Here is a 121,896-nt window from a genome sequence, read left to right as displayed (position 1 = left end):
CATCCACCTCCACACCTCGCACACATTTTAATACTTTAATTTTAGGTTACATATGTTCATTTCAAACTTAAATATTGGAGGAAAAACCGAAATGCCACCACTGCTGAGAGCTCTCTTTGTCTCTGTCTTTCTGTCTAAATATTTGCCAATCTCACTGTTTCGGTCTCTTTCCCCTCTCTCCCCCATCTCTTTCACACACGCACAACCCTGCCTCTGATGTGTGTAATAGTAAAACTGAACACAATAAACGTTATCACAACAGCCACTGAATTCAGAGAGATAAGAAATTCATTAGGCACCAGCTTGCTAATGACGTGCGAAGAGATGAAATTATGGCAAGGACAAAAAGGATGTAAGAGACGGGAGTCAGGGAGGAAGAAAGGGGGGGGGGGGGGGGGGGGGGGGGTGAAATGAAAAAGGATGTGCGGGAGAAAAACGTTCACCGGGATGGCACACCGTATCATAGCATGCCAAGCTCGATTGGCTTGTGACCTCTGCAAGAACAAGAATTAAACGAGGCCTCATTGATATGACAACACCGCTTCCTCTTTTTTCTCTTTCCCAGTTTGCCTTTCTTTCACTTCCTCCCTGTCTGTCTGATATCACTCGCCGCACACCATGGGGAAATCAAGGTTGAAAGTCAAAGCACTTGCTTCCGCGGCTTACTGCTCAGATGCTCAAGGTCGCTCTAAGCGAAGACCTCCATTAACTAAAAATGGAAGTTTGCAACCTTTTGACATGTTGCAACGTGGCCAAAGACAAGGTGAAAAGATGTTGAGACGATGTCATGTTGAGGGTTACTACACACCTGCATTTAGTGTTGAGAATAAAACACTGCAGGTCTATCTGTGGCACATCAAAAACATAATCCCAATGTCAGTGTCATGTCCTTTAAACCGCCATCTGCTGTCTATTCTGCCCCATGTTATAACCCCCTCTGCCCCGTTGTTGGATTACCCCCTCAGTATTTACATCTTGCAAATCCGGCCGTCAGCCTCTGATAGGGGCCATCTGTAATCTGAAGGTTATATTTGCAGCTTGTGTGAGTGCGTGTGCGCTCTCGTGTGTGTATCGGCCTGTAATTTGTTCCTGCTCAGCGCAGGGACAGTATCAGCGTCCGCGACATCTGTTCAACACAGGGCCTACACAGCAGAACTGAGCGCATCATCTGCACCGCGCAGCCTGGGATGATGCAGTCCCACGAACACATGCATACATACCTACACAGATATGTATATATACGAGAAAAGAAACACATTAATGAACGGTCTTTAATATTGTTTTTTTTAACTCCTTTGCATCTTTTTCTTTCTGTGAAGGCTCTTAGTTTGATGCTGGCGCTGTTATTTCTGTTTACTGTGTTCATATGACATCTATCGCATGTCTGCCTCTGTTGGAAGAAAAATCCCTGCTCTGTTTTTTCCTTTTATGGGGAAAGTTTTTTCTTATCCAAATGACAAAAAATAAAAAATAAAAACGCCCCCAAAAAAACAGAATGTCTGTGCAGATTGTAAAACCCCTTGAGGTTAATTTGTGATTTGTAATTTGGGGCTGTAAGAATAGAACTGACTAGAATAGACTAGAATAATAGACAATACATTTTGGCTCCGCTTTGATTAATATGACATTTTGTCAAGTGCTCTCTCAAAAAAGAGACCAAACACAAGAGAACCTGAACATTAAAGCATGACAACCATTAAAATGCTATAATAAGTGGTTCAGATGTAAAAATATAGATCGATTGCAATGTTTCAAGGATTCAAGGATTCAAGGAGTTTCCCACCCAGTTTCAGAGTTCAATTAACTTATACACTGCTGTTAAAAACATGAACAGTTGTACACGTGTTTTTGTAATGATTATATTACTTGATGATCAAAAACTAGCGACTCAGCCACAACCACATCAAGCAAGTGCAACAACACAAGACATAGCAACCAGCTAATGTGACTTACTAGTCCAACATCAAGAAGCCCAGCTCACCGTCTGTCTTTTAACCTTTTATTTCACAAAGCATTCACCAATGACTTAAAGTAATTTTCTGTTCTCAGCATCGCCCATCTGTCTCTTTGGGGGTTAATCGAAATATGGTGCTTGAATCAGCCATCTGTGACAACACTTACCTGTCAATCAAGCGGCGATACTGTTAATTATTAAGATATTACATGTCACATGTCGTAATACAGAAAATAATACTGGGGCAAAGCAACCCATTGGTACAAGTCAGAGAGGCCCTACAATTCCCACAATGCAACTCATGCACAAGTAAACTGACCTTCATGAGCAAATTCAGCAGAGTGACCCTTGAAAATAACATGAGTGCAATGGTAGCACATGTATGTGCATTTAAGTGTGTTTGTCTGTGTAGGAGCACACATGCCATGCAGTTGTGCACATCTGTGTGTGGTCAGCTGTGATCGAATCATCTCTATTCCACCCAGAAAGACAGCACAGCAGGCGGAGGGAATGCTCTGAGGCAAAATATTGGAGTTTGAATGCCCAGCATTTCTCGCCAGTGATAACAACAACCCAAGTGGGATCCACGCAGAGAAGGAGAACAAAGAGACTGAAATGAATTTACAGCTCACTCGTTGGGGGATGGATGAGCTAAAGATGAAGCGATGATCATCTCTGTTTTCTGCTAAAATGAAATATGATGGCGAGGGAGCTCAATGCCATTTCCTGCCTGGCACAGGAAGCGCCCATCTGGAGTTGAGTGCTGTCTGTCCTCTGTTGTCGCGTTGCGTGGTGTTGTAATAGCTCTTGTCACTGCTGTGGATGTTCTCAGTGCTGTTATTATTTCTGAAGTACCACACAGGTCAGACGAGGGAGATGGGGGGAGAAAGAAATGATATTCATAGTTTAAGATGGTGTGTTGGATGTTGTGGATCGTTGAAGGCAGAACTGGTAAAATGGACAATAAGTGAGGAGTTTATCATTTGAAATGGGAGAGTGGGTAATAGAGGCCATGTGTGTGGGGGGGTCTGTAGGAGGAGCAGTGAGACGCTTGCTGGCAGCTGCCCGTACGACTGTGACATCCCACCGCCCGCCAGAAAAACAGAAGGAAGCCACTCGTCATCACCGTGACAACCGATATGTGACGAGAGGAGGGAGGAAACGTATCCATCAAAAAATGATGCAGGGATGAGAGCACTCCTTCGTCTTTCTGCTCGCGCACACACGCACAATGACTTCATATTTCATTTGGGTCATCAAGAACAAGAGTCTCTGAGAGGAAATCTCTGACTGAATCTCATGCTTTCTTCACTCAACAACACAATGGCGTATTTTCTTTGTAACAAAGTGACTGTAACCCCCCCATAGGGCTAATGTTCAGAACACAGACACAAAACTGAAAGCACACGAGGAGGGTAACAGCAATTCAAGTGTGAACCAAAAAACACCCCAGAGCCAGACACTGAAAATGAGTGTCTGGTTGTTGTGCTGTAGACACAAGCATTAAACCATTTGAAGGAAATTAATCTGTAAACCAGAAATTAGTCTTCTAATATATGGAGATGTATTACATAATCTAAAACCAAACCGACTGTGATTGAAATCTAAATAAAATCACAATGTCTGAATTTAAAAACCAAACCAAAAGATGTCATACATATCTAAATGCAGACAACATTTCTGCTGCAAAGTGAGAATTTCCAATCCTGCAGTACACTGGAAACCTGCCTGATGGATTTCTCCATAGTGATGTAGTTAATAGGAACATGACCCATAGACGCTCATATCAAGCGCCTAAGATTGCAGAGTGATGGGGATTACACAAAAAGAAAGCTTCAAATGAAGGCTACTGTACATTCTGAGGCGTTGATGCATGAATACATAGAAAGACCTAGAAACAGTGAGTATTGAGCACCACCCAGTGGTTGAACAGCTCAGTTAAAGCTCTGTGAGAGCTTTCACTGAACGCATACAGAGAAGAAACACAGTCTTGAATGAAGCTGGAACTTTTCACACAGCCAGTCTTGTAAATACGATGAAATAGACCTGGTAATCTCAAAGGATCCTAAACGTCTGTTACAGTTACTGCAAACACAAACACTGCTTCGTAGCTTCACGGTCTGCAGTGAAGCTACAAAGCAGTGTTTGTGTTGTGTTTAAAGCAGCTATAATCAGCATTTTTATGATAACAATGTTTAACAAAAACATTGTGATAACATGAGCAGCAGAATTATCACCTGAATCTGAGTCCCACAGAATATCCTCAGGAGTTAGTAGAGACTGAGAATATTGGACATAAACACGACTTATAAAAAACGAATACTAATGTTACACCAATAACTGCTGCGTAACTAATACATAACTGTGTGCTAACATATTAAAAAAATCTGTTACTGTCACTTTTAAAAGAAGAAATAACACTTTCATCCTCATGCACATTGATTTTTGGCTTTATGTTGGCTGATGTTTTCTAATGTTATTGAAAATACACTGTGCAGCTGAGTTTTATATTACTGACTTCGAAACTCTTCCTCTATGTTTGCTATTGTTCCGCTGTTAGATTGTGTTTGCGTTCATCATTAACCTGTAAATTAAACCTTCTGACCGCAGTGCCTGCTGTTCATTCAAAAGTTTTTTGTTTTTTTTTCTCTCCACAACCAATCAACCCTCCATCAAACCTCGTCTGATACACTGATACAGAAAAAGTTCAGACCTTGGATCTTTCTAAGAAAGCCTGTTAGACATCTGCTCTTTGCAGGGACCACATTGATCCATAATCCATTTACAGCTTTTATTATATTTTATATTGTTTGTTATTGGCTTTTTTTTGTTTTTGTTCAATGTACCATGAGTTTTTTTGTTTGTTTGTTTATCTGTGCTGCTCGATTTCCAAATTTCTATCTCCAGTTAGTAACAGGAAATATAGATATAAATATACAGTATATATGTGACAGGAAAGAAGCTATCTATATTATATCTAATATAATTAATCTATATATCTATATATATATATATTATATAATATATATATATATATATTATTAATATATATATATATTATATATATAATATTATGTAATAATAGCTTCTTCTGTCTCCCCCTAGAGATCAAAGTGAAGTCAATATTTATAGATAGTCAATACAGTTTAGATTTAAATGTGTTATTTGCATTTGTCCAAGTCAGTAAAAACAAATAATATTAGTATATGCCTATAGACACATTACATAGATCATCCCATTATTCCACTGTCATCTATTGGCAGGGGGCCACAGTGGTGGCTGCAGTGCAAACCAACAGGCATGACTGTAGCCAGCGGTACAGGCAGAATAATGAATGAGTAATGAATAATAGAGGAATAATGAAGAATAATGACTTGGGGTAAAGACACACACACAAACACACACTCATATACCCACATCACACACACACTTGAGGATAGACATAGATAATTATACAGTATCACCATCTATCTTCCTCTCAGAGACAGAGAGGTTCCTCTGTCCCCTCTGGTATACACAACTTCATTAGGAGGAAGTCACAGCTGGCCACAGGGTATGTAGAAACATGTCCATAAATGTGCATTAGTCTACAAACAAGGAAATGTGTTTACACTTGCATGTCGGGAGAGTTAGACATACTTATCCTCTGATCTTGGTTACCACAGTAATGATCAGAATGGTTCCTCCTTTCCCAAACACGAACATTAAGCTTCTCTGTATCTCCAAGAGAAGAAGTCAATGTCCTCTCAGTGTCTATTTCGAAATTTCACAGTGTCCATGTAGAAATGAAAGTGCGCTCTTGGTGTTCTGGTTTGTTTCTGTCTATTTATCGTGCATGGCAACAAAAGTTGTCCGTTTGTATAGAGTCAAAACAAAGAAGAATCTACTAAATACTAAATAGAGCTGAGTTGATTGATTGTCTCACAGAGCTCACAGAAAAACAAAGATGATTCTTGCTTTTAGTTGGCGACAAGACTACAAGAAAACATTTAAAAAGTATTAAACTATTACCAGGCTAAGAGGATATTTTCAACACAAGAGGAAATCTCTAAACTAGAAGTACTGCGTATGATAAAATGAAGAGGAAGCTCACGTGTTTCCAGTTAATGCTACTTCACTTTTCTTTTTCTTCTTTCACTATTTTTGCTGGTAAAAACTAATATTGTATTTACATCAGTAGCAGTTTTGAATGAGCTTTCACTGTACTATGTGAGTTTTTACTTGTTTTAGCAAACACATGACGTGTGTGTGTGTTTTGTTGGCTCCAGTAGCAAAGAAAATAGCATGTATGAGAGGGTTAGGGATGACAGGAAATCAGGAATTAATCATGGTTAACCAAACACATAAGTAGCATAATAATTATGGTAATGTAGTGATTGTGGATGAGGCTCCGTCTTCTAGGTAAGGGTTCAGGTTTGTGAGTTGAGTGTTTTGTAACATGTTCACAGGAACATCAAATAATACAAAGCAATATTACACAATCAAACCACAAATTAGTAACTTGAAACAATCAGATATTTGATCTTTAATTTCTTGGCGTTTTGCAGAACATCCTGACCTCCATTGGCAGCCAGTGAGAATTTGCCTCGGGTGAGAAGTCTGATGTCAAACTGTCCAGCAGCTACAATCTTACCTGTCATCACAGCCTGAGCCTGAAGGTGACCACTGTTGGAGATGAAATGTTCAAAACCAAGCGTGTTGAGAGTCTGATAGACTCGCCCGCCAGCCCTGAAATTTAAAAAACCATTAAAAGTTCTGTGGAGTCTGGTTAACTGTTTTTCCTGCAGGTCATAAATTGATTGACGGCTTTTTAATGTTACAAACTGAAGGCTTTCATCTGTGAGATTAGGTTTAATTATGATTCCTTTTATGCTAATGTGTGCAATTGTATTAATTGTACTACTATTATTATCCTTCAGTTTTGTTTACCTAGGCTTCTATGCTTAGATATAGGAGCTGGATATATTGTTTTCTGCTGCTTGCCTTGTGAAAAAAAAAAGGGAAATCATATCATATATATGGCATTTTCTCTGTACAGCTGTTTTGTTGGAACGAGGAAGTTGAAACTTCCTTTTCTTTCTGTTCCTCTGTTCTTACCTGTGCTGTGATTCTAGCACTTGATTCATTCTTATACCTGTTTGCTTGAAGTGAGTGTGGCATTTTTTCTTTGTCCATCTCAAAAACAACATGCTGCGTAGCTTCTTTCTCCTGTTTCTTTTGTGTGAGAACACAGGTAAGGACATTTTTATTAGTGAAATGCAATAACAGAATACAGATTTCAGATATACTGTTAATTGATAACTGATTTATTTGTGCTTCTTGCAGTGAAATCCACGACTACAGATTTCCCTGTTACAAGTGGAACCCCTGCTTCTACTTATAACACAATTGCTCAGACAACTGCTAATATGTCTACTTCAACAACTGAAGGTAATACAGAATGTCATTCTTCAGTAATTGCAATAAATTAAATTCTTTTGAGCTAAGACGTTCATGTTGAATAGGAAGTGTGAAGTACGAGGTGTTTTTCCCATTCTGTATTCTCATATCATTTTTTTCTTCAAATAAAATTCTCAATGTTACTTAACAACTGAACTGGACTCTCCCAGATGATGAAATGGTCCTAAAGGTTTATGTTATGGCAAATCGTTTTAAAGGTGCAGTGTTACAGAATATGGCCTGAAAAGTATTATGTGCCTAATTCTATTGCAAAAGCCTTATATGTAACAGAATTTACCTACCTGTGACTTTTACCAAAAAAGTTGATATTTTCTAACAGAGTTCTTCATCTTTTGTACTGATGATTTAACCATAAGAGTTGATCCAAATCACTGAAGGCAAGTATGAAGCTGCCATGCATCCTGCCCAAGGACATTTCAGCATGTGGAAAGAAGGAGCCAGGGACTCTACCGCTCTACCGCCTGAACCACAGTTTTCACAGAAATAGCTCCTTCCACTTCACAGCTCTTACTATTATTATCTTATTGCTCTTTAGCACTAAACACAAAAAAGAAACTGATGGACATGTCATTAATTTTTGTAGGTAATGGGCCAGCAAACTTTGACCTAGATGAGAAGTTAAAGGATCACCAAAGTGATTAGAACCAGTAGGGGACATGAATGTCTGTAAAATGTATGGAAATCCGTCCAATAGTTGTTGAGAGATTTTAGTTAAAGCTACAAATGTCAAGTTGCTGACTGGCACTAGACAACTGGTCAGTGCACTACCAATGTCACTACGACTCGTGCTTTGGGGACCATGAACGTCTGGGCAAAATTTTGTAGCAACACATCCAACAGTTGCAGAGATAGGCCATCCCTAGAACCATATGTGACTGAAAATATATAGAATACCAGTAACTTCTACATGCAACCGTTTTATTTCTACACTTCCTCATTCCTCATCCTCCATTTGCCCCCAGAAATGCCTTCTTCTGTGGAGCTGTTGGCCACACCAGACTACCCAGTTGCAGCAGGTCAAAGAGTCAGTCTGCACTGCAGCGCTTCATATAGTCCAGCATCCACTGTTTGGATCTGGGAACGGCATGAAAATCAGACCTGGCAAGAAGTGGGTTCCGGTACAGATCTAATCCTCACCGAACCAGAGCAGAGTGGGGAGTACCGTTGCCGTGCCATGAGATCTATTTTTGTGATGAGCGATAGCCACACAGTCTATATCGTTTCCATGCATGCAACAGGTTGGTGGTTTGTTGTTATTTCCTGCATATCTGAATAATATGAGTGTAAAATGTTCACAGATTTGCACAGTGAGGTGTGAGATTTTGTTTTTAAGATTATTCCACACGTTCAGAACAAACACCATTAAAGCCAAAACTTATAAAACATATTACACTGGAGAGACCAAAAAAAAGAAGAAGAAAAAACTACAGTACAGATACTGTCATTTGATTTGGATAACAGTCTTACTTATTTATATTTATTTTTTGTCATAAACACAAGACAAAACACACATTTTTGTTCGGGATACGTTGTTGATTTGTTCATATTAACGATGTATCACATAACTACTGGCTTGGGAAAGCAGTGGCTAGTAGGGACAAAAACAAAACCCAACTTTTAACTTCCTCCTTTTGCAGACCACAACCTCATTATTTTGTTTCCTGTTTCACCACTCCCATAGCACTATTTCTTTTGCAAACAGCAAAAAGGCTCTAAAACCTTATCTCCTGCTACTAACTGATGAGTTATACAGTTATACAGTATAGTTTAACCTCAGGTCAAGTTACTGAAGGCCAAAAAGCAGAGAGTAAGTACTCTATTTACATTAGTTGGCTGGAAACACGACTACAAATGAATGCTAATGTTGCTGCTGAATGTCTCTACCATACTGCTTTTTAGTCCAAAGTATAAACCCAAATCCTATGGCCAGTTAGGCAAACAGTTATGTTACATTGTTGCTAAATAATAATAAGCGTATAGAAAAAGAAGAAATAGTGGTTGATTGGTTGAGAACCTACTGAATCTTCGGATAGTATATTTCTTTGACGTTAAGACACAATTTTTCTCAATCGCTGTGAAGTAATTATATCACTGCTGTTTTTTCAATTTTTAATCAATTTTGATTGCTGTTGATGCTTATTCTGCTTATTTACCTTAGTCAGTAGATGAAAACCAGGCATTTGGTTACAAGATTCATTATTAGGTAAGGTAGGTCGGCGTGAATTACTGAAGGTGAAGGTTAAAATGCACTTTGCACCCAGCGGTCTTTCAAGTGGATAAGCGATCAAAACCAACTCTCCAACATACATATACAGGCACAATCAGCACATGTCATTTACTCATTAACTTTATTTACTACCCTCTGATGATGTACACGTATTGACTGGCCAGGTCCCACATCATACCATTTTCATTTTCACTTCTGTATATGATGTCTTCTTTATCTGTCATTTGCTCTTTGCATTTTTATTGTTTAATGACAGCCATGGAGCAACAAGGGACTTTCATAATGCTTGTTAACAGGGCATGGTTGTAAAGACAGGACATACTGTATGTATACAGTAGCATACACACTGTGCTTCCAAAGTGGGCAAATAAGGAATCATTGCATGTTTAAATTTGGTTGGTAAGAATCATGATCAAAATATGTTCTGAAGAATTACGGCTGAAAGTGAAACTTGTCAGTGCCCTCTAGAGGATGAAATTTCATATCATTTGGTGTTAAATTTGACAATCATAAGCGCAGATATATCTGCTGATATCTATCTAATGTTTGAACATGCACAAAGATAGAATACCATTTTTGTTTTTTCAACTGTTTATCATTTTTGCTGTGACTTGCAGCTAAAACCTTTCTCCTGCAAATTCTGTGCTGTTTTCCCAACTTATAATAGTTGGTGAGAATTTAGGAATCGCTGCTTTTGTCTTCTCTCTTCTGGCCCTGATGATCAACATCGCTATTATCTTTTGGCTGTACTCGCGAAGACTCAATGACACACCAACCACCTTGAACACTGCGGCTAGAGGTAAAGAACACCACAGATCATTTCCTGTTGGATTATATTTTAAGCAAACCTTCTGTGGATGATTTCAACTTTTTTTTTTTTTTAAGGTTTTGCTGTTCCAGAAAAGTCACCAGAGTAAGTTTCTTGAGTAAAACGAATATATTGATGGTAATGTTTACAATTTGTTTGCATGCTGTCACAGTCTAATCACATTTTTTTTAAATAACAGGGGAAATCTTCCAAAGATTGACAATGACGCAGATGTGTACATGAATTACACAAGCACCAACCAAGCCTACAGTGATCTGGACCAGGCCAATATGAATACAGATAATGTGTACTCCAGTCTTTCATAAACATCCGGCTTAGATGAGGGTGAAGATGTGCCTAAAAAGAGATTTCCTTTAATCTGCACACTGCTGCTACCTGTTGCCATTACAGTGCCATCTAATCTCATCTAATCTAAATATGGTAAAACTGACTGCAGTGCTTGCTGAGTGAAACTGTTCCTACAACACAGTAAAAGGCTCTTCATTCACTGTTTGTACATGTTAATAAAACCTGTAACACCTGTGAATCCCGTTCAATCTTCTGTGTGTCTCAAATCACATCAACTATTAATAAGTAGATGTACCCTGTGTGATGAAAATGGACTGTTTAATCACTTCGATACAGAAAATTTGAATGCACAAATACAATTTTAAATTATAAGAGTTAGCTACAAAAAAACATTACAATTTCTTTTTGAAAGATCAAAACAACAATACACACACTTTAGAATACAATTCAAGATAATAAAAACTTTTCCACTTGGTTAAGAAAATTCCACCATAAATCTGTTTTGCAACAGCTGGTAAGCTCATGGTACATAAAAAATATAGAATAAATACATATAGAGCAGATAGCTGAATAATAATAAGCACTGGCTTTTTTTGGACAGAGAATAATGGGATTTTCTATTGTGAGACATAATGTATGTCACAATATTCAAAGGCAGAGGGGAAGCAGCTCAAACAGCTCCCTGGTTTAAAAAAAGAGGATATAATCTAATGTCAGACAACATCATTATGTCATAACATATTTCACTCTGTGTGCGTGTGTTATCTAGTGAGAATCTTCACTCTGCCCACCCAAAAAAGGCCTGCAATGTCTTGTCCTGCTAGTCTTAAGTCGTAAATGTTCGGCTAATGTACTTCTGCTTCTGTTTTTCAGCCCAAAAGTTCACACAGGAAAAGAGAGAGAGAGAGAGAGAAAGAGAAGGACTGGTGCAATGCACACCACAATATGCTGCAATCCTGCAACATGTACAAATGAAAGGTGAAGACAATGACACTCCATTCAGTTTTCACAGAATAAATGAGATTCTGAGATTGCAGAGTTAGAAACAATAAATTACATAGACACACGTCTTTCACACACGTTAAGCAATAGTATCTACATTTGTATACAAATATTACATATGTTTGTCGATTCATAGTCCTGTGATGAATTGATGACTTGTCCAGCCTCGCCTAATGTCAGCTGGGATGAGCTGTAGTCCCCACAACCCTGACAAGGATAATGTGTTACAGAAATAGCATGGTTGGTTAGAAATCAATCCATATTTGGCTCTTGGTTCTGCAATTTCTGGCTCTGATTCCTACTGTCCATGGAGAGCTGAGTTTCGACCGTTTGTGAACACCCTTCACCTTTTGTAAACTTTTTAACATGGGCCATGACGAACCTTCTAAACTTCCTTGTGGCAAAACAATAAACGATAGGATCTAAAATGCAGTTCAGGCCCATAAGAAGCAAGGTGATCTGATGTGCGTCATTGAGTGCTTGACGAGTCTTCTGGTCCCATGTTACGTGACCCCAGCCCTGTTCGATCTGTAACACAGCCAAAGTCCAAAGGCCTTGAATTACATGGTGAGGCAGAAAACACAGAACAAACACTCCGACCACTGCCCACAACATCTGCAGAGCCCTCCGTTTCACACCCCTGGGCTTTGAAGTCAGAGAGGTGAATTGTGTCTGAGGAGCACTTTGAGAAAGTAAGGCTCGAGCAATGAGGAAATTACACACCACAACAAGAAAAAAGACAATAAAAAACATCCCAATTATTGCAAAATGTGTAGCAGCGACTTTTTTTTTCTCTGTATCAGTTTGATTGTGGTATCCCTCAAAACAGCGAGTCATATTCTTGTCAGTGTTGGTCCCAGGAGATGCCAGAAATGGAATAGCCATTGACATGGTCAACACCCAGATGACAACACACACGATTATCCCACGTCGCCTGTGGTCTGAAGAGGCTGCATCCAGAGGCCGTGTGACTGCCCAGTACCGGTTGACACTGATGGCTCCAAGGAAGAGGATGGAGCAGTAGGTGTTGATGAAGAACAATGAGCCAGTCACCCGGCACATGAAGTCTGTGTAGATCCAGTTACCGTGGCGACCATAATAATCAATCCAAAATGGAAGGGCACACACAAAAAGGAGATCAGCGATGGTCAAGTTTGTCATGTAGATTCGAATTTCTCCCATGGCCTTGGCTTCACGGAGGCGGCGCAGCACGAACAGCACGTAGATGTTGGCCAAGAGGCCCAGGACAAAGATGATGCCATAGACAACTGGGAGGAGGCTGTAACGAAATTCTGAGTCGAGGAAGTTTGAGTCGATACCGACTGAAGAGTCCAGGCTAGGTGTTACTGTTACAGCAACTTGTTCTGTCGTGGAGACCAGCATTTTCTGTATGTTGGAGAAAAGCATCAGTGTAATGTCCAGTCACAACATAAAGCAATCTTGTTATGTTTTTAAAAGAGGCACACTTTCTACCTTAATCTTAGTGTGGGAGATTTGTGTTAAAAGTAAGCTTTCCTCTCAAGTCACAATTCATAAATCAGCTTCACAGGCTAAAACAGGCTTGAGTTGATCTGCCTGCCTTGATATGTAGAAAAAAAAAGAGCAAATTTTCAACTTACCAGGCCGCTTCCTCTCTGCTTCTTCTAAAACGGCTCAGGATATGAAGACTGAATGTCACTGTAACTCTGTTAAACAGTTAGAGGGTGTGTTTATGAAGGAGGAGGAGTCAGTGTTTTCCTTTCTTAGGAAATCCCAGCATGTTGCAACGCGCCACATACATTGTCACATTGTATCTTGTCCGTCAAAATGAAACATCGTGGAATTTTACAGGTAGTATTTTTTTTTTTCCATTACACATAGAAATGAAAGAGCAAGAGGAGGTTAATTGAAACATGACGGGTCACATTTCAAAACAAAAGTCTAAAGTATGAAGCTATAAAAGGTCATTGTCACAACATGCTGTGCTGTATTGTGGAGTATCAGGTGAAAAAACATAATTATTGCTTTAAACTCACTTCTGAGTATTAGAGATACTTTACTAAAGTAGTAACTTTACTCAACCCAATAATTACGTTATCACAACCCCAATGCAATTTGCCCAAAACAGGAGCCAAAAAGTTTGTCTAACTTTATGAGTTTTTTTACTCCAAGCTCCAAATATTTAACGTCTAGATTTTAACAGCGACAGTTCTTTCTGCTGTCACTTAACAGCAGGAAGGTTCCTGGTGATAAGTGTCCAGTTGTCCAGGGTGTCACCCAAAGTCACCTGGGAGAGGCTCCAATTAAGCGGTTACAAATAATAGATGGTTGGATAAGTGGTTGCTGTGTGGTCCTCCTTCTATATTTTTTCTTCAACAAGCTGGGCATAACAATACCAGTAACAGTACCACACATCAGGCTACAAAAGAAGTAAAATACTTTCATGATTTACCAAAATAATGTACTGCAGGATGAGGAAAGTCTACTCCAGAGTTGGAAAGATTTTAAATATATAATAGCTAGCTTTAACCTATAGATTTCTTGTGCAGTTCTCTAAACCCATGTAAAATTGGGTCACATAAAACTATATTCTGGCTCATCAGCAACTGAGGCAAGTGTGCAGTGATCCACTTTAACCACATGGGGGAGAAAGAGGCTAATAAAAGGAACAAAGGACTTCCCCCTGCTTCAAACAGTGTACAGTGGTGGAGTGATTTTAACCCAGGTGAAGCTCCATAGAGCACTTTGTGGACTACACCACCACTCTCACTCTATGTGTAGTTCAAAGCAGTAGCAGCAGCAGCAGCCCCCCCTCTGTGGTAAATGTTTAATTCCAGCTCCTATGTACAAGCACACAACACAACACGACCTCCTCTCCCTGGTGCCACAGTGTAATTCCTAGATTAAGGTTAACAAGCCTCCCCAACCTTATTGCTGTTATTATGGCTTGGCGGTGGAACAAGAGAGCAGAGCTTTTTGGTGGTTGTGCCCTGCATGACTGCCAGACGGGCTTTGCCATTGGTGGGTATACGAGCTTACACTGTAAAATATCTTTTCACGATACATCTTGTCACTCGTGGTTTGGGTGTGGATTCAAAAGATTCCACAGCAAGTGAGTGAGATTTGTCTTGGTCGTGAAATGGAGAGCAGCTTATGTGAAATGTGGTTTGGGTCAGTAAGTGCAAGTATTGGACATGTGTAATTGTTTTCAACTATACTGTGTACAGAAACAACAAATCTTTTATCATTGGTTTGTAAATACCACAACTTTAATTACACATTTCATATTAATTGTACTTACGTCTCAGACATAAAACTCTCCAGAGACTATTCTTTCATGTAGTTAAAGAAAAAATATATGATATATGAAACTTTTTCATGAGTTGAAGCTGATCTGATCGTTGTTGTGTTGGAGTTCTCCCCAGGGTTACAAGTGAGTTTCTCCTATGAGACTCTGAGTCACCATTTTTAAAAAGGAAGACCGGAGCATGTGCTCTCATTATCAAGGTTTCAAACTGCTCAGCCTCCCCAGGAAAGTTAATTCCAGGAGGAGCAATGTGTATTCCAGCCTGGCCATGGAACAGTGGACCAGCTTTTCATTCGCCCATTAGACTAACAAAGAGGTAGCAAATTTGACTGTAATGCTTGTGACTAACCTATTTTACGAAGTTGAACCAGCTTGCAATTTTCTACAGTGTAATGTTGGATGGATCAAACTGTTGGATTCAAATATAGACATCCCATGTTATGCTGGCAGTAGTGATACGCTTCATAAATTCTCCCATAGGCTGCACACCTGCCTCTGGCTCTCGCCTGCATGCCCCTTCATCTCTTTTTCTCAGATTTCCTCCTCTATGCGGCCTCTAACCATCCCAGAAAAATAATGAGATACAGATTCATGCAGGTGATCTCTGATGTTATGCACTGCTGCACAGGTCAGTCCGAGGAATCCTTCCTCCCAAGGAGTGGTTCTACTTTCAGTCCAGGTGTGCAGAGACACGGAGAGGGGAATGCTGCCAGGACCTATTTTTTTAATGGGAAAGCTAGCTATGTAGTCAGAAGTCAGAGTCATGCATTCCTCTGGGAGACAGGAAGGGAGGGAGCTGCCGGTGTGGAGCTCTTTATGTCCCATTAACACCTTTTTACAGTTGCTCCTTCACCTCACCTTGATCCATAGAACTTTGCCTCTGGCAGACATGAAAAGCTCTAGTATGATATTTTACAAACGGGTAGACCATGGTTGTACTCTCAGGCCACTTATTAAGAACAGAGAGAAAGTATGAGGCTGAGAACTGATAAATAGGTAGTGCTCAGCTGCATGTCTTGCATGGCAGGAACTTCTTGGCAGACCATAGAGTGTAGGTCTTTCTCACAGATTTACTGCATGCCAGAGGCTGAAGTTTGAGGAATGTCCCCCTGCAGTGAGAAAGAGAAGGCCATGGGAGGGTGAGCGAGACAGGCTGAGGCATCTGTACCTCAAGATAATATAGGACCTGACGGTAAGACAAGATTTTTTTATATCTATCAAAACATGTGGAACTCTCTCTGTATTTCCAAATTCAGGGTCAAGTCAACCATTGGTGATTTACGTTGAAAATACAGTTTTTAGTTTCACGTGACAGTATTACAGTACAACTGAGGATGTCTTTGAAAACCAAACGCGTATTAGTTCACACACAATGTTGCACAATGTTGTCAGTGCTTGATGGCATTACATGACAAGCTGCCCCACATTTTGATCCATCAGTGTTACATCTGTTTAAATACTAGCCATAACCCACTCTGAGAGGATAGTGAATTAAGCACATTAATCCTTATCCCGGCTCTAAAAAGGACATAAAGTAGGAAATCTCCAGTATAAACCAAATTGTGGCATAAAATCCTCCTACTCTTGCCTGCTTTTATGTTATACATGCTCATTTTATACTTCAAAGACTATCTTCAGGTGATTATTGACCCGATCCTTGCACTCTGTACTGATGACTGCTTGTAATTTTGGTAATCTACGCAGGATTCTTAGAGATTCGTCTGCTATTGCAGCCACTGCAAGTTGCTCTGGATAAGATAAAGTACCTTAAATGTGAAATACAAACACCGAAATCACACGGGCTTTCTTTTGAAAGACGACCGGTGAGATAATTTGATTATGATTTGTGCTGTTCATCAACAAATTCTCACTAGAACAAACAAGTTAATGTTGCTGGGCGGTGAAGGATGTTTGTAATTAGGAAGGATGTTGGCTTGCACACTGCTCTTCCTGAATCAGCTTCCCTGTGTGTGCTACAGTAAACGCTGTAGGAGATTACATTCCCTACAGCCCTGTTCTTATGCATTAGATAGCAGTCTGTATTATGCATTTGCATTTACATCATTTGATGTATTATGGCAAATTCCCAAAATGACAGGAACTTGTCTGTGCATGAGCCAACCCTCTCAAGATGAATGAAACATGACCAATACACATCCTCATAAAATAGAGGTATTTTCCATGTCTGTCTTCACTAATATGTCATCTCTCTGTTTCTATTGCCCTGATGGATTTCTTTGTGTGTTGCTTCTTCATAGATCAATGTTTTAATGTCTACAGCAGACCAGAACCTCTGGAGAGTGGATAAGCCTCGGTTTCTCTCTCTCACACTGTGGCTTTATCTTTTAAGACACATTAGCATACAGACAGACTGAGTTCATACAGAAATATGTATGCACAGAGATTATTCACATACACCTGCGCTTGGCTTTTCCTGCTGTGGCGTTCAGGTGTCTGGGCTTGCCTGGTTATGCCTTTAGCGCTCTTTGATTACTTGGTATCTTTGGCCTTTTTCCCACCTAGAACGAGCAACACTGTGACATTATTTATAACTCGCCTTTCTTATTATGTCAAACGATATGATTAGAGAAGTATGGCCTTTTACTTGACTGTGGGAATCTCAACGAAGGATTGTTTAACACAAGCGCATGGTCAAGGTCACTGATAAACCTGTGACTTTTGATGACTAACTGTATTTTTAAGCCTCTCCTTCTCACAGAGAGCAACAATGCGCTGCTGATGTTACTTTTGAATAGCAACAAAGCAGTATAGATTTTGTTTTTGATTTTTTTTTAAATGACGGCACAAAATAAAGAAGGTTTCATAATGATCAGTCAACTGCTGAAGAGATAGAAAAACAAACACTTTATTGTGTCAGAGTGTGTGTATGAGTGGGCTGAACTCCACCTGGTTCGCTGGCTGCTTATCACATTCATAAGAGTTGGGAGGTATTTTGTCATCTCACTGAAAACATTTCCACACTTACGTAAGTGAATGAAATAAAATCCTGATGAAGAATTTACTGCCATGTCATAATTATGCAGCAATATACTGAGCAAACAATACACGTCTGGATTTGAAGTAAGCGCCCTCAAAAACACCAGTTAAAACCGGGGGGAGTATTTCATACTCAGGTACAGTGACAGCACAGACTGATTCATGTGTCTGTCTTGAAGGTCAGGCAGTCTGTACTGCACTGGGTTTGAACTCCAGGGAAGAAAATGATAAGACATGGCTCCTGGTTCAAGCTCCAGGATGACCCAGCAGCATTATCGACCATCACAGAGCGACAGACTATTGACTGAAGTCCTCTGATTTTCAACATAGCATAAAAAACAAACTTTTCTAAAGTGGGGTCAGACCATGAAGGGTCTTCAAAGGAATCCTATTTCCTATAGGATCGTGACACGTCATTACATTTTACCCCCTGAGTCACAATCACTGTTTATAGCATCAGATCATATTTATAAAGGTAAGCATTACAAACCAGAGAAACTAGATTTCAAGTTGAACAATCCAAAAGAGGTCATGGATTTAACATTTGACAGTTAAGGTGTCAGTTGCATACATTTTAGACTGCTTCTTCGCAACCCCTGAACACAGATCCAACACTCGTGGTATTTGGACATATTTATACCATTAATTAAGTAGAATAATCAGTCAGTTTGCAGTTTCTGGGTGTTTTATGTGCATTTCAGGGCACACAAACAAATTAGAAAGACATGTAACAACACAATAGGGATTTATAATATGTGAACGCCACTGGAAAATGCATCTTATTAGTATTTTTCAGTCATTTTCCTCACTTTAAGACTCATATAGCATTACTACAGGTGTTACTGGTTCAGGTTTATGGCCACTTTATGATACTTTTGGTAGTTAATTCCTGTATAAGCTCTCTTTAATACTGCAATAGGGACTTAAACTGTAATACACAATGGGAAGCTTAAAGTAAGTCTGTTGTTTATTTAGTTTAATTCAAAAATATATAGTTGTATGTGTCTTTGTGTGTGTAGAGAGAGAGAGAGAAAGGGAGATGCATTAACTCAACCTTTGCTTGGATTCATTTCTCCCCACCGGACAGAGTTGCGTATGTTTTATGTGGGGGAGAGAGGCGGGACCTCGAAGCCGGGAAGGGCGTTCTCTTTGCGGTCAGACCGGGCAGAGTCATCCCGAGGGGTGGGTCCTCCGGCAGCAGAAAAGGAAAACCCACCTTTTTTCATTGTTAAGGACGCGGTGGAATGTGATGGTTTGATCTCAAACGAGCCAGGGAGGGGAATATCCGAGAGGAAAGGACCGACTCGAGTTTAGGTGAAGAGGGGAAACCAAAAAAAACACTCTCTCTGGTTTGTATCTGCGGATATGTGGATGAACTTGTCCTCGCCGTGTCGGCACCAGCGAGTCCCACCGTCCGCATGAGCTGAAGCCGTGTGAAGTTGTTGGATTTACCGTGGCGTTTTTTTTTTTCTCCTGACCCGGCGGTGGACCAGCTAAAGGTAAAGTTTGACTCTTTGTGTTTCAGTGTTTTTTTTTATTATTATAGTTTTTTTGTTGAATAGGGGTGCAGGGGTTTTTGTTGAGGGGGTTCAGACAGCGGCTTCCTGAGTTGGACCCAGTCAGTCGGGACTGCAGAAGTCTGAACTGCGGCAAGTTTTTCAACCCTCCTCCTCCTCCTCCTCTTTCACCACCTCCTCCTTCTTGTTCTTCTCCACCTCCTCCTCCTCCTCCTCCTCCTCATCTTCTTCTACTCGTTTTGTAGCCAACATGAAGCATCCAGGACTGCGGCGAAAACCTCAGGTGGTTAAACTGTAGCTCTGCAGACTCCTTTAACGTCTTATTTCCACAACACATCGCAGGTTTTATGGATTTGCTGGCACAATTTCCAGGCTTGCATGTTTGTCTGTATCTACGCACTTAAAATAAAATCAGCCTTTTTTTTTTCCTTAATATAAACTGCAGCTCTTACTACATCTTGTTTTTTAAAGATATATCTGAGAACATGGCATTGTGGGGGAAAACATTAAACACTCCTGACATTCATGCAGTCTGGTCTAGGGTTTTGGCCACCGAGTAAGGATGTTTCAAAATGTAACTTGGCAAGTCAAAGTGTAATTCCCCGGGTTTCTTCTGCAGGAATTTGAGGGTATTTTTTCATGCAGGAAGCAAAAAATGTTTCACTTTGCTTTGTTGATCTTATCAAGACTTCCAAAGGCCCTTTTTTTTTGCTTCAGGATATAGTGAAGGATAAAGTGTGTTTACCCATACACACATATATTTCCTGCAGAAGAGATACTGTTTGATGTGTTGTGGTTATGACACATTGTGTTAGTAGCCCAGTTGTTCATGTAAGGTGGGACACAAAGTCTCCATGAGGACATGTTCACCTTGGAAATACACAACCCATTGAGACGATATTATAATTATTTTACATCAGGGAGGCAAACACAGCAATATTTAGGTCTTAAGTCTGTTGAATGAGTGTTGACATCCTGAACCTGTGATGATAAATGAGTTGTGCATGTGTTCTGTGTGCAGAGGTCAGTTTTTGGATGGTGGACAACCTCAATGTAACCGCATAAAGAGCTGACTCCAAGGCTATGGATCTACTAATGTAAGTTAGTCTAGATAGAAAACTAGTGTTGATGAGCAGGATACCTTAAATCATTAACTTGTAGATAAAATAATTTGTCATGCAAAAAAAAAAAAAAACTGGATGAAATGTGCTGTAACATCTATCTTTATATCACATGCAATAATGTTTTACAATGTGCAATAGCATTTGACACAGCAGACAATAGTAGTATCTGTTGTGACACTTATTTTTATTACTACTTTTGATCTTTTTTTATCATCATTTATCTGTACGGGCAGGTGTGTGCATGTGTGGAATGTTAAATGAAGAGTTTTAGGAGCTGCACACCAACATTTCATTGTACAGTGTGCAAAAACATTAAAGGCACTCTATGTGTGTCTGTGAGGATTTGTTGCTTTTCTGTGTTTATATGTCTGTATTATGAATATCTTGGTATTTTGGAGTATTCATTCGACAAAATAAGCAATCCGAAGAAGTCACCGACAGATATGGGAAACTGTGGTGACCATTTTTAAGCATCTTAAAGATTATTGACACAAAGAAGCTGCAGTCCTACTTTGGTGATGTTAAACCAACAAACAGTGTAGGCATAACATGTTTGCTCTGTTTGTAGGTGTTTGTTTTCCATCACGTGAAGCGGAATGTGTTGTGCTACATGAGCTTATACATACATGTATGAAACCAAGTGTCTGAACAGTGCGAGCCCTGTGCTGCCTCACCCCGACAGTAATAGAGGAGAGTGTGTGTGCATGTGTCAACAGCAGAAAAGGTAGTTGTAGTGGAGAAATACTAATCTGCCAGGTGGGGCTCGTAAAGAGCAGCACAGGGAGGGAAGGAGATGGAGGGGACCTGCCTTGACCTGTTTCAGACATGAAGGAGACAAAAAAAAAAAGAAAATCACTGATGACTTTCCAGTAAGGCTCGCCCTCCCAGCCAGCTGTAGATTATACCAGCTGAGCTACCAGCTTGTGCTGCTGCGAATGCACTTTCCTCTTGGATTCTGCAACAGGCACTTGCATGGCAGCTTGTCATGGTGGGAGATGTGCGAAAAGGGTTTCCTATGGTATTTTTGGGGAGATTATGACACCGCATGTGGAGGGAATGTCTGCAGTTTGTGCTGTCAAGGTTGGAAATGTTGAGAGAAATGCAAAGGGAAAATTAAATGAGAGTACCAGCAAAGTGAATTTTCCCTGATTGCTGCTTGATCCATGCATTTGCAGTCTTGGAGAAATCATGCTCCAAGTTAGGTTTGGTTGCATTGGCTCTGAGGAGAGATGATTCCCAGTGGATGCACCCCTTTTGACTTTCATTCCAGTAACTGAACATGATTGCTCAGTGCAATGATAGCTGTTCATGTTGACACAGTAGGAGTGCCGCCGCCGCTGCCGTCACCACCACTTGTTTTGTGATCTTTAAAGTGATCCTGGATGCCAACAAGTGAAAGTTACACAAAGATGGAGTTTGCGCTATGTCCTGTCCAGGAGTTGTCGCCTGCCATGCAAAATAATAATCATACCCCTCTCTCTTCTTTTACGACCTGAGCTATACCACGCATGATTGGTTTTCCACTCCGCAGAACGCCACGACCGCCCTATGAAACTGCCTGCACTGCTTTGGGTGAAACCAAAAACTAATCATTATGGGTGTCCAATAAGGGTAATTATCAGACTAAGCACTGGACCTGGGGATTACGGAGTGGCTAAATGACTGCTCTGGGGATTAAATTAAAATATTGAGGTTTTCTGCCTGGGAGAATCAAACCGCCGGGAATGTCGAACCCAGCCTGTCGGCGGTAGTATTACTGCCACTCCGCACATCAAGGTTTATGCACAGAGCCTCTGCTGTTAGTGTAGGGCCGTCACATCAGTGTGGAATTACAGTACATGGACATTGACGTCATGCGGATGCGAATAAGAATGGATATTGTTAGTGTTTAATTGGATGGAAACCGTTAGGAAACATTAAAACATAAGATCACCTTCAGTATATATCCTGCGGTTTTAGTATGGGTGAAAACGTATTGATTCATCGGTAAATTGTTTTGGCTATGACTTGTCAAAAAATTTGTGAGAAATTGCCATCATAGAAACCAAAGATATTCAATTCACTGTCATATATGAGAAGGAAATGATCAAATCTTTACATCTGAGTGTTTGTTTCCAGTTTTTCAATGAGCAAAATGATTGTGGAATAATTATCTGTCAATTGGCTAATTGTGTAGTTGCATAGCTTGTTCATTCTCAGAGGAATAAATGTTAAAAGAAAAGTCAGCACCCACAGAAGCAGGCGCGTGTCCTTTCCCGTGTAACCTATACAACTAATAAGCTGTAATGGATAGCTCAGATAGAAGTTTGGACCTGATGGTGATGGTGTTGGTTATTATTAGTGGGAGACTCGGGCCTCCTTGAAATAGCACAGATGAATCATGGTCTCTTAGCAGCTCGTATTAAGGCCCACACACAGCCTGTGAGTGTATATCCTTTTGTGAGTGTGTGTGTATGCGTGTGTGTTTTTTTGATAATGCAATAATGGGCTCAGTATCCAGGACACAGGCTGCTGTTGACAATACGCAGGCCAGCTGGAGTTGCTGTCTGTCTGCTAGCAGACTTGCAGGAGGATGGCCTGACGCCATGAAGACGCCTAAACGAGACGTACGCACGCACTCGTGTATGTACATACCCAATCTCTGGAGTGTGTGTGTTTGTTAGAGGTGTTTCTACAACATCTACTTCCAGCTTCTGGATTGTGATTGTAAACTGAACATCTGACATTAATAGAGCAAATGATTTCGTCAAGTCAAGAAAGTTATTGGCAGACTACCCACGAGGTAGGAGCAGGCTCGTGAACTGCTTGTGTGATATGTACACCATGTGTATGTCTGCTTATTTAGGCTGTTTGGAATTCAAATCAACAATCAACCAATAAGTAAAGCAAGTCCAGTAAGTCCAATATTCCAATAATTTGTTTTTTTAATGTTAAACACTTCGATTTGAGTTCTGGGAACTTGGTATTTTTGTTGACACTAAGCTATTAATCCATAAAGAAACAGTTATTAGATGCATCACCTTCTACTATTTCGTCTCGCTCCTCTACTATACACATTCATTTTCCTATCTTCCTCCTATTTTTCCGCTCTCCCCTCGCTGCTTTTCCTTGCCAGCTTTCTTTATCAGTGGTGGGCCTGTGACAGGGCCGGGCTCTGTGATTTCAGCTGAAGTTCAAACTACTTGAACCGTGTGTGTGTGTATTCATGGGTTTGTTATATATCTGTGTGTGTCTGTGTGTGTGTGTGTGTGTGCATATAGGTCTACGTGCCAAAACACTTTTCCTCTGTGCTGTTCCCAGCCATGTCGATCTGTCATCGGATACTAGACCGAGAGTGTCAATCACTCAGCGAGTAGTGGCCAGAAGTACATCTCAGCTCCAAGTGTTCACACGCCTCTCTCAGGCTCTCATTAACACATACACTGACACACGGAGCAACAGATATGTGCTCTCACTCTTCAAGAATTCCACGGCAAAGCAAGAATGGTTTCTGTTCATGCGACTTCTTCTGCGCGTGTGAATGAATCCCCCCTCGTTAGTCCTGCAAAGCGTGCCAAAAAGCCTCCTCATTACCAGCTGCTCTGGTGGGCTTTCTGTCCTGTGTGGTGGCGTGTTCACTCAGTTGAGGCCTCATCACTCTGCTGTGCTGCAGGTGACTCTGAACCAACAGTTTGATCACGGGAGAGCTGCTCCATTGAAGGCCGTGGGTGCACGTGACTATTGTATCCACTACATTGTTGACTCTCAAAAGTCTATTTTCCCCCATGTGACATGAAATCATATATTCAGAAACTGATAACCAGGCAGCATCATTTTTTAATCCAGTGAACTAAATCATAGTTACATCATATGACTGTAAGTCATCAGTCCTGCTCATTACTTTGCTGTGAGTCCCAAACAATAAATTCCCATGAGTTTTATCATTGCCTTCCTGGCTTTATATAGTATTGTATTTTGTAATTGAAGTGATAATGTTCAGCAACATTTCACCATTATGTAACCCTGACTCCTACTCCTTCATTAGTCAGCGAAGCTAACACATCCTACCTGACCTGTTAAAGATTTTATTGAGTCACTGGGTGGTTACCTGTTACATGATCAGCTGGTTATGACATTGGATTGTTTCTGGATGAATCAGGCTGTTGTTAAATGATCAACTTCGTATGCTTAGTAGTCATCAAGTTTGAGGAAAAACGTCTTTGAAACATTTACTGAAACTTTACACAGACCTCTGACACCCCCTCAGTAATGCTGGGTATGACACGTTTCCATTTCCTTGTATTCTTTTATGTGTGACAAACTGGCAAGTCAGTCATCTCAGCAGTTTTGGCAGGCGGACATTGCTTTTCCTTTTGTGATTCTGAAGAAAGCTCAGTAGACCGTTATGAATGTACAGGATAGCATGACATCATATCGGATCTTTGAGCTGCTTAATTTACGTTGACCTGTGTCAGCCGAGAAGTTCAAAACTTTGCTTGCACTAAGCGAAAATATGAAGCTAAATTGGAGCGTTTGCAGTATCATGATAACAAATAGCAGTTCTGGGCGTCTTTTTATGAGAAATTCTAAATCTGGCTCAGATACCAGACGCCCGAAACAGATGTCTTAAATCCGCCTCCATCACTGTACCTCAGGAATTATCTATTGGTTGTAATGCAGACCTGTACCGCACTTCCAAACTATCTCCTAGTGCCATATTTCAGGAACACCCATCGCTCCTGTGCAGCCCCCCAAACCAGGCAGCTGGCCTGCTGTTGATCATGTGATGGTTCTTAAACTATGGTAACAGAAGGGTAAAAAACATCATCTGGTCTTCATTTTGGCTTCCACCATTTCCTTATCACACATGAGCAGAGACGGACATAGTTAGTGTTGAGTCCGTAGATGCTCTACCAGAATATAATTTATTATTTGTGGTATGTTTGAATGTTTTTTTCCGATAATTTTCCAGCCTTGCCACCGCTTCCACTTCCATGGGTTTGATCTTGAATCTAAGATCAAGCTCAGGGGGAGTTTAGTCTTCAGACGGTTTCCCACGTGAGTCATCTTTTGAAGTCTCATATCTGTCTCTTTGTCTTGTTCTTGCAAACATCCATCGTGAATGTAACCTCCCAGCAGCTTATCACAGGTGTAAACATGGCTGATAACCACGGCGGATTTCTATGATTTTTTAGATTCCTACATGTGACTTGTGACTTCCTGGATTTCTTTCAAGCTGTCTCTTTCTCTCACACCCCTTGCCCTCGGTGCTGAGTGCCAGTTTATTTAGCAAAAGGCATCATGGCATGTATTTGTGGCTGTGAGATACAGTATACCCTGATGGCTGAAGGTGATAAGCCCTCTAATGTTTAATCAGCAGCCGGACCAGGCCAGCTGCCCCACATGGCTGGAGTTTGGACCACATTGGCTAATAATGTGGGTCACTCTGCTTCTGTGTTTGTGTTTTACATGCTGTCAGCCTGACCTGTAACACAAGTTTCTTAGTTTTTGGATTTCTTTTTTTTTTTATTTTCCAACTGGTTCCTGTGTGGGACTCAAGTTTCTCTTGGACATTTCAGCCTCCAATAAGTTGTTTTACAGAAGGTTCCCTGTGTGCCTGTTTTGTTCCTACACTGTACAGGCTTCTCAAAAATGGCTGCTACCTTGTCGATCCTGGAAGAAAAAAGGAAAGAAGTGCAAAGGAAACAGACTTCAAAAGCATGTAGGAGGCACAGCAAGGCAGAGAGAGAGAGAGAGCGAGAGAGGGAGGGAGTGGAGAAAGGGACTGAGACATTTTAACAGGGGAGAGCTAAAGTTAAGACATTTCTTGTAAATTCCTCAGCCACACTTTTATTTTTTTAGGTGTTCTCCTCCTCAACAGGCCAGTATTTCCCCCTCTCTCCTTCTGATTGTTATCTTGTCTTACTCCTTCTCTCTTTTCGTCTTGCTAAAGAGGAGAACCACCACCCCCCCCTTCCCTCCACCTCCACCTCCACCCTCTTTTTCCTGTCACTCCCCCTTCTCTCGCCTGGTCCAGGGGTATTTTTGGAAGTTAATGAAAAGAGAAATCTGAACCGCTTACCCTTAAAAGGCATGTCTGGGTCAGCTGGGTGGAAACTTGTGTTATTAATGTCCATAACATTTTCTATGTGAGTGGGTCATCTGTGATTGTAAGTATGCGCGCGTTCGGTGCTGTGTACAGCGCAGGAATGCTGTGGGTTGGGGGGGGACTAGAAGGGAAGTAGGGTGGGCTAGTAAGCAGACCTACGTCTTCAGGAAAGGAGGGGGGTCAGGGGCATATTTGGCATATTTCAGGAGCCATTCCAGTCTGGTTCAAGATGCATACTTCTTCCTAGTGATCTGGCTGAACAGCCAGCCAGATGATGATCAAGGGAGGAGAAGATCGGTAAACATCACGCTCTACTTCCTATCTGTCTTGTGATGCTGGCGGTGGTAAATGGCGCAGACCACACATGCCTCGCTTTGATGGAGCAAGAGCTAGAAAAGCCTGTTGAAGAAAAATACCACCTCGTGCCACCTACACACTGACACAGATGTCTAACCTCCACACATAGTCTATAACCTCAGTTATATACATAAAAGGACTAAATGTTGAAACAAAGGTCTTCACCCAGCAGCAGGGTTTGTATGTCTTGGGTACCATCACTACAGTGTAATGAGTGTTTATATGCCGAGAGCTGTAATATGTCTCTTTCAACCTCTCTTCCGCAGCATTATAGTTACTGCTTATGTCCCCTAGAATTTATGATGTTTTAGCCTGTTATTTGCAGCCGGACGGCTACTGACTGACGTGAGGGTGGTTGGCAGGAGTTCACGGTTGGTGGTACTCGTCCAGTGCTCAGCAGAGGTCGGGTTCATCGTGAGGTCTCGAGTCTGTGTTGAGGGACCGGTTGGAGTAGAGTGTACGGGTTTATTTTTAACCGGCCAAAACTTCCAAGTTGAATTATTTGTCTCTTTTTTTGGGTGAGGCCCAGAGAGACTAAATCAAATGTTCCTGCTGTCTTGTCTTGTACTTTGATGTGTCTGATGACTCTTATGTTTTGATCTTAGTAGTAGGAAAATGCGGATTTGGAAACCACCTTAGATGTGACAAATTAAAGGAAAAAAACACTAAATAAATGAGTGCACAACAAATACAGATGCTTAAAGAACGAAGGGTTTGATGAAAATGATGAGTGAGTCTCCGGCATCAAAACACCAAAGGAGGGAAGATCTTTTGGAGGAGCCCTGAAGTTAGAGCTGCAGAGATTTGTCAGATCTATGCCAAGGAGTAGTGAAGCTGTTGTGGCCGCCTGTGGTAGCCCAACACAATAACGTCACCTATTTGTACTCCTACTCTTGAGTGTCAAGAATAGTCGTTGACCGCTGGAATGAACATAACATGAAATTCATGTTACCGGTGAGTAGAAAGTAGTTTTTTTTAAAGGCAGAGAAACTGGAGTATAATTTATTCCCTGAAAATGAATATGTTACAGTCTGGATTGAAACACTTCCTTCTTTCTTGGCTCTGACCAGTTGCCAGGCAACCAGCAGAGACTTAGAAGTTATTGGTCCAGACCAATAAAAAGTCTTACACATAACCCACCCCCCACCCCGTAAAACAGCGAATCATCGTTTTTACACTTTGTTTTTCGTATTTTCTACAGATTAAACGAACAATAAAGAAAGAATTAGTGAGCTTTACAGGGTTTCATTCAGTCCAACAGAGGAAGTTGACTAAAAAATGAGAGGACAGACTGAGAAGTTGAGGAAAAGAAAGTTGGACTTTGCACTCATTAATCATAAATACATTTTGATGTACAGTGTAGGCGTGTATGTTTGTTCATCGGATCATATGTGACTCAAACAGTCCAGGTCTGGATCCTCACATGCTCTTACTTTGCAAAAAATCTTGTGTAGTGATGCATAGAGGAGGAGGGGGCGGAGGGATCTTTGCCCTTGTACCTCCACCTTGACTGTATGAGGGCTATGCTCACACTCACTCTCACTCTCACACACTCTCACTCTCACACACACACACTCCTGTATGACCTGCTCTAATCCTTGGATCTACAGGGCGGCTCTCAAAATAAAATTCCTCCGGCAGATTATTTTTCTTGTGATCAGAAAATATACATGTTCTCAGAGAGGAATGCTCAGACACCATGGCGACCTGCCCATTGCTCACTTCCCCCTCTTCTGTTTCTCTCGCCTGTTTTGTCTTCTGTGCTCGGTTTCTGCTTAACTTTATTATTCTGTTCATTTACTTATTTACTTTGTAAACACTTCTCCAATTAGTTGGGACAAGTTCATTATATTTAGCACCTTTTTATTCATATATATATGACCTTTTATCTAACTTAACTAAGCCGTGTTATTTTCTATTTGCCTTCTGTTTTCACCTACCCTCATTTAATACCCTCATGGTAAGATGTTTTTCTTCTTTCCCACAGACATCCCTCCCTCCGTCCCTCCGTCCATCCATCCATCCATGTATTAGCAGGTCTGGTTTTAGGAGCTTTCATCATTGTGGTGCTGATGCATGCAGACCCCGACTGCTAGGCTATTTTCAGCCTCTCTTTTTCCCCTCATTTGTACCCTTTCCCCCCCCTCTTCTCTGCTTTGGTTTTTTATTTTGGAGGAGATCTCTGCTATGTTGCCTTTTGTAAAGGGCATCTGAGGGCTGGGTTGGCTGGTTTTCCCCTTAAATGCCAACATTGCTTTTGGAGCTCCTTCTCGTGCTAGCTGTCCCAACCAGGGGAAGTGAAGCAGCACAATGCGAGCCATGGCGAGACCATAAAAATAGACTAGGCTAAAAGTGCAGCTTTTACTTCTAGAGACAAACCCTTTAATGTCCAAAGTTTTTGTAGTGGAAAAAGAAGTGTGGCTGAGCAGAGTTGTACCTAACATTTACTTTCCACCTTTGTTGGACAACTTATAGTATAGAGCCAAACAGGAAACAAGGCAAAGGAAGAGGGAGAATGACATACAACAGAGGCTACCAGGCAACCAGGATGCCCCACTAATGATTATTTTAATGTGTTCATTTATTAGATTTGATTAATTTGTTGAATACATGTTCGGAAATAGTCAAAATTGCCCTCATTTTTCTGATATCTGCAGTTAAAGTTTATTTCCATTTGTTTCCAAAAGTCCCAGATGATGTGCAAGACCCAAATCTTCCACATTAGAGAACCTGGGAACATCGTATTGATTAACTGACCTGATCGTTTCAGTACTCTGTCTGGGGTTTGACTCACTGGAACATCCCTGTGTTAACCTAAACACAGTGAATCACTCACAGGGATAACACACATGCATTAGTCTCCCATTTGCTTAGAGTAAAACACACAGCGGCTCAGACTATGAGCGAGTCATCACCTCCCCTCCGGTGGTCCGGTCATTTGCCCCCTCCTTCTTTTCTTTTCTTCTCTCCCTGCGTCACTAAAAGTTGGCTAACATTTGGATAACTGCATAACAAAAGACACCATTTAACGAAAACGCAATCATTTACCTGTTTGTCGTGCGCTTTCTTTTCGACTGCGATTGTTTTATCGGTCATTTTAAACTGGTGTAGCGTCGACTCGCCCACAGTTAGGTTGTGTGTTTGTGTGAGCGTGTACATGTGTGTGCAGTGGACACATTCAGACACAGGAGCCTCACAGGAATCCCATAACACATCCTGAGTGGCTCATTTGTGCACTGCGGAACATTGTGGAATACCAGGCATATTTTATGATCCAACCTTCAGCCCGGCTCCCTCTCTTTCTCCCAGCGTCTGGGTTTATTTGTGAAGCTAAGCCGGTCCTCCCTCTCTTTCTTTTTCTTTTTTTTTCCTCTCTTCAGCTGGATATTTAAACATTTTAGACATTTAGCTGATGCTTTCATTCAGAGTAACTTACAGTGAGTGGGCGCAGTATGCAGAATCTTCCCGGGGAATAAAACTTGAGGCTGTGCAATGATTGACGCAGTTTGTCACCCCGTGAGAAGTTTAGGTCTCTATGTGGGTAGAAATGTACTGTATGTATATATGTGTATACCCTTCTCTTGTGGTCTTGACAAACAGGCCTACCACATGTGGCGGTGTGTTTTGACTGCCAGGGCAAACAAGGGTACAGCAGAGCTCGATGCCCGTGGCAAAGACTGAGTCTTGCCCACCCACTTGGACAAACTCTCTGTAGTTTTTACCTCCTTGTTTTTACCCTCTAGTAACACATTTTTCGCTTCTCTCTGTCTAAACCTCTTAAAATCGTTCCCATTTCAACCTCCAGTTGCCTCTCTGGTGGCTACTTGTCTTTAAATATTCTCAGCCTTCCTCTCTCTCTCTCTCTCTCTCTCTCTCTCTCATTCCATCTCTTTCTCTACCTCCCTTCCTCTTTCTCCCTCTAGGTGTGGACTGCACTGAAGAATGCAGTTAAATTACTGCTTTATCTGTCCTGCCAGCCAGCTGGATCTGCACTCGCAGCCATGCCAAGCATTTGAGACACAATTGACCTTAAAAGGAAACAATAGCGGCCTATCAATTCTGCTCTGCCAGTCAAGGAATGGCTCACTGCTGCAAGGGCAGGGTCCAGCTCGCACATGCACGCAACACAAGTGTTTGGAAGCTGAACTTTGAAACTGCAGGGAAATGAGAGAATTATGAGAATCATGAGTCCACATGACACAACCCTATTTTGATTAGGTAATTTAAGTTTATTCCAAGTATAAATGTTGTTTTGGAACATCCACACTATATAGAAACACAAAATTAAAGAAATACCAGATTCTTTATGTGTTGGTCAAATGTAAATATATGAATCTTCAGTGTCAAATGCAACCCATGTAACCCGGCCATTTTTAAAGCCTAAACGCCAAATATGCCCTTGTTCCAGTTTATCTGAATATCTTCTGGTTTTAAACTGTTGGTTCAACAAAACAAACAATCTGAAGGTGCCACTTACACTTTACAAAATCATGACGGGGATTTTTCATCACTTTCAGACATTTTATCGACCAAACAACTAGTCGGATTAATCAAAAAATTAAAATAATCATTCTAATCGTCGTCTAAACCTCTGTCAGACCATCATAATTTGAAACACAGATCTCTAATGAGTTATTCGAGAATGTAAAATGTTTTGAAATCCCATTTGTTTGCATGCTGTCTTCAGCAGACAGACCTGTCTAGGTCTTGTTGATTCAAAATAGTGGATTTGACCTTTTTAAGAACTCCTTCACATGCCAGGAGGCTCCTTTTATTGTTAAGCCGCGTAAGCCAACAAAGGTGTTCTGTGACATTAGCAGTTGTCATATTACTGTTGTTGTATAAATGAAAAATAGTCGACACTAATCCGTGGAGTCAGCAGCAGTGAATGCGTGTGTGTGGGAATGCGCTGGCTGTTGTTTTTGTAACAGGGACGCCTGTATCGCTGCGCAGTAAGTCATTAGATATTAAGACAGGTTCTGCAGGTTCATGGTGATTTGAAGAGGTGGATGGTTTTCCAGTTGACAGCTTGTCAGCTTGAAGACAAAATTCTTACTCCACCTTGCCACTCAGCTGGAATGCAAATGGAAGCAGGAGGAATGCTGCTCACAGGCTTCAGTGGCAGCGAGTGAAAAATTGATCCCTCGCTCTATTCTTCTCCGGTGTCGTCCTCCTCTTCTCTTTTGTCCACTCCCGTCGGCCACTTTCTGGATCCACGCTTCCCGTCTCTCCCCATCTTTCGTCTCCATGTGTATCTGCTCTGTCTTTCTCTTGTGCTCCACTCTCTCTCTCTCTCTCTCTATGCATTCTGTTCACCGTGTTTGATTTGGGCATTCCTTTCCTCCCCGAGCAGACAAAACAACCCCAGACCTCTCTGAACTGCAACCCCCAGTGCGCACACACACACACACACGTATGCACACTCTCCCTTCTGCTAATCACACACAGGAAATGGGCTTCCATGCACAACGAAGCCTGCCTGGCCAGTGGAACCCAAGGATGGAGTTTCAGGCCTTGAAATGTTCTCTTGAGGAGGAAATTGAACATGATCTCTCTCTTCCCCCTTCTTTCATTGTCCTTAAATTCCTCTCTTGTTTTACCCGACATGATTTCTCTACCCATCTTTTCTTATGACACTCCTTTTTCCCTCCACACTGCATTTGAATGCATCAATTTTGCTTGGCTGGCACTTTAAAATCTATGAGCATCTGTGCCTTCCCACGTTGAATTTGTAATAATCTTCCATGCTGTTGCTTCCAGTCAGGACACTGTTAGGTTAAAGTGTAGTATATATGAATGTGCATACATGGGTGTGTGTGGCCTCATAGTTATTGTATGTTTGGAAAGCCTAAGTGCTCAAAAGCACACACTGATAACTTATCAACGGCCTTCCATTGTATGTGTGACAAAGATAAACATTACACGATAACATATTTATGTAGAATGAAAAGGAAGTGGATTCCTGCTCTGCTTTACTTTTTTTTATTTTTTTATTATCAAGGTAAGAAATATCATGTTTCTTTGTCATGTTAGCACACTGACTTAGGGTGGTATTGTGCGGTCAGGACCAAACGCTCCAGGAACGATAAATATACAGAGATGTATCTCGGTGACATTGGATGTGTCCTGACAGATAATCCCGTCACATATCAACACAGATTGTACAGGGATGGCGAGCTTTCTCTTTTAGTACAGTGCAGTGCGTAGTAATGTGTCTGTTGTGGAAAAAGGACAGGAGACGGAGGATATTTTAGTTAAAATGGTCAAAAAATACAAATGTAAGCAGAAGAGTCATGAAAGAAAGAGTAGTTCTTCATGATGTATCAGTTTATTGAATCTTCAAATTATTCAAGTTTTCTATGTTTTATTCAGAGTTAAAAGGATTAATTCATATCTGATTCCATTTTTTAGACCTGAAAATGGTTTCAAATACTGTACTAGTTCATAAGTTCAGTTCCTGACACATAAATACATGTAAAGTGGATGCAGTCTGCTGGAAGTGACACTTGCTTTGGAAAAGAAAAGGTGTTAGCTGAGCTGACGACAGATCGAAACCCCGGAGAAAGTGCCACCTCGCACGGTTTCACTTTATTCTGCTGAGTAACGCAATGAATCCTCCCCAACCTGACATGCTGTGTGCGTGAGTGAGAGCGAGGGATGAGAAGGAGACAGCTGGTTTCTGTTTCTGTTTGGTTATGGGTTGGCTAACTGTCTGAATGAATAGCTCGACCCCCCCCTTCTCTCTCTCTCTCACACACACACACACACACACACACACACCAAGAACACACATACAAACACAGACAAACATGTGGCCTCTGGTCACCGGGGTATTTGGCGTCTTCTGAATGGCTAAGAATGTGTTAAATCCCACTTGTAAAATCACATATTTGAATTAAAACGAGGGTTTATCGATCACACGGCACATAAAAAAAAAAAGCTGTCTCTGCACGCAGCAGAGTCACACATTTGGTTTAGTGCAGTGCAGAAGCGTTGTTGTGTAGTGTGAGAATGTCAGATGATTCAGCGAAAAACGGTGTGCCGGTGTCACGCCGCTGCGCTCATGAATTTAACATGACGGAGCTGAGTGCAGAGCAGCAGGGCTGTCTCCTTCCTGTAAAGAAAGGATGTCTAGGAACAAACGGAAAGGATGGCACGGAGAGGAGTTAAGAGTGGCAGGAGCAACTAAAAGACTGATTCTTTCTGTCCATCAGTAGTTGCTTACATAGTCGAACTGTCTTTGAGTACATCACTTGGCTCTACTTTCTAGAGAAAAGCCTCTTTCTGTACCGTTTGCAGACACTGATAACTATTTTTAATCTTTACAGTTATTTAGACCTAAAATCTAGTTGTTCCAGTTGTTTAAATGTGAGGATTTGCAGATTTTCTAAATCATCTGCGGTGACAAATTTAAATATATTTGGGTTTTGGTTTAAAAAGTTTGGACACGAACAGTTTGACATCACCGTATGGAAGACCAAAGAAGCCAAACATATGTGAAACTGACAACTGAAGGGACGTGTTGACAACACATTGTTAACACGTGGGAATTTGACCCATTAGCTACACTATTTTTCACTATTTTCTGACAATTTATAGACTAGTTGGCTTTCACTGTAACAAGAAAGGAAGGAAGGAGGAATGGAACAAAAACTTAAAGCATAAAACTGATAATGAAAAGAGTCGTCAGCTGCAGCCCTACATGTTTTATCTTCTTGTTACAGTAAAAGTTCTAACATCCTGCTGACAAAAACAATTTTGATCCAGAGTCTCCATCATCAGCAGATTGAGTTTGTTTAGTTGTCATAAAACTTTTAAGATGTTCAACATATTTCCATTATTTTGAGCACCTCTTAATAGATCATTGTTTAATGTGTTTTCTGTATCAGAGTGTCCTGTTGCTGCTTACAGTCTCCCCCCTTCCTCCCCTTCCTCCCCCATCCTCCTCCTCCTCCTCCTCATTCCTCCCCTCCCTCTACTTCCCTCTCTCATCCTTTAAATTCAGTCCAGATTCCAGTCTTAAATCTGGATTCTCTGTGCTTAACCAAACATATGGAATGCTACTGTAGTGGAATGCTCCAAGTCTGGGTTGTTTTCTGCGTTCGTGTGTGTGCGTGTGTGTGCGTGTGTGTGCGTGTGTGTGCGTGTGTGTGTGTGTGTGTGTGTGTGTGTGTGTGTGTGTGTGTTTAAACCATGCACATGTTTTGAAGCCGATGAGGGCTTCTAAGATGATGATGATGATGATGATTATGATAATGGTGCGTGTGTGTTTGTGCGTGTGTGTGTGTGTGTGTGTGTGTACCAGTGCCTCCCCAGAGAACTGAATAGGGCCTTCTGTTGTCGTGGCCAAACACTGCTTGTCTGCTCATGCATGAGTCTATTGCAAAGCCTACGAGTGCGTCCCATATCTGAGCTCATTCTTAGTCCGTTAGCTTGACTGTGAACAATCTCCCCTACAGTAATAGCATTGTCAGCGCGGCCGCAGGCTCCAAGGCCTTGCCAACTAACAAACATAACAATAATGGGGGAAAGATGGTATGAGTGTGTGTGTGTCTTGATATCACAATGACCAGTACATTTTTTAACTTTGAGCCCTGCTTGTGTCTTTTTTTTTTACCACAGGATGGAGACTTTGGGAAGAGAAGATTAACAGGCGATAAATAAAAGGATGCATCTAAAATGTAAGTCGTGCCTTCCAGTGCTTTGACTAATGTTGATTTATTTGTTTCTGTGTACACTCACAGGATGTGTGTGGGTCACTGAAAGTCTGCGAAAGTCATCAGACGTGAATGAAAGACCTTTTAAAAATGTCAAATCAAAATGTCCAGTAAATCCAGTAATAGGAGATTTTTGCAGCGATCAATTTACATATTGTGGGTTTTGTATGGTATGCAATCTATCTGCTTTACTCAACACATTTTTGTTTTATTTCTCAAAGAAATATTTAAACATTTTGGGTGTGTGGTTTGTTTGGAGTCAGGAGGTGATTAGCTTAGCTTGACATAAAGGCTGGAAATACAGGGAATCTAAAGCACACACAGTGTCTTTGTTTAATCTGTACAAAATCTCACTAGTACGTCTGTTCTGTGTTATTATTATTTTGTCTTTAGAGATATCCAGGTCAGCTTAAAAAAGCTGCTAAACTAAGCTTATTTCCTCTTTGCTCCAGCTGTGCTCAATATACAGACATGTGAGTGCTGTAGATGTTTTTCATTCTACTTGCAGGATAAAAAGACTAAAAACTATTTCCTTTACTCAAATTGAACTATTCCAAAAAATTCCTCCCCCTCTTGTGCACCAAAAAAAAAAAAAAAAAGAGAATGATTGCATTCTTAAACCTACATACCTGTTGATATGGTATCTGTATGTGTGTTTTGTGTCACCCAGTCAGACAAAATCAATTCAAAGTATTGATAATGTCAATGAATTTCAAATATTTCCTCCCTTTGCTCCTCCACATCTCTTCCTCTCCTTCTTCTTCTTCTTCTCGACCTCCTCCTCTTCCATTTGCCCACCTTTTCCTCCCTTCCTCTCTCCCTCCTCCCCCTCCTCCTCCTCGCTCTCTCTTCCGACCCTCCTCTGCTCTTTGTGAGTCTGTTTCCTGTCGGGCACAAACGCCGGCGCCGAACTTCCTTTCCTGTAGCCTGAAGTCACACAGGAGTGGCACACATATAGATTTTGATGGTACGATATATAGAAAAAATTCTGTTTCAAAATTATAATAGATTCTTAGAATTGATTAGACTCCTAACACCTGGTGTAGACGAGCCTTTCCAGGTACTAAACTGAATATTTGAAATGAACCACAGCACGTATTAACGTATGGGTCAGTGCGCTTCTGCTCTCGGCGACAAGCAGCTGGTGCGTTTCTTCTTTCTTTGTGTAATCAGTCCAGGTTAGTCAGCAGAGACGGTACATGTGTCACCGTCTTACCACGTCGACTCGACTGTCTGTTCACACGACCGTTTAAGGTCAATATGTGGCCAAGGCGTGTTCTGCCCGTCTTCGCTGAGCTGCATTTACATGCGTTTATTATTCCAGATGCTGATTCACATCCTGCTCGAGCTGGATTCGTCCTAAATAGTGCCGAACTAACAGAGACCACGAAAAAACTGACAGTAAAACAGGAAAAGGGGGGGTTCTCATATCAGTGCCCTGCTACTAAAGGCACATGACACTCGTTTTCTCATGATCTCTAGCTTAGCTTAGCATAATGACTGTCCGCAGGGGGAAACTGCTAGCCTGGCTTTGTCTGAAAGTCATTTTCAATTGAACAAACAAGATAATGGTTAAATAAATAAGATTTTACTGAGCCTGAGAGCTGCTTATTGGTGCTTCCAACTGCTGAGCTAACAGTCTTGAGGCTATAGTTTTTAACACGCAGTCTTTTCATCCGACTCTCTTTGCAGTGAAATGGTGCAAGAGCCTCGGTTATTATTATTTGTGAAATATCGGTGACATTTTACGGTGCTGCTTTGTTGCTTGTCTGTTCAGCTGCGTTGGCTTTAGGTCTTCGTGCAAACTGCCTCTTAATAAACCAAAACAAAGTCTCACTTCCTGCACCCTGGAGGCCATTTGAAGGCGTATTCATCCACGCCAGAATCCATTGCTAATTTTTAAATTCAAGTATCCTGTTATGTGTTCAGATATTAAAATGTGTGATCACTTTTTTGTAATGTGAAATGTAATAAGCTCAGATTGGCTGTTGTTTTTTCCCCTGCCCTTTGCAGTGTGACGTCTTTGTTTACTTACAGTAATAGGACAATCTGTACACATTGTATGATTCAGTATGCTTCTGTCTCTCCTCTGATACACAGCTTCATCATTTTACCTCCTGCTCTCCTCCCTCCCTCCATCCTGTAGCCAGTGCTGCATTCCTGCTGCAGTAATCCACTCTGGCAACTACCTGCTCTGCATTCTGTGGAGTCACTCCCCTCATCTTTCTCTCTTTTTCTTTCTCTCGCCTTCTTGTCTGTTTTTTTTTTCTTCTCTAGCTTTATCTTCCTTTGCTTACCTCGCATTATTTGATGCGTTTTGCTCTGCAGTTTTTCTGCTGCTACCACTCTCTCTCCCTCTCCCTCTCTGTTCTGTTTCTTCCTCATCAGAGAGCCACTGAGGTCTCCATTCAGCCGCAGCAGGCAGCTAATGCCAAAGCTCAGGCTGATGAGGCTCTGCCAACCAAACTGTGTATGTATGTGTGCACGTCTGTGTGCATGTGTGCTAGGATGGTGAAGCAGTGAACGAGCAGGATGCCAAGCAGACCGGCAGAAGGTTGTAGGGCTGTACGCTAAGAGCTTTTGATATAGCTGTGAATTGAGGCTGTCGTCAGCCGTCTAAAAAAAAAAGTCCAATCCATCATCACCGACCGAGGTTGATGATCAACTGTTAACTCCTCCTCTGTTAGGTACAGTGGGAAGGACACATAAATTCAGCAGGAAGGCAGGGGGATGAGGATGAAGGGCAAGGAAAGAAAACGGGGCTGGGATGCAGCAGCAGAAATGGGGGTTGTCGTGATATTTAAAGGGGGACACTGACAGAGACTGATGGAAAATAGGACACAAATGAAGGAGGAATGGTGAGATTGAATAAAAATAAGATGGTACTCTCAAACCTTCACGATTTCTTTCATTCTCTTTCTGTTAAATTTTTCTCTTGAGTAATTTCCTCAATTGTGAGAATAAAGTGTCGTAAAGTAGAGTTTACTACTGCTGTGTCATGTGCCTTTTTGCCACAGACTGGTGCTTGGTTTACGCCCTTTACATTCTTTAACCCAGTCCACCTGGGATGGGAAAAAAAAAATGGGTGTGAGGTAGCACTCTCACCATAAATCTCACCTCACTGCTCAGATAAGCCTGTTAATGCATCGTGGCAGCTGGTGTATAGTTACCTTTCTCAGTGTGTCTGCAGGCGCTTCAGGCCAATGACACTCTGCAGACACAGATCATGGCTCTGTTATCTTCTGACTGTAAATGAAGTGTTCCGTTTTTTGAGTTTGAGAATAGTCTGAAGTCAGGTGTGTATCTTTGCTGAGGCTGCATTTTCAGTTTAATCTGAAATAAAAGCATGCTTTAAATATATTTTGCCAATCTTGCAATGTTAAGAAAACTAGATCACAGCAAATGCAAATCTTTCCGCCAGATTTCACAGAATATTTTTAGGTTTTTAGACATGCTCTGAGACAAACAGGCAATATTATCTTATCATTCTTCACCTCTCTCTTAACCTTTGTCTGTCTGCCTGCCTCGTCTCATTCTGCCTGACTCACGCTTATTCAGACAGGCTCTTAGTTACCCGTGTTGACTCTAACAAGTGTCATCATGTTGTGATGTTTTTATGTTCTCTTATCAGCGTGAAACGGTGACACACACATTCCTGCTCCGGCAGTTTATCATTGCAAACAACTGCATACATCCGTGTGTACTCATTCAGTCACATAATGCTTTTGCTGACGCCTGCTGATACCTTGAGAGCGCTTGAACAGCTGTTGAGCTTAGCTTTAAATAGGTAGCTAGTGTTGGTCCTCAAAGAAAATGCTGCGTTAATAGAAGGTCAAAGAGTTTCGGTACAGTGGAATTATTCGGCTGAAATTTCCAATTTTTCTGAACATCTTGTAATCCATGTAGACTTAAAAACTCAGATTAAATAAAAACTGTGATACATATGAACGCATAACAGACATTTTTATGAGGATTCCTTACTACTAGCCTACTCAACACATGCCTACATTACCCACAATACAACTTGCTTGAGATTCAGGTGTGTTATGATTGTAACTGCTAAAAATATCCTTGGCATTTGTGGACAATCCGATCAGTCAGCATATGTGCGGATACAAAGCTAATATTGGTTGATATGTTGGCGCAGTGGATTAGTTGAACAGACAAAGAGTTTGTTTTCTTTGCCCATCTCATCCTGTATTTACGCCAGCAGAATTGAATGAAGACCCAGAAGGGTTGAAACATTCATGCCTTTTTCAGTCAAATAAAGTTTTTTTGGAGCTGAAATCCTTTATGTGAACACTCTTTTGTTTCTTGTTGTTTAAAGGCCCTCTGTTTCTTTCTCTCTCTTGTTTTCTTCTCTGATCTTCTCATCTAGTCACTGCTCATATTAATGTCATTGTGTGGTTGGACAGTTTCATCTCCTACTGGAGTCTTCCTGTCTATCACTTAACAACTGGGACTTCTTGTGGTTTCAGTCCACAAGATAGCAAATAATACACGCATGCATAGGTCAATAGAGTTTACTGATCCATAAAGTCTGAAATTTGTAGTTTGAATTTATTGTTTTGTGTGTGTGTGTGTGTGTGTGTGTTTTAAGTTTTAATTCTCTATGCAAAACATGTTCTTTCATCGCAGCTGCTTTAATAAGATTTTACACTTGCATGTGTCTTTTATGGACACATGACTTACTCTCCTTTTTTTCCCTCAGCGTGACTGATTTATTGCATTTTTTTCACCCATGTTCCCGTCTTATCAGATACTGCATGTGCAGTCCCTAAATAACTAATTTGTTTCGAGATTTTTTTCCATACTGATCATTAACATTTTATTGTCTCTCCCACGTTTGAACCGTCCATGTGCTTTTTGTTAGCATTTCCCACAATGCATCCCACTGAAGCGGTTCAGCTCAGTTCAGTCCGGGGTTTAGCTGCACTACAAAACAACACAATCTGCTCTCCTAATCAGTACCCCACTCCTGTTTGCACCAGTGTCTTGTGTGGAGTGTTTTTGCTTGTTTACGGTGTCAGTGACCCCTGATCCAAAACACAGAGGGCAGCAGGCTGAAGACATTCTGGGGTAGAGTTGGGAAATGTTTCATGGAAACATGACAGCAAGTTACATGAGACATAAATCTGTGTTTTCATTAATAACAAGTGAATTGCCAAACTTGTGTTTGTTTACACGTTCAGAAAGTTTTGCATGCATTTTCTTATCATCTTAGTAAAATGTATAAATAATAGCAGTTAAGGTTTCGGACAGGCAGCCAGTGGACATTTTAGTAAAGGTCTTGGAGGTTTGTACTAATATGGTCAAAGTTGATCGTGGCTGATGATGTGTTGAAATATACTGTAAACATTGTCATTTTCGCAGTCATCACTTCTTTGGAAACACTGACTATTTGCAGATGTGTTGCCTACGCTCAAAAAAAAATGTAAAAATTAAAATGTGTCACACTGTGCAGCAATTTTGTGTCAGGGTGCCTCAGTGTGACTGTCCATGGAAACGGAGAGCAGAGCATGAGTGTGAAGAGAGTAGGAGGAGGAGACTGACCTCTCACGCGGGGGACGCAAGGGGTCAAAGAATTTGGACTGCAGACAGTTCTTTGAGCACATTTTTCTCCTACAAGGATAAAGACTCACCGCGTGATCAGAGCTGACTGCAAAGTCCACTTGTATCTAATTGGCCGTTAGACATATTGACACACAGGCTGAAATTATTAGTCAGTTAATCAATCAGTTCATTGACAGAAAAATAATCTTTAACTATTCTTACAGATAGGTAATATTTGTTTATTGTTATTTTATTAACAAAATATTTGCTCCAATTCTCTCTCTCTTTTTTTTTTAGCAATTCAAACTGAACATCTTTGGGTTTTGGACTGTTAGTTAAACAGAACAAAATATTTTTTGATGTAACCCTGGACATTTTTTTAGTCTTTTACATCAGAATTTATTCTGAAAACAAACATTGGTTGCAGCCTTAAATGACGCAAGGCCAGCGTCGAGTCCCTACCCAACTTGAGACTGAACATAATTTAGATAATTTAGTATTAAATCTAGGTTACTAGGAAAGGATTGGACTCATGAAGTCCTCTAATCTGTAGTGTCACCTGCCATGTACATCCATCCATCCATCCATCCATCCATCCATCCATGGCACTAATCCCTTCCTGCCTGCGCTGTGTTATAGTCTATATATCTATCAGAGCTGATTACTCACTGGGTAGTATTTTCGGGTACCACTGTTTTAAATAGAGCATCTAATATCCTTCCCCTGCTCTGCTTCTTGGTCACAGCAACCGTGACTGTTGCATGTAATCCAGTGTGTAGTGCTGATATCTGATCAAGAACATGCTCCAATTTACTGCTATGCCGCCGAGCTGAAAAGCTCTGAGGGCTTTGAGTTTGATTCAAGTTACATCTGCAATTAGGTCATAAACAGAGAAGCCCAAAGTTTGTGTAGAAACATCATACTGTTCCATGAAAGCTGACAGGTCAGACACTGTAAGTACTCAGGCTTTTCTCTCTCACTCTGCCATGTCTCATACCCCCCTCCCTTCCAGCCCTCTCTGACATTTCTCATTCCCCTCCCCATATTTCCTCTCTCTCATCTTCTTATGCCCCCGTGCACATGCGGGGTGCTGGATTTAAGCCCCAGCAACAAGACTCTTGATGTAGACAGACAGGGGAGGAGGGTAGGAGAGACCTTGAAAAGGCTCTGGGTTACTGGGCTAGGACCGGGTAGAGAGAGAGACTGTTACTTTCCAGCCAAGCTTTTAGACCAAAATTGGTCATTATGTGCACATAAATGTTTATCGTGCTTCACCTTTTTATCTTACTGACCTAAGTGTGTTTGAAGTTTTACTTTGTTTCACTTTCTTTTTTGGGTTACAGAAGAATAGTGCATTGTGATAAAGCATATTTATTATTGTAACCTTTTATAATGCCGCGTGTGTGTATACTTTTATTGCATCAATAATTTGGGGGGGAGCTTACACATTTCTATGTGTGGACAACCTCTCCTGTTCTTCTGTTTGCTGCTCCTGCACCTCACTGGGGTTGGTTGTTCACATTATCTACTGTCTCTGCAAAACACAGTTATTACCATGTGTCAAACCTCTAGGAACGATTAATCAAGTTATTATTTATACTTGAAGTCATTCAGAACCATGTGTCAAAAAACCTGAAAGACATTTAGTTTATTATCATAGTAGACTATTGATGCCAATTCATTTCCTGCCAATCTTATTGATTTTTTTCAGCTCTTTTTAATGTGTTGTGCAAACTCTGATTGACATCTACTCGAGTAAACCTCATGGTTTGGCAATCCAAAGATTTTTGAATAAATTCACAAAATTATTATTTTCACATCCTACTGATCTATGTCCAAGCCAGACAATCGCTTCCCCATCCAACAATAGACTTTTTCTTTTACTGCTGTTTTCGTTTTTCCTCTTTTCTTCCTTCGCTCTCTATTTTGGGATTGTGTCTTAAATTGTAAAATTAGTTCAGACTGTTAACAAATGACAGGAAATCCAGACTGGAATGAAGCTAAGTGTCCATGCTGAACATTTCAAATTACTGGCAGTCAGGCCTTGGGGAGGAAAGACCCTCAAGAGTAATGGAGGAAAACTGTGGCGTAACAACTCAGTTCAGTATTTTGCTTTGAGTCTATTTTAAAGCGGGGATTTAATAACTAGTGGAAGAGAGTGAAAAGAAAAGGAAATAGTGTCACAAAGGAATATTTAAACACTGAGTGATGCTTCCCCTGACAAGTAGAAAGTAGACGGCAACTGCTTTGGAGTTGTAGCGGTATTGTGGTTAACTTGCATGTCCTCTTCCATAAACATATCTATTTTTATACCAGAGACAATGTTTTGTTTACCCACTTTTTCACCACACGTCATTACTAAGAATACACTACAGTAAGTGGCCATTTCACCCAGGAACTTAAGGAAAAATGCACGCAAAGAAGGTATTCCCCATCCCATTTCAGCTTGTTCTAATGAACCAGCTACATGACCTTCAGTTCCTTATCCATTTTTCTGCTGAAATGCAACACCGCCTTTCATTTCTTTACCATTTTTCCAGAAGCGGTGCAAAACTGAAAGGGTGAAAAAAAAAAAAAAAACAGAGAAAAAAGTAACATGACAGCACAGGAAACGACAAACCGAACATTATGGGATGCCGGTTTTCCCTTTCTTGGAAAAATGGAAAAATGCAGGCCAAGCATCAGGTCTCCACCATCTTGTGGCTTCCAGTGCTGCGCCAGCATCCATCCACTGCAACCGTCCCTCCTCAAACACACACACACACACACACACACACACACACAAACACATATACACGAAGTCACACATTCACATACACCAACTGGCAAAAATCTCCTACATGAAGATGCGGTTGAGGCATTTTGATTGGACTCTGGCCCTTTATTAACTACCGTTTATGAGGCAGAAGAGCTTCAAACCCATAAGTTCCAACCTAACGTCAAGTGCAATAGAGAGGGGATTTTTTTCTTTTTCTTTCCTTCCTTCTCTCTTTCATGGAGAGAACAGAATGTACTGAAGGCAACAGGCAGGCAGGAAGAGAGTGGCTAAAGCCCTAATGATATGGTGTATGATTGTAACCTTGGTGTGTGTGTGTGTGTGTGTGTGTGTGTGTGTTTGAGAGAGAGAGAGAGAGCAAGTAGAGTGGATGGACCTCTTCTTCAAAGTTTTTCTTCAAAGTCTGTTTGGTGTCGTCGGTCCAAGACAAAATGAAGCCCCACTGTTTCTTTGTCCTTCCCGTCCTCTTGCATGCATCACTGTCTGGCTGTACCATCTCATCTTTCCAAGCGTGTCAGTCCTCGTTTTCTCTTTTTAGAGATGCGAAACACTTTGGCATGAAAGTTGTACACATGCTCACAAACTCACAAAGTCACGTTCAGAGAGATTTTTTTTGGATATTGGGTGATCAGTTTTGCATGTGTCAACCTACGCCACCTGCAGCAAAGGAAAGCTATAGCACAGCCAGTTTAGACGGTGTTGCCCCCTGCAGGCAAAGAAAGTAATAACTGCTGCAGTTTTAACACTTGCTCCTGCAGTACTCTGTCCGGTATCCCAGTCAACAAAACCTACACATTTAAAATGCAAAATATAAATCCAGTTGTAACACTCCCTGTAATTGGCACACATGTGAACAACGATAGGCCGATATGATGCCCAGGTTTAACTGTAACTACAATTCTGCACCTGAACCTAGCTACGGGTGCTATGCATCAGGGAAGAATTAACCCAAAAGGGGTCCCCTGAAAAAAGCAATAGCTGTGAGTCTCTATTGACACTCTGGTTTCTCCTACTGTCTGTGCATTTTATGTATTGCTTACTAAGAAGTATTGGATTTGGATTAACCACAAATCTATTAAGTTAAATGTACTATGTGTGCACAAGTGATCATTATACAGACATTACCTTAAGGACCTTTTTAAAGACATATAGTAATAACAAAGTTTCAGTTAATTTAACTACCAGAATCGCCTGACTCACGTGGTGCATCTGGAACAATTGGGAGCCCTGAGGGTTTGAGGCCCCAGACCAGTCGCCTTCTTTAGCCGGATGAATATCCCATGTTCCTGGCTCATTTTTCTCCTTATGCTAGGAGTAATGTTTCTGGCACTTTCTTTCATACCTGTCTCTTCAATCAGTTCACCTCACATTGTGCTCAGTCTCTAACCACAGAGACCACAGACGTATTCAGGTAGAGGTCATCTCAAGCCAACTGTACTCTGGTAGCATACACTCTCACTGCCGATCAACACTCTCAGTGCCCTGCTTCTCACAGCAACAGCAGTAGGAGTGCAGATGTTCTTGAAAAGGTCAAGTAGGGAACTTCCTCTCCAGATTTCAGGAAGAGGAAGGTGCCAGAGTCATACAGCGTAGTCAGCCAGGGCTTGGTTTGAGCTGTGTTCTCTTTCATTTATATGGGGTTGCGAGTTTTGTTACAGATGCTGTATAAGCTTGTATACGCACATATGTTTGCCACCCAGTCAGACCAACAACTGTGGAAAAGACAGTCGACAATTGTTGAATAGAAAACTGTTGAATCACTGGAATGTCTTTGACTGAAATCAAATCTGGACTCCCAATTGTCCTTATCTCATCTGATGCTCAAGGAAGACTAAAGCAAAACCTTAGAACACATTTTTATAGACTCCTTGGGCTCGGGCCATAAATCCCAGACAATGCCCTGGTTAGGAATGGGCTTGGAGAGCCTGTCAGTGGCCTGGTTAAGAGCAGACAAGGCTGAGCGAGGGACTGGCAGTGCCCTGGTTAGTCCGTCATTAGGAATGTGTCTGCATAAAAGGGGTCAGTTCCTCTGCCTCACAGCTCCCCTGCAGGTTTTCCATAATTGCTAAACAACGCACAGAACAGAGGAATGAAACTGTGTTTCAGTTTGAGTCGAGTTCAGAATACCTGCCATAATTTCTTCCCTTCCTTTTCCATGTTTGTCAAACCCTTTTCTTAACCAAAGAACCCTTTCCTTTTCATGCCACAGCCAAGATGAATAATAAACATAGGAGTATCCCCATGAGCCATGACTATCTAGGTGTGGAAAATCAAAGAAATACAGGAAAATTAAGGTTTGTGAAAACTATTCTACTATCTGTGGGCCCTAAATGGAAGAAATTCATGGCCTATGACTAAATACTGATGTCCTACACTCATCCATCATTTCCTCAGCTCTAATCTCTTGCCTCTCCCTTTTCCTCTGCCGCCCTGCATCTTTTCATTTGTTGCCTCCTCCTTTCCATCTCACCCACCAACCTTCTTATTCCCTCCTGTCTTGTCCCAAATGTAGCTAATGAGCCCCTAGCCCTGTGATAAGTGAATCAGGTATGTTGATTGGTTTAGCAGAGGCGGGCCCTTGCCAGAGTCGCTTTGCACGCACCGCCGCCCCTTAAAAGCGCCCACTTGGCCGTGCTGGTGTGCGTGTCTAAGAGAGATGGAGGGGAGAGATGAGGGAGGGAGGTAGAGAGCTGGCAAAGAAATAAAGAAAGAATGAAAGGAGAGTTAGGCAGCTTGCCAAGACAGGAGTAGCTGAACCTAGCGAAATGCCATCATTAACCAGGACGGGGTTCAACCAAAGCTGTTTCTAAAGTTGTCGAATTTTCTAAAAATTGTTATGGTGACCAAAAAAACAAGCTTAAGATCACAGCAAAATGTGTTAAAGGCAAAATAATAAAGATGAAGAAAAGGTCAGTGTCAGGACAATAGGACCACCAAATTTGAAAAAGGTGCCTTCTAGTTTTAGGGTGTTTTTTCAGTGGTTACATTTTTCCTGAGCTGCATAGTGCAGTGTGAAGACCTGTCATGAAGAACTGAACCAGTAAGCACTCTGCTTTGAATGGTTATATGGGAATTTTTCATGGCATTTTTACTCTACTGGAACAGGATCAGACAAGACAGGTTTGGATCACTGCAAGCACCTCAAGACAACAGGGGAAAAAAACTGGTCTACAACTCCCTTAACAAGCCACAGCTGGGCAAAGCTAATGCAACATAAAATGACTAAGGTGTTTTGGCAATCAAGTGGACAGCTAGGCTAGCAGTTTTCTCTCCAACATTTTCCTCATTTCTCTTTTTCCCTACTCCCTCTTCAACCCATGTACATCGCAGTATTTCTTTAAAGTGTTGTACTCCACTGAGAAGATTACCAAACCACCAGACCTCATGAAAGTAAAGAATAATTAAAACGCTACAGCTAAACGCTTTGAGTTCACATTGTGCTTTTTCATAAAGTAATCGTTGCCATATTGACTTTCAAAGCTTATTGCCTTGGTTTAATGCTCAACAAGACATTTAATGAATTGTGGGAAAAGTGGTTTGGGGTTTTTACGCCATATGAAACGATAGAAAATATATAAAACTACGCTGGAGTAAACCATAATGGCAAGCTATACCTTGTTGTATATTATGTACACACATAGTTCACACAGATGAAAAGATTGAGAAAATTTACTGCCTTGGTTGGTTTGTGTTTTTACAGTAGTAAAAGTTAGTTAATGTAAAGGAAAACTACAGTAGTCTTAGTGGTTTGTAGCTACAGAAAGGCCATCTTTGAACATGGTACTGTAGACAAGGAGAAAGAGGACGCATGGAGCTGGCTGTCGAGGGGGGGGGTCGATAAGTGATGATGTGTGCAGATGTTATGTCCTACCCTCAGGTCGATATTTCCGTGCAGTCGGTGGGGGAAGCTCGGCAGGATAACGGGGGGGAAGGGGAGTGATGGGATTTAGAAAGAGACGGAAACACGGCTACGTGAATCATGCATGAGACAAAAGCTTCAGCTGTTCGATTTACGGAGGCTTTGCTGACGGGGCATATTGTGGTGTGATAATGAATGCTCTCATCGCATAGAGCCCTACTCTGTCCACAGATACGAACTGGTACATTGTAATTGCTGCAGAAACATACAGCCTTTGAGATAATTGCACTGATTAACAAGACAAAGGACAACACGGCCAAATATCCTTTTTTTTTTATTGCGTTTCTTAAAAGTCTCATCAGAGCTAATTTATTTCTCCCTGTTGGTGTAGTGTTGTGACGGGCCTCTGGTGTCGTGGTTGTCATGGTGACGGCTGTGTATGTGTGCAGATGGGGGTATGTGAAGGAGACCTGTGTTATTGAGATACGCTGCTGTCAGCAGAAGCAGGCAGGCGAGCATAAATCGATGTTGGATACAACAACAAGGAGAAGACAAAGTGTGTGTGTGTGTGTGTGTGTGTGTGTGTGTGCAAGCCTGTGCAGGTATGTTGAAACCCCCATACACATGGCTGCATGTAAGCAATGCCACCACCATCTCCTTCGTAGGACAGGCAAGGTGAAATACATGATGGTCCAAGGGCAGGAAGGAACAGAGGTGCAGTTTGGGTATTATGTCCATTTAATGCGCGCTCGATTGTCATGATAATGAACGGTACCTTTGCCACATGTCTCTTTTAATGAAAGGATGTCAACTTACCACATGGTGATTGATAATCTAAATCCTGGTCATATAATTATATGTAGCAGAGCAAAGCCAAATTGTGTGTGTGCGCATCTTTATTATACATGTATGAGCTATTAAACCTCATTTAGCCTTGTCCCATGGTTTGTGTCACAGCAATTAGATGTATGCTGTAGTAAGCTGACTGTTCTTTGCTTCGATGTGCAGTCCTTTTCCTCACTTACTGAGCTATCTTTTGAGAATGCAAATGACTGTCATTTAAAAATTACGGATGACTAAGTGTTATTTCCTCTCTCCCTCCTACAGATGACAGATTCATCTCCTAAACACCACTCCGAGGGAACTTGAAAGTCTTAAAGCAACAGTGACAAAAACAAAGCTAGACAGACCGCAGAGTGAAAAGTGTATTTCCCCTAGAACCTAAGGGACTTGATATCACCACCACACAAATGTGGACCTCCCAAAACGTTGTCATCAAATAATTTGAACAACAAAAGAAACACAATAGAAATAACACACACAATTTGTAGCCATGTCTGACCATAAAGACATGACACATCGCCACCTGCGACACAAGCTGCAGAGTCTCGGCCGAAGACTAGATGAACTGGAAGAAGCAACCACCAAGCTTCAGAAGTCTGAGGATGAGCTACTTGACCTGCAGGTCAGTACTGGTTGACATTGTGTTTGTTTGTGTGTGCATTTCAGGAGGCAATGAGTAGGAAAAGGTGGAACAGAAATCCACTGCATGAATAGATTAATGACTGGTTGAACTTTCTCTACAGGACAAAATCATCCAGGCAGAAGGCAGCAACTCATCCCTGCTTGGTGATGTGGAGGTCCTGAGGAAATGTCTCTTAAAAATCCAGGGTAAGGATGAAGAGGTACGCAAAGCTGAGGACCTCTGCCGTACAGTCAGAGAAAAACTGGAAGAGGAGGAAAGCCTCACAAAGGACCTAAAAGCTGAGATTGAACGTCTGCAACGGAGGATGGCCGAACTGGAGAAACTGGAAGAAGCTTTTGGGAAAAGCAAGTCTGACTGCAGCCAGCTCTGCCTAAGCCTCAATGAAGAGAAGAACTTGACTAAGAAGCTCTCGTCTGAGTTGGAGGCCCTCAAAGCACGGTTGAAAGAGATGGAGGGATCTGAAGCAAAGCTAGACAGAGCAGAGCAGGCTTTGGCTATGGAGCTTGAGAAACTCAAAGGATTCACCCAAGCCTTTGTGAGTGAGCGTAAGAGGCTACTAGAGAAACAGAGAGATGATGAGAAGATCATTCTAAAGCTGACAGAAAAATTGGAGCAGCAGAAGAACCGCCTTGGCATGTCAGCAGACCCTGGTCGTGCAGACTTCATTAGGTCTCGAATTGAGGATGAGCTTTCATCCACGGGGCTCCTCACGAGTAAACTAGCCGGACGAAAAAAGAGCCTTGATTACTTGAAGATGGCCGATGACATCGGTCTTATGAACAAATCTGAGAATGAAAAGAACAGTGGTCTCGAGGGCTCGCAGGAAGAAGATAACAAAGTAAAGGAGCTGACACAGGAAGTCGAGAGGCTGAAGAACCGCCTTAAACAACTGGAAATAGTGGAGGAAGATCTAAAGAACTCAGAGTCCAAAAATCATGAAATTAATGATAAGTTGCAGATCGAACGAAACCGGGTTTGCCAACTAAGCGAGCAGGTGGAACAGCTCAGGATGCAGCTGTGTGGGAAAGGTGGAATTGGAAGAAATGGAACCAGTAATGTGGATAAACATGGCAATGGAAGCACTAACATTTGCCCCAACAGCCCTGCTAAAGTCCTGGAGAATGGCAAAGCTGAAAATGAGGAGATTATTGCTAAGGGAGGTTTCAGACAAGAGAAACCCAAATACAGGATTCCTGCAACTGTCTCAGAGCCAAGTTCCCCGAAACACAGGAACAGGGAGCTCTCTCCTCAACATAAGAGAGAGACCAAGCTGAGGAGCAAAGAGCCGAGCCACTCAGAGGAAAGCTCTCCTAAGTCTGCGAGGAGAGCCCTTAGTCCCGCTCACAAGAGTAGAAGGACACCCAAAACCCCAACTACTGCATTTTCATCTGATAACGGAATAAGAGACACAGGACGAGGAACTGAGGAAAAGACAAGAGGACCCAGTCACTACTCTATGAATACACATTCTAGTGATATTAAAAAAGCGTCTGTTCTTAGTCGCTACCCTCCAGCGGCTAATGACCAGAAGCCACTGAGGACAGCTCACAAACAGACTGATGGGGAGACTAAAAAGAGCAGAGTAGAAAAGTTCTCAAAATTATACGTTGGTAGTGATAGTGAATCGAACAACTCTGATGTAGTGCCTGATAGTTCCAGTAACATCAACAGTGTCTCTGCTTTAGAGAAGGACACAGCGTCTGCCTCAGATCAGGAGTCAACAGACCAGGTTCAGGAATCTGTCTCTGTATCTGTCGCCTCCACCCTGTCCAAAGCCAATGGATCCTACACAGCCTACAGATCCCAAGTCTCTTCACTGCTGCCCAATGACCAGGGATCAGAGGGACATTCATCTGCCTCTGAAACCGAATCTACTGGTTCAAGGCCCTCTGAACCAGATCCTGTAACTGAGACAACTACTACAACAGTAAGCAGTAGGACTTCAACCTCTAGATACCCAAGATACTCCCATGTTCAAGACTCACATTCAGAGGGCTCTTCTACCAGGAGCTCATTTGATGAGGAGCTCCACAGCAGAACACCGTTAGCCGAGGGAGGCCACCAGGGGCCCACACATACTGCATCAGGGATTGAGATCCAGCGAGTGTGCAGCCCACGTGAGGCACTGAGGTCTAAAGCTGTCATCAAACCTGCGATTGTCGAGATTGATAGGAAGGAAGTGATGATTTCAGAGCCTTTGTCTACAAATGGCAAACCCAAAATCTCCACCAAGCCTATGGTGACGAGCACTAGTAAAATGACCAGTAGTATAACCATCTACCCCAATGACCCAAGCTCTTCCAGAACCAGCAGTCGCAGCAGCAGTGTGTCCAGTGAACCCTTACCGATTAAAGAACGCCACACCTCCACCAGTAACATCCTTATAGGTGAGTTTTCACAATTCACAAACTAGTTTTTCGTCAGTAAACACATTCAGTGAAGTTCATTGAAGATGTTACAGTAAAGACAGCATCAGCTCCAGTTCACACAAGCAAGAACGTCATTGTAAGCATTGTAAAGCTCTTTGCTGTCAGAAATCTCTGGCATTGTGCTTGTACAATAGCGTACACAGCGGACAAAGAATAGGACAAAGAATAGGCAATATTTCTATTTTACTGAATTCTGAAATCTTTCTTTCCAGGCCCCAGCAGTGAGCACCATGGCAGCATCTCCGTCCCGTATGAGATCTCCATTCCCAAGAGTGAGATCACCTTGCGGCCATGCCAGGACCAAGACTGTGGGGTAGACAACCACAATGATTCCTCATCAAGGTCCAAACTCCACAACACCACCACCAGCCACCTGTGCTGCCAACGCAGCAACTTCAGCCTCCAGTCCCCGGACACCATCTCAGCAGACTTGAACGACACAGAGTCAGGCTTCGAAAGCAGCAGCAGCAGTAGCACCACCACGGTCACCAGCTGGAGACGCCAAAGACAAAGCCAACACTCCCAAGAAGATAGTTTACCAGACATGAAGAATGTTACTGTGAGAAGTACCTGGAAGAACCGGGGCACTGGGTCTGTGGATGAGCCAAGCCAGGGAAGAGGAGGTACAAAGACGATGGCTGATGGTGGATCAGAGGATGAAACAGAAGTGGCAACAACATGGAGGGCTTACAGGGCAACTACCTTTGATACAGAAGAAACGATAAACAGTGGAACAGGAGCTGGTGGGAATGCTGAGGCCCAGAAGGGAGCCAAGCCATCCCCTGCAGAGGTGAGATAATAAATAAGTGAATGACACAAAATCTTGAGTTGAGAATGAATAAATTGTAGGATAGGATTGAACAACATCATAGCTGAATGACATAGCTCTTTTTGTCACTTCTTGTCCCAGGTATACATGCGTAGGATCAACAGCGTGGTTACTAACACTAGAGAAGTCGAGGAACCAGGGATACGCAAAGGCAAATGCTCACAGTCTCCCACAATGGAGGCAGGAGGTCTGGGAAGGGTCCTACCCCACGCACCTGTTACCTCTCAGTCCTGGGGCCGATCATACACACAGCAACCACAGGTAGGACAACCAACTTGCTAGTCTCATAAGACTTTCATAAGTGTTCTTTTCAAATGATGCAGGTGTATTTATTGTGTTTTGACAATGTGTAAAGACAACTTGGTGTCAACAGAAGCTCAGAGAAAGAAGTTTTCTTCCTGCAGTAGTCTTCATCATTATTACATGGTCTTTTGTCTCCATTAGTATGAGGTCTAGCTTGAGGCGGTAGGCTCAAACATTTCTGGCATAAAAAAAAGCCTGAGCTTTTACTGCAGAATGTGGCTTTTAAATTGCTCTGCATTGCTATACAGGTGAAAGTATTATCGCACCACTCTGCAAATAGTTTTGTCTCAAAGATAAAAGTCCAGAAAGTACAACCGCAGGGTTGAGCTCCTGGTGTGTCCACTTTGCATGAGAGCTCAGCTTGTATTTTTCCCTGACGCCAGGCTCTGCAACTTCAAGCTTAGCACAGCACTTCTCTATGCCCCACTCCTGCTGCCCCAGTAAGCACAAAGAGAAAAGGGTGGGACAAAAAAAAAGGGAGGATGGAAATGAAAAAGACCTCAACAGGGGGAAAAGAAGGTTAGGAAACCTCAAGGAGAAGAAAATAGCTTTCTTCTATTTAAATGTGCCACCACATTACACTCTCTGCCCCTGCCAGGCTGCATTGGTATTCTACACAAACATTACTGAAGATAACTGTTCAAATACTCACCTCCACACATAATCTGTTTGTAATCCACAGACAGGCTTCTTTTTGCACATACGCCTCTGTCACTCATTATTTGCTGCCTTAATTTGAAGTTATTATCTACACTTAGTTATTTTGAGGTTTTCTTTTCACATCTGGTAAAGCAAAACTTTTGCCAAGCCCAAGTCTGATATGTTTTAACAAACAAATTTCAGTACAAAGAGCTATAATATTTTTATGTATGTATGCCTATGCATTAGCAACTTAATTAATAGAGTGTGAAAGGTTATACAAGTCATCAGAAATATGGGGTGAAAACTACTAATGGTCTACAGTATTAACTTGTCCATTAGTATATAATATATTGTCAATGGTTGTAGTACTGCTTACAGAGTGGGCTCCATGGCTACAATAACATGTCAGTCTGTCAGTTTGACAAACTACGCTGGAGTAGAGTCCTTTGGGTAAGATCTGTGTTTTCCCCTATAAATAAACTGAATGTTGCCAAGGAGACAGACACACACATGCTAAGTGTCTGCTGTCTCATCCATCATCTCTGGTCACGTTTGCGATCTCGGGGCAAAAAGTTAAAGTCATCTGGAGTTAAATTGTTTTTGTCTTGTGTTCGTACAGCAGACAAATATCAGCTGTCAAAGATAATTCTAGAGAGATTTCTTCAGTATTTGTTTAGCTCCACTATGCTTGAGCAGATCCAGTAGTAGCAGCGGATAGATTCCACAGTGTTGTTGCTTTTTAGCTGTTATACTCAAGTCATGATTTAAGGGTCTTTTAGTGCATTGATTTAGTGTATTGTAGGTCAGGACCAGGACTTCAGGAGGCTACCGGATCATGGTGGTGCTCTGCACCAAAGTTGTGCAATGGTGTTATTGTCATGGACAGTTTTTAGATTCACAAGGTCTCTTCCACTGGGAGCTTTTACGAAGGCTGGGCATCAACTCTTTTTTGGTATAGACTAATGGGCCAGAAAACATGTAGAGTAGTGAAACAGTTCTTGATTTAAATCAGTATTTTGTCAAGTTTGATTTATTTAAGCAAAGTTAATGTAGTCATTTGTTTTTGACCAAATTTGATATTTTAGAGCTTTGGCTCCTTTTGTTAAGTAAAGTATTGAGAAAAGTATAATATTGGTATCAGTATAAAAACTCAGGTATCGTTTTAGCATTAGTATCAAATTGACAATATTGAGTTGCACAGCCTGTACTGGCTCATTGGCTGCATCATCACTGGTCAAGTTGTTCTTCACACTTCTTTTCTCCTGTGTTCGAAATTGTTGTGGTAATCAGTCAGGGTATCACACCAACACACAGTAGTGTCAAACCAACACACAAAAGCATGCTCCAGTCAGCAAAGACAATGAGGAAAGATCTCAAAACCTTCAGCTGGTTTCTTATCTCCAGCTAGATGCGCCATTGCATAGAAACACAGCAAATGGCCTTAGAGCTTTAACTGCCTTCAGGGTCCCTCCCTCTCATTAGCCTCAATGGGCTTCTGTTTGTCTAACACTGAGCCTCGAGCCTTGACGCCCTCTCTTTAGCACCAATATGGACTGGTAGAAAGAGCATTAGTGGACAGCCATCGTTCTTTTGTCCATGACTCCTCCCTTCCCTTCCTCTCTTGTCACCCCCCTATTTAATTTGTCATCCAAGCGTGACATGAACAAAATGGTTTCAAGTCATGAATTTGAAGAGCTCTGTCAGGGTCAGTGCCTACATCAGTTTTGCCACATGGCCTTGACCCCAACTCTGTGTTTTCTGACGGCAACCACTTATTCTCAGTTCAGTTCATAAGTCCGCTGCTCGCCTCTTTCTGACCCCACATCGTTCAATCTTGATGGCCTGGTTACCGAAGAGTCCTGGAAATAAGCAATTGGATGTGTCTGTGATGTGGTAAATCACCAGTGACCTGATGGGATGCCTTTCTTGTTGTCACCCTTTCAGTTTTGTTTTGTTTTTGTCAGTAATGGGAATTTCCCAAACCCACTTGGTTGACTCTGCGGTGTGGTAAAACGTTGTTCATCCTGATATTTGATGCATGAACTGGTCACTCCATTTGGATAGCAATTATGAACAGAAATTGCTACAGTGCAAAAAAAAAAAACCTACTTGAATTCATAATTGGGCTTTGAAGCATGTCTTGGAGCACAGCCGATCATCTTTGGTTTGGATTTTAGAACATTTCAGTGGTCTGAACAGCATCCATTCCCAAGAGGTTTGGATAAATGCAGCTGTAGTTAGGACAGCGGGAGGTTGGGATTAGTTTGTGATTGCAATGTCAAAGGTTGATAGAAGAGGTTTGTATTATTACAAGTTTGTAGATGGAGGCACATGGGTTGATGGACTGAAGAGGAATGTAGCTAGCCACCATTAAATAAATGTGCCATTGATCTTTCTTCCACTTGGTATCAGTTCTCTATCTTTGGCAAAAGCTTGACCTCTTAAAAGTTGCAGTCTACATATAAATAGCAGCTGTTCATAGTATGATATGATGTTATTGTTTTAGACATTTACTCCTCCTAAATTCCCTTTGAACATAATAAGATTGCTTGAAAAATGTGTGTTTTGGCTAGAGATGAAAATTTCCTGCCTACATGGCTTTAATTTTTAATTTTCCTTTTTTTCCACATCCAAGGCTTCCCAGTAATAAGTGCAGAGCAGAGCAGACTGAAAATCAGCTTACTGACCAGTAAGGCACTCAATCAATAGTCATTAAGAAGGAGACAACACTCCCAATTCCTTTAAGTACCCTGAAGTGATCTGGCAAACTGATAGCTTATTGATTAGCTTTCTTTTTTTGAACCTCATGCATTAATTATTTGGATGTCATTTATTCAAACCTCTGTGGGACAGGGAGTGACATCCTTTCATCTCGTGAAAGGTCATGGTCATATCATACTAATCCATGATATAAATGCAGTGTAACCTTTATTGTATGTGATTTTAGCAGTGTGTCGTTCCACCACTTTGATCCAGAATTAAATATCTGAGCAACATTTTAACATTTTGTTCAGACATTCATGGTGTAGAGAGGATTATGCTTATTAAAATTTTCTTCTTCAGTGAAATTTCTCAACAACCAATGGATGACTTGCCATTAAACTTGGTACAGAGAAATACCTGTGGCACCCGGAGCATGAATTCAAATTATTTTAGTGATCCCCTGACTTTCCTTTTAATCCCATGAGCAGGTGAATTTTTTCGTTTATCCACTGAAATTTCACTGGATGTGTTTGGACAAAGTCCTGTAAAAGAGTTACGAGAGAATATGTTCTAATGACTTTGTTGAGTCATTTGGTGACCTTTAGTGCCACCACAAGGCTCACATTGTTGGTTTTGACTGAAATGTCCCCACAGAATGAATTTTAATACCCGATCCCGTCATTTTTTTTTCTCTAGTGCCATTGTTTTCAATTCAAAATTTGAATTTCTCTCATTTGAATTAGTCTAATACTATATTACTTAAACTAATGAATTCCCACATCAAACCCACCTGCCTTTGGGTAAGGATAATTAAAAATGGTCAGTGTGAAAGCAGCAGAGAGCGCTTGCTTTCTGTAGCAGTCACTCCACACCTCATAGTACAGAATAGAACAGCATTGTAGTAATTCCTCCCTGCTGTAGCAGTAGGAAACCACAGCTTGTACATGAATGAGTCGTGAACTTATGTTTGGCTGAGGACAGCGCAGCCGATATGGCAGATGAGCGAGATACCAAAACATCCTTTGTTGAGTTAAAAACCAGTGGCAGTAAGGTACAGTGTGGGATTAGAGCTGCTCTGCAGTTCATCGTTCGCCTGATGTGACCCGTAAAGAAAAAGCCCTGTGGAATAACAGTCTGTGCAGCAGCTGAACTCGAAATGTGGGATGTCTTCAGTAGTAGAACATCAGACAACAGACACCGTACGAATGACCCGTGAAAAGCAATAAAAGAATGACTTTTATAAATCATAACCAATAAACAGATCATCATCTGGGCAAATGAAACACAAATTGTACCTTTTCCGAAACATTTCACCTGCAGTGTTGAGAGTATTGTCTTGCTTTATAGGTGATTTAAGAGTTTGGATTGGCAAGACACCACCATTCCTTTAAATTGGGCGAGAGACCAAGGGCAGACAGATTTAAAGCAGGGGTATAATTTGTTCTCCAGATGCTCTGACACGCTACTTGTGTTATTTCTTGAATCTGCTGGCCTTCATATGGTATTAGAGAGTAGAGTCTTCTCACAGCGTCTGTTTGGTTTTCAAAGTGAACTCTTGGAAACTGAATTGATCATTCTAAAACAGAGAACCTTTTTTTTTCACTCATAAAACTCCAGAGAGCCCGAGCTGAATGAAGGATTTGTAAGTATCTACTCATAAAGCCTAAAACGCCCTTTTAGGAATTGTAATAATAATAACACGCTTATTCGATTTCTTGCAGGGAGTTAGATGAGAAGATTCTCATGTCTGTGCGTAAGTATGAAGCTGCAGTTGGTTAGCTTAGCTTGGCATTAAGGCTGGCTGTTTTAAACATTGGCTTGTGAGCTTTAGAGGTACTGGCTCCAACTGCATATTTAGTGTACAAATAGTGAAAGAGAGTGGTATTGGTCTTCTTATCAAATTCTAAGCAAGAAAGCAAATGTAGTGTATTTCCCAAAATGTTGAAACTATTCCTTTTAAATATCACAGAACATACCAATCCTGTTTATTTGACATGTACAAGTTGGTGCGAGGTAGATATGTACCTAACAGCACTGTTCTTTTTCTAGCCCCTCGTTTTTTTTTTATGATGTCAAATCATCATGCTGTGCTGCCTTGCTGACATGATTTAGTGTTTCTGATTATAACAGCCTATAAATGTGGGTTTTCCAAGCTGAAGGCATTCTGATGTGATCTGCAGGAGCAGGTCTGTGATGAGAGCAGCACTTGCTGTTCCCAGTAGATTTCCTCTGCTGTGGCACATCAGCTTACTTAACAGCATTTATTACAGGCTGATGTTCCTCTCGCCTAAATATTTTCTTAAATTAACTTTCAGCCACACGGGGGGAAAAAAAACTCTGCATTGGCACATACAGAAGTTACTAATCTTCCTTTGACTGAAGCCACATATCTTTTAAAAGCCGTGTAGCACATCACACATATTGTCATTTTCAAACTTTTTCTTTTAACTTTTGGTTAACACATGCCAAATATTCAATGCCATGTGTTATTTTTGATAACTTTTGTTATGTTAATTCCACTGCAATGTGTTTAACAATGTACAAGCCTCCTGTTGAGTGTAGGAAGAACACTGGAAGTGCAATACATGGAAACCTTGCGAAAGCCCCCGTTCTTACAGCAGTGGCTTACCATAGAAGGAGAATATGCCACACTGCCGTTTCCTCCCCTCGATGACTGGAGCAGGAAGTGACCACATTGAACACGCCTACTTGGCATGGTTCGCTGGTGACTGATTTCCTGTCTGTTACCCCTGGAGACTGAGAAAGGCAGTCCAGCAGGGCTCCATTAAAGCCAATTAGCGAGAATGCATTCTAAAACTGCATCAGAAGCCAACTCCAGCCCACCAAATGTCACTAATTATGGTGCTTTTTTAAAGCTGAAATTACAGGAGCGGGGTGCTGTTTCTGTGTGCTTTAGGAACTGCATCGTCATCTAACTCTCGCTTTCTTAGAGCAGGGTTACTGAGGTTATGAGAGGGGACGTGCCGTTGTAGCCACCACAGACTAGTAACTTGGGGTTTGTTTTCTAGTCAGCCCACCAAATTATAAATCTCTCAGCTTGGGGTATGTTTGGGGTTTTTGGTTGGGGATTTTTCCCCTGGCATAAGTCCACATGGCAGACTTTCCTTGTCACACACCAGTTAACATAAACAGCATGTATTTAATGCCCACATAATACAAAAGACCAAACAAAATGCCCAGAGCTCCTATACACAAATCCGGAATATGGGATTGAATGTACCGAACTCTGTTGTAATGTTTGTGTTTTTATCCAAGCCAATGTCAAACCAATCCACTTATTAAAGAAGGACATGTTGCAGCTGCCAGTACAGTCTATGAGCAAGAATTTATCTTTATCTAATTTTCTAACCTTTCCAGGCTGCTGATGGTGTGGAGCCCAGTCCAAACCCGAGCCACAGCCCAGCCTCCTGGAGGCGGCAGCTACCCAGCAGTGACTCTCACCAACTGGGGAGCTCTTATGACCGGGCATCCAAGATAGGAGGGGCCTCCTCCAGAGGGGACCTGTGGTCCAGTCGGGGTCAAGGGTCAGGGGCCAGAGCTGAAGGGAGGAGTGGAGCGGGGAGCAGACTGTGGAGCCAACGTCAGTCTGAACATCATTAGACCATTTGGGTCTGAACAGGACTCCTACAGAAAAAGGACAGGTAGGAGAGGACAGGATGTTATATCTTCTTTTCTTCTGACTCATGAAACTCATTAATTAAAGGAAACTAGTGTTAATTACCCCTGTTGCAATGATGTCACATCTCTTAAGGGGGTTTCAAATCAAATTCACAGTAGTAAGATGACCTGACCCTGCTGTAGAACATTTTACAACACTGTGTTTAGTACATCCATCATCATGGCAGCAGTTTAATAAGTAGAGAGTAGCTTTCACTGCATGCTGAGGCAGTTCCAGGTGAACTGTAGTGTAGCTATAGCAATCCTTTGTTGTTTGTAATTTCCAAATATAGTCCTGATTCTTCAGCAGATACTTGTGATTTAATTTTGTTTTCTCTCTATTTAAACCCAAATAAATGCTCCTTAATCGTAAGTTTATTGTCTGAAAATGTATTCTTCATACATCTTGACTTATGTTCAGCTGTGACCTTAAAAGATTTTACTGTAAATTAATTGTTATAATTTAATTGGAAGTCTACCAATTGAACAACAATTTTCCCTATAATTAGTACCAAATTACCTTGTTCTTTCTGGCAGTCATTCTAAAAAATTACAGACCAATCATGTTTCTAAAAAAATGAATAGTTGCATTAAAATATGAATGATTAAGATCTGTCTCTCCATTTTTTTTTCTTAACAGCACTCTATTAATCTCTCAATGGCACAAGGAGGGCCAAACATCAGTTTCCCATCAACTAGTGGCTACACCATTACCAGCATCTCAAAAAAGTCAACATCTACAGCTTTTATAGGAAGCAAAAAAGAAAACGAGCAGTATAGAACAACAAACCACAGACATCCTTACTCTAACCCTGAGTGTATGCTGAGACGTGAATGGCTCTTCCTATCCGGAACTTTCTCTGTCCCTAAAGAGGCATAAATGGAAAGACAGTGCCTGTACAGTGTTTTGGACGACGCCTCACCAGCCCAAGTATCCTCTTCTGCTTCTTGTGTTGGATGTATTATAGTGTAATCCCGAAACTTGACAAGGAAGAGGTTGGCATGCTGGGGACGGCTGGAGATTTTCCTGCGTGCCAGAGAAGGTTTTAAAGAGAGTTAGAGGAAGAAGGACTCAAACGCTGAGAATGCCTTTCTCGGAAGACCATTACAGTGACCTCAATGGAGCCGGATGTGTCGCTTCTGCATCAGAATTTCAACCGTTCTTCATCACTGAAAAAAGAAAACCCCCCAGCTTCAGTCAACAGCAGTTCAATGTTTAAGATGCATCTTCACCTCACAGGGCCGGATCTTCATGCAGAATTCTTCACAAACTAAAGGATCTTTACTTTAAATGTGACCAAAAACAGGAAGCGAATTACCATCTGTGCTGACTCGTACCATGATATTCACTTTAGTTTACTGTGTGCTGTTTTTCTGATACTCTCACACATACAGTTTGTAGGCAGAACCATAGAAACAACGAGAAAACATATGCACATTTAAATCTTTTGGTTCAGTTTTAACCCGTGTCACCACTTTCTGGCATGCAGCCTCAAACTGGATTCAATTTGGCGCCTTCGATGTTGACCAAACATTTGCATGTTTCTAAGTAATAACTGAAGAGCACTTGAAAGATTGTGACTCAGCATGCACTCTGTTCAAAGGATTGCTGGTTTGGTACATTAAAGGCGCACACAAACACAGATTATTTCTGACACACCGAGACCCTATTTAAGCCTTTTTTGCCATTTTCATCACTTATTTTGACTCTTTGTAATTCGCTTCCTGTTCTGCATTATCCTTTCCTTTTTCTGCTCAACCATATCAAGACAAAAAAAAAATCGTAGTTTGCACGCAATGAAATGCAATGCACATGTAGAAGAAAAATTATTGGGGTGGGCGCGGGGGGGCATTGTTTATAACCTCAAACCATGCTACAGTTTCCATGGTGCTTTGTCTTACAGCTGTTGCAATTGTTCTCATTCATGTATTTTCAGAGAGCCATAGCAAAATGGAGTTTCTGTTTTAACTGAACGTTGGACTTTGGATTACCAGCAAACCTGACCTGGCAAGGCGGACATATTTTCTGTGCTGCTGTAAATACTGTGTACATGCCAGCCAGTCATAGGAAGACACAAGACTTCTAACCACAAGGAACTGATAGTCCAACTTGTGTGTGTGTGTGTGACTGGGTTCGCCGTGCGAATCGTCCCAGCTTATCTCCATTTCTTATTTCTATCGAGGTGTATTATTTTGTTAAATCACAGAATATCAACTTGTCGTTGGTATGTTGGAGCAATCTCTCATTGGCGGGGGCCACTGCAGCGATGGGGGGGAGGGGTGCCACAGAAACCGACTTTTAGTAGTGGCCAGTAATAAAATAAGTTGTTTTCATTTAGGTGAATGGTGCATATCTATGACAGAAACCTCACTGACATTGTCAAACCTTTCTGTAATGAGTCCTCAGACAGGCTCCTGATGGATGTAAGATTCATTGCAGTACAACAGGCGATGTAAGCGTTGATCCCACAACAAAATATATGAATGTTGCTATTGAATGCAGCTGAGAATGACCAATTGCTTGATGGCTTGATGCACCAATCCCAACACAACTGTGTTCTTTGTCTATCTGACAAGATCATGTAACCATAACTGTGATAACTTGGGACACATGGGATGTCGGAAAAAACTTTTAAAGCCTGGTCTCCATCTGGTTCCTCTGCTGTTATGGATTTCAATGCTGTGTTGAGTCAGACCCTGGTGGGTCTGAGTATTTTTCTCAGTTCTCCTGTATTCTATCAGCCGCCATCTAATCATAATATTTATTTGTCTCCATGCACAGTTTCTTTTATTGTGAAGAGGTCTGCCTGGTGGCAGGCAGGAGTCCAATCTGTCGCCGCTTTGTCACTTTACTGTTTATGCAAGCAGGAGATTATATGCAATCAATAAACTCCCCGCCCGTCCCCATGCAACGTCTGTAACTATGTCAGTCATCATGTACATGCAGATCGGAGGTGATAAGTCCAACCTAAAATGTTTTATTTTACATTTTCTCTTACTGTAAGTTAATTTCCATAAACCCTTTGTTATAAATCTACAGTATGTTTATCTGTGCCTTGAGATAGGGTAAGAGAGGTAGATTGTCGCAACAAATTCCGACTTGCACCATATTCTTATACTTGCAGAAATGCAATACAAATTGCGAGGTTCTTTTTTCGACTTTATATTTTTTACATTCAGAGGATCGCTGTATGGAACGTCGTAAATGTATTTTGGTTTAAGCGTAAAAGAGGTTCCCTGAGAAAAAAGCTATTTTTTTTAACCTAACCTAACTTCAAAGTAGCCTTTTAAAGAATATAGACCGCACCGCCCAAAAAGCTATGTCGTTTGGATTTGTCTGTCAGATTCGCAGGGTGCAACGCAGCCTCGGAAAGGATTGCCATGTGGCCTCTTCATGGCCGCTGCTGCCTTTATGACAGAGCAAAAACAGATCAGACATACTGTCCGGAGCTCTTAGTACACAAGCCAAAAGTTGATGATGATATAGCCCTTTCTGTACTTTCTCTGTCATTGTTTCTAGTACCACTCTTCTCATTTACCAAGAGGGAATGCCATCTCTTCCACAATCTATCATCTTTTCAACCGATTCCAATTTTCCTTTTAGTATTTTAGAGAAGTCCCTCCCTCCCCCTTTCCTCTCTTCCTCCCTCTTCCTCTGTTTCTTTGCATCTCCCTTGGAATCTCATTTCCTAAAGGGAAAGCCAAGTCCTAAACAGGAGTGATATGTGTTGTTGGTTCAGAGAGTTGTTGTTTTATTGAAGGCCAGAGGCCTGTCACCAGATAGTGATGGGCAGCTCCCTGGGTAGCTGGAAGGTCAGAGGTCAGGGCTGCATCTAATCCTGTCTTTACGTCTTGACTCAGGGCTTCTAAATACGGGAGGGAGGAAGACGGACAGCTTGGCAGCGATGTCCACTTTAGGGATAATTAAAACAGACGGGGGGTATCGAATGTCCGGTTCTGCCTGTACTCATGCTGCCAGAGATAAACATGGTGTGGTCGTCCATCAGTGTGTGTTGTTATTAATATGTCAGTGAGGGCTCACGTTTTTTAAAGCTGAACATGTGAACTGGAGTGTTGTAAGCCGCTGCAGATCCCGGAGTAAGAAGGTGCTGAATGACAAATGTGCACGTGTGTTTGTCAGTTTTGGCATGCGGGGCCAGAGTTTGTTTTTTAATAGTCGAGGTTGACATCACAGTTGGTCTGGATCACTGTATATAGCTGCTTGGTGATGCAAGAACTCTCCTCAACCCTTATCCTGCCTTACTGCTGCCATAAAGGTGTACTGTCACTTTTTTTTTCCCTCCGCCCAATATATATGGTTTTACCCGTCCTCACTACGACTACACTGTGCAACCTCTATCATTCATTTGTCTCTTTCACTTCACTTCTCTCACCCTGAGGTGTGTATTTGAGTCAGGGGGGTCCCAGGAAGAGCCAGCTGTCGGAAATTGTAGGTTTTATGACGCGTTGGAGGGTTTCCCTCCTGGAGACCGTCTTCAAAGAAAGCAGGCCTTCTTAAAGGGCAAAGTTGAAACTGTATCCTCCGCTATGCATGTTGTCTTTCTTCCTTACAAGGCCCCAAAGTACGCTAACATCTGACTGTACGTCCACTCCGTCCATTGAAACCTAGCTGGACTCGCTAAGCTGTTGTGCCAGGATGAAGGTCAGTTGAGGCGTCTATCTAAATGTGTTCTGGGCTACATGCCCTCTACTCACGTTATAGGTCTTATCCATCGCTTCCAGTGGCGAGAGCCTGTGTAGTGTTGACATGGTGGAATGTACTGACTGTTCACCAGGGAGTCAAGTGAAGACTTTACAGGTTTCAAGAATCAATGGCTTTTGTGGCACTATAAAGAAACAGCTGGGGGCCTCTTTCATACTTTTGGTGCTTCCTCTTCCTCTCCCTGAATGATGGCAGTTCTGCAGAACATTTGTTGAATCGGAGAATTATAGCAGAATATTTAATGGCTGTGAAAATTCCTACAAGGACGAGAGGTGGTGAGGCAGCTTCCGCTTTCCTGCTCAAATACCAACGAAAGAGTTACCAGAAATCCTCTTAAGCTCGGCCGGTGTATGTATAAACATCCGTTATTTACAAGTCATTGTTTTTTCCTTTTTATAAAGTAGACTAGAATGTACTTAGTGGAGAATGGAGTGGTAGGGCAGAAATGGCTCTTGGGCAGCAAGCAGGGCCCTTGTCCTAAAAAAGGCCTCCATTGTGAAGCCAGGGTCATGGTGTCATTGCGTGGCGTAGGCTGTAATCTGCACTTAACCAGCACTTAACTTTAAGACCTCAAACGACTAATGCCCGCTTAGTCCCCTTTGTCAAAAAGTTTCCTCCTTTGTGTCCCTGAATTGTACTTTTACTCTTGTTTCAGTAGCTGTTTGCTGAATGTACCGCAGTCAAATATGTTATGTGTTTTTTGCACCAGTCAAATTAGAGTATTTAAAAATCATCTCACCAGTTACGGAATTTTTTTAAGGTATGGCACCGCGTTACGCCTGCATCTCAGCCTTTTAACGTGCCAAAATCATTCCACAGTATTTCCAGTTTACAGATAGAGACAGTGCCAATATTTCCCCGGACGGACACCCTGTCTCTAAAATACTGAAAATTAAGGGGAACTAATCAATTTGAGGGTTTTCTTTTCTTTTTGTTTTCTGCATATGTATGTTTTTATTTCTTTGTTAAACAAAAGATGTCTTATTTTGGAAGCTATATTGGATAGATTTTATTTAAGGAAAATCTTGTAATTTTGTAAAGTGGGCCTTATTATTGAAATATATTAAGTATTTGTCCATCTTGATTTTAAGAATGATATTTTTTTTTGCAAGATAATGTATCTTCCTCATTGTTATTACACTCCTGGAGAGTACTTCTTCCTGTGTTTTGTGTTTGTTGTTTTAATGCAAGACATTTCTCACGACCTGGAGACATGATGGCACACCATGGATCAGAGAAAGACCAGAGAGGGAGAGAAAGAGAGAGAGAAAGGCCAGGGCTGTGTCATAGTCATTGAAGAATGAGAGCGATGCGCATTTTATCAGAGCTGAGCAGGTCTGCGGTGCTGAGTGGTTCACCATGTGTCGTCCCATCTTTATCGGGAACTGTTCAGCGCTCCGGGCCTCTACTCTCCTACTCTGTTCTCCCTCGCTCATAAATTCAGGGTTTGTACATCTTCTGTGCTGTATGTTTGTAAGTGCTGCCAAAGAAAGAGGCGTGCAGGCCCCAGACACACGTGTATATATAAGCGCACAAAAATAATCTAATAGGAATTTTAAAAAAACAACAACATATAGCTGGATCTCATCTCTCTTACACACATACATGCACAGATGCAACAATTTCAGGCCTGTACAATCAGTCTTTTTTTTATTTTTATTGTTAAGTGTTTATAAGTTCATTTTGTGTGCTGAAGAAGGAGACTAACAGACAGAGGTGTCAAACAACTATGTGTAATGAAATTGGATCAAAAGGGTTTTTATGATTTATTACTGCTTCTCAGTGTGTCAGCAATGCCAGGTGGACTGTGTGGGAAGGCTGTTTTTTTTTTTTTTTTTTCCTCCCTGTTTTAGACTTAATACATTGTGCATGTTTTAACCTTACTGTGGCTGGCGCACTCTGCATGTAGGTCTCTTGAAGCTGCCAACTGTACAGCAAACCATATGTATTCCAATAAAAATAAAAACCAACCTGTTTGTAAGACGTCTCCATGTTGGAACCTGTGTCAGTATGTGTGCACGCTTTGCTGATGGTGTGTAAAACTCATCTAAATTAATCACTTTTAACGTTTTTTTTTTTTTTTTTTGCTTAACCAGCTCAGCAAGTTTTGATTTCATAGCAGTACACCCTCTGTGTGTGTGTGTACGTGTGTTCAATCCTCTGGTCTGAACGGAGCACGGAGGGAACAGCAGCTGACGGTATGCAAAATAAGCAGGCAGACAAATGAGGCAAATTGGTCAGGTACAAAGAGGAAAACCACAAGCTGTTGTGGAATGCAAAGTCAGCACGCACACGTTTCTCTTAAACAGCTTTGGCCTTGCTTTGTGAAAGCCAGCACTTCTATTCCTGCAACTGCAGGTTAAATCATCATCTAATCTACACAATCTAATCTGTCTGATGAATCATGAATATAACCCACCCCTCATCCTCAGTTATTTTATTATCCAACAGTAATGCTCAGCGCACATCAGAGATTTTCTCATTAAATTCTACAGTCATTTCCTACATTTCCCAGAACAGCTTTGTACAACTCCAGAGGACAGGCCTGAACATGTTAAATTAAGCTGCATGTGAAGGTGGAGTGATGGAGCAAAAGATCAAAATGTTCTGGTTTAGAACAAGTGACTCCTGGTGCTCCGCTGAACTGCATTCTGGTCTATCGAGGCTACTGAATCTGAATCACTTACAAGGGATTTGTCTTAGTGTAACTGGTGCATAACAGACATTAAGTGACAATATAAGGAAGATAGAAAATCAGGTATTAAAAAAAATATAAACAATATAAATACATATACAATATGTTTTAAAATGAAAAGAGCTAAAACGTTGTGCAGGAATTGCAAATACTGTTATTTGATCTGTGTGTCTACGTGCTCTAGGATTGGAAGTTTTCAACAATAACCTATCCCACTGATATACACATTATTATATGCAAATATATATAAATATATATAATGAATAAATAGACATTTAGACAAGAGTATAGACTGTACAAGACCTTTTTGATAAAGTTGAAGCAGTCTGCTAATAAGGTAAAAGTACCAAAATAATTTCTTGTGTGTTATGTTCATTTCTCTGCTCTATTTAATTTTGCAATTCTTTCTGGTAATTATAATTTCTGCAAGTTTTTTTCTTGTCGATTCTTTTTGGATGATTGCAGGGAGTTGCGATGTGTGTTCAGATCACAGTGTAAAAATACTCTCATTACAAATAAAAGTCATTTGGTTGGAAGGAAAAGTATAAGTACAACTATAATTTACTATAATTATAGTTTCCTCTGAAATGTAGGCTAGAAGTATAACGTGTAGCATCAAATGGAAATTGTTAGAGATATAGTCTTACTTCTATTTATAAGATACAGTATTGATCATACAGGTCTTTTTTCACAGCAGACATGTTGACATGTCTCACTCGGAAAAGGAAAATAATAACAAACGAACTACAGATGAATTCATGTCAGCTGCTTCAGTTTAAGGGTCCTGATCATGTGCATGCTTGAATTGAACAAAGCCACCATTAATGTTACCAATAACAGCTGTGTTTTACCTACAATGATGAGTTCACGTCTGCTGTGAAAAACGGCCTATTGTGAATCAGGAATGCTTGCAATCTTTCAGATTTTAATCAAGTACAGTAGAAATAACTCTTTGTCTAAACTCGACCGTTTAGCAGTGCAAAAAAGAATCGAGAGAAGGCCTTGGTGTGTTTGTGTCATGAGTCAAAATGGTTGAGAGTCAGGGGTTAACACTGTCTCCTGCTTGTGAGGTTTAATCTGTCCTAAGTTCAGATGCAGGGGGGTGGGTGCTACCCTAACACAGTGGTGCCTTGGTACTCCTGAGCCTCAGCGCTGATGCCTGACCTGAATTAGTAGTGTGAAGTCAACCATGGAAATGACTCAGTTGTTGCACTACAGGCGAGTGTAAGAGGAGAGAGAAGGAGGAGCGAAGAGTGACAAAAACGCTTTACTCCTACAACAGGCGTCTACAGAAAGACTGACGGGGGTTGTCAATGTGTGAGAATGCATCCGAGTGACACTAGCTTGATACCTGTACACCTTATATTGGATTCAGTCATTTAGAAATTCCATTAACATTGCCAACAAGTTTAAGAGTCCACAAACCTATGTGTAGCAGGTATATTGTTTACCATGGTTATCATAGTTTATCATAGTGATCTGTGCTAATAAACATAGCAGTAAACAAAGTATAGCTGAGGCTGATGGGAATGCCATAAACCGAAGTGTTGTACAAGGTGGAAGGTGGAATTTTGACCCGATGATGGTACAATATAAAAAGTTTTAGATATTTGATTTCATCCTAAGTGGGCCATGAAACTTCATGAAATCCATCCAGAAGTTGCTGAGATATTTCAGTCTTTGTCAAAGTGGTCAGCAGGATTCATCCTCTGGGGAGTATGAAGATTTCATGGGCATCCATCAAATAGCCATTGAGCCATGCTGCTTTCTTTGGGTAAAAAAATTCTGAAATTCCAAAGTGACTCTGTAATTTATGGATTTCTCTCATATTTGTTTATTATGGATGTTGTTCAAAAGACACATAACAGCGTGTGGAAGGTGTTTGTACCTGTGTAAGTGTACATTCCACCCCACACCTATGAATCACACGAGATATGCTCAGACACGCTGTGGTCTCTCATCCAAAGGATTTTTTATAACTAGCTATTTGACTTTCTATGTCTCTACCTCTCTATTAAGTAATCAGTTGATGTGGGCTTGGGGCTATTATGAAAAATAACCTCACCAGTCAACAGTTACACACTGTGCTGAGCCTATGGTTTACCAGGGAGGTGAAAATACCCAAGTGCTGCAGTCCAAAACCCCAGCTCAAATTACTGTTGTTACATCAAACATCTCCTTTGGTCACGATAATAATAACCACATCTCTGGGGGGAAAACAAGGCCCGTGACGCTCAAGAGTGCATGGAAACAGAGGGGCACAGAGCCCTGAAATACAACTCCACAGAAAAAGCTCATAGCTCATGGTTGACCATTTTAATCTCCTCCTCATTCATCAGACCCCCCACTATGTCGAGCTGCTGCCAGGGACCCTCATGTCTCCCTCACACACACATACAGTACCACAGACGCTGGGAAGCAGCCAGACCTGCGATGAAGGAGGGTCACTCGAGGGTCAAAGCAGAAGTAGCCATGTTACTTTTTGTGCATGCATGGACAAGCACAAAATCTGCAGGCGATAACAGGACGTGAAGCGCTTTGTCCTGAGCTTGTTTCACCTGTTAAGAAACACGCCGATCTCAAGATGCATTTTCTGTCATATTTTAATAACAAAACAGATTATATAAAAAAAGTATGTGATGACAGTCATAATAAAATACTTAACCTGCTATGGAAACAAAATTTCTTTCAACATATGTCTTTTTTAGCTTTTCATACAAACTATGTTCACTACACTCTGCAACCTAAATGATAGAAGGTAAAATTTAGGAGGCATACAGCTACAGTACACAGCAATATTTTAAGACAACCAAGACAAGGCCTCTGGACTGACACCAGAGGGAAATGTCTTTTGCTTAGATAAGCAGAACAGTTTTAGTGGACTGAGGCTGTGCTACTGAGTTGGTCATCTGTCTTTTATGATATCTGGCTCTAGGTTGTGTGTACATGTAGTATTTAGACAGGGGCATATAAATAGATGTTGGGTTTTGCAAACATGCTCCACGTTGAATTAAATACACTGAATCACTGAGTACCAAATGTAATGCCATGCTTCTGTTTTTAAGACTGGAAAAAAAAAGTAATCACATTTTTATAAAGTCTTAGATGAGTTATTACATTTGTATGCAACCCTCCTTCTTTAACCCAGTCTTTTTAGTCAGTTACATCCATATTTTGCTGGAAATGTGCAGTCACGATCATCCCAAAATAAAAGTCTGAGGAACTGAAATGCTCCAGTTAAAGAATTTCACATCATATGTAAAGCCAGAAAATAAATCCTCAAATTGTCATTACTTGAGTAAAGGCAAAGTTGTGTCTGGGACTTCCAGGATCTTTCACATACAGAAATAACAGTTTCTGGGTAGACTTTTGGATTTTTCTCAAAAAGAAAATGCTGTAGTTGGTGTTGGCAGGAACTGAGAGAGGCAATTTCAGACACTGGGGGTGGGCTGAGCCTGCTGTGGGTTGCTGGCGGCTGTGGGAGTCGCCTGTCGGGGAAGCGTGTACATGGCACCCAGGAACTGATCGGCGATGCGACCGGCCTCGCGGAGCCCGCTGAGCAGGGCGCCGTGGACTGTGGCGGGGTAGTTTCTGATCGTGTGTTCCCCGGAGAAGAAGAGACGAGGGACAGGCTGACGGGGGAAAAAAAAAGAAAAAGAGAAACCACAGTGAGATCGATGTCGGATTGTCCCAGCATAAGAAAGAATTAAAAGAAAACAGTGGATTGATGAGAGAGGGAAAAGTGTGGTAGTAAACTGCCAGAACTCATCAGGCAACACATAAATATGACTTGTTCACATCAATCAGCATGCCAACATCAAAACAGCCAAAAAAACATCTGTGTGGAGAATAAACTGCTCTGCTTTGGTTTGGTTAAATATTGTGGTCAAGTTGGGATGCCTTCCATCCCTCGCTTTCTCACACATATGTATATAAACTTACATTCTCACCCAAACAAAAACTCAACACTCAGGACATGTTTTGGGGCATTTGTGCCTACCTGTGAGGCTCCCGGTATAGCAGGACCAGGTGTGATGGGTTGTGCCATGAGGTCATAGTCGTTCCCTGAAGAACCTGCCGCGACGTACGAGTAGGAGCCCCGCGCCCAGGGGTCTGCACGCCAACGGGTGACCACAGTTTCCTTCGGCTGCCATGACAACAAACAACAACACATACTTTTGAGGAGTTTCCATGATGATATTAGAGGGACCTGTAAACAGCTGGATGGCAAACAGTTCCAACGCTGGCCTCCATGCATATGATTTTATCCCATTTGAAACCATAAGCAAATGATTTATAATGACGGGTGGTTTGGATGCGACTCCGCTTATGAGTGCCTTTCACATGTGCTCGCTTTGTAACGTTGTGCTGGTTATGGGGGTCGATTCAGGAACGACTTTGACATTCCACTTAAAGTAGTGGAAAAACCAGAGGGGGAAAAAACAAAAAAACAACTAATGATGGAGCTTTAAAAAAAAAAAAAAAAAAGTCACCACCACTTTTCTGTAAACAACAAACAGAATGAAGTTGTATGTGAGCAAAACTGCCGGCTATTTCAAATCATGAGCGCATCGTGTTTGGTATGTAGTCCTGGGGTTAAGTCAATGAAGTACTCTAAATGTTATGCTGAACACTGAGCAAAGTGTGTGTGTGTGTGTGTGTGAGAGAGAGAGAGTCACGTACCTGCGGCACAGCGCTGCTTCCAAAGATTCCTTTGAGAATGGCCAGGCAGCGTCCGACAATCACGTCATCGCTGATGTTCTCCATGATGCCGGCAGCCTCACCGGCCATCAGAGCGAGTAGGATCGGGGCTGAGAAGAGAAACAATTTGTTACAGAGACTTTATATAAGAAGCAAAAGGACAAATACGAACAGGATGTATACACCAACAACAACAGTGTGTGAAACTAAAAAGTGATCCACTGTCACCTTTGTAGAGGTTCCAGAACAGGAAGAGTTCACCCCGGCTTGCTGTGGTGGAGCCGACATGACCGAACAGGTTGACACTGGGATCCCAAAACACACGGTCAAAACACAACACCACCTTCAGACAGGGAGGAGCACACAGACACACAAAAAGAAACAGTCACATAACAAACAAAGTGCTAAATCAAAAAGCTCAGTTGCTTGTGAAGTACATCGCAGGATCAGCACATTTACTGCCACCGCTTCATCGTTATCAATGTGTGAATGGCTGGGCGCCCTCTGCTGGAAATACAGCATTAGTAGCACTTCAGATTGCATAATAATGCAGTATTCTTCTCTGTGCTGCAGCAGAGTTAGGAGATAAACTACCATGCTGCAGATGAGAGAGAGAGAGAGAGAGTGTATGAGAGAGCTGGTGGGTCAGGAGTGACGCAGAATGAGCGCCCTGATCGGATTACAAACACGCAGGCTTTAAAAAGCATCTTTCATTCATACGTCACCCGGTTCTGACTTCCTCTCACCTCCTACACTGAGCCAACACTTCGTCATCGCCACCCTTTCGATTCCCACTCGCCCATCCTACACCTAAACCCAGACGACAACCAGGCTGAAGCAAAATCACTGACGCAGTTTAGAGGAAGGAGGGGATTCCTTGTCATCTGAGCGCAGTGCTAATACACAGTGTGATTTATTTGGGATAAGAACAGGAAGGAGGAAAGGGGATCTGTTCATGCAGGTTGCTGCTGACAATGATTTATGAAACTGCAGGGAGCACAATCAAATTCTCAATACTCTTCAGTTTTTTTTGGTCTCGAGCAGTGAAGGTCAAGCTCCTCGCATTAAGGACACTGCAGCTTTAACAGTAGCAGGGGTTCTCCCTAAGGAACCGAATCCTCAGCCCTGCTGGAGACACACTACATGATTTAAGACCCGACTTGAATTTGAACATGATCACTCGGCACACATTATCCTGTAGGATAACTAATTAGAATGGGAACCTGTAGTGTGGGGAGCCGATTAAAGACAGCAGGATAGAAAGATGGGAAGCAAATGTGTGCTTATGTGGAAGAACAACCTTGTTGAGGTTGCCGAAGCCCATCCTCTGTATGGCAGACGTCTTCCACTCGGGCAACGGGGGAACAAACTGCACAGCGGGGGGCTGCTGCTTCAACACGCCGAGAGGCAGGGTGCACAACACAGCGTCGCATTTGTATATGAAGGTCTGGGTCGTGGAGCGAGTGTTGACTGCTATCACCTCACAGCCTGGAGAATGAACAGATAAATGATTGTTACACACAGTTTCCATCAATATGAAGATCAAATTGAATTGTGAATAGTCTATAATGGAGCTTGTGACAGCGCACACGGTCCTGTTCGCGTACCAGAGGCTGTGTATCGGACCTGCCGCACTGCCGTGTTTAGTTTGATGTCCAAGCCTTCTGCCAAGGCCACGGGAACGCAAGAGTAGCCATTTCTTACAGTCAGGTGGCTGCCAGTGAACTCAAAGTCATCGTCCTGTGGATAAACGAATAACCTGTTAGCCCAGTATTAAATCAACTCTAATGTTAAAGTTAAACGACTTGTGACGCACACGCTGAGGAGCCTGAGGATCTTTGCAATGCGAGGCCATTGTGAGGACGACACAGTTATGGCATTTCAGAATAGAAAGGGTACATGTATATACCTGATCCCAGTGCTTGAGAGAAAGGGTGGAGAGGGGCGTAGCGTTGGCAAACTCCAAGTTGGCAAAGTGCCAGTCTAAGATCTGCCGATCCCTGGATGACAGGTAAACATCACTGTGGGAAAAGAATGGAAGCGACATGGTGATGTACACTGACAGCTATTCACCCATCAGAGGGACAGGTTTACTCATGCACGAGCTAAAAAAGCTGAAATCTAGTCGAGTGTAATTAAGTTGTAACACATATTTGCAACATAACATGAACTGAAAACTAAAAAACAGGCAACATTGCTATAGGACATACACAAGTAAACATCTGACGCTACGGGTGGCAGGGCACCAACATGCAATTCTTTTTCATACCTGTTAAAGGACTGATGGACGTTAAGGACATAGCTCGACTAAATCAAGTAATAAAAGCATTAACTTCACAGGCTAAAGCAATGATCCAAACCAGAACAACAAGCTGCTGCTGCCTCTCTTCCAAAATGAATTCAGATAAGTGCTTCATGGCCGTGTTGGATCAAGGATCATTTTCAGAAATTAAATGTGAAAAATTGCTTAATTTGTGTGTAAACTGGGCAACAGTTCAGATACAAGGTTGTAATTCAGACAGACAGACTTAGTGCTTGCTGAACGCTCAGCAATATAAAATAGTAACAGTATCTCAGATATGGAAATATTTTGCTTATTTTATAAGTAACTGTACTTGTACTTATTGCTATGTATATTAATTGCACTGAACCATTTCACACTGTTGCGTGTAAAACAGCTTTGGCTTGCTCAGAGGCAAAGCAACCAGTTGCCAAATAGAAACAAGATGTTAGAGATGACTGAATACAACGGACAAAATTATATCATGTTGTAATTTGTCTATTATCCAGTAATTACATGCATACTGTGACTAGATTGCACCCTCATAATAATATGATGCTAAATAAAAAACAGAAGGAGAAGTCGTTGAGAGGATTGGTTACCTGGGTGGATTGGCCTCCAGCTCCTGCAGCTTCTCCTCCAGCTTGACCTGCAACTCCACCAACTCATCGTACTCCTACACAGAGGCAAAGAGAAGTATACGCATGTTAATTTTATCTATATAGTATCACTGATTACTTTATTTGAAAGATTTTATGATCATGAATATCTATACGATCTAATTGTTTTGACAGACTTTTCCCACATTACATCAACAATTTTACAACGGGCATGATTTATTTTTATTTTTTTAATGATTAATGTGCTAATAATTCACTATTATACACTCAAATCGATGTCTCGGTGTCAGACTTGCTGGTAAGGTCTTTAACTAGGTGAAGCGTGTGTTGCATGCATGTGCATGTGTGTTCAGAGCACACACCCAGAGGGTTTCAAGTCATGTAGAAAGGACAAGCAGTCTTGACAGAAAGGGCTGACTCAACCTGTTCATCAGTTCACCACAATAGAACAAACTACAGCAGCGGCCCAGACTCCGGTAATACCACCTACCACGCCAGGCCCCAGGACACAGTCACACCAAGTTAAACGTCCTAATGACGCCTCCGAGCTAGAAGACTAACCTGGGAAAATAATAAAATGGAAAGAATATCGGAAGATGTCCTGACGCAGCCTTCCCTTTAATGGCCTTAAAAAATCTTGTTATATGGTGTAGTCATGCATGTCATGAACACACATACACACTTAAATAGTGTGTACATCCGCAGATATAAAGGCAGTCAGACTGTGATTCAAGACCTTGAAGTGGTTTCTCAGACAGCGGATGGGGAGCAGACAAATCCAGTTCAGACACCAGCTGTGTTTAAACCAACTAAAACCTCCGTCTAAAATACACACATAGGAGTAGTGGAGGTGATTTATCTGAACCAAAAATAAAACAGCAGCACTCACTCTAATAATACATCCTACCGAGGCATTAAACCACTTAAACACAGGCCTGTCTGGTTTACTTGGAGAGCACGGCATTAAAATTCAGTGAGGCATCCACCCTGACCTAGTGGTCCATAAAATATCCATTTTACATGCTCGTACGTCTGCATTATAATGCTGTTATAAATTAGTCGAGGTTTGTTTGTTGTCATCCCTGAGAAAAACAGTACAAACTTTCTGTCCTGTGAATCGTTCTGGTCGGCTTTCTGACCTGCAGGTACACCTAATAAAGGAAATCTAATATTGCTTCAAAGTGGTTCAAATTACAGCCACTGAAAACAGACACTATGTAATACCCACACCACCACAAACACAGTTGGAAATGGTTAGCTTTTAAAACATGACTGCTTTGACTAAAGTGTTTTAAGTCCAGCAGTCTCATTTCTGCCCGGTCCATGAGATCCGAGAAAGTAATAAAAGTGTCACACAGGAATCCGATCTGGACAACAAACCAGTCTTGATAACTGCCGGCAGCTTGTGAAGTCTAAGACTATTATTGTAACTTTCTCATCCAGCTTTTTGACGATGACATTTTTCTTTCTGACATAGCGTTTGAGCTCACTTTGCAGAGTGCGGTGAGGTCGCGGTGCTTGCTCTTCACCAGGAACTCGGCTGTGATATCTCTGGGCGGTTTGACTTCGCTGGCCTCTTTGTACTGCTGATGGAGCTCCTTCACCCGCTCTTTAGTGCTCACCATCTAAAATGTGAAATAAAAAAGGAGAGGAAAGAAAAAAAATAAGATAATGCTGGATAAAAGGAAAGTAAATAGTAAGAATGAACAACGTGATGAATAAATAAATAAAATCCCCATAATTGGCCTCTGAAGGGCCAACTTGGGTCAACTTGCAAGCGTTCCTCTGCCTTTTTGCAGATCCTTTTTTTCCCCCTTTTTGCACCATAATGGCACAACGCCTCGCGTAGCAAACACAACTGACAAACCAGCTGACAGATGTTTGAGCAATTAAATGTGACAGACTAATTTCTGGTCCTTCATTTTTTCCTGCCAACATGATGAAATAAATTGGAAAATGAAAAGTTATTCACCTCACTCTAAGATTTCCCTTTAAGTATTCTTAAAGGAACAGTATACATTTCTTTTAAATAGATTTAAACCAGTCACATGTCTGTACAACAAATGAGCCTGGATTCTGTGAGGAATAGTTTACCCCCATAAAACCTAAACTGTTGGGTTCTGTTTGATGCAGAGAAACTAAAAACTACAGTGACATTTAAACGGTGCTGGTAGACCAGACTAGCTGCTTCCCCCTCCTTCCAGTATTACTGGAACTACTTTATGTTAGGCTGTTTAGCTTACAGATATAAGAGCGGCATTAATCTTCTCACCAGTAGCCCCCATTGTTGGTGCAAATAGTAAACTGAGGTGTATTATTTTAATATACTGTATGTTTCTTTAATACTTGGTTTGCAAGTTCAGTCTTGTGGCATCTTAGCTTGAGCTCACCTTGTTTAGAAGATCTCTGAGATCTTCCTGAGTCTTTACAATCTTCTTCCAGTGTTCTATCTGTTCGTCTTTTACGTGCTTCTCCTGCAGCCTGCAGACACAAACAAAGGATCGGAATTAGAGTGTTTACGTGTACGTGAGGGGGGGGTACACATCTGTCACCATACTCACTGTATGACCACTTCCAGGGCTTGTCCCAGAGAAACAGGTTTGTTGTTAAGGAAGTTAAAATCCAGCTGGTGGCTGAGGTAAGAGGTGGCCTCCAACAATCTGTTGAACTCTTGCTCCACCATCTCATCTTTTTCTTTTGGCACCTGGACACGCACGATTGATGGGCAAATGGTGAGTTACACAAAGCAAAATAAAAATGGATGGGACTGAAATGGTGACTTTTAAAAATCATTAAAAAACCATGCAATAATATATTGAGTAAATAAAACAATACATACACTTGTGCACCGTTCACCCTTTAGAAGTCCACCAAAAGATGAGCATGGAAGAGGTTGACAAGGCAAGGAAAGGAGGGGGGAGAGAGGAGAGGAACATATTAAGTAAACACAACTTTAACCTCAAACAGGTTTACACAAAAGTAAAACATGTACATTTAATTTGCCTTTTCCTGCGGAAGAGGAAACCAGTTACACATGATGTGGATGTTTCAAGATCCCTGCTGGCTAGTCTCTCCTTCAGTGGAAGTGCCCTGAACATGAACCTAAACATCCTACTACTGTTGGCTGCCACTTGACGGACGGAACGAAAATTAGAGGGAAAAACACTGTTTATTTCCAATATAATTACATTATGCTCTAACCGTTTTCAGTTCTGCTCTGCTCTAAAAAAGGAACTGGGAGCTGTTGTTGATGACACGCAAGGGCAAGCGATTAAATGAATCCACCGTTCATTGTGTTTTTGTGGCTCATGGAAAGCCAGATCCCTGCCGCGGGACAACAACAGGCACGGAGAACAGCTATAAACCGAAACACAGAGCACTTCTACATCAAAAGGGAACTTCAGTTAAAAAGGAGGTAAACAACACTAGGCCCTGTAACGTTGGACATACTTATATAATGCAGCTCTCGCTACTCTGCTCTGATGGAGGGTTTTTCTTGAGCTCAGTGGTTTGGGAACTTGACCCAAGGTACAGCTAAACATGTCAGTGTGACGGACACAGAAGATTTTCAGAAATTGAAGCCTTTTTACAACTACGGTCAATATCTAATCACTCATGGGTGTCACAGGAACTGGACTATGGCAGGATAATGGATGTAGCGACTCAGTTGTACTGATTAAGACATTTGATTATACTCACAGCCTGGCCGTTGGCTTCATAGAGTGGACACTTTTGCTTGATCTTGGCAAGCTCCATGTTAACCTGCTTACTGATCACCGCCATGGGATTTCCTCCTGAACAAGCACACACAGACACACATATACAAATTAACAATGAAACAGCATAAACATGGACAACGACACCATCTAGGGGTGGATTTTGGTAATCGTAGAATCTCTTTAAAATATCTGACCGTTAAAAGCAACGACCTCAGATCATGAATAATGAGAATGAAGCGTACGTTTGAGTTTTCTATCCAATTGTTCATCACACAATCTAATTCACATGATGGGTTTGCATCCATATAACACTGTAATTGATGTAGCATTAGTGTGGAATGAAAATGTAAACACTTGCACCCCAAGAGCATAGTTAGACACTAAAGGTTTATAGGATCCTGTTATGATGTTGTGACTGACTTCAGTATTCACATTCACTTAGATTGGATCTGAATCTTACCCAGGCCTGTGACCACCATGGCCCCCAGATCAGCGACATAGTTCCCCTTCCTAAATGTGGCCACTCTGCCTCCGACACGATCCTGCATGGAAACAGTGAGCAAATACTAAAACTTAGACATTACATATAAAACATTTCACAGTATGGCAAGTTAAAGGCACTCAGTTGGTTATCATCTAAACCCTTAAAAACGTATGCATACCACATTGTGTAGTGTGTGGAGGGCAGCACAGTAAATGTTTTACAATCATTAAATCAATAGCTGGTTATGAGCATGTGACAAAATCACAAATATACCTAAAACAAAACCAACGTAATAGAAACTCTGCTGGTGACCTACCCTGGCTTCCAAAACTGTAACATCCATCCCGAAGCTCTGCAGCTGCCTAGCTGCAGCTAGGCCAGACACACCTCCACCAATGACTATAACCTTCCCGGTCTTTTTTGCTGCAACAACAAGCAGAGGATGTTACTAACTGGGTATCATTACTCCAATATTTGGGCTAATGGCCAGTGTTATTTTACCGGTGCAATGAATGAAGGGAACTCACTGGGTAAAGGCTTGACTCTCTTGTAAATGCCAAAGTTAATGAGACCGTGCCTTTCTAAGTAGCTGTGTATCCTGTGGACGAGCACAGCGTCACCTGAAGAGAAAACAAAAAGCACGAAAAATCTCAACTCCTGGAATGACTGCAATCGTCTTGAGACAAAAAAACAAACAAACAAATTAACAAATGTATAAAAATGTTTAATTTAAAGTCTCACTGTTGTATGGAGCTTCAAGCTGCTGTGCTGTGGCCTCAAAGGTCAGCTGGATCTTGGGGTTGTCCAGCCACAGTTGAAGCTGAATGAGATACAGAAGTTCATATGTTCATAAGACAAAGCCTACATAGACATAGTCTGTTTTGAACACAAGGTAATGTGTTCGCGTTGGCACTTACCGTACGGTTGCGGATGTAGAGGAAGACCTTCTGAGTCTGCTGGGGACCGCTGATGATGTCGGGGAAGCAGGCGGCCTCCTGGGATGTCATACGGTCATGAGGAAGTCGGCTCTGGAAAGCAGCTCCTTCCACACCTAAAAATAAACATACATATTACTGTTCTATTAACAGCATTGAGTGACAAGAGCATTTTTGTGTAATAAGTTCTGAAAGAAACTGAGTAAATGTGAAACCCTCAGCCTTCGTGTTAGTAGAGGAGAATCTCTGCGTTCCTGCACAAAGAGAATCTCAGGATTTCCCCCAGAACTTTCAATTACATGAGTTTATGTCCTCAACAAAACATCTATTTCATTTCACGACTTTGATATGATGCATTAAGTTTCATACTCACCAGATGGTTCCTCTGGTTCACTGTCATTCTCTTCCTCTACTGGTGGAGGTGGTGGGGGGATGACCTGCTTCCTCTCTTTCTCCGCCTTGGCGTTCCTCTCCTCCTCGGAGTAATATTCGTCTTCCGACAGATTGGCCAGGCTCTCGTCCATCTCGCGGTACTCCACCTGCAACGGTAGGCACAATAAAAGCATCATTAAAACCAGCATTGCAATTAATAATTTCTTGGGGTGCTCCCACGTCATTGATTAGTGCCAAAAACTTTATGAGGGTAAGAAACAAATCCCAAGAATTTCCCCCAGCGAAGACTGACCGTTTCTTTTCGGGCACACACGCCCGTAAGAACCTGCAACTTAAGACACACAGCAATATTACACCTGAAGTTCACATGAAGACACGTGTATTGATCATTTAAATCTAACAGATGGTCATAAAACATGACTTCTTTTTTTTTAACTCATCGTTTTTGGCAGCCTCCTCTCCTCCCTGTACAGAGTGTACAGGGAGGAGTCAAAACCCTAAAATGTTTACTTTTGCTCGCTTGCGACGACTCGTTCTGCGAACTTCTGCTGAGTCTTGGTCTACCCCACCAGGGCCTGCTTGGTGGGGCATGGGGGCTCCTCCAGGTTCCCCACTAGGAGATGATCTCTCCTTCTTCTTTACATCCATGGGACCTGCAGCTGAGGTGGATGTACCGGTCTGGGTTTCAGAAACAAGGGGCCTATCACCTCCCACCGCTCCCGCGGAAGATGAAGACGAGGAGGCAGAAGAGCCAGCGTCTGACTTCTTGCTAGACAGCATCATGGAGGATGTTGGAGGCCTCTCCTGAACAAAGAAGGAACAGAGGTAAGACGAAACCCATGAAAATTAAAAACATACAGGAGACTAACTTGAGTGAAATGGTTGAAATTTGAATGTTTATATAAATATTCCTGAAAGAAACAATGAAAATGATGAAGTGTGGGTTGTGTGTGCTGAAAACAACCAATCAAAAAATATAAATAAATAAACATTTTATTTTTGTGCCCTTTGTTATGGCACGTTGTGGCATTGTTTTAAACTTACAGCTTACACCTACAAGACCACGCCAAATTATTATTTCACTCGCTTTATTTTTAACTCCTATTTGAATCATTTCCTTCAAACCTCAATGACAGCTGGTTACTTTGCTGGTGGTGGATGGGGGGGCAACAAAGACTAACAACCCCCTCAAATACTGTCAGGTTTTTGGTGACATGCTTCACCCGGAAAATCACATCTTGTATCAATAGGTGATTTTTTAAGTTGAACTGTGAGTGAATGTTTATGGTTTATGAGATGAGGGTTCCATGGCAACAGTAACCTTGTCTTGTTTTACCCATTTCTCCGTGCACCTGGTAATATCCATTCAAACACTAAGAGATGAAGACAGAACCAGAAATATGGTTACGAAAAAGTTGGCCTTTCACAACACATCTATTGAGCTTGAGCTAAACATTTTTCAGGGTTCCCACACCTTTTTCATGAACAAATTCAAGCACTTTTCAAGCACCTTCAAGCACCAGTTTTTCCATTTTTCCAGCACCTTTAAATAGGTAGCCTACTAGTTGTGTTTGCCATGATGGTCATGGGAAGCGCAGCGGTGCCACTGTATGGCATAATAATATGGGTCTAATTAGCATTATTTCATATGGTGGTAGATTGACTGTTTTGATTTTTAACTAATTGTGAATTGGCTTGTATTCTCAGCTTGTGAGCGGTGTATTGTGTAACTACCATAGCGCAATAACAGTGACAAATAGACATCACACAAATTTCAAGCATTTTCAAGCACTTCACAAAAAGATTCAAGCATTTTCACAACCTTGAAAACACTGAATTGAAATTCAAGCATTTTCAAGGAATTCAAGCACCCGTGGGAACCCTGATTTTTATATAAACCTGTAAACAGTCACAACAATACCGACTCGTAAAAGCCTTGAATAGGCTACACGTATCGGTGTTTGGATCATTCATTCATTTAAAACAGCGCAGAAGTGAGTCAGAAACCTTCAAGATCTTTAGCTGGAAGACTTTTTTTCTGCCATCCTGACCAAAATGGATCAAATGGACCAAACGGACCGAGCGGACCAGCGTTAGCTCGCAGGGCTATCAGCGTTAGCTAACGGTAGCTTTGTTCTGGATAACGACCCGCACGTAATCACGCATTAATCCAGCGTCGTGTTGCGTTAATATCACCGCGATACATGTTGTACTGCAAACACAGAATGGGATCTCTTTAAAAAAAATGTATTTCCTTTCAATATTCATCTTACAGACTTACTTAAAGACCATGCTACGTGAGCTAACGCCGCTAACAATGAGACTCAGTAGCAGGTGCGGACCTGGTTGGAAAACAGAAAGCGCAGGCTTCGTTTGTAAACACATCTTTATTAATAAACTAGACAACGTTAGTGTTAAGTTAAACGTCTGCACGTCGTGGAGCGTTGTTGTTTTTTTTTTTAGGAAATAAAAGCAGGCTTTAAATGTAGATAATGTTAATATTACCTCTCAATCCTCCGCGGATGTCAACACAAAGACGGCACAGTTGCAGAGCTCCTTTCAATGAACTCTTTCGTGATTGGTTGATTCCCAAAAAACACTCAGCGAAACGATTTGTCGAGATAGCTGTCAATCAAAAAAAGAAGGCGGGGATTATTTTGCAAAACTACTAAACTATTTTTTTTTTTTTTGCTGTTTTAAGTGGTGCGCGCTGCTTTTCACACACATTTTTATCAGCTGAAACTTTTTTTTTTATATATATATATTTTTTTTATATTAAAGTTTTGCATCGAGCATCGCGTTTGTGTGAAACCGACCAAACTGATCCCAGCTCTGTGCAAACAAGCCTACGTCAGCCTCCAGAGGAGGAACAGGATGGGCAGGACAGGAGAGGGGATAGTACACACGCACAGGTAAAGGTGAGCTTCTCCGTCGCGCCCTACGAGGGGAAGCATTAGTTGTGTTGACGCCTTTGTTTCTCCATTTTGAGCCGACTGCGTGTAAGTAACACTTAAACTGCGGGTTTAAATACGTTTGTGTTTTTCCTCATTTGAACCATTTCTCCTCAGCAGTAAGTTTTTTTCCTCTTACCTGTTTTGTTCTCAGCTGAACTGAATATCTGATAGTCCAAGTCTTAAGATTTGTGTGTGCGTGATACTGTATGAAGCCTTTTTAGGCTTCAGGTGTGCTGTTTTTTACTTTTTGGTATGCAATTTACATTAACTACTGCTCAAACTCACAGTGTACACACTCACAGTAAAGTAGCAGAATAAAAGTCTCTAGTAAAATAAAGGCTCATTAATCTAGGTTTTGTTTTTAAGGAGTGTTTTCTATGTTTGCCAGGGCTATTCTATAATAAGCTTTAAATCAGGTTACAGTATGTCTAAAAAATAAAATACAGAGCTAATAAATTAATCTGTTCAACAGAACCAAGAAAATGGTGAAGGAGGAGCAGGAGTTAGCCAACCGGCCTGACAACACAGCCTTCACCCAGCAGAGGCTTCCGGCATGGCAGCCCATGCTCTCCGCCGGCATTGTCATCCCAGGTTTTGTAATCATCGGCCTGGCCTTTATTGGGATTGGCGTTGCTCTCTTTGTCACCTCTCACAGCATCCAAGTGTTGGAGGTATGAGTGTGACCACTGTCTCACACACACACACACACACACACACACACACACACACACATCAGTCGGGTGTCAGGCTTTTAGTTACGGGTCAAATGTCACTGGGAAAAACTGCTCGGAAATGAACAAATCTTGTGCCAATATTTTTAAAAAATCTGTGTTTAGATGAAAGATAATGGAGTACAGGCTGAAACTGTACACTGTTATTTCCTCATTGAATTGTCACTTCAATCAACAGGTGTGGTGTCAGTAACACTCTGTGGCGATAGGTGTTGTAGCAGTCAATAATTAATAACCTTTCTTGTTCTCTCCTCCACAGTTGGACTACACTGGGGTTGAAAACACTGAACCATGCTACAGGTGCTCTGATCCAAGTTCCAAGAACTGTGTGTGCACGCTGGAATTCTCCATTGACAGTCTTTTTGAGGTTACACTAGAGCTTTGTACATTCACACTCGCATACAAACAGTGGATTTTGATTAAGGTGGACTTCTGCCTCTGACGCTTGGCTGTGTGTCTGTGATTCTGTTTTTCTCCACAGGGGCCCGTGTTCTTTTATTATGGTTTGACCAACTACTTCCAGAACTACAGAAAGTATGGTGCGTCTAGAGATGACAACCAGCTGTCTGGAGACCTGGATTACTTTAAGGTGAGTTAAACAACAACAACGATTTGAGAGGAAAACACGCACACACACAAAACTCTGGTTGTAATGTCTAAGGGAGAAACTAAATACATGTCTTTAATTGAATAAGGACTTGAAGAAGATATGCTCAGTTAAGTACAAATATGCTAAGTTTGGTCAAGCATATTAGCACAGTTCATATTTTTATCAGTGTATGTTTATAAAAATGTATTAAAGTATTTAAAGCTGCTTTGTGTTCATTCATCTGTAATACAATGATTTTATTTGAGAAATGCAAAAAACAACAACAACCTGTTTAATGTCTGTCTTGTAGAGTCCCGGTAACGACTGCGCTCCCTATCAGTATAACAGCAACAACAAACCAATTGTACCATGTGGAGCGATAGCAAACAGCATGTTTAATGGTATGTAAGGATGTTTGAAATTACCGCAATACATTTGCAATTAAGTTTTTAATTTTTTATTTGCAGCGTTAAGGAAGTGTTTTGTTTCTGTTTTCAAAGACACCTTCAAGCTGTATCAGATCATCCGTGGGTCAAAGAAGCTGGTGCCCTTCGATGGAAAAGGGATTGCCTGGTGGACGGACTACAACATCAAATACAGAAACCCGTCTGTCACGCCTCTGAAAAATGCTTTCAACGGTAGTAGCTTCAGTAAAATTTACTGTAACTTGCCGTCCGTTCTGTTTAAGTAGTGCTATGATGTGTACTACTTGTATTTTTAATGAGGGGTTCCCAATCTGTTTGACTTTTACAATGTGGTAAAGGAGTTTTATTGCGGGGAGTTTGAATGTCGTGAACACAATGGGTAACTTAGTTTAGTGTGGCGTATATAGTGGGCTGCAGGGGTTCTTTTAGGTGAAATCACATTTTAAATAACATAGTTAAGTCTGAAAATCATGATAGCTGATTAAATGTAAACTGTTTGACTTCCAGATACTGTGAAACCCCTATTTTGGTCCAAGCCTGCTTATGAGCTGGACCCCACAGATCCTGCTAACAATGGCTTCATCAATCAAGACTTCCTGGTGTGGATGAGGAGGGCAGCCTTGCCCGATTTCAGAAAGTTGTATCGACGAATCACAGAGGGCGATTATGCCAAGGGGTTGCCGGCTGGAAATTACTCCCTTGAAATCGCCTACAGTATCCTTATACACATTACAGATTCTGGGATGGTTTTTAAGAATGGTGCTTGGAGGTTTGGTCAGTTTGTTTGTAGGCATAATTTTTTCGACATTTCACTGGTGCCTTTTGTTGTGTTAGATTCAGCCTATAAGTCTGGATAATAAATCTACCTAAAAGGCACTGGCCACAGATTTTGTATCATGTTACAACAATAGTGTCTCGGTTTTAGTCTGACCTGTTTTACCGGTTGGGTGTGGTTCGCTTTTTTTTCCTCCTACCTGTGTAAAGTAAACACAATGACTCAGGAGTGATGAAGAAAAAAACAAGCAAATTTTCTGTCATAAGTAAATGAGCTAGGCAAATAATTGACGTGATTGAGGTATTTACATAAACTTTGACAGTCAAAGCCATTTTTCATTTTGTTTAAAGCACCTTAAGTTTAATTCTCTTAAATACAGGAAATCCTCACAATACTTTACAGTTTTCTAAAATGTTGTCTTGCTGCAACGTTGATTATACATAATTTGTAGCAAATGGGTTAAACCATACAAAACCACATCGTAGAATACAATGTCTTAAAACTGTTTTGTATGTTGAACTATCTCTGTTTTATCCATTCAGTGTGTACCATTTTTGCTGTACATCCTTAACATTTTATCCACCAGACTATCCTGTGATGAGCTTTGACGGGAGAAAGAAGGTGGTGCTGAGCAACGTGTCCTGGATGGGTGGCAAGAATGAATTCCTGGGCATTGCGTACCTCGTGATTGGCTCACTGTGTGTCGTCATGTCCATAGTCATGCTCATTGTCTATGCTAAATTCAAGTTTCCTGAGGAAGACTGATTTCCTTGTTGTGGACACCTTAGGAACAATTTTATTTTTTTTACTTCTTTTTTTTCAATGGGATGATAAAAGCACAGTAGATTGCTCCTGTGTGTTATTCTGGGGAAGATCTCCCCCAAATGTGCGAAAGAAGCCTGGTGTCATTTTGTGAGGCAGGACTCGGCACTGTTTCCTCACTGCAATATAGGAAGTGGTTACCATTCATTACTAGTGGAACCGCTGTAAGAGAGCTGTCTCAGGGAAGTGTCAGTGCTCACAGGCCAAGTCCAAAATCATAATGTGTATTACTGTAAATATACTTCTGTCTATACTGTCTATACTTGATAGCATGATAAAGTGTCCACTATGAATCTTAATGGTTGAATATCAAGGTAGAGTGAATGTAGAATGGATATACACTGTGTGCAGGCTGATATTTGCTGGACAAAAGGAGGCATACATCTTATGTGTGCTCTTGTATATTCACTTCAGCTCGTCTAGTTTACTTAACAATACTTGTGGCAGGGTGTTTCCCTCAGGCTTGTAGTACTGTATCTCTTAAATGTGTGGTTTGATAATCACAAAATGAGTAGCCTCCTCATTTTAGGTCGATAATATTAAAGCCATAAATGATTTCATAAGCCATTTAATACCGGACAAAAAGTTACTCTTGATGTGTGTAGCGAAGTTTGAAAATAATGCTGTAAATTGTGGGAATGTTTCTTTTCAAACTCAGGGATCTGGTTTATAGGGCTTCTGTTTACTGAGATTTTACTTCATGATAATATTTATTTAATAAAATGGCATCAAAACCATAGCTACACATTTCTCTTTGTCTTATTGGGGCATTTAGAGGCAAGCAGCAGTGCTGTGCTGTGTTTTGTGTATACTGTAACTAGTGTTGCAAAGGGCTGGAAATTTTCTGGTAAATTTCCAAAAGAATTTGGGAAATCAGAAACTTTACATGGGTATTAACTGGAAATTGGGGGAAATTTTAATGAAATGTATTCAAACATAAATATAAACATTTCGTTTAGTCAGAAGCAGACATCCATGCAAAATAATTTTAAATGTATTTATTTATTTAAAAAAAGACAGATACTAAGAACAGATTTATTTGTAAGTAGAACATTATCAAGTTTTAATGATTTTATTAAACAATCCTTTCATTGAAAAACATAAACATGAATGTTGAGTTAAGTATTACTCATCCCTCCCTGAACCCACCCATTCAAAAAAATTAAATACAGCTTCTGCATCTTTGCCAAACCCTTTCAGGCAATGGTGTCTTCCTGGGCCTCATCGACATCTTCCATGTTCACTTCTATCTCTGACTCCTCCTCTTCAGTGTCACTGTCTAGAGTGTCAGGCTCAAAGAGCCTTAGGTTTGCCCGAATGGCCACCAATTTTTCCACTCTCATATTTGTGAGACTGTTGCAAACCTTTGTGCGAGTGTTCCTGAACAATGAGCAGTTGCGCTCACAGGCAGCTGATGATGGTGGGATTTGGAGGATGATGGAGGCTACAGATGCAAGGGCCTCAGATCCACAAAGTCCCTTCCACCAGGTGGCTGCAGATATGTGCTGGCATGATTTCCAGATTCCATCCCCTTCCCAAAGGCCTTGCTTGGTTCGGTACTTCGCCAAACTGCCTAGAACTTTGCCTTTATCAAGGCCCAGGTGGTCAGACATGGTTGTAATGACTGCGTAGGCACCACTAATCTCTTCCCCAGAGAGTATGCCCCTGTTATATTTTGGGTCCAGCATGTACGCTGCTGCATGCACCGGCTTCATACAGAACTCCCAGTGTTTTTCTAATGACCTGACCACAGCAGTTTCATGAATGGTCAATCTACTGTATGAATACATTTACATGTGCTATTTGCAAGTTGAACATTAATACCATACATCAAATATATTTACCCCATAATATCATCAAAACTTACTTCACTTCATGTAGTCCACAAGCTCAAATGTGTCGCTTCAACAGTCTTGTGCTCTGGGCTCTGAAGTGTGATCCAGGGTTGTAGTATTCGTCTGTGCATGTGATGGGGGAATGCACAGTGCATGTAGGAGGCGTGGCCTCAATAACCATGTGGTAAGCTAAGCAGTGTGCCATGTGCATGTGATTGAGGAAACAGCAGAAACAATAGTGTGCTTACATGAAATCTGGTTGTTTTAGTCAAGATTATGCTAAGATATGTTTGCCCCCAACTATATTTAAGTTCCCCGTTTAGGGCCAACCTTTAGTTTTGTAAATTCCCAGGTTATTCCCGGGTATTCCCCTAAATTCCTGTTAATTCCCATAATTTCCAACTCTGAAAATTCCTGGACATTTTGCCACTTCTTCTTTATGTCCTCAGAGGTCTCAGATTAAATTTGTTCGTATGTAGGTTGATATTATACATTACACTTCCCCAAAAGCTCAAAAGGCACCATATTTATTACCAAAAAGGATCATATTTTCATGGGATCAAGCTTATCGCCTGTCGATCTGCCTTTTATATGCTTCTTGTAGTCTTTTATTCTAATAAACAGCAATTAGACATCAAATAAATGCAATTCTTAATACCATGAGTCTGCAAAAAGTGCATTTATGGTAATGCCAGTCCAACTGTGACAGTGTGTAATTCACTTATAGCAATATATTGTATGTATGTATTGTGTGTGGGTGTGTGGGTGTTTCTGATAGGAACACACACACAGTATAGAATTAGACCAATAAGTCTGAAACTAACTAACAATGATGCAGCTTCTTTGTTATGTCCTCAGAGGTCTCAGAGTAAATTTGTTCGTATGTAGGTTAATATTATACATTACACTTCCCCAAAAGCTCAAAAGGCACCATATTTATTACCAAAATGGATCATATTTCATGGGATCAACCTTTATTGCTTCTGTCGATCTGCCTTTTATATGCTTCCTGTAGTCTTTTATTCTAATAAACAGCAATTAGACATCAAATAAATGCAATTCTCAATACCATGAGTCTGCAAAAAGTGCATTTATGATAATGTCAGTCCAACTGTGACAGTGTGTAATTCACTTATAGCAATATATTGTATGTATGTATTTGTGTGTATGTGTGTGGGTGTGTGTGTGTTTCTGACAGGAACACACACACAGTATAGAATTAGACCAATGGGTTTGAAACTAACTAACAATGATGCAGCTTCTTTGTTATGTCCTCAGAGGTCTCAGATTAAATTTGCAATTCTCAATACCATGAGTCAGCAAAAACTGCATTTATGATAATGCCAGTCCAACTGTGACTGTAACCAATATATTGTATGTATGTATTGTATATGCACACCTTGCACAGGCTAAATATATGACACATTTCTATATCTATCTATCTATCTATCTATCTATCTATCTATCTATCTATCTATCTATCTATCTATCTATCTATCTATCTATCTATCTTCACACATTGTGCAGTGAATTAGTAACACCATTATTAAATGTTTAGCACTTTACCTTTCACATCTTTTGTTGTAAAATGTACTGTAGTTGTAGTTGAGGTTTTCTCATTTTATTGCTGTATCATTGGAGACAACTCCCTCTCTCCCCCTATCTGCCGTTGACGGTTAAAACAAAAAGAGAGAGAAAAAAATGTGATTTGTTCGAACTGCATTGTGGGTGTTGTAGTTTTCGGCTCATATAGACCAGTGGAACACCCATCACGTGAACGACAAATACCACAATCCATTGCGCTAACAAACTTGACTGCACGGTTGCGGCGTTTTGACAGCGGCAGTCAGCCTCTGACCTAGCTCGGTATCTGTTGTATCCAGCCAACGTTATCCTCGTCTCTTTGTTCAACTTTCACGCCGCCAGCCGGTCACAGTTGACCGCTTCAAAAAAAAAAGCATGTCTGACGGTGGGGGTACGGAGGAAAACTCCGGGACCATGGAGGTGTCCGCCGTACAAACGGTCGCCGACACGTCGGTGTTGCAGAAGCACATTCGGAAACTGGTGCCGCTGCTCCTGGAAGATGGCGGCGAGGCCCCGGCCTCACTGGAAACCGCCCTGGAGGAGAAGAGTGCCGTGGAGCAGATGAGGAAATTTCTCGCCGACCCACAACTTCACACCATTCTTGTCGAGAGAAGTGCACTCAAAGGTATATTTAGAAAAGAAGAAGCTAGCTAATGTTATGCGAATATGAGGCCGGTCATTGTTACATTAATGTGAACGCAACACGTCTGTAGCTTTGATACAGACAAACATAACGTTAACAAAGTTCATAGTGTATGTGAACTAGCTATTATGATTATTTGATAGTTGACTAGACAACGGTGTTAGTTGGCTTGCTGTCTCCATCCATGACTACTGTGAGACAACTACGCCACAATGGGTGGGGAAGAGAAAACAGCTAACGACACAACAATAGCCTCCAACATTTTTAAGGTGTGATACTGGTTAACTTGAGCTTAAACATTTTGCAATGACAGCCTAACACAAATAACACAACAGTGTTGTTTACACAGGAGAAAATCACAAAGAGAAAGGAGTCCTTTGTGATAACTAGAAGTCATGTTGTGTGTTGTGTCATCATGTGGACCAGCTTGTGTAAATAGACACATTATGTTCAGTTTCCTCCAGGCAATTGAAGCCTGAGCTTGCCCTTAGTAATGTTTTATGAGCACTGAACCTTGATCGCTTGATACTGCACATGACTGGCCTCTAGGTTTTGGATTCCCAGTCAGAGAGTCACTGTTTTTTTTCTTTGCTCTAATAATACTGATGCTGCAATGCAGAGAGTGCAGGTTCTGCAGATGGCTATCTTTAACTACAAGACATGACCTCACTTGTAAAGGAGGGTGGGGGACATAGATAGATAGATAGATGGATGTGTACGATTGCACTGTCATCTTGCTGCAGTGGTTCCCAATCGAAAGTTAAATCATTTACTATGATAGGCAAAGCAAATAATAAAAAAAGGATCCGCATTGAAGGTTACATTTATTCAACAGTATCCTATTTTTTTTTACTGCTCATCCACCTGCAGTGGCTCATTTTAGATAAACTCAACCCCTCATGTGGCACATTTTACTTGTTAGTGGAGTATTTTTATCATATGTCTTAACAGCTTGATTTCAGTGTGGAAAATGAATATTGCAAACACATGATCATTGATTTAGACTGGAAGAAGTGAAGAATTAGAGTCACCTTTATTGGCCAAGTATGTGTAGACATTCAAGAAATTAGACTCTGATTTATTACCCTGACATTCTTTACAGAAACTAAAGAAGACTATAGCTGCATATATGTAGATATATGTATGATCATTTCATATATTGTATTTATTCTTTACACAGAGGATGTTGGAGATGAAGGAGAGGAGGAGAAGGAGTGCATCACTTACAACGTCAGCATTGACATTCACTATGGAATCAAGTCGAACAGGTAAATGATGCATCTAATGCACTAAAATAAAAGAGGGTCTTCTTTTCAGCCCTGTGATTTCATCAGTAAAACTGACTTAATAATGCACTAAAATATAATTTTTAATTAATTTACTGCATCATTAAATTTCTGTTAATTCTGGACTGAGTGTTTTAACACTTTTTTTCCCCCGCAGCTTGGCTTTGATCAAGAGGACCGGTGTCATTGATGCAGACAAGCCCATATCAACCCAAGTTCGAGTTCTGACTTTGAGTGAAGATTCTCCTTACGAGACGCTTCACTCGTTCATCAGCAATGCTGTGGCTCCTTTCTTCAAGTCCTACATCCGTGAGTCTGGCAAGGCAGACAGGTAATCCTCAATTATCTCTTATACGTCTGATTAGACTCTATTCTAATAAAAGGAATCATTAACTCAGCACAGAGGAATAATTTTTACAGAGTCTTCATCTGTGTTATAATCTCTGTCCTAACCCTGTAGAGATGGGGATAAGATGGCTCCCTCAGTGGAGAAAAAGATCGCTGAGCTGGAGATGGGCCTTCTCCACCTGCAGCAGAACATTGAGATTCCTGAGATCAGCCTGGTCATCCACCCTATCATCATTAACATTGCCAAGCAGTGCTATGAGCGTGGGGAAAAGCCCAAGGTCACTGACTTTGGTGACAAAGTGGAGGACCCAACGTTCCTTAACCAGCTGCAATCTGGAGTCAACCGCTGGATCAGAGAGATTCAAAAGGTAAGAGAGATCTCTACATCAAATTTAAACAATTATGCTGTTACTTTTATTTAATAATAAGTATATAGAAAAATAAGTTTCACTTGTACTCTAAAGTGGGTTTATTTATCTCCACCAATGCTCTCATCAGGTGACGAAGCTTGATCGTGACCCAGCTTCAGGAACAGCCTTGCAGGAGATCAGCTTCTGGCTGAATTTGGAGAGAGCCCTCAACAGGATCCAAGAGAAGAGGGAGAGCCCTGAGGTTCTGCTCACACTGGACATCCTCAAACATGGCAAACGTTTCCATGCTACTGTCAGCTTTGACACAGACACTGGTGAGTGACAGCCACTTGAAACTATTTTGTTTTACTTCTGTTGCCTTTACTTAGAGATTCATTATTTGTCCTTTTTCTACTTCCAATTTACAGGTCTGAAACAGGCAGTGGAAACCGTCAATGACTACAATCCCCTGATGAAGGACTTCCCTCTCAATGATCTGCTCTCTGCTTCTGAGCTTGACAAGATCCGCCAGGCTCTCGGGGCTATATTCACTCACTTGAAAAAGATCAGGAACACCAAGTACCCTATCCAGAGAGCACTGCGTCTAGTCGAGGCCATCTCCAGGGACTTGAGCTCCCAGCTCCTCAAGGTGTTGGGCACCAGGAAGCTCATGCATGTTGCCTATGAGGAATTTGAAAAGGTTGGCAAAGTTATTGAACTTTTTCACCCTAGTAGTATGCTCTTATTTTACCTTCTACTCAAAATATTATACACTTCCCTAAATTACCTTTAAACTTCTGTGTGCAGGTGATGGTGGCATGCTTCGAGGTGTTCCAGACTTGGGAGGACGAGTATGAGAAACTGCAGGTGCTTCTGAGGGACATTGTGAAGAGAAAGAGAGAGGAAAACCTGAAGATGGTGTGGCGTTTGAGCCCCGCCCATAGGAAGCTTCAATCACGTCTGGATCACATGAGACGTTTCAGACGGCAGCACGAGCAGCTGAGGGCTGTCATCGTCCGTGTGCTGAGGCCTCAGGTAAAGTACTATCAGCATTTGTAGTGGCCACAGTTGCTGTGGCCATATTTAACTAAATATTAATTAATAACTGGTTTTGTCCACAGGTGTCTGCTGTGCCACAACATGCCCCTGGAGAGACAGTTGAGCCTCAGGACATGAAGGTAGCTGGAGTTCTCTTTGATGCTGCTGATGCCAATGCTATCGAGGAGGTCAACCTGGCATATGAGAATGTCAAAGAGGTCGATGGCCTGGATGTGTCTAAGGAAGGCATGGAAGCCTGGGAAGCCGCCATGAAGCGTTATGATGAACGTATCGACCGCGTGGAGACCCGTATCACTGCCCGCCTGCGTGATCAGCTGGGAACCGCCAAGAACGCCAACGAGATGTTCCGCATCTTCTCCCGCTTCAATGCACTCTTCGTGCGTCCCCACATCCGCGGCGCCATCCGGGAGTACCAGACGCAGCTCATCCAGCGTGTGAAAGATGATATTGAGTCACTGCATGACAAGTTTAAAGTGCAGTATCCTCAGAGCCAGGCCTGTAAGATGAGCCATGTCCGAGATCTGCCACCTGTGTCTGGCTCCATCATTTGGGCTAAGCAGATCGACCGTCAGCTGACTGCGTATATGAAGAGAGTGGAGGATGTTCTGGGAAAAGGCTGGGAGAACCACGTGGAGGGGCTGAAGCTGAAACAGGATGGAGATAGCTTCAGGGCTAAACTCAATACGCAAGAGATATTTGATGACTGGGCACGCAAGGCAAGTACTTCAGAATATTATTTTACCTTTTTTCAATTAAAATGCATGTTTTTAACTTCTGTTTTTAAATGTTTGTTACTCCTTTCTCTTGTAAAACAGGTGCAGCAGCGTAACCTTGGTGTCTCTGGCCGCATCTTCACAATTGAGAGTACTCGTGCCCGCGGACGTACCGGAAACATGCTCAAGCTTAAAGTCAACTTCCTCCCAGAGATCATCACCTTGTCCAAAGAAGTCCGCAACCTCAAGTGGTTGAGCTTCCGTGTTCCTTTGGCCATCGTCAACAAAGCCCACCAAGCCAACCAGTTGTATCCATTCGCCATCTCTTTGATTGAGAGCGTGCGCACCTATGAACGCACTTGTGAGAAGGTGGAGGAGAGGTCCTCCATCTCCCTACTGGTGGCTGGGCTTAAGAAAGAGGTTCAGGCTCTCGTCACTGAAGGCATCACTCTGGTCTGGGAGTCATACAAGCTGGATCCCTATGTTCAGAGGCTGGCTGAGACCGTGTTCAACTTCCAGGAGAAGGTCAGTGTGGAGGAGCTGTCACTATACTAACTAAATGGTTACAAAATACATCTTGTGCATACTATCCTTAATGTCATTTTCAAATGAAACAAGTGATATTGTTTAATTGTCCTAAACCTTAATTATTTTTTTTCTTATGTATTATTTCCAGGTGGATGACCTCTTACTGATTGAGGAGAAAATAGATCTTGAGGTTCGCTCTCTGGACACTTGCATCTTCGACCACAAGACCTTCACTGACATCCTCAACCGAGTCCAGAAGGCTGTGGACGACCTCAATCTCCACTCCTATTCCAACTTACCCATCTGGGTCAACAAGCTCGACATTGAGGTTGGCACAATAAAACAACGAAGCATTATTTGTTATTCTCATTCAATTAGATTGCTTTTTTTTTCATGTAACTGGTCTGAATTGTTTGTAAACTGTATTTGTTTCTGTTTTGTTTTCATAGATTGAACGTATCTTGGGAGTGCGTCTGCAGGCTGGACTTAAGGCCTGGACCCAGGTTCTCCGTGGCCAGGTAGATGACAAAGCTGATGTAGACATGGACACAGAGGCTCCACAAGTGAGCCACAAACCTGGAGGAGAGCCCAAGATCAAGGTAAATATTGTAGTGACTCTGTGTTGCCTTTATATTTATTTTAGTGATTATTCATTAATCCTTCTGGGACAGAGCTGAATATTCTGTTATTTTCCTTTTCAGAATGTTGTCCATGAGCTGAGGATTACTAACCAGGTGATCTACCTGAACCCACCGATTGAAGATTGTCGCTACAAGCTCTACCAGGAGATGTTTGCCTGGAAGATGGTCATACTTTCCCTTCCTAGGATCCAGAGCCAGAGATATCAGGTAGGGATGTCTGAATGGTTTAAGTAATATGACTGTGATCCCCGCTTCAGAAAGCCATGATCAGAATGTGATTCTGAATGTTTGTGGTATGCAAGCATGTAACCAAGATGATTTATATTTTCTAATTTTTAATATAGTTTAGATATGACATATGGATTTTGTGCCCTGTTACGCCTTGATGCAAGTTAATCTGTCATTCTTCACCAGGTGGGAGTCCACTACGAGCTGTCGGAGGAGGAGAAGTTCTACAGAAATGCCCTGACCAGGATGCCAGATGGCCCTGCAGCCTTAGAGGAGGCCTACAATGCAGTCGAAGACATTGTCACCGAGGTGGAACAGTATGTCAAGGTAGGAGTCATTTTGTTATACCAACACAAAAAGTGTGTAGTACGTACTGCTGATAGAAGTACTTTGATCAATCACTTTGTCCTTTTTAGTTTGTAAGAGTCCATCTCTTTTCTTTGTTGCCCCTGTCTAGGTGTGGCTGCAGTACCAGTGCTTGTGGGATATGCAAGCTGAGAACATCTACAACCGTCTGGGTGAAGATCTCACCAAGTGGCAGGCCCTTCTGGTCCAGATCCGCAAAGCACGTGGAACCTTTGACAATGCAGAGACACGCAAAGAGTTTGGACCTGTGGTCATCGACTATGGCAAGGTAATGATGACTTACCGTGTTGTATTAGAACAATATATTTAGATAAACAACGTTTTAAATTTTATTTCACAGAAAGTCTTCGATCTCTTCTACGTAAAGTAAAATGCAGTGCTTAATTTTAATTTGTAGTATTTCAGTGCTGCTCTTTTTGTATATGTGTTATATGTTTGAGTATTGGCTTTTCAAGTGTTTTTACTTGTCGCTAACAACAGGTCCAGTCCAAGGTCAACTTGAAGTACGACTCCTGGCACAAAGAAGTGCTCAGCAAATTTGGCCAGATGCTTGGCCAGAACATGCAGGACTTCCACGCCCAGATCTCCAAGGTAACACATAATATGAGAAAGATATATATTTCTTTTTTGTGAACTTGATCACTTTTTCTCAGTTTTCCTTTTCTGCTTCCTTAATAGTCCCGTCAAGAACTGGAGCAACATTCTGTCGACACAGCTAGCACCTCAGATGCTGTCAACTTCATCACGTATGTTCAGACCCTGAAGCGCAAGATCAAACAGTTTGAGAAAAATGTGGACGTAAGTACTAAAAATAAGTACTCTAAAACATTCAGTATCCTTCCCTTCATTCTTTTGTATCACTGCACACTTTAATAAGACCAATTTAATTCAGAGATCTAATCAGATTCTCTGTCCTTTTACCCGTAGTTGTTCCGTAATGGACAGCGTTTGCTGGAGAAGCAGAGATTCCAGTTCCCTCCATCTTGGCTCTACATTGACAACATTGAAGGTGAATGGGGTGCCTTCAGTGACATAATGAAGCGCAAGGATACTGCTATCCAGCAGCAGGTGGCCAACCTGCAGATGAAGATCGTCCAGGAGGATAAAGCTGTGGAAAACCGCACCACTGACCTGCTCACTGACTGGGAGAAGACCAAACCAGTTGCTGTAAGATAAATGGAACCTCTAGAATTGGAATAAAATAATTTGTACAGAATATGATTCTATTGTGGCAGAAGTGGCTTGAACATTTTTTATTTCTATTTGTCTAACTGGTCATTTGTTTCACCAGGGTAACCTGCGTCCAGAGGAGGCCCTTCAGTCTCTGACTATCTATGAGGGCAACTTTGGCCGTCTGAAGGATGAAAGAGAGAAGTGTGCTCGAGCCAAAGAAGCCCTGGAGCTCACTGATACTGGCCTGCTCAGCGGCAGTGAAGAGAGGGTGCAGGTAATGCCTGCAAACATTCACATCAAAGCATTTAAATCATCAATCAAAGGCCAAGTAACAATAAATATCTCAGTAGTTTGGTACAGGAATCAAATGGACTCACTTAACATTGACTTTCTGTCCATCTTTGGTGTGACTTGTAGGTGGCATTAGAGGAGCTGCATGACCTGAAGGAGGTTTGGTCCGAGCTAGCAAAGGTGTGGGAGCAGATCGACCAGATGAAAGAGCAGCCATGGGTGTCTGTACAACCTCGCAAGGTAACAAATCCACAATGATCATTCAAATCCTCGAATCTGAACTATTAATATGTGAAATTCTTGGGATATAATTATTCTTGTGTTTGTGTTTGTAGCTTCGTCAGAGTCTGGATGCTCTTCTGAACCAGCTGAAGAACTTCCAAGCAAGACTGAGACAGTATGCCTCCTACGAGTATGTCCAGAGGCTGCTTAAGGGATACCTGAAGGTCAGACAGCTAGTTTTCCCCACTAAGCACAAATCTTGACTCACAAGAAAATTTTAAATTGGTTATAAGATTCTCTCTATAATCTCTACCTATTCCTTCCTCTCACCAGGTGAACATGTTGGTGATTGAGCTGAAATCAGAGGCTCTGAAGGACCGCCACTGGAAGCAGCTCATGAAGCGGTTGCATGTAAACTGGGTCCCGTCAGAGCTGACACTGGGACAGATCTGGGATGTGGATCTGCAGAAAAATGAGATGGTGGTGAAGGATGTTCTCCTGGTAGCCCAGGGAGAGATGGCTTTGGAGGAGTTCCTCAAACAGGTGAAGAGGAGAAGCCCTCAAGAGAATATGCAGTGCAGTTGTGATGCTCATAGTACAACTCCTGCACAGTGAAAATAATAAAAATTACTCTCTGGTTTGTATTTTTAATAATAATTCTGTATTTTTTGGTCCTAAGATCCGTGAGGTGTGGAACTCGTATGAGCTCGACCTGGTGAACTACCAGAACAAGTGTCGTCTGATCAGAGGCTGGGATGACCTCTTCAACAAGGTCAAAGAACATATCAACAGCGTGTCTGCCATGAAGCTGTCTCCATACTACAAGGTAAACCGACTGACATGTAGCATTCTTCAAGACCGTAGTTTATTAATTACAGATGTATGTTTTCAGAACTGCATCAACATCATGCTCTGCTTTCTTTCGTCCAGGTGTTTGAGGAAGATGCCCTGAGCTGGGAGGACAAACTTAATCGCATCATGGCTCTGTTTGACGTTTGGATTGATGTCCAGCGTCGCTGGGTCTATCTGGAAGGCATCTTCACTGGCAGTGCTGACATCAAACATCTGCTGCCTGTAGAAACCCAGAGATTCCAGAGGTAAATGAAGGACCCTTATTTTTACAATATATTTTACCAAACGAAGATTGACTTCTGTAACACATTTTTAATTAGTTACTTTAATTAGTCTCTCTGTTTTTATTCCACAGTATCAGCACAGAGTTCTTGGCACTGATGAAGAAGGTGTCAAAGTCTCCCTTAGTGATGGATGTGCTGAACATACAGGGAGTGCAGAGATCTCTGGAGCGACTCGCTGACCTTCTGGGAAAAATCCAGAAGGCCCTTGGAGAATACCTGGAGAGAGAAAGATCCTCATTCCCCAGGTAAGAGGATGATAACGGGATGAAGGGACTGTGTCTGCATATAAAACACAAAACCTAAAACAAATTTCACAGTCATACATTCATTTACTACCCATCACACTCTTTTTGTTTTCAGGTTCTACTTTGTGGGAGACGAGGACCTGCTGGAAATCATTGGTAACAGCAAGAACGTGGCTAAACTGCAGAAGCACTTCAAGAAGATGTTTGCTGGTGTCTCCAGCATCCTGCTCAATGAGGACAACACTGTGGTGCTGGGAATCTCCTCCCGCGAGGGTGAAGAGATTGTCTACAAGACACCAGTCTCCATCACAGAGCACCCCAAGATCAACGAGTGGCTCACACTGGTGGAGAAGGAGATGAGGGTGACACTGGCCAAACTGCTCGCTGAGTCTGTCACAGAGGTCACATCCTTCAACAAGGGCACAGCCGTTGACCTAAATCAGTACATCGACTGGATTGATCGTTACCAGGTTGGTATTGAAAGCATTTATTTTATGCATAACACACCTGGAAATCAAGCAAAGTTAATATAATTTTACTTGATCTGTTTCCTCTCTTCACAGGCCCAGCTGGTGGTCCTGTCCACACAGATCGCCTGGTCTGAGAACATTGAATCTGCCCTGACGACTATTTCTGGTGGTGGAGACATGACACCCATGCAGGGAGTACTGTCTAACGTGGAAGCCACCCTTAATGTGTTGGCTGACACTGTGCTGATGGAGCAGCCTCCAATCCGCAGGAGGAAACTGGAGCACCTGGTTAGAGAGATTTATTTTTTAAATACATTTTTTAAGAATATTGTCCTATTTTATTTTTTTAAATGTGTCTGAATTCCCTCCTCTGCTCCATCTTAGATCACAGAGCTGGTGCATCAACGTGACGTGACCAGGACTCTGATCAAGGACAAGATCGACAACCCCAAGTCCTTTGACTGGCTGAGCCAGATGCGCTTCTACTTCGACCCCAAGCAGACAGATGTCCTGCAGCAGCTATCCATTCAGATGGCCAATGCCAAGTTCAACTATGGCTTTGAGTACTTGGGTGTTCAGGACAAACTCGTCCAGACCCCACTGACAGACCGTTGCTATCTCACCATGACCCAGGCTCTGGAGGCCCGCCTTGGAGGATCACCATTTGGTATGGAAGGTTTTTTTTGTAAGAAATGGAGATTTTGATAAAGTTCACATATAAAACAATTTACTAAGTTTGTCCTCTATTTAGGTCCTGCTGGCACAGGGAAGACTGAATCAGTGAAAGCTCTTGGTCACCAGCTGGGCCGCTTTGTCCTGGTCTTCAACTGTGATGAGACCTTTGATTTCCAGGTACATGACTGCATTGTCTTGTGATCTATAATTTGTTTTAAAGGATGCCTTGGTTTTTCATATTGGTCATTTAACTTACAAATGTCTTTTGTTTTAGGCTATGGGTCGTATCTTCGTGGGTCTGTGCCAGGTGGGCGCATGGGGCTGCTTTGATGAGTTCAATCGACTGGAGGAGAGAATGCTGTCTGCTGTCTCCCAGCAGGTTCAGTACATCCAGGTGGCCTTGAGGGAGCACAGCAACCCCAACAGAGACAGGAGTATGTACAGTATAATATGTGTGGGAACAGATCTGTCCTTTTAATGACAATGTCCAGATTCAACTTAGTATCTTTCAAACTCTTCAAGTTCAAATTTTCAGATACCCACCATTTTTTATAATTAAATACATATTTGTCACTCCCTCAGGTGTGCCAGTCATGACAGAGCTCCTGAACAAGCAGGTGAAGGTCAGTCCAGAGATGGCCATCTTCATCACCATGAATCCTGGTTACGCTGGCCGCTCCAACCTGCCTGACAATCTGAAGAAGCTGTTCCGTAGCTTGGCCATGACCAAGCCCGACCGCCAGCTCATCGCCCAGGTCATGCTGTACTCTCAAGGTTTCCGCACAGCCGAGATTCTCGCCAAGAAGATCGTGCCCTTCTTCAAGTATGTACCGTTTTTAAAACGCTTTAAAAGAACTTTGAGAGACGTTCTCTGAATTTATTCCTTGCCTCTATTTCAGGCTGTGCGACGAACAGCTGTCATCTCAGAGTCACTACGACTTTGGCCTCCGAGCACTCAAGAGTGTGCTGATCAGTGCTGGTAATGTCAAGCGTGAGCGCATCCAAAGGATCAAAAAGGAGAAGCTGGAGCGCGGAGAGATCGTTGATGAGAATGACATTGCTGAAAACCTTCCTGAACAGGAGGTATGGAAAATTACATATTGTAGAACTTGTAATGAAATTCAAATATTATTTTTATTACTAAATTTCATCAGCTCCGGCAGATCTGATTTGAGAATCCAAATGGAAATTTGAGGAGCTATTTCACTCTGTGTCTTGTTACTGTAGATCCTTATCCAGAGTGTGTGCGAGACCATGGTTCCCAAGCTGGTGGCAGAAGACATTCCTCTGCTCTTCAGCCTCCTGTCAGACGTCTTCCCTGGAGTCCAGTACCACCGTGGAGAAATGACAGCTCTGAGGGAGGAGCTGAAGAAAGTCTGTGCGGAGATGTATCTCACCTACGGAGATGGTGATGATGTGGGCAGCATGTGGGTGGAGAAGGTATGTAGCTGGAGTCAACATATCTTATTAAATGTGCCCAGAAGTGGTGAGTTGTACAGTCCAGTGTGCATACTTCTCTGAAACTTTGTCATGTATCTTTTTTGTAGGTGCTCCAACTGTACCAGATCACACAGATCAACCACGGTCTGATGATGGTGGGACCTTCAGGTAGTGGGAAGTCCATGGCATGGAGGGTGCTGCTCAAAGCCCTGGAGAGGCTCGAGGGTGTTGAGGGTGTAGCCCACATCATCGACCCCAAGGCCATCAGCAAGGACCACCTGTATGGAACCCTGGACCCCAACACCCGTGAATGGACCGATGGCTTGTTCACACACATCCTCAGGAAGTGAGTCATGTAACACATCAATTAAATCAACTCAGGTCATCTTTGTCTTGCCAACTAGGACTTTTTTTTTAAATAGCTGTGGCATGACATTTTTTTTCTTCTTTCAATTTCAGAATCATTGACAATGTTCGAGGTGAACTGCAAAAGCGTCAGTGGATCATCTTCGATGGTGATGTTGACCCTGAGTGGGTTGAAAATCTCAACTCGGTTCTGGATGACAACAAGCTGCTCACCCTGCCTAATGGAGAGCGTCTCAGCTTGCCACCAAATGTAAGAGCACAGCACTTTCAATGCATGTGTCTGGTTTTGTCTCACTATAGTCTAAGCTTGCGGCATTAACCTGAAATTAATTTCACTCTAGGTGCGTGTAATGTTTGAAGTACAAGACCTGAAGTATGCCACCCTGGCCACTGTGTCTCGCTGTGGTATGGTCTGGTTCAGTGAAGATGTCCTCAGCACCGACATGATCTTCAACAACTTCCTGGCTCGCATTCGCAGCATCCCACTGGACGAGGGAGAGGATGAAGCTCAGCGCCAGAGAAAGGGCACAGATGACGATGAAGAGACTGCATCACCGATGCTGCAGGTAATTTAAAGGAAGAAAATATACTATTAGGAAAACCGAGAACTCTTAAGCAAGGAAAATATGCAACAATTTATTCAAGGACAGTTTAACCGATGTCCTGTTATGTTTTTTTTTTTCACTAGATCCAGCGTGATTCTGCAGCCATCCTGCAGCCTTACTTCACCTCCACAGGCCTGGTGATCAAGGCCTTAGAACATGCCTCCAAGATGGAGCACATCATGGACTTCACCCGTCTACGCTGCATGGGTTCCTTGTTCTCAATGCTGCACCAGGCCTGCCGTAATGTGGCACTCTACAATAACAACCATCCCGACTTCCCCATGCCTATTGAGCAGCTGGAAAAATACATGCAGGTAATGTTCTGCTTTCTGCTCTTCATATACCTGAAAGAAACATACCTGTCTTATTGTTTATAGATCAACTTAACCACTGCTAATGAATACATGTTTTCTGACCAATTTGTGGCATTATCTTTCTACAGAAATATCTGATCTACGCTGTGCTGTGGTCCTTCTCTGGTGATGGACGCCTGAAGATGAGGGCTGAGCTTGGAGAATACATCCGTCGCATCACAACTGTACCCCTCCCTGCTGCTCCAAATGTCCCCATCATTGACTATGAGGTACAGCCTCTCAATGGTTGATTGTCCTCTTGAGTAAATTTAAAAGAAAATGTTTCTCTGTATTTTCAAGTTACTGAAAGCAAAACTAAAACTAGTGCAGTCTTTTAATTTCAGAATAACCGTTGTATTGTTTTCTTTGTGTCTTGCAGGTGTGCATCACTGGTGAGTGGCAGTCCTGGCAGGGCAAGGTGCCCCAGATTGAGGTAGAGACCCATAAGGTGGCATCTCCGGATGTTGTGGTTCCCACCCTGGACACTGTTCGCCACGAGGCTTTGCTTTACACATGGTTGGCAGAGCACAAACCACTGGTGCTGTGTGGACCTCCCGGCTCTGGAAAGACCATGACTCTGTTCAGCGCCCTCAGAGCGCTACCTGATATGGAGGTGAGAGAGTGGATAAAATATTGATAATAAATTATTAGCCTGACTTTTTACATCCCTGTGACAATTGTAATGTACCAGAAAGCTCTTACACATCATTAAAATACCATTAAGATTTAGGAGTTTAACACATTGTAAGTTGTTGAATGTTGATTGAAGGAAATGGTTTTGTTATTGTCAGTATTTGTAATTTTATCCCTACTCTCTACCAGGTTGTGGGTCTGAACTTCTCCAGTGCCACCACTCCGGAGTTGCTGCTGAAGACCTTCGATCATTACTGCGAGTACCGCCGCACACCCAACGGTGTTGTCCTCGCCCCTGTCCAGCTGGGCAAGTGGTTGGTGTTGTTCTGTGATGAAATCAATCTGCCGGACATGGACAAGTACGGCACACAGAGAGTCATCTCTTTCATCAGACAGGTATCCATATCCATTGCTTACCCAATTTCACCTTAACATCCTGGCTATTTTTTTGAGACTGTGAACTGAAATCATAGCAGCATTAAAAAAATAATAATGTTGTGCTTTCTTTGCAGATGGTGGAGCATGGAGGTTTCTACCGCACCTCAGACCAGACTTGGGTCAAGTTGGAGAGGATCCAGTTTGTTGGAGCTTGTAATCCTCCCACTGACCCTGGCAGAAAGCCTCTCACACACAGGTACAATACTCAGACTTTACACCTAATTAGAACAATAATATAATAATATATTGAGCCTTAACAGTGACCATGTTGTGGTGTGCTCTTTCTAGATTCCTCCGTCATGTTCCTGTGGTGTATGTGGACTATCCAGGCCCAGCCTCTCTTACCCAGATTTATGGAACTTTCAACCGTGCCATGCTGCGCCTCATCCCCTCTCTACGTACCTATGCTGAGCCACTTACTGCTGCTATGGTTGAATTCTACACCATGTCTCAGGTAAAGGCCATTACAAACAAGAATTAAGACATATGTTTCATCACTTTTCATTTATTTTCAGTTACAGTTTTCCTAATTTTCTCACATATCCATTTCCCCCTTCAGGAGCGGTTCACCCAGGACACCCAACCTCACTACATCTACTCTCCCAGAGAGATGACCCGCTGGGTGAGGGGAATCTTCGAGGCCCTGCGGCCACTTGAGACTCTACCTGTGGAGGGTCTCATCCGCATCTGGGCCCATGAAGCTCTCCGCCTCTTCCAGGACAGGTGAGTGCATAGAGGCTGAGCTTTATCACTCTAAGCAGAGATTATTCTCATCTACTAAAGTGTGTTTTTTAAAGAGTGATAATGTAGTTAATCTTAAACTGTTTTCCAGGCTGGTTGGTGATGAAGAGAGAAGGTGGACAGATGAAAACATTGACGTAGTTGCTCTCAAACACTTCCCCAACATTGATAAAGATAAGGCTCTCAACAGGCCCATCCTCTACAGCAACTGGCTCTCCAAGGTAAATCAGAAACAGGTTGAACATTGGTATTCCTGCTTTGGTAAGGATGCTGAGAATCTTGAGAATCTCCAGTTTGACCAAGTTCATTATTTGTAAATGCAGGACTACATCCCAGTGGAACAGGAGGAACTGAGAGACTATGTGAAGGCCCGTCTGAAGGTCTTCTATGAGGAGGAACTTGACGTCCCTCTGGTGCTCTTCAATGAAGTTCTGGACCACGTTCTGAGAATTGACCGGTGAGTAACAGCTTCAGCTCATGCCTGTTGCTTGACTTCCCATCTTGTGTTGGACTAGAAATTATCAAGAAATTAGAAGTTCACGTCTGAAAAGTGTTTTGTAATGCATTTCAAAATGATCTATCCTCCTCCAGAATCTTCCGTCAGCCTCAAGGCCATCTCCTTTTGATCGGTGTGAGTGGAGCAGGAAAGACAACTCTGTCTCGCTTCGTGGCCTGGATGAACGGACTTAGTGTGTACCAGATCAAGGTAGGTAGAACAAAACATGAAGATATTTGGGGGTATATTGCTACAATAGTCTGTGTTCGATTTACTTATTTTTGTATGTTTATGTTTTTAGGTACACAGGAAATACACTGGAGAGGACTTTGATGAGGACCTCCGTACAGTGCTGCGTCGCTCAGGCTGTAAGAACGAGAAAATCGCCTTCATCATGGATGAGTCCAACGTGCTGGATTCTGGTTTCCTTGAGAGAATGAACACACTGCTGGCCAACGGAGAGGTAACATGCTGCCATCATGATCTGCTTCAATGCAACTCATTGGGGAACAAGATGACAGCACAGCCTTTCAATTTATGTAAATGTTATTTTTACCTGTTCTTTGTAGGTTCCTGGCCTGTTTGAGGGAGATGAGTATGCCACCCTGATGACCCAGTGTAAGGAGGGAGCCCAGAAAGAGGGCCTGATGCTCGACACGCACGAGGAGCTGTACAAGTGGTTCACCAGCCAGGTTATCAGGAACCTCCATGTTGTTTTCACCATGAACCCCTCATCAGAGGGCCTGAAGGACAGGGCTGCCACATCACCTGCCCTCTTCAACAGGTACGGACGCACATGGTGGACACTGGAAATAAATTAATTGACAAGCAGGGAGTTGACTGTAAACTTTTCTGTGTCAGGTGTGTGCTGAACTGGTTTGGAGACTGGTCCACGGAGGCCTTGTATCAAGTGGGTAAGGAGTTCACCAGCAAGATGGATCTGGAGAAACCAAACTACAAGGTGCCAGACTACATGCCCATCGTCTATGACAAACTGCCCCAGCCACCATCTCACCGTGAGGCTATTGTCAACGGCTGCGTGTTTGTACATCAGACACTTCACCAGGTACGGATGTTTCCAAGTTTGCAGTGGTGGTTAATGAGATGATGGTGCAATTTGCTGCAGTAACACATTTAAGGGTTTGCTAATGCATACTTCATATGGTGTTGGTAACTCTGCACAGGCTAACAACCGTCTGGCTAAGCGAGGTGGACACACAATGGCCATCACTCCTCGCCACTACCTGGACTTTATCAACCAGTATGCCAACCTGTTCAATGAGAAACGCAGCGAGCTGGAGGAGCAGCAGATGCACCTCAACGTCGGTCTCCGCAAGATCAAAGAGACTGTCGATCAGGTACAGTAAATTTGTATCTACTTTATTTATTGTGCACAGTGGCACAATGTCACTTTTGTCAATGTTGCCGGCTGCTGCCTGCTCTCGTCTCACTGCTTAATTGTACTCCTCAAGGTGGAAGAACTTCGTCGTGACCTGAGAATCAAGAGCCAGGAGTTGGAGGCTAAGAACGCTGCTGCCAATGACAAGCTGAAGAAGATGGTCAAAGACCAACAGGAGGCTGAAAAGAAGAAGGTAAAGAACAATAAATCATTCTGTGGTCGTTTTATTTTTCTTATTCTTCATAAAAATCAACTTAACCTCTTGATAATGTGTGTTTAAGCTTGTAGTGCAGCGATCCCACTGCACATGTGGATTAACTGATGCATAAAACTATACTTGTGTACTTTAATGTGATTCCAGGTGATGAGCCAGGAGATCCAGGAAGCTGTGTACAAGCAGCAGGAGGTGATCAAGGACAAACAGCTGAGTGTCAAACAGGACTTGGACCAAGTGGAGCCTGCTGTTATTGAGGCACAGAATGGTACAGTAGTATATTTACTCACAGCAATCTTTACTGTGTATTGGAAGTGTTGTTGCAGTATGAGTACAACAGTCTGTAAAAATGGAAGCACACTATTTTTCTTACATTATTATAATATTTGGTGTAAGGGGTTTTGGTTAACAGCTTGATCTTTACCTCCATCCTCCCATCATCACTGCCCCTTCCTTGTCATAATCCACATCCTTATTCACCTGATGTCGATAGCTGTTAAGTCCATTAAGAAGCAGCACCTGGTGGAGGTGCGTTCCATGGCCAATCCACCCGCGGCCGTGAAGCTGGCCCTCGAGTCCATCTGCTTGCTCCTGGGAGAGAGCACGACTGACTGGAAGCAGATCCGATCCATCATCATGAGGGAGAACTTCATCCCCACTATTGTTAACTTCTCTGCTGAAGAGATCAGGTGACATAAGAAACAATGTATTCTGCAGTTGTTCACTAAAGCTCTCTCCCTCTCCCTCTGTCTCTCAACCTTTCAATCTGTTCCATATTCGTCTCTTCTTTTACCCGACATGTCCCCCGTTCTCCCTCTCTTCTTCCGACTTCTTTCTTTCAAACACATTCCTCCTTCCCCCTAACTAGCGGTGAGTTCTATTAAGCGGCAGCACCTAGTAGAAGTGCGGGCTATGACCAATCCCCCAGGTGCAGTCAAGCTGGCCCTGGAGTCTATCTGCCTTATGCTGGGCGAGGAGACCAGTGACTGGAAAAAAATCAGACAAGTTATTATCAGGGACAATTTCATCAGCAGCATAGTCAACTTTTCCTCTGAGGAAATGAGGTACCGGTATCACAATGTCTGTCTAGTCACAACACAAATGAGATCAGTGAATCAGTCTAATAATTCAGTGGCAGCATGATCAGAATTTGATTTTTAGGTTTTGTGAATCAGAAAATGAGCTGATGGTAACACCGACGACCATCTTTGTTAGCTGTCGTCATGATTTTGCATTTCTCACTGTAACGATGGTAGAAATCGCACCCCTTCTCCACCCCAAACAAATCTGAAGTCATCCTGTGCAATATTTCCTTTTCCCGTGATTCATGATAATTGTTCCACACTTCACATCGGAGTATTTTACAGTGCAGATTTCTGCTTCTATTCTAACTCCTTGGACTGTTTCTACGTCATCCAGTGACTCCATTCGTGAGAAGATGAAGAAGAACTACATGTCCAACCCAAGCTACAACTATGACCAAGTCAACAGGGCTTCTCTGGCCTGCGGACCTATGGTGAAATGGGCAATTGCTCAGGTAAGGAAGCCAAAACAATATGAAAGATGATTACTGGGTAAAGAGAGTATACATAGTAACGTGTAACATGCTCTCCCACTCTCCTAGCTGAATTATGCTGACATGCTGAAGCGTGTGGAGCCTCTGCGTAATGAACTGCAGAAGCTTGAGGATGATGCCACAGACAACAAGACAAAGGCAGAGGAAGTGGAGCAGATGATCAGAGACCTGGAGGCTAGCATCGCTCGCTACAAGGAAGAGTACGCCGTCCTCATCTCGGAGGCCCAGGCCATCAAGGCCGACCTGGCTGCTGTTGAGGCTAAGGTAACTGATCATCCAACCAGTGTTAACTTCCTCTCTGTATCTTCTCTAGTTTAAACTGTCATGCAGCATTTTTTCTGAACTCTTGCTCTCTCCTCCCAGGTGAATCGCAGCACAGCCCTGCTGAAGAGTCTGTCGGCTGAAAGGGACCGCTGGGAGAAGACCAGCGAGACCTTCAAGAACCAGATGTCCACCATCGCTGGAGACTGTCTGCTCTCTGCAGCTTTCATTACCTATGCCGGCTACTTTGAGCAGCAGATGAGACAGAATCTGTTCACCACGTGGTCTCACCACCTGCAGCAGGCCAACATTCAGGTAGTTAAAGCTCAGATACAAGTGGGCAAAGTTATGGTTAGTGGATTTTAAGAAGCTGTATGCCAAATCATGGATTGGGACTTTTAATATAATATTTCTGTTTGACTGTTGTTCTTTTAAATGTGTCTCAAGACACACACATACGCTGAGGACTTAATATCTACCATGTATCCTCCCCCAATAGTTCCGTACCGATATTGCCAGAACGGAGTACCTGTCCAACGCTGACGAGCGGCTCCGCTGGCAAGCCAACTCCCTCCCAGCTGATGACCTCTGCACTGAGAATGCCATCATGCTCAAGAGGTTCAACAGGTCAGTATCTTTCTCTTCTAGCGTTGTAATGTTTCATAACTGTTGTAAAGCATTTCTCAGCATTAATTAGCCTTGAGTTGATTTGACTTCAAATGTTGTTCTGTTTGCCACAATTGCCCTTTCTAGGTACCCGCTAATCATTGATCCATCAGGCCAGGCCACAGAGTTCATCATGAATGAGTACAAAGACCGAAAGATCACCAGAACCAGTTTCCTGGATGATGCCTTCAGGAAGAACCTGGAGAGTGCCTTGCGGTTTGGTAACCCACTGTTGGTTCAGGTATGGAGAGCTACTACACACTGCCATCATTTAATCGCTCATTGTTCATAGATCAAGGATTTGTTCATTTATACTCATTCCTTCTCTTTTTTGCTCTTAAGGATGTAGAAAGTTACGACCCAATCTTAAACCCGGTGCTGAACAGAGAGGTCCGCAGGACTGGAGGACGTGTCCTCATCACCCTGGGAGACCAGGACATCGATCTGTCACCTTCATTCGTTATCTTCCTTTCTACACGAGACCCAACGGTGAGTAGGCTGTCATTTAGGCATTTAGTTATACATAATGTAATGTAATGTAATTATTTAACTAATTTTAATGAATAGAAGTAAATTATTGTACAAAGAAGTGAATCTGTGTTATATGGTGTCTCGTACAGGTCGAGTTCCCACCAGACTTGTGTTCTCGTGTTACGTTCGTCAACTTCACGGTGACACGCAGCAGCCTTCAGAGCCAGTGTCTCAACGAGGTCCTAAAGGCTGAGAGGCCTGATGTGGATGAGAAACGCTCCGACCTCCTGAAACTGCAGGGTGAGACAGAAAAAAGAGCTGTGCCGGCACAATGACAGGGGAAGCAAGATGATTCAGACAGTGGAAAAAGAGTTGAGTGGAAACCTGATCAAAAACCTTTCTCTGTCTTTTAGGTGAGTTCCAACTTCGCCTGCGTCAGCTGGAAAAATCTCTGCTCCAGGCCCTCAATGAGGTTAAAGGTCGCATCCTTGACGATGACACCATCATCACCACGTTGGAGAACTTGAAGAAGGAGGCAGCTGAGGTGACCAGGAAGGTGGAGGAAACCGATATCATCATGGCAGAGGTGGAGGCTGTGTCACAGCAGTACCTGTCTCTGTCTTCTGCCTGCAGTAGCATCTACTTCACCATGGAGTCTCTCAACCAGGTTTTTAACCTCTTAATTCTACTAAAACAAATTAATTAATACATTAAAATAATGTAAACATGCAGCAAATAATATTTTTAATCAGTGAGAAACATTTCAAATACAAATACTTTTTGTATATTTTTTCAGATGCACTTCCTGTACCAGTACTCTCTTCACTTTTTCCTGGATACCTACCACACTGTGCTGTACGAGAACCAAAACCTCAAGAGCATCAGCGATCATTCACAGAGACTCGCCGTCATCACCAAGGACCTCTTCCAGGTATGACCCACACATTTTGAAAACAGAGACTCCCTTTCTTTCGTCGTACGATTGGAAACAACAATTTGCTCACGTCTGTTTTTTTGGGGGGATGTAGGTGGTGTTCAACAGAGCAGCCAGAGGCATGCTGCACCACGATCACATCACTTTTGCCATGCTGCTGGCTAAGATCAGCCTAAAGGGCATAACCAGGTGAGATGCCAGTTTAACACTAATGTACCACCAGAGGTAGTAAAGAGGTATAAATCTTAATCATTTCAATTCATCTCTGTCCAGTGAGCTCTCATATGATGTGGAGTTCCAGCACTTCCTGCGTGGTAAGGAGATCGTCCTGACTGGCATGTCACTGCCTAAAGTGAAAGGTCTGACCAGTGAGCAGAGCGAGGCCATGGTCCGCCTCAGCCGCCTGCCGGCATTCAGCGACTTGGTGGACAAGGTTGAGGCTGATGAGGTGAGTATTGACAGATACGGTCCATCTGGTTTCATTGATATTGTGATAAACAGAATCTGCATATGAACAAACTTCTGTTGAATGACTCTTAATAAACAACGTTCTTTGCATACAAACTGTATCAGTGATGGTTATATTTGTTTTTGCTCTGTTACTTCAGCAATTCTTCATGTGGATTGAGAGCAACACTCCAGAGCTGGCTGTTCCTTATCTGTGGTCAGAGGAGAAGCAGTCCAGTGAGTATATAGACTGTATTCATAGTTTAGAAATGATGCTGAAGCATGAAAGTCAAGCAGATATTGATTTTTACTCTTGATGTCTGATCTTCTCTGTTCAGCTGTCATTGGCCAGGCTGTACACCAGCTGTTGCTGATTCAGGCCTTCCGCCCCGACCGCCTGCTGGCCATGTCGCACATATTTGTATCGATGGTGCTGGGAGAGACCTTCATGAACATCATCGAGCAGCCTCTTGACCTGGCTAATATTGTTGACAGCGAGGTAGTAAATCAATATTTCCTTGTTGCTTTACTGCAGAGGTGTTTGCCATCGTCAGTGTTGTTGAACTTGTTGCCGACATTCGTCTCGTGTGTCTGTAGGTGAAGCCCAGCACTCCAGTGCTGATGTGTTCTGTACCAGGTTATGATGCCAGCGGTCTGGTCAGAGATCTGGCCGCTGAGGAAAACAAACAAATCACCTCCATCTCTATCGGTAAGGAAGGATGCTGATTTTGCTCTTGACACACAAATAAGATCCTCAAGTCAAAGGTTCAGTGAGGATGTTATTGTTATTAAATGTTTGTTTTCTTACTGTCCACAGGTTCGGCTGAGGGCTTCAATAAGGCAGACAGGGACATCAACACTGCTGTCAAGTCTGGCAGGTGGGTGATGTTGGAGAACGTACACCTGGCCCCCGGATGGCTGATGCAGCTAGAGAAGAAGCTCCACTCCATGCAGCCTCACGCCAGCTTCAGGCTTTTCTTGACAATGGAAATCAACCCCAAGGTAAACCTTACTTCTTCAACAATCTCGATAATGAAGACTACAGTGACGTAGTTTAGGGAAGCTCGTTTCGAAGTCACAGCACTGTGTTTTCCTGCCAGGTGCCCGTGAATCTGCTTCGTGCCGGTCGCATCTTTGTGTTTGAACCTCCTCCTGGTGTCAAGGCCAACATGCTCAGAACCTTCAGCAGCATCCCTGTGGCTCGCATGTGCAAGGTGACTTAATCTAGTCATACCAACATGTACACTTGCACTTTTCCATGAAAAGCTTAATCATTACCATCAGTACTGTCTGCACACTTCCTCTACATTCACCGTCTTAATGTTTACCCCATGCTTCCACAGGCTCCCAACGAGCGTGCTCGTCTCTACTTCCTGCTGGCTTGGTTCCATGCAGTCATTCAGGAGCGTCTGCGCTATGCACCACTGGGCTGGTCCAAGAAATACGAGTTTGGAGAGTCTGACCTCCGCTCTGCCTGTGACACCGTTGACACCTGGCTGGACGACACTGCTAAGGTTGGAGATTCATTTTCGCAATCATATACAGTGCTTTAAGAACAAAAACGATGTGTTGCCAATAGAAACTTCTATGAATGACGCATAAAGTCACAGCTCTTGCCTCAGAAATTGGACATTCTTTTTGTGTTGATTTCTGGCCCCTGTGGGCAAAAGCAGCAATGTTTGAGTATGAGGGAAATCCAACCAGAATAGAATAACTATACCGCCAATCCCGATGGTCTGGTTTGTTAATTAGTTATTGACAACCTTGTTACACTTTGCCTCTACTCACACACAGGGTCGTCAAAACATTGCACCAGACAAGATCCCCTGGGCGGCTCTGAAAACTCTGATGGCCCTGTCCATCTATGGTGGCCGCATTGACAATGAGTTCGACCAGCGTCTGCTGAACACCTTCTTGGACCGCATCTTCACCAAGGGAAGCTTCGACAGCGAGTTCAAACTGGCTCTCAAGGTCGACGGGCACAAGGACATCAAGATGCCCGATGGCATTCGGTGAGTAGTGGCTTCTGATTGCCTCACATAAGAATAATAAAAGAATGTTCCTGATAACCGGTTAGAAATGATGTATTCTGATGTGTTACAGGCGGGAGGAGTTCATGCACTGGGTGGAGATGCTTCCCGACACTCAGACTCCATCTTGGCTCGGGCTGCCCAGCAATGCGGAGAAGGTCTTGCTCACCACTCAGGGTACGCCACCGCCGGTCATCTCCTTCATCTGTACTCTGGTGTTCTGTCACTGGACCCACAACACATCCTGGTTCTTCTTCCTCAGTCCATCTCTTCAGATTTCATGTTTTCACAGGGCTGATCATTCTCTGTTGTAGTGTCTTCACTCTCTCTGTTGTAGTGTCTTCACTTCTTTTTTGACAGGGTGCCTCGGTGCAACGAGATCGAGATCTTATTTTTGCGTTTGCTTTGGGCAGAATATCGTGTGTGTGTGTGTGTGTGTGTGTGTGTGTGTGTGTGTGTGTTGGTAAAGAATATGTGCTCCTGCAGCTAATCTCTCATCTTCACTTCACCAGTTAGTTTTCTGTATAACAAGTAGCTTCCAGTTAGTCTGTATTTTATTTAGCTGTCTAGTTGCAGCCATCATACTTTAAAAGGTGCTCTGCCCAAAGGAAGGGTGTGTGTCCTCACCCTCCAGCAGCTGTATTTCGCAAGCCATCATGTCGCTTTGCTAAAATACCCCAACCCCCACCCTGAGATTAGGATCCCAAGCCACGTGCCCGCCTGTCCCTTCAATCACATCCTCCCTCCCCGTTTTGTCAGATTGATTTCCACAACTCCTCCAAACTCCCACAATCCCAGCTGCAGAAACATCCACTCCTGCCATACCTCCCTTGTCCTTCATCCTCATTCCCACTCTTTAGTTTCTCTCTCAAACCTGTTACCCTACATTGGTTTTGTTCATTTCTTTTACAGATCCAGTCGAGAATGTGGTTAATTTATCTACTTTGGAACTATATTGAATGTTGCATTTCAAATCTTGCCTGAAGCCTTGTGTTGTGTGTCCTGCCCAGTTTAGTCCTAATTTATTTCTTTGTTGTCTGGCACAACTCCTTTTTTTTTGGTTTGTTTTTTTGGACAAACTTATATTAACAAACCCTCGAGTTAAGCTGTTTGTTTCTTTGTTCCACTATTAATTTCTTCTCCCCCTACCTCCCACCATGGCCCTGTCTTCCACCTCCCTTCCTGCTCACTCATTCCCTCCCTCCGCCGGGCTGCACAGGCACTGACATGATGGGTAAGATGCTGAAAATGCAGATGTTGGAGGATGAGGATGACCTTGCCTATGAGACGGAGAAGAAGGAGCGCACCTCGTCCACATCCGATGCCCAGCCGGCCTGGATGAGGACTCTTCACACCACTGCCTGCAACTGGCTGCAGCTCATGCCCCAAACAGTCAATCCACTCAAACGCACAGTGGAGAACATCAAGGTAATGGCAGACATCAGAGGATAGTTGGTTTGCTAGCAGGTTGGCTCTGTTTTTTGATGTTCTAAAGTTTTTACCTTTTATGAAGTCAAATGAAAAATCAAAGCACAGGTTTGAATTTTAGCAGTTGAATATTTGCTTGTTTTTCTTTGCGTCACTGAATCTGTCCAACTTCTGTGTTTGATTTAATGTCTTCTTTGTCCAAACACACAAACACCAGGACCCACTGTTCCGGTTCTTTGAGCGTGAGGTGAAGATGGGCGGCAAGATGCTGCAGGAGGTCCGTCAGGATCTGTCCGACGTTGTGCAAGTGTGTGTGGGCAAGAAAAAGCAGACCAACTACCTGCGCACACTCATCAGTGACCTTGTGAAAGGTAAAATTTTACTCAGCTGTTTGAAGGTGAATTAAAGTAAAATCATTGCACACTTAATAAAATTCAGTTCTGACCAACAAGATGTCCTTAAAAAGATTTAACTTGGAAGGACTGACTGGTATACACCTGTTTTTTTCCCCTAGGCATCCTCCCTCGCAGCTGGTGTCGGTACACAGTCCCAGCCGCCATGACTGTAATCCAGTGGGTGGCAGATTTCAGTGAGCGAATCAAACAGCTGCAGCAGATTTCCCAGGGAGCTGCCAGTGGGGGTGCAAAGGAACTGAAGGTACAGTTTGGTTAACTATTTGTGTACAGCGTTGAATAAACTGTGACTTTTTAATAGTATGTCATTCCTTTCCTAATTGACGGTCACTAACGGCACCGTTATTTTCCGCTTTCTTTTTCTTCTTCTACAGAACATCCACGTGTGTCTCGGCAGCCTGTTTGTGCCAGAAGCTTACATCACCGCTACCCGCCAGTATGTGGCCCAGGCCAACAGCTGGTCTCTGGAAGAGCTGTGTCTGGAGGTCAATGTCACCACCGCCCAGGGTGCCACGCTGGATGCCTGCAGTTTTGGAATAAAAGGTCAGACAAGCAGCACGTCATCTGCTGTAGACAGAATTTTCATACCAAGGTTTAAATTGTGGCAATACGGGACTATTTAAAAAGTAATACTCACAAAAATATAATTACATTTGACTGTCAAAATTAAATTTTGTTCTAATATACATAGGATATTTGTTCTAATATCAAACACGGTCACTGTTTCTCGCAGGTCTGAAACTGCAGGGAGCTACTTGTGCCAACAACAAGCTGTCTCTGTCCACCTCCATCTCCACCGAGCTTCCTCTCACTCAGCTCCGCTGGATCAAGCAGAGCAGTGCTGAGAAGAGACACATGGTATGAACAAGATATGTACACACAATACAGACAGACAGTTTACTGTCAGACACGATGCTGTCAAATTGAGATTTTGTCTTTGGTTTTGGATGAACCACTCATCACATTTATTTTCTCTTCTCGTTGCAGGTGACTCTGCCTGTGTACCTGAACTTCACCAGGTCTGACCTCATCTTCACTGTGGACTTCGACATCGCCACCAAGGAAGATCCACACAGCTTCTATGAGCGTGGAGTTGCTGTCCTGTGCACCGAGTAGATGAAACAAGTCACTCCTGAGGGACCAGAAAGTCTTGATTATTTAACCACACATAATCACTTACATTCATTGCTTCTTAACCAACATTTAAAAGTAGTTTGTAGCCTGTTGCATTCCAATAAAAAAAAGCGTAGTTATGAGTATTCGTGGAGCAGAAACGAACATGTAACAGTTCTTAGTGTTAGAAGGTCATGGGCATGTTGTCAGATGGTAAATGAAGGGAAAGTGAAACTTGGGAAAAGTAAAGTTGGAAGTCTGTTTTTATGAAAGTACCTGTATGTTTTTAGATAAAATAAAGCTTGTTGGGATGAAATTAACTGCATTAATGACTTCAGTGTGGTGTTTGTGTATTAGACAGTTGTATTAGTAGATGATTGATTTAGCATTGCATAGTTCTTCTGTTTTTCTTTCACTAAAGATGAACTTGGATAATGGATAATGCAAAAAGAGGGTATGGTTTCATGTCAAATGAAATTTTAATGAATGAAACAAGGAACTGGATTGGCCCAATTCAAATGTCTGATTACCTAATTTGATTAGATTTATTACATTTGTCACTATTAGAGAGACTTATCTGAGGGGAACCCCACTCTTGTTTCATCCCAGACTACATCTTTACCTCTTGACATGGTGGATACTTCAGCACAAAACCCTGAAAACAAAGTGCACTGTGGTGGTGGACGATAACTTGGTCCTGCCCTCCATCACTGTCTTCATGAAACAGATACTGCAGTCTTCAATGATCAAAAAGGGAATAATACATTTTTAGTGTATTACTGCTACCTGGAGAGAAACTTCTAGTTTTGCAGGAATCAAAAGTACATAAACAATCCTGTGAGGAAATGAAACTAGATAATTCTGCAAGCTGTTCAGGGAAATTAATAAATAAGTTGCACAACACTTGTGTAAGAACATGCCTAGGGCCTGACACTTCTCTCTTGTCTGCTGTAAATACAAGGAATACGTCTAGCTGTTGTATGGTTCACAAGACCGAAAAAGCTGATTATTTTGTGCATTTCTAACTTGTCCCAATTATGGAATACTTATTTCATGATTAGTCTATTAGTAAACTTACAGTATTGCAGTCTGCCAGAATACTGTGGCTTATTTTCTAGCAAGACTATCCTAAAGATACACAGGAATGGCTTAAAACTGGGGGAAATCTATGTAATGTATATTATTTGATCTAATTCAGATACTTTTTTAGAAAGTAAAACCTGAACAGCTGGTCATGGGGAACTTGTGGGCAAAAGTCAGTGGAGCTATAATGGGTGAATACCATCTTCAGCATTAAAATCAGGAAGTGCTCTAATTTAACTATCCAGCGAGGCAGTAGATACTTATTTAGCTAATGTGGAGAAGAAAAACAAACAGTATCATGTTTGAATTTTCTTTTTTAAAGATGTTTTTTTATTCATTGGAAAACAAAGTTTCTCCTCATTGACAGTGCAAACGTTTGGCCTAACACAGTTTGGTCTAGACCCGGGTTACTAAGGTAATTGTTCCAACAAAAATGAATAACGTGTTAAGAGACAACCAACACAACAACTCATGTGACACTTCAAAATAACTGAAGGTAGAAAAACAAACCAGGTCTCTTTATACGAGTAAACAAAGTGCATTTCCAAATAACTATTTACAGTATTTATTTCCACTGAATATGACTGCAGCACTTCATTCTGTCAGTCCGTGGTTCGATGGCTCTAACATGGTTCAGACGCAGAGTCCCCCCTGCTCCTCCTCCATGTTGACGACGCATTGCCTCTTTCTTTGGCCCAACTCCACCACCTCTCCTCCAGGGACACCTAACTTTCTCTTGTAAAGAGATACAAGGTCACCGGGGCTGGTGGATCTCTCAGAGGAGGTATCCAACATCTGGGATGAATTCTCTTCCACTGGAGTTACAGGTCCAGATGTTTGAGGTGTGGAGGATTTTGTAGTGTGCAAGCCAGAATCAGTGAACTGGCTATGAAGTTCTATATCCATGGTTTGGGTGTGCATTGTTGAATCATTGGCGTTTTCCTCTTTAAGACCATCCCTGTCGCTGTGGGAGGGCAGAATGTCACGCTCACAGACCCACAGCTCAGAATCACTCCCACATTTCATCTGGACATCCAAAAGATGTTCCTGCTCTGTTGCAAGATCTCTCATCCCATGTTTCACAACTTCTCTGAGGGAAGCAGGATGATGAAGGCTAAATCTCCTGCTCCTGCCAGAGAACCGACAGCCTCCTCCTCCACCTTTTCCCTGCTGCCTTGTTCGCCTGCTGGAGACGCCCACGTTGACATTTGACTCATCGGAATCCTCAGAGCTTCCATCGTACGGGTCCAAAAACTACAAATCATGAGCACACATGTATTCATTCATAAACACAGAGAAGAGAGGGGTGCTATTACAGCAGAAATGGATAAATTAAATAAAGGAGAAGTGTTACCAAAGAATAAATGCCATGCCTTCCTGCAGGCTTGTGTGTCAACGGCAATGTCCGCCGAAAAGTCCCACTCTCTGGTGCGCTGCTCACACATCCCTGCGTGAAAAGAACATAGGTGACAGTTCATTTATAGATTGAATGCATGCTATAGGCTATCCCAGTATGTCCAGCCTGAGAGCACAAAAGTCTGTGGATGAAGGAGTCAGTGAAGTAACCATAATTTGACCCCAGTTAAAACTAAATCTAATAGAAAATGTCACAAGACTTGGACTGAGTGTATAATGTGTGCGTGTGTGTCCACATTCAGAAATGCAGCAGTACCATAGTGCTGGTGTCTGACCATCTTGGACTGATCTCGGAGTCGGAATCAGTGCTGGACTCCACTTTACACATGTCCTGAAACATAGATTACTTCATTCCACATTTATTTATATGTCAAAGCAACACACACATTTAATGCAAGTGAATTAAGATTTTTTCAAAGTGGTAAGAGGCCAGAGCACCCTCAGAGATGAAATGTGGCTCACCATATATTTAAAGGCAAGCTGCTCCATTTTGTTGGGTGCATGTCTGTCACTATTGTCTAATTGAAGAGAAAGACACCACAAATAAATACACTTGTTTAGAAGAGTACGTGTAGGCCAGTTCAAATTATTACTCAGAACACTATGTGCAAAAAAGTTTAGCTAAAAAAATTAAAATGTAAAATATTGGTACCTGGAGGTGCGTGTTGTCGTCTCCTTCTTCTATATGCCATGACATTTGGAGCACGATAAAAGACCTAAAATATGTCTCGGTCGTGTAGCGAACTGTGGGATTAATTAACCATGTGTAGCCACAGGTGAGCAAGCACACAAGCATGGACATCTCCAACTTTTTTTAGTTTAATACGTCCGGTGAAACGCTTTTATATAGATTTTCAAAATAAAACTCATATGGACCTCAACATGTTTGGTTTATATAACTTAAACCAACATATCTACCTATTTATCTTGTGTCCTTGTCACATTCTGTGTTTTATTCGTATTTTCTTATTTGTATTTTTATTCGGGGATTCCCTGAAACTATGCACATTAGACAGGCATCCTCTTCGGGGATTCCCTGAAACTATGCACATTAGACAGGCATCCTCTGTCTCATTTTAAAACTCTGACATGCATATTTTTATTTACTTATTTATCTATGTTTGTTTGTGTTTATTTGATCTTGTGGTAGGTAGTTCTTTTTTTTAATTCATTTTATTTTCATTGTTTTCTATCTTTCTATTATCTACTTCATGTTTTGTTGTGTATCTATTGTGTTATTTGTTGTGTTCTATCTTGTTGTACAGCACTTTGAAAACCCTGTGTTTGCTAAAATCTTGCTATATACATGAAACCGTTTAAAATGAGGTGCAAAGACTATTTTTAAGAGGTACAGGGATGAGGGAGGTGTTGGGTATCACTAAGGGTTATGAGGTTATTGTCTCCTTTGTTTTGGTTTTGTTTCGTTTTTTGTTTTGTTTTTTGTTTTTATTATTGTTTCTCTTCGTGCATGTGTGTATGTGTGTATTGTATTAAGTGTGTATGCAGGTTTTATTTTTTTTTTTTGTAATACAAAGTCAGGGATATATTCTATTTATCTATAAGTATCAGGGATATTTAAACAAGTTGCAAGGAAGCTTGGTATTGTCACTTATTATTTAAAGAGAAGGGGTGAGTGTTTTTAAGTTATTCTTCTTCTCACTCCTTTTCTAACATGTATTTCTATGTTTGAATGTTTTGCCTTATTTTTTTTGCATATTCGAAATAAACACTTCAATCAATCAATCAAAGTGGATTGGATTAATAAAGTCATCTAAGTTTTATCCTGTATAACGTTTTCATTTTTTTTTTTAATCACTATTTGTACCTCTGTTTTGAAGGTTGATTGTTTTTCGTATTTATTGTGTAGGTTATATTCTGTTTATTGTGGGTTTTTTTTTTTTTTTTTTGCCTTTTCTACTTTTTTCTAATTCTGTAGTGTATGCTACACTTTCATCTGCTGCTGTAACAAGTAAATTTCCCCGTGGTGGGATGAATAAAGTATAATCTAATCTAAATTAGAGAAGTGTAAAGCTGTCCTCCACTCCTGCACCAGTTCCCCGGTGAGCCGTTGGGGGGACTGGGAGAGCCGGCGTGCCCGCTCCGTGGCCCCGCTCCCCTCCGTGCGTAAGATCCGGCCTGCGGGGAAAGGGATGAATGTTAATTTCAAAGATGGCGGCGGAGGGAGGAGGGAAGGAGATGAACGAAATTAAAACTCAGTTCACCACTCGGGAAGGTGTCTACAAACTCCTCACTCACTCCGAATACAGCCGTCCGAACAGGGTGCCTTTCAACTCGCAGGGCTCCAACCCCGTCAAGGTCTCCTTCGTGAACGTCAACGACCAGTCGGGCAACGGCGACAGGATCTGTTTCAATGTGGGCCGTGAGCTCTACTTCTACATCTACAAAGGCGTCAGAAAGGTAGCGTGCTAACAGCGGAAACCCGTCACACTGCGTGTTTAAACACTTTTTAGTCACTGCTGCTGAACTTCAGACGTGTGTGCGCTGTGTTTAAAAAACTCCGGCTCCTGTTTGACTTTGAAATTAGCTGACAGCTAGTTAGCACGAAGCTAGGCGACTAGTTAGCGAGCTAACGTTAGCAAGACCAGTACTCCCGAGGCCAAAGGGGGCT

The 121,896-nt window shown here is 42.1% G+C and overlaps 8 protein-coding genes across 19 annotated transcripts in view; 5 read left to right on the top strand and 3 right to left on the bottom strand.

Moving 5' to 3' along the window:
* The first annotated feature begins 5,477 nt into the window (after window positions 1-5,477).
* On the top strand, window positions 5,478-10,996 carry LOC113744544 (uncharacterized). 3 transcript variants are annotated; one of them, XM_027274511.1, is made up of 7 exons: window positions 5,478-5,507; window positions 6,502-6,612; window positions 7,280-7,384; window positions 8,377-8,652; window positions 10,309-10,440; window positions 10,527-10,554; window positions 10,649-10,879. In XM_027274511.1, exons 3-7 carry the CDS (start codon window positions 7,363-7,365, stop codon window positions 10,773-10,775), a joined length of 585 nt encoding a protein of 194 aa, XP_027130312.1. In that variant the 5' UTR covers window positions 5,478-5,507; window positions 6,502-6,612; window positions 7,280-7,362; the 3' UTR covers window positions 10,776-10,879. The 3 variants fall into 3 exon arrangements, with proteins under 3 accessions (XP_027130312.1, XP_027130313.1, XP_027130311.1); XM_027274512.1 differs by lacking the exon at window positions 5,478-5,507 and adding an exon at window positions 6,337-6,355; XM_027274510.1 differs by lacking the exons at window positions 5,478-5,507; window positions 6,502-6,612 and adding an exon at window positions 6,644-7,187 and having other exon boundaries at window positions 10,649-10,996.
* A 68-nt stretch (window positions 10,997-11,064) lies between these two features.
* ptafr (platelet-activating factor receptor) lies at window positions 11,065-13,454 on the bottom strand. Its single transcript, XM_027274509.1, has 2 exons — window positions 13,380-13,454; window positions 11,065-13,146 (listed from the first exon to the last, which is right to left on the bottom strand). The coding sequence occupies exon 2, from the start codon at window positions 13,141-13,143 to the stop codon at window positions 12,013-12,015; it is 1,131 nt and encodes a 376-aa protein (XP_027130310.1). The 5' UTR covers window positions 13,144-13,146; window positions 13,380-13,454; the 3' UTR covers window positions 11,065-12,012.
* Window positions 13,455-19,180: 5,726 nt separating this feature from the next.
* luzp1 (leucine zipper protein 1) lies at window positions 19,181-66,808 on the top strand. 3 transcript variants are annotated; one of them, XM_027274508.1, is made up of 9 exons: window positions 19,181-19,542; window positions 29,117-29,166; window positions 35,752-35,810; window positions 49,142-49,499; window positions 49,621-51,907; window positions 52,162-52,739; window positions 52,860-53,039; window positions 59,805-60,088; window positions 60,745-66,808. In XM_027274508.1, exons 4-8 carry the CDS (start codon window positions 49,368-49,370, stop codon window positions 60,045-60,047), a joined length of 3,420 nt encoding a protein of 1,139 aa, XP_027130309.1. In that variant the 5' UTR covers window positions 19,181-19,542; window positions 29,117-29,166; window positions 35,752-35,810; window positions 49,142-49,367; the 3' UTR covers window positions 60,048-60,088; window positions 60,745-66,808. The 3 variants fall into 3 exon arrangements, with proteins under 3 accessions (XP_027130309.1, XP_027130308.1, XP_027130307.1); XM_027274507.1 differs by lacking the exon at window positions 29,117-29,166 and adding an exon at window positions 20,582-20,657; XM_027274506.1 differs by lacking the exon at window positions 29,117-29,166.
* A 3,299-nt stretch (window positions 66,809-70,107) lies between these two features.
* Window positions 70,108-83,261, bottom strand: kdm1a (lysine (K)-specific demethylase 1a). 5 transcript variants are annotated; one of them, XM_027274807.1, is made up of 23 exons: window positions 83,161-83,245; window positions 81,992-82,028; window positions 81,166-81,459; window positions 80,948-80,986; window positions 80,636-80,801; window positions 80,245-80,378; window positions 80,069-80,147; window positions 79,855-79,947; window positions 79,644-79,750; window positions 79,304-79,385; window positions 78,824-78,918; window positions 77,964-77,981; window positions 77,686-77,828; window positions 77,515-77,605; window positions 76,615-76,749; window positions 75,107-75,180; window positions 74,133-74,244; window positions 73,831-73,963; window positions 73,524-73,711; window positions 72,452-72,566; window positions 72,206-72,333; window positions 71,523-71,669; window positions 70,108-71,154 (listed from the first exon to the last, which is right to left on the bottom strand). In XM_027274807.1, the coding sequence occupies exons 2-23, from the start codon at window positions 82,019-82,021 to the stop codon at window positions 70,954-70,956; spliced, it is 2,604 nt and encodes an 867-aa protein (XP_027130608.1). In that variant the 5' UTR covers window positions 82,022-82,028; window positions 83,161-83,245; the 3' UTR covers window positions 70,108-70,953. The 5 variants fall into 5 exon arrangements, with proteins under 5 accessions (XP_027130608.1, XP_027130607.1, XP_027130611.1 ...); XM_027274806.1 differs by having other exon boundaries at window positions 81,977-82,028; window positions 83,161-83,236; XM_027274810.1 differs by lacking the exon at window positions 81,992-82,028 and having other exon boundaries at window positions 83,161-83,261.
* A 196-nt stretch (window positions 83,262-83,457) lies between these two features.
* Window positions 83,458-87,690, top strand: tmem30b (transmembrane protein 30B). 3 transcript variants are annotated; one of them, XM_027274811.1, is made up of 8 exons: window positions 83,458-83,567; window positions 84,082-84,280; window positions 84,600-84,707; window positions 84,822-84,929; window positions 85,240-85,330; window positions 85,430-85,567; window positions 85,862-86,068; window positions 86,716-87,690. In XM_027274811.1, the coding sequence occupies exons 1-8, from the start codon at window positions 83,530-83,532 to the stop codon at window positions 86,892-86,894; spliced, it is 1,068 nt and encodes a 355-aa protein (XP_027130612.1). In that variant the 5' UTR covers window positions 83,458-83,529; the 3' UTR covers window positions 86,895-87,690. The 3 variants fall into 3 exon arrangements, with proteins under 3 accessions (XP_027130612.1, XP_027130613.1, XP_019112838.1); XM_027274812.1 differs by having other exon boundaries at window positions 83,472-83,573; XM_019257293.2 differs by having other exon boundaries at window positions 83,519-83,654.
* Window positions 87,691-90,612: 2,922 nt separating this feature from the next.
* Window positions 90,613-117,093, top strand: dync1h1 (dynein, cytoplasmic 1, heavy chain 1). Of its 2 annotated transcripts, none has more exons than XM_019257317.2 (77): window positions 90,613-90,995; window positions 92,194-92,281; window positions 92,457-92,630; window positions 92,760-93,015; window positions 93,146-93,332; window positions 93,426-93,697; window positions 93,805-94,032; window positions 94,119-94,772; window positions 94,872-95,294; window positions 95,446-95,625; window positions 95,747-95,896; window positions 95,999-96,145; window positions 96,353-96,493; window positions 96,624-96,800; window positions 97,013-97,123; window positions 97,211-97,330; window positions 97,460-97,699; window positions 97,824-97,979; window positions 98,123-98,236; window positions 98,332-98,442; window positions 98,552-98,761; window positions 98,898-99,044; window positions 99,149-99,315; window positions 99,426-99,599; window positions 99,715-100,069; window positions 100,163-100,357; window positions 100,454-100,736; window positions 100,821-100,921; window positions 101,019-101,178; window positions 101,327-101,567; window positions 101,644-101,827; window positions 101,972-102,184; window positions 102,292-102,530; window positions 102,644-102,800; window positions 102,892-103,116; window positions 103,239-103,469; window positions 103,598-103,738; window positions 103,888-104,121; window positions 104,331-104,537; window positions 104,654-104,775; window positions 104,868-105,033; window positions 105,139-105,302; window positions 105,412-105,541; window positions 105,644-105,777; window positions 105,912-106,026; window positions 106,118-106,279; window positions 106,386-106,600; window positions 106,678-106,882; window positions 107,001-107,174; window positions 107,289-107,408; window positions 107,577-107,697; window positions 107,923-108,118; window positions 108,849-108,966; window positions 109,054-109,269; window positions 109,369-109,581; window positions 109,766-109,893; window positions 110,020-110,173; window positions 110,275-110,421; window positions 110,553-110,703; window positions 110,817-111,070; window positions 111,200-111,334; window positions 111,432-111,526; window positions 111,611-111,785; window positions 111,946-112,021; window positions 112,123-112,283; window positions 112,382-112,493; window positions 112,602-112,786; window positions 112,885-112,998; window positions 113,128-113,298; window positions 113,579-113,796; window positions 113,888-113,991; window positions 115,034-115,242; window positions 115,460-115,613; window positions 115,757-115,899; window positions 116,030-116,198; window positions 116,389-116,513; window positions 116,643-117,093. In XM_019257317.2, the coding sequence occupies exons 1-77, from the start codon at window positions 90,746-90,748 to the stop codon at window positions 116,769-116,771; spliced, it is 13,923 nt and encodes a 4,640-aa protein (XP_019112862.1). In that variant the 5' UTR covers window positions 90,613-90,745; the 3' UTR covers window positions 116,772-117,093. The 2 variants fall into 2 exon arrangements, with proteins under 2 accessions (XP_019112862.1, XP_027130998.1); XM_027275197.1 differs by lacking the exon at window positions 107,923-108,118 and adding an exon at window positions 108,298-108,493 and having other exon boundaries at window positions 90,746-90,995.
* Window positions 117,094-118,158: 1,065 nt separating this feature from the next.
* Window positions 118,159-120,108, bottom strand: LOC104931695 (uncharacterized). The gene is made up of 5 exons (XM_010746764.3): window positions 119,920-120,108; window positions 119,730-119,785; window positions 119,524-119,598; window positions 119,206-119,298; window positions 118,159-119,105 (listed from the first exon to the last, which is right to left on the bottom strand). Exons 1-5 carry the CDS (start codon window positions 119,957-119,959, stop codon window positions 118,485-118,487), a joined length of 885 nt encoding a protein of 294 aa, XP_010745066.2. The 5' UTR covers window positions 119,960-120,108; the 3' UTR covers window positions 118,159-118,484.
* Window positions 120,109-121,303: 1,195 nt separating this feature from the next.
* Window positions 121,304-121,896, top strand: part of wdr20a (WD repeat domain 20a) — a 6,710-nt gene continuing 6,117 nt past the window's right edge. The window contains exon 1 of the mRNA XM_019257324.2: window positions 121,304-121,685. Coding sequence (XP_019112869.1) covers window positions 121,422-121,685 — 264 coding nt within the window. The 5' untranslated portion in view covers window positions 121,304-121,421. The remainder of the gene's footprint in view (window positions 121,686-121,896) is intronic.

This window comes from Larimichthys crocea, chromosome XXIV (assembly GCF_000972845.2).
Source record: "Larimichthys crocea isolate SSNF chromosome XXIV, L_crocea_2.0, whole genome shotgun sequence".
Classification (NCBI taxonomy): domain Eukaryota; kingdom Metazoa; phylum Chordata; class Actinopteri; family Sciaenidae; genus Larimichthys; species Larimichthys crocea.
This window is presented reverse-complemented; position numbering and strand designations above follow the sequence as displayed.

Bases quoted from the DNA above. Each gene is read 5' to 3' on its own strand.
- kdm1a (XM_027274806.1), bottom strand. From the start codon at position 82,021: ATGGATATTACCAGGTGCACGGAGAAATGGGTAAAACAAGACAAG. The intron at 80,148-80,244 runs GTAAGTGCCAAC...TATCTCATTCAG, and splicing joins TCTACATCCGCAACCGTACG to CTTCAACTGTGGCTGGACAA. The intron at 77,606-77,685 runs GTGAGTATGGTG...TTGTGTCTGCAG, and splicing joins GCCCTGGAAGTGGTCATACA to GCTGCAGGAGAAGCACGTAA.
- tmem30b (XM_027274811.1), top strand. From the start codon at position 83,530: ATGGGCAGGACAGGAGAGGGGATAGTACACACGCACAG. The intron at 83,568-84,081 runs GTAAAGGTGAGC...TCTGTTCAACAG, and splicing joins GGGATAGTACACACGCACAG to AACCAAGAAAATGGTGAAGG. The intron at 84,281-84,599 runs GTATGAGTGTGA...TCTCCTCCACAG, and splicing joins ACAGCATCCAAGTGTTGGAG to TTGGACTACACTGGGGTTGA.
- dync1h1 (XM_019257317.2), top strand. From the start codon at position 90,746: ATGTCTGACGGTGGGGGTACGGAGGAAAACTCCGGGACCATGGAGGTG. The intron at 112,787-112,884 runs GTAAACCTTACT...TTTTCCTGCCAG, and splicing joins CAATGGAAATCAACCCCAAG to GTGCCCGTGAATCTGCTTCG. The intron at 116,514-116,642 runs GTATGAACAAGA...TTCTCGTTGCAG, and splicing joins GTGCTGAGAAGAGACACATG to GTGACTCTGCCTGTGTACCT.
- LOC113744544 (XM_027274510.1), top strand. From the start codon at position 7,142: ATGCTGCGTAGCTTCTTTCTCCTGTTTCTTTTGTGTGAGAACACAG. The intron at 7,385-8,376 runs GTAATACAGAAT...ATTTGCCCCCAG, and splicing joins GTCTACTTCAACAACTGAAG to AAATGCCTTCTTCTGTGGAG. The intron at 8,653-10,308 runs GTTGGTGGTTTG...AACTTATAATAG, and splicing joins CGTTTCCATGCATGCAACAG to TTGGTGAGAATTTAGGAATC.
- luzp1 (XM_027274506.1), top strand. From the start codon at position 49,368: ATGTCTGACCATAAAGACATGACACATCGCCACCTGCGACACAAGCTG. The intron at 51,908-52,161 runs GTGAGTTTTCAC...CTTTCTTTCCAG, and splicing joins CACCAGTAACATCCTTATAG to GCCCCAGCAGTGAGCACCAT. The intron at 52,740-52,859 runs GTGAGATAATAA...TTCTTGTCCCAG, and splicing joins CCAAGCCATCCCCTGCAGAG to GTATACATGCGTAGGATCAA.
- LOC104931695 (XM_010746764.3), bottom strand. From the start codon at position 119,959: ATGGCATATAGAAGAAGGAGACGACAACACGCACCTCCAG. The intron at 119,786-119,919 runs GTACCAATATTT...CTCTTCAATTAG, and splicing joins ACGACAACACGCACCTCCAG to ACAATAGTGACAGACATGCA. The intron at 119,599-119,729 runs GTGAGCCACATT...TCTATGTTTCAG, and splicing joins AGCTTGCCTTTAAATATATG to GACATGTGTAAAGTGGAGTC.
- ptafr (XM_027274509.1), bottom strand. From the start codon at position 13,143: ATGCTGGTCTCCACGACAGAACAAGTTGCTGTAACAGTAACACCTAGC.